The sequence below is a fragment of the Triticum urartu genome, chromosome 7, assembly GCF_003073215.2.
Source record: "Triticum urartu cultivar G1812 chromosome 7, Tu2.1, whole genome shotgun sequence".
In the NCBI taxonomy this organism is placed as follows: domain Eukaryota; kingdom Viridiplantae; phylum Streptophyta; class Magnoliopsida; order Poales; family Poaceae; genus Triticum; species Triticum urartu.
Window position 1 is genome coordinate 334,849,163 of NC_053028.1, and position 144,179 is coordinate 334,993,341.

Consider the following 144,179-nt stretch of genomic DNA (forward strand, 5'->3'; position numbering starts at 1 on the left):
TGCACAATTCTTCTGCTCTATGGTTAGCGTGCTCCAGATTTCTGGGCGAAGGGGCCGGATGTCTGGGGCTTCGGGAGGAGCCGGATGTCTGGGGCATGGGGCCGGATGTCCGGGCTGTCCGTGTCGCTTCCGGAGCTCTCTGCATAGGAAGGGGCCGGATTTCCGGGGGTAGGTCCGGATGTCCGGGGCTTCGGGAGGAGCCGGATGTCCGGGGTGATGGCCGGATGTCCAGGCTGCGCTGGACCTTCGCGGTGCTCTCTGGATAGCCGATCCCGGATTTCCGGGGCTCGGGCCGCATGTCCAGGCTCGGGCCGGATGTCCGGCCACTGTAGAAGCTGGCCCTTCTTACTTCTCCTTCCTTCACTTCCGTGCATCCTTGGTCCTTGGGCTATCCATGGTCACCTCGGGTGTACCTGGGTATGCACAAGGTCCGCCCTTGAAGTAGCATCCATGTCTTACATGCGAAAAGGGAAGATTCAGAAAGGAGCGAATTCACCTTAGGTCCAAAGGTGTATGCTTGAGTGTACAAGGGGGTGATCGTAGGATGCTCCGCATCATCTCCCCTCCCTTGGGGAGGATCGAGAACCTCATCACCATGGAAACGGTTGTTGTGGACGGACTTGTAGTTGGACGAAGAGGAAGACATGTTGCAATCCAAGTACTCCAAAGTGTCGCCGGAGGAGTATACATGCAAAAAGAGCAAACACAAACAACACTTGGAAATACAATGGTTAGCACACACAAAGGGTCCATCATGTAAGAATGAGTTCGTTCGGCAAGATTGTTCGTGACAAAGCGCTTGAAGCTTATGAAGATGATACAGAATGATATGCAAAGCATTCATGGGAACAATAGGATTTGTAGTATGCACAAAGGTATGGTGAATGTGATCAAAGCAACCATTGTGCAAAATGATGTCATAATGGGATGGTTTATGGCGAGGAAATCAATACCATTGTTACACCCACAGCCCCTGCTGCTATACATATTGGACCAATTACTAGAGCTTGCGCACGCCAATTAAATTATCAGGTACTTTCGTTTCTTGGTAATGATTCTAATGTTCATGAGGATATGATGCTGCCTAAATTGGATACATTTTTTTTGCTTACAAATGAAGGGCCTGGCATGGATAAGAGGGATGAACACTGGAGCAAGACCAAGCATGGAGATGATGGCATGCGCAAGGGAATCAAGAACGGAGTTACAAGCGATGATTTCAGGACTTTGAAGCCACCATAAGGAGTGCATGAAGCCTTGGACGAAATAAACAAAATGTCACTTCATAAATTTCGTCCAGAGGCTATTCTAGGTGCTGCGTCACTGTATTATTGGGCCAAGCTCATGTATTTTCAAAATACTTAAGTATAGGCTGTTTTTAGAGTCCGTATGTGTGGGGAAACTAGAGTTAGGGTTGGTTGCGGACCCCTCCTCCAAGGGCCACGAAATTCCCTGCCTCTTCCTCCATATATACAGCCCTTAGGGTGTCGTTTAGACATTGGGTTTTGTTTAGATTAAAGTTCGCCATAGCTGCAACTTCGTGTACTTCGTTTGTGTTCAACGACCAGACAAAGGCGTCACAGAACCCCACCTTGATCAATAAAGCTTTCATCATATATTCGCAATATCTAGATTGCAATCTTAGTTTCCTACTTGTTCTTCATTTGCCTGCAGGAAACAGACCTTCGTGGTCAGGTTGATCGTGCTCCGGCGTGGTCAATAACCTCTCGGAGTTGGTTTAGCGATTGCTAAGGCGCGACGTCCTCGCACGTTCGTAGTCGGATCGTCAAAGTCAACTTCCTCCAAAACGATAGCCACCATCTCATCGAAAGACGAGACACCTTAGGCTCTATCAAGTGGTATCAGATATCCAGGTTGCTTGGTGAGATTTTACAGTTTTTCATAGTTTAGATCGAGTCTGTTCTTCATACCTATAGTCCACGAAAAAGCCAACAAAAAAATTAGGGTTAGTTCATCATATCCGAACCAGTCTGAGCCTTTGCATAATCTTTTCTGTATTTGCTTTGTTGAATTTGCGGTTGCATCGTCGTGTCAAGTTGCTGGTCTTACAGTCTAGTCTTTTAGAGTTTCGAGTTCTGGTCATAAGTTGTCACGCCACCGCCGCACCATCGTCATCGTTCCTACCATATCCATCCACCACCAACATATTCCTTACCGCTGCCATATACATCCGCCTGTCCACCGCCAATCCGAGTCCACATATACATCTGTCTGTCCACCACCAATCCGAGTCCACATATACATATGTCTGTCCACCACTAATCCGAGTCCACATATACATCCGCATGTCCACCACCAATCCGAGTCCACATATACATCCGCCTGTCCACCACCAATTCGAGTCCACATATACATCTGCCTGTCTACCACCAATCCGAGTTCTTTTCTTATTAGGTTTGTTTTCGAGATCCATCTAGTTTTTCTTTTGTGTTTCCTTGCCTAAGTAGGTCTCGAAAAAAAAGAGTCTGGAGACCCCGGGGCAGTTTTTAGGCCAAAATTTCGGCGACCAAAAATATTTTTCCCTATCTATTTTTAGGTCCCACGGAGCGTTTTGAGACACTCGCCATCATAGTGATTTTTAGGTCCCACGGAGCGTTTTGAGACACTCGCCAGCATCCTGAGGTGTCGCTGCCCTGATTTCTGAAAAAAAAGTCACAAATTTTTTTCGTGCCCATCCTGTCAGTTTGACGAGGGAAGAGTTTTGAGACACTCGCCATTATAGTGATTTTACGCATAAAAAGAGGAGCGCAAAAAAAAGAGGAGCGGAAGAAAAACAGAGCAAAAAAAATTCCAGCGTGTGCTTTTCCCTTGTTTATGTGCAGCGCCGTGATTTTGTTAGTGTTCTAGGCTCACGGCTCTAGCACGGTCTAGCCTAGGACGAGCACAGTACCGTCGTTGAGCGTTTATTCAACTTTGCATATCTGAATTGATTATTGCTGACCCTTTTTGCTACCATATTATAAGCCTTCCGAGCTCCACATACGTCTACGTCGTGCGTTTGACTCTCCCTGGTAATCGCTCTATCCAAGCTTTGAGAGTTTTGAGTACAACGGTTGCTAATCACCATCTGCTGCTTGGTAAGAACTGGTAAGAATTTGAGATTCTCTTGACGGATTTGTGACTGTCCACCACACCATCACCACCACTTCCTAGTAGTCTGTAGGATCATATTCTTGTGTGTTTCTATTGCTGCTAACCATGGCAGGATCACAAGCCGACGAGACTGACTGGGAGAATATGACAAACAAAGAGTTACATGAGAAGTTTCAGCAAATGATGAGTGGACAGGTGGAAGATGTGCTAAATAGATTTGAAGAGGCCATGGAGAAGATAGATGGCATTGAGAAGGCGTTCGAAACAAAGCTCGATAACAAGTTTAATGAACTGATCGCGCGCCTTCGACCGCCCGCTGCACTTGTCACACCTCTACAACAACAACACCAACATCGTCTTCCAAATCAAGTGGGACGAGCATAGCGCGTTCCCATTGAGCCTGGTCAAACTTCTGGTGCTGCTATACCTACTGTTGGTGCTTCTATAGCTCCTGGTACTACTGTAGAGGTGGAGGACAATTACGAGAATGAGGTTGATCAAAATTAGAACTACGTGCAACCACCAGCACCACCACCAAGTCGTCCTCATGCATATCATCTCAACGGTAGGGCTGCACCACCACCTGAGGTACGAGATCATGACCATCTTCCTAAACTGAAATTGAATATTCCACCATTTGAGGGTAGATATGTTCCTGATATATATCTTACGTGGGAGTTAGAAATTGAACAACGTTTTACATGTTTACAATATCCTGAGGAGAGATGTGTTCCTGCTGCTCTTTGTTCTTTCACTAGTTTTGCATGTGTTTGGTGGTCTGAACGTTGTAGATTATATCCCATTCCAGCCACTTGGGCTGCTTTGAAAGTTTCTATGCATACACGTTGGGTTCCACCTTATTATCAACGTGAATTACTTCAAAAGTTGCAGCGTTTAAGATAAGGAAAAAATTCTGTAGAAGAATATTATCAGGAATTACAAACTGGCATGATTAGATGTGGTATTGTTGAGGAGAATGAAGCCATGATTGCATGTTTTATGGGTGGATTAAATAGAGAGATTGAGTCCATTCTAGAGTATAAGGAGTATACTAATATCACTCGTTTATTCCATCTTGCTTGTAAAGCTGAACGTGAAGTGCAGGATCGACAGGCATTGGCGCGAACTAAATTTTCTGCAGGTCGATCTTCATTATGGACACCACGTGCATCCTCTACTTCGACGGGACCAGCACCTCTATCAAGTGCCACCTCCAGCCATGATACAAGAAAGCAGGCACAACCACCACTATCTGCCAAGAACACACCTGTTGGGCCTGTGCAGAGCTCTTCTTCTTCCATGACATCAACAGGGCACACAAGTGATATTATTTGTCGTCGTTGTAAGGGAAGAGGACATTTTGCGAGAGAATGCAAATCTCAGCGTGTGATGATTGCTACTGAGGATGGTGGGTATGAGTCCGCTAGTGACTATGATGAGGAGACTTTGGCTCTTATTACACATGAAGAACACGGTGGAGATGATTCTGATCATGAGATGCAATACATGGCTCCTGAAGATGCTGACAGGTATGAATGTTTAGTTGCTCAACGTGTTTTGAGTGTGCAGGTCACACAAGCTGAGCAAAATCAGAGGCATAATTTGTTCCATACAAAGGGAGTTGTGAAGGAACGTTTGGTTCGCGTCATCATAGATGGAGGGAGCTGCAATAACTTGGCTAGCATGGAGATGGTGGAGAAGCTATCTCTCACCACAAGACTGCATTCACATCCTTACTACATCCAATGGTTCAACAACAGCGGCAAGTTTAAGGTAACACGTACTGTTCGTGTGCATTTTAGTATCTCTATGTATGCTGATTATGTTGATTGTGATGTGGTACCTATGCAAGCATGTTCCTTATTAGTTGGTAGACCATGGAAATTTCATAAAAATTCTGTACACCATGGTAGAAACAATCAGTATACTCTTGTTCATAAGGATAAAAACATTACTTTGCTTCCTATGACTCCTGATTCCATTTTGAAAGATGATATTAATAGAGCTAATAAAGCAAAACAAGAGAAAAATAAGAGTAAAAATCAGATTGTGGCAAAAGAATTTGAGCAACAATTGAAGCCTAATAATAAACCATCTAGTGTTGCTTCTGGAATTAAATTGAAAAGTGCATGTTTACTTGCCACCAAATCTGATATTGATGATCTGGATTTTAGCAAATATGTTTGCTATGCTTTTGTGTGCAAAGAGGCATTATTTTCATTCGAGGACGTGCCTTCCTCTTTGCCTCCTGCTATCACTAACATTTTGCAGGAGTTCGCTGGCGTCTTTCCACAAGACATGCCACCGGGATTACAACCTATTCAAGGGATTGAACATCAAATTGACTTAATTCCTGGTGCATCATTACCCAACCGCACACCATACCGTACTAATCCAGAGGAGACGAAGGAGATTATGCGTCAAGTACAAGAGCTGCTCGACAAAGGTTATGTACGCGAATCCCTTAGTCCTTGTGTTGTTCCTATCATTTTAGTGCCGAAAAAGGATGGTACGTCGCGTATGTGCGTTGATTGTAGAGGCATTAATAATATTACTATTCGTTATTGTCATCCTATTCCTAGGCTAGATGATATGCTTGATGAATTGAGTGGCTCTACAATATTCTCCAAAGTTGATTTGCATAGTGGATACCATCAAATTCGTATGAAATTGGGAGATGAATGGAAAACAACATTTAAAACTAAGTTTGGATTATATGAGTGGTTAGTCATGCCTTTTGGGTTAACTAATGCACCTAGTACTTTCATGAGATTAATGAATGAAGTTTTATGTGCTTTCATTGGACGATTTGTGGTAGTTTACTTTGATGACATATTGATTTATAACAAATCTTTGGAGAAACATTTGGAACATTTACGTGCTGTTTTTATTGCTCTACATGCACGTTTGTTTGGTAACCTTGGAAAGTGCATCTTTTGCACCGACCGAGTATCTTTTCTTGGCTGTGTTGTAACTCCACGGGGAATTGAAGTTGATAAAGCTAAGATTGAAGCTATTGAGAGTTGGCCGCAACCCAAAACGGTCACACAAGTGAGGAGTTTCCTTGGCCTCGCTGGTTTCTATAGGCGTTTTGTGAGAGATTTCAGCACCATTGCTGCACCTCTCAATGAGCTTACAAAGAAGGATGTGCCTTTTGTTTGGGGTACCACACAGGAAGAAGCCTTCACGGTATTGAAAGATAAGTTGACACATGCTCCTTTACTCCAACTTCCTGATTTTAATAAGACTTTTGAGCTTGAATGTGATGCTAGTGGAATTGGATTAGGAGGTGTGTTATTACAAGATGGCAAACCTGTTGCATACTTTTCTGAAAAATTGAGTGGGCCTAGTCTGAACTATCCTACTTATGATAAAGAATTATATGCTCTTGTTCGGACCTTAGAAACATGGCAACATTATTTATGGCCCAAGGAATTTGATATACATTCTGATCATGAATCTTTGAAACACATTAGAAGTCAAGCAAAGCTGAACCGTATACATGCTAAATGGGTTGAATTTGTTGAGACTTTCCCTATGTCATTAAACACAAGAAGGGTAAAGAAAATTTTATTGCTGATGCATTGTCTCGTCATTATACTATGCTTTCACAACTTGACTTTAAAATATTTGGTTTGCAGACCATCAAAGATCAATATGTGGATGATGCTGAATTTAGACATGTATTGCAGAATTCTAAGGAAGGGAGAACTTGGAACAAGTTCGTTCTTAATGATGGATTTGTGTTTCGTGCTAACAAGCTATGCATTCCAGCTAGTTCCGTTCTTCTTTTGTAGTTGCAGGAGGCGCATGGAGGAGGATTAATGGGACACTTTGGCATCAAGAAGACGGAGGATATACTTGCTACACATTTCTTTTGCCAAAGATGAGACGGGATGTTGAGCATTTTGTTGCTCGCCGCGCTACATGTCAAAAAGGTAAGTCACGACTCAATCATCATGGTTTATATATGCCTTTGCCTGTACCTAGTGTTCCTTGGCAAGATATATCTATGGACTTTGTTTTAGGTTTACCTCGAACAAAGTAGGGGAGGGATAGCATATTTGTTGTCATGGATAGGTTCTCGAAAATGGCACACTTTATACCATGTCATAAAAGTGATGATGCTGTTAATGTTGCTGATTTGTTCTTTCGTGAAATTATTCGCTTGCATGGTGTGCCAAATACTATTGTTTTAGATCGTGATACTAAATTTCTTAGCCACTTTTGGAGATGTTTATGGGCTAAGTTGGGGACTAAACTGCTTTTTAGTACTACTTGTCACCCCCAAACCGATGGACAAATTGGAGTAGTCGATAGAACATTGTCTACTATGCTTAGGGATGTTTTGAAGAATAATAAGAAAATGTGGGAAGAATGCTTGCCTCATATTGAATTTGCTTACAATCGTTTAATGCATTATACTACTAAGATGTGCCCTTTTGAAATTGTGTATGGTTTCCTACCTCGTGCACCTATTGATTTGTTGCCTCTTCCATCTTCGGAGAAGGTTAATTTTGATGCTAAAGAACATGCTGAATTTATTTTAAAAATGCATGAGTTAACTAAGGAAAACATTGAGCGTATGCATGCTAAATGTAAACTTGCTGGAGATAAGGGTAGAAAACATGTTGTGTTTGCACCTGGAGATCTTGTTTGGTTACATTTGCGTAAGGATAGATTTCCTAATTTGCGCAAATCAAAGCTAATGCCACGTGCTGATGGTCCTTTTAAGGTGTTAGAGAAAATAAATGATAATAAATATAAACTTGAGCTGCCTACAGATTTTGGGGTTAGTCCCACCTTTAACATTGTAGATTTGAAGCCTTATTTGGGTGAGGAAGATGAGCTTCCATCGAGGACGACTTCGTTTCACGAAGGGGATGATGATGAGGACATCAATACCATTGTTACACCCACAGCCCCTGCTGCTATACATACTGGACCAATTACTAGAACTCGCGCACGCCAATTAAATTATCAAGTACTTTCGTTTCTTGGTAATGATTCTAATGTTCATGAGAATATGATGCTGCCCAAATTGGATACATTTGTTTTGATTACAAATGAAGGGCCTGGCATGGATAAGAGGGATGAACACTAGAGCAAGACCAAGCATGGAGATGATGGCATGCGCAAGGGAATCAAGAACGGAGTTACAAGTGATGATTTCAGGACTTTGAAGCCACCATAAGGAGTGCATGAAGCCTTGGACGAAATATACAAGATGTCACTTCATAAATTTCGTCTAGAGGCTATTCTAGGTGCTGCATCACTTTATTATTGAGCCAGGCCCATGTATTTTCGAAATACTTAAGTATAGGCTGTTTTAGAGTCCGTATGTGTGGGGAAACTAGAGTTAGGGTTGGTTCCGGACCCCTCCTCCAAGGGCCACGAAATTCCCCCCTCTTCCTACGTATATATAGCCGTTAGGGCATCGTTTAGACTTTGGGTTTTGTTTAGATTAAAGTTCGCCATAGCTGCAACTTCGCGTACTTCGTTTGTGTTTAACGACCAGACAAAGGCGTCACAGAACCCCACCTTGATCAATAAAGCTTTCATCATATATTCGCAATATCCAGATTGCAATCTTAGTTTCTTGCTTGTTCTTCGTTTGCCTGCAGGAAACAGACCTTCATGGTCAGGTTAATCATGCTCCGGCGTGGTCAATAACCTCTCAGAATTGGTTTAGCGATTGCTAAGGCGCGACGTCCTCGCACGTTCGTAGTCAGATCATCAAAGTCGACTTCCTCCAAAATGATAGTCACCATCTGATCGAAAGACAGGACACCTAGCCTCTATCAGTTTATCAAAAGCATGAACATGGCAATTGATGCTCAATGTGATGTGATCATGCAATTGATGGTGGGCAATATGATCATCATGTATGAATATGCCTTCAAGGAAGATCACAACAAATTTGCTAAGGAAATGCACAAGCTCATATATCATGGACGACATGGGAATACAAGATGCAACAAGGCAATCATAATGTGAGTCAATTCATGCATAAGATGCAAGTTTGTCATGTGTATGATATGTCCAATGAGCATGACATGTGTGAGCACAATGAACAAATATGGAAGTGTTGGTGTCGTGGCATGAGTGGAGGTTCGAAGGTGCTTCCAATAAGTCCGAGCGCTCCTCAACTTGCAGGTCCATAGATGATGTAGGGTAGAACCCTAATCGCCTGATCTTTCACGAAAGGAGCGGATCCCGCGAAGAACACGAGGAACACGAGGGGAAAACGAGGGAAATGACGAGGGGAAACACGAGAGAATCACTCAACCAACAAGAAATAGTCACACATGTGCTAGATCCTCGAGTACATAAAGTAGGATACACGATCCACCATCAACTAGGGACGATACATGGTAAACAGTCTTCTCCGTGAGGAGGTCTTGATGTTCTTCCCTAAAGAGGGGTCTTGAATACGCTTGGGGATCTTTTCTGAGGAGGTGCGATCTCCGAGGAGAAGGTAACCAAGTGGATGAGCAAAGCTCTCACACAATCATGAGCTGAACATTTGCTAACCAAGTGGACGAAAGGGTACACGGGCCACGGCCCAAGTGGCTACGTGCAGGCAGGGCCGGAAGTTCCGGGCGCCGGAGGTTCCGGGGAAGGTCCGGCCTAACCCGAGAGTTGGCGCGGGTGGAGCTGGATTGGCATCCGGAGGCCGGAAGGTCCGGGCTGGACGGATGTTCCGGGCGCCGGAAGGTCCGGGACGGGTTCCGGGCTAACCCGAGAGTTGGCACGCCTGGGCTGGGCGAAGTCGTCGGAGGTCGGAAGCTCTGGGTCGGCCAGAAGGTCCGGGGCCGGAAGTTCCAGGCTCTAGCCGGAGGTTCCGGGCTGTCCAGAGTGTTGACGCCCGTCTGTTCTTCTCCAGTCCTCGACTCCGAGTCTTGAGCATTGTACCTAATCACACATAGCATCTCGGACTTATGCAGTAGCCATGTCTCACTTGCAGAGGGGGAAAACTCAAGTAGGAGTGATGTCACCTCGGATTGAATAGCACGTGCCCCAGCCCTTGTCATGGGTCCACTTGGAGCTTGGATAGTTGAGGGGCATCCATGGTGATGGTCGTGGGATGCTCCGCATCATCTCCCCTTTCTTGGGGATGATCCGTCTTCGGATCTGATTCTTCATCACCATGGAAGGCAGAGAGATCTTTGATGTTGAAGATGTCGCTCACGTTGTATTTGTCACGCGGGAGGTCGATCTTGTAAGCGTTGTCATTGTAGCGTGCGAGCACCTTGAAGGGTCCATCTGCTCGTGGTCGAAGCTTAGACTTGCGTTCTTGTGGAAAGCGCTCCTTGCGAAGGTGTAGCCACACGAGATCACCAATGTTGAATACCAGAGGTTGCTTGTTGACGTTGAGCTTGGTCGCAAGGCGTTTTACTTGGCTCTCAATGGTGTTTCTTGTATCTTCATGCACCTTCTTGAGATGTGTCGCCCGTGCACTTGCGTCTAAATTGATGCGCTCTTGGAGTGGTAGAGGAAGAATGTCCAATGGTGACAAAGGGTTGAATCTGTAGACGACCTTGAAAGGGGACTTGCCGGTTGTTGAGTGTCTTGCTCGGTTGTAGGTGAAGTCGGCGATGGGTAGACACTCCTCCCACTCCTTGATGTTCTTCTTGATGAGTACTTGAAGTAGAGTGAAGAGTGTGCGGTTTGTCACCTCCGTTTGGCCGTCGGTTTGAGGATGGTAAGCTGTGGAGAAGAGTAGCTTGATTCTGAGCTTGGCGCATAGGGTCTTCCAAAAGTAGCTAAGGAACTTGACATCGCGGTCCGAGACAATTGTCTTTGGCACACCATGAAGACGCAATATTTCCCTACAAAAGAGATTAGCAACATGTGAAGCATCGTATATCTTGTGACAAGGAATAAAATGTGCCATTTTGGAGAAACGGTCCACAATGACAAATATGGAATCTTTCCCATTTCGATTTCTAGGCAAACCAAGTACAAACTCCATGCTAATGTCTTCCCAAGGTTGGTATGGAATTGGTAAAGGCATATAGAGACCATGAGATTGAGCTTTGGACTTAGCTTTGCGACATGTAGAACACCGGTTGGTGAAACAATTGACGTCCTGAAACATCTTTGGCCAAAAGTAGCTCTTCGAGAGCGTGGCGAACGTCTTGTCGCGTCCGAAGTTTCCCATTAAGCCTCCCCCATGAGATTCCTGCAAAAGCAACAAACGAAGAGAGGACTCAGGAATGCAAAGTTTGTTAGCTCTCATAAGATATACGTCTTTTAGGTAATAGAGTTCCCAATATGTATGCGACAAACACTTGGCATAAGGAGTAGCAAAAGTTGCATCATGCTCATACAAGTCTTTGATATGCTCGAATCCAATGACATCTAACTCAAGTTGCGTGACAAGCATGCATATGCGGGAAAGAGCATCCGCTACGATGTTTTCTTTTCCCATGATGTACTTTATGACATAGGGAAAAGACTCAATAAATTCACTCCATTTAGCATGACGCTTGTTCAACTTTGTTTGTCCCTTAAGGTACTTGAGAGTCTCATGATCGGTATGAATGATAAACTCATGGGGACGAAGGTAATGTCCCCATTCATGCAAAACGCGGACTAAAGCATATAGCTCTTTGTCGTAGATTGGGTAATTGAGTTGCGCTCTGGAAAATTTCTCACTAAAATAAGCTATGGGGCGCTTCCCTTGCGTTAACACACCTCCTATGCCATTACCACTAGCATCGCAATGAATTTCAAAAGGTTTATGGAAGTTGGGTAAAGCAAGCACGGGAGCATGAGTAAGCAAATTCTTAAGCTCATTGAATGCGATATCTTGGGATGGTCCCCAAATAAAAGGCGCATTCTTCTTTCTCAAAGCATGCAAAGGCGAAGCAATGGTGCTAAAATCCTTCACAAAGCGACGATAGAAACCCGCAAGACCAAGGAAACTACGCACTTGATGCATGTTGGTTGGTTGCGGCCATGTCTTAATAGCATTGATCTTGGACTCATCTACATGAACACCCTTAGAAGAAACAACAAAACCCAAGAAAACGAGCTTATCAACACCGAAAAGGCATTTCTCCATATTAGCATAGAGGCGCTCTTTTCTAAGAGTTTGCAAAATGATGAGGACATGAGTGACATGCTCTTTGATAGATTTGCTAAACACAAGAATGCCATCAAAGTAAACCACAACAAATATACCAATGTAAGGGCGAAAGACATGATTCATAAGGCGCATAAAAGTGCCCGGTGCTTCTGAGAGACCCATAGGCATGACTAACCACTCATACAAACCAAACTTGGTTTTGAATGCGGTTTTCCATACATCACCTTCTCGTATGCGGATTTGATAGTAACCACTCTTCAGATCAATTTTGGAAAATATAGTGGCACCACTAAGTTCATCTAGCATATCATCTAGGCGTGGAATGGGATGTTGATAGCGAACATTGATAGCATTGATAGGTCTACAATCGGAGCACATGCGAAAGCTACCATCACGTTTTGGCACAAGAATGACCGGTACGGCACAAGGGATCAAACTTTCACGCACATGTCCATGGTCTATGAGATGCTTTACTTGCCTTTGAATTTATTTGGTTTCTTCGGGGTTGACGCGGTAGGGAGCTTTGTTCGGAAGCGGTGCTCCGAGAATGAGGTCGATGCGGTGCTCAATGCCTCATAGTGGAGGTAGTCCCAGAGGTAGTTCATTGGGGAAAACATCTTGGAATTCCTGCAATAAAGAAGATAACACCAAGGGTAGATTGTGAGAGGTGTTAGTTTGTTGTTCCTTGTCCTTGCACAATAGGACATAGTGTAGGACACTCGATGGGTTCTCACACACTTCCCTCATCTCGCGTTTGGTGGCAAATAGAACTAAGTTTTTCTTGTCGCTCATCGTGGAGGCACTCAATTTGGGCTTGTGGCGCTCACTCTCTTTTTGGTGGCTCACTCTCTCACCATTCTCTCCATGATGGGTGGCTTGCTTATCGGCGATCACTTGGCTTGGAGACATAGGTCGTAGCACAAACTCCTTTCCTTGCATCTTGAAGCTATAGTGGTTTGTACGCCCATTGTGGACGACTCCTCTATCGAATTGCCATGTCCGTCCAAGGAGAATATGACAAACGGTCATTGGGATGACGTCGCACTCCAAGGTGTCTTCGTAGGCACCGACTTTGAAGGAGACTTGTACTCGGTGCTCGACTTGGATGGTGCCGGAGTCACTAAGCCATTGCACTTTATATGGATGTGGATGCTTCGTCTTGGGCAATTGGAGCTTGGAGCAAAGTTCTTCACTTGCGAGATTATGACAACTTCCTCCATCGATGATGACCTTGACGGATCGTCCATTGATGCCGGCCTTGGTGTGGAATATGTTGCATCTTTGGTCTTCTTCGTGGTGATGTTGGAGGGTCAAGACTTTGGAGACAACAAGTGTAGGACTTGAGTCTTCATCGCAAAATATTTGTTCTTCTTCATTGTTCACTTGGCGGTGCATGGCGACATGCTCAAGGGCTTCCATTTCTCCTTCACTCATGGAGTCATAAGTGCCATCGTCGTTGAAGATCATGGTGTGCTTGTTGGTGCACTCATAGGACTTGTGGCCTCGGCCGCCGCAAGTGAAACACTTGAAGGAACTCGTCTTGACGGTCTCATCGGTTGGCGTTGAGGATGATGAAGCTCTTGGCTTGAAGTTGCTCGTAGTAGGATTGCTTGTAGTTGGCGAAGCTTTCTTGGAAGTCGACTTGTCGAAGTTGATTGAAGAAGGCTTTGTAGTCGGTGTTAGAGTCGTTGAAGCTTGGTTGTTGGAGAAACCGTAGGACTTGGATGAGAACTTGGCATACTTGAAATCATCTTGTACTTGGCATTCCGCTTTGGTAGCTTGGTGAAATTTGAGTATGGTTGGAAGTCGGCAATCTTCTTGATGGGATGGTTGAGACCATTCAAGAAGCGTGCCATTGTTTTCTCATCATCTTCCATGACATTGGCTCTTATCATTGCAATATCCATCTCCTTGTAGTATTCTTCAACGCTCTTGGTTCCTTGCTTGACTTGTTGGAGTTTCTTGAAGAGATCGCGGTTGTAGTAGGTAGGTATGAAGCGTGCTCTCATGACATCCTTCATTTGCGCCCAAGTAGTGATGGGTGGATCACCTCTTGCCTCTCGGCGCTCAATGACTTGTTCCCACCAAATAAGGACATAGTCTTGGAACTCAAGGGATGCCATCGCGATCTTCTTCTCTTCTTCATAATTGTGCAAACGGAAGATCTTGTCAACTTTCAATGCCCATGAAAGGTACTCTTCGGGATCGCTGTTCGGTTGAACTTGGGCATGGTGAACTTGAGCTTGCCATAGCGTTGCTCTTCATTATGTTGGGGCCGGGGATGATGACGCCCATGTTGTAGATGATTGTTCAACTCATGGTGCTCTTGACGTGGAGGGTTGTCAACCTCATGTTGCTCTTGTCGTGGAGGATTTCCATTGTCTTCATGATCTCGATGAACTTGATGGTGTTGGCGAGCTTGTGGGGGAGCTTCGCGAGCTCGAGGAGGAACTTGACGATGCACGCGAGCTTGAAATCTTTGTTCTTGGATTTCTTCGCGATGTGCTTCCTCTTGTTCACGGGCTTGTCGGCTTCGGTCGGCTACGGCTCGACTCGAATCACGTAGAGCCTGTTGCATCACAAGTGCTTGAGCATCACGGAGTTGTTGTTCTTGACGTTGTGCCTCGGCGTCTTGAGCATTTTGCTGTAGACGCGCTCACTCTTCCTCTTCATGTTGGCGTTGCCATTGCTGTTCTTGTGCTAGCGCAAAGGCCTATTGACTTTGACGTTGTCAGCGCTCTTGAGAGTCGGTGTCGCGTAGGGGATTGAGGCTTGCTTGATGATCGGTGCACGCGGCTCGGCGAAGCGTGTTCGATGTCGGTGTACTTGAGCCGGAGAGGGTGAAGTCGGAGTAGCGGCTTGAACGGCTCCTTGAAGTGGAAGACGAGCGGTCGAGCAACAAAGCACGAATTTAGTCCATCCTTGCGTCATTCTCTTGCTTGTGATCGTCGAGCTTGTGGTCTAAGTAGTCCCTTGTACGCTGCTCGGAAAGTCGCAAGTCGGTGGCAAGGTTGTCGATGCGTTCACTCATATCTTGTTGCTCTTGATGCAAAGCATGTTGGGCACCAAAGAGATGACTCTTGGTGACGAAGGAGTTCATGTCGTCGTCTTGCTCCGTGAAGAGTGGGTTGGTAGAAGTACTTGGCCTATCCATCATTCCAAGACAAAAGTGAGTGGTAGAAATAGAAGAACGAGTACCAAATGTACCTTGACCGAAGTTCAAAGTGGATCGAGGATCACTCCAATGTAGGACAAGGAAATAGCACAATTGGTACTAGCTGTTGTCGGTTTCTCACAACTACACAAGTAAAAGCTTTTGGTGGAGCTTGGTTAGGATGGTGGCACAAAATTTGATGCAATTGTAAGTGAGCTTCAATAATGTTGGAAAAGATTCACAAGATGCAATGTAACAAGTTGACCAAGCATATAAGGTACACGGAAACACACAAGCAAAAAGATAAGTGGGTTTGTGCAACCAAGGGTGAGCCAAAATGTGGAATCCACAAAAATTATCTTGTTGCACAACACTAGAGAGACGCTAGCACGATTGCACAATAGGCGGATACAAGAACTTGTGCACAACCTACTTAGCAAAAATGCAACGACTTCTATCCCAAATATGTTCTATGCAAGGTGTTGCTATGATATGATCCAAGATGATCGAGTATGACAATCTTGATGTTGTAAGATGCTATGGTTCTTGCTTAAAAGCTCTTTGCTTGTCTTTCCTTTTTGCTTTAAAGCTTGTTTGGCTCTTTGATGTTTGAGCTCTTTTCTCATACAATGCTTGACGAACCAAGATAGCGATTGTGTATGTGGAAACAACTTTGTGACACAAGGGATGATACCAATATATGCAACAATGATGTATGTATGCGATGGGAGGTATGATCATTAATGTGCACAAGTCTCGTTGCCGGCAATACTCAAAGGCTAGTCTCGATGGGTAAGCAATGCAAAGGAGTGAGGCTATGAAGGCTATCAATGTAATGGCAAGAGAGATATGTCCAATACCAAGATGAGGTTGCCGTTCTTGCTGACGGTTGAAGTTTTCAAAAGGATGAGATTGTGGTCGGTGTCGTAGTGCACGGTCTTCAGTACGTTGGCGAAGATGCCGCTGCACTGTGGGCGGAGTTGTCAAATAGGTGCGAACTTTCTGTCTAAGCCGGAAGGTCCGGGCAAGACGGAAGGTATGGGGTCCGGAGGTTCCGGTGCGGCCAGAAGGTCCGGGGGTCGCGAAACTGGCAAGAACAGAGAAGTGGGGATCGTGGACTTCGGCGGAAAAACTTGAGGAAAAACCCAAATCCGCAAGGGAAAACCAAGGAAATTGGAGGAAAAGAAGGGTGGGGAGACTAGATTTACGAGCCACACACAAAATTCACGGATCAAATCCAACAATACTTCAACACACCAACAAATCACAAAAAAAAATTGGGGCTATTTTTGGTGGGGATTTTCGGATTAGGACGAAAAACAACAAAATTAGGCTAGAAACAAAGAGGGGAGGCTCCGAAATCGTGACCAACATGGCTCTAGATACCAAGATGATGTAGGGTAGAACCCTAATCGCCCGATCTTTCACGAAAGGAGCAGATCCCGCTAAGAACACGAGGAACACGAGGGGAAAACGAGGGAAATCACGAGGGGAAACACCAGAAAATCACTCAACCAACAACAAATAGTCACACATGTGCTAGATCCTTGAGTACATAAAGTAAGATACACGATCCACTATCAACTAGGGACGATACACGGTAAATAGTCTTCTCCGTGAGGAGGTCTTGATGTTCTTCCCTAAAGAGGGATCTTGAATCCGCTTGGGGATCTTCTTCGAGGAGGTGCGATCTCCGAGGAGAAGGTAACCAAGTGGATGAGCAAAGCTCTCACACAATCATGAGCTAAACATTTGCTAACCCTAAAACGTAGGTAGGAGAAGAGTACTTATAGTCTAGGTTACGAAAGGGTACACAGGCCTCGGCCCAAGTGGCTGCGCGCACGCAGGGCCGGAAGTTCCGGGCGAGACCGGAAGTTCCGGGCGCCGGAGGTTCTGGGGAAGGTCCGGCCTAAACCGAGAGTTGGCGCGGGTGGAGCTGGATTGGCATCCGGGGGCCGGAAGTTCCGGGGTGGACGGAAGTTCCAGGCGCCGGAAGGTCCGGGACGGGTTCCGGGCTAACCCGAGAGTTGGCACGCCTGGGCTGGGCGAAGTCGTCGGAGGCCGGAAGCTCCGGGTCAGCCGGAAGGTCCGGGGGCCGGAAGTTCCGGGCTCTAGCCGGAGGTTCTGGGCTGTCCAGAGTGTTGACGCCCGTCTCTTCTTCTCTAGTCCTCGGCTCCGAGTCTTGAGTGTTGTACCTAATCACACATAGCATCTAGCCATGTCTCACTTGTAGAGGGGGAAAACTCAAGTAGGAGTGATGTCACCTCGGATTGAATAGCACGTGCCCTAGCCCTTGTCATGGGTCCACTTGGAGCTTGGATAGTTGAGGGGGCGTCCATGGTGATGGTCATGGGATGCTCCGCATCAATAGAGCCAATCTCCCATGTCGCTCCTCCATTCGCGAGATGTATCATGTAGACAACAAGAAGGAAACACCAATGAAAGAGTGACCCATCCAATATGCATATTTGAGGATGGCTCAAAGGTAAGGAATTCACCTTTAGGAGATTCTCACAAATGTTGGTGTTGCACATCGTGTATGCCTTCACGTGACCAAATTGTGTCATGACGGTATCGCCTTGTGAATCCTTCAACATGCAAGAACATGACAACCACTCTGAAAAACAAATGAGGTTATCGGAGATGCAAATTCTATCATTCGTGTGGTAAAATACCCAACAAGTAGATGCATCATGCGCATCATAAGAAAGGACAAGGGAGCATTTCATAGTATGGAGGCATATGATGCGACAATAACCAAATACAATAGGCTCAAACAAGGAAGCATGCATCACAAGTAAAGTGTCCAAGTCTCCATGATCAATAAGCATAGATGCAACAATTGGAGGCAAGCGACAATGAACAAAAATATATCATGTGAGAGGCATGAACATATATGTCATCAACCCAAGAAAGCAAGTAAGAATGGAACATGGGTGATGCGATAAAGCAAGCAATCATGTGAATCAAGGCAAGCAAGTTAGTAGTGCGAAGATGCAACGTACTAGAAGGAATCATGTCAAGTATGTCATGTGTGCAAATAGTGTGTATGAATAATTCACATGACATAGCACAAGCATGAAAGGAGGATATGAGCAAAATAGGATCAATAGCATGAGGCACATGATAAACATGGCAATAGCAACAAGGATCTCCACCAAACATGCAAATAGACATAGGAGAAGCATAATGGTGAATCATGGGTAGATGCAAGCGAGGGTCACAATTGCATGGCAAAGGCATAGAAGCAAGCATAGCATGCAAAGTGAACACGGTAAAATGAGCATAAGGTGACAAATGGTAAATAGCCCAAAGCCGTGTGAGAGCCAAGTAAAAGAGATGCACGTAGTTCTTGCGCGAATGGAATGGTGGTAATGGTAGTCCATGGGATCCCAAATCGTCATAGCTCTCAAGAGCCGTTTTCGTCAACTCTTGGGATTGAGAGGTTGACGAGTATACATGAGTACCTACACAAAACAAGGACAAAAGGAAAATTGTGTGTGTGGTAGATGTACACATCATCCATCATGATGCGTACGTGCTTGTGTTGGTTAGCACAAAATATCCAATGCTCGAATAAGTGAGATGCGTGATATAGAAACATGTCATCCATCATGATAGGTTTGTTGTTATGTATAGCATAATGGAGACTCAAAGGATGTAATGCATCATGGGAAATATCGAGAGCATTGTTATGCGTGGGATGCATATGGTGCAAGCAATTATGAGAATCATGCAAAGTATGGAATGCATCAAAATCTCCTAATATGTATGAGGAAACTATGGGGGGTCTCCTCATGAGCATTAATGGAAACATCACACGGAGAAGATTGACAACATCCAAAACAATGCATATTTGGAACATTGTGATCATGGCATGGCATAGTAGATGAATTGTGCAAATCATGTAAAGGAAGCATGGCAATATCATCACATGAAAAACAAAAGCCAATGACCATCATCTCATCATCTATGCCATAAGTGCAAATGGGATTGATTTTAATGGGGCATGCATAGTTACTATGTTGAGATTGAAATGATGCAATATGGGATATCTCACTCATAGCATATGACAAGTTTAAAGGATGATCAAACATGATGTGACCAATAGAATTTTCACATGATATCCTATGTAGCATAGCATCACAACTAGGCAATTCAACATGCTCATCATCATATTCATCATAAATAGGTAAATAATGACATGAAGAAGTTGCACTAGCATGAAGCATGGGAATAGGTTGTAACACCCACGATGCGGCTATATCTCCCACGTGTCGGAGCACGACTTAGAGGCATAACCGCATAGTAGGCATGTCGCAAGAGGGGTAATCCTTACACATCCCATGTACTGAATCAGAAAGAGATAAAGAGTTGGCTTACAATCGCCACTTCACAGAATACATAAATATAGCATTACATCATCCAGAATACAATCAAGGTCTGACTAAGGAACCAAAATAAAGACAAGCCCAAATGCATAGATCCCCGATCGCCCCAACTCGGCTCCACTACTGATCGTCCGGAAAGGAAACATAGTAATGTCCAGAATCCTCGTCGAACTCCCACTTGAGTTTGGTCGCGTCCCCTGCACTGGCATCGTCGGCACCTGCATCTGGTTTTGGAAGTAACCTATGAGTCATGAGGACTCAGAAATCTCACACCCTCGCGATCAAGACTATTTAAGCTTATGGGTAGGAAAAGGTAGTGAGGTGGAGCTGCAACAAGCACTAGCATATATCTGGCTAACTTACGCAAATGAGAGCGAGAAAAGAAGCAAAGCACGTTCAAGAAGCTATAATGATCAAGAAGTGATCCTGAAACTATTTACGTTCAAGCATAACACGAGACTGTGTTCTCTTCCCGGACTCCGCCGAAAAGAGACCATCATGGCTACACACGCTGTTGATTATTTTTAATAAAGTTAAGTGACAGGTTTTCTACAACCGGATATTAACAAATTCCCATCTGCCCATAACCGCGAGCACGGCTTTCGAAAGTTCAAAACCCTGCAGGGGTGTCCCAACTTAGCCCATCACAAGCTCTCACGGTCAACGAAGGATATTCCTTCTCCCAGGACGACCCGATTAGACTCGGAATCCCGGTTACAAGACATTTCGACAATGGTAAAACAAGACTAGCAAAGCCGCCCGATGTGCCGACAAATCCCGATAGGAGTCGCACGTATCTCGTTCTCAGGGCACACCGGATGAGCACTCCGTACAACTAAAACCAAACCTCGAGTTTCCCCGAGGGGGCGCTGCAAAGGACTCTAGTTTGGACCAACACTTAGATGAGCACTAGCCCGAGGGTTTAAAATAAAGATGACCCTTGAGTCCGCGGAACCCAAGGGAAAAAGGCTTAGGTGGCAAATGTTAAAAGCATGGTTGGGCCTTCTGGAGGAGTTTTATTCAAGGCGAACTGTCAAGGGGTTCCCATTATAACCCAACAACGTAAGGAACGCAAAATCAAGGAACATAAAACCGGTATGACGGAAACTAGGGCGGCAAGAATGGAACAAAACACCAGGCATAAGGCCAAGCCTTCCATCCTTTACCAAGTATATAGGTGCATTAAAGTAAACAAGATATAATAATGATATCCCAACAATAATCATGTTCCAACAAGGAACAAACTCCATCTTCACCTCTAACTAGCAACATTATAAGAGGGGCTGAGTGAAGTGGTAACATAGCCAAACAACGGTTTGCTAGGACAAGGTGGGTTAGAGGTTTGACATGGAAATATAGGAGGCATGATATAGCAATTGGTAGGTACCGCGGCATGGCAATAGAGCGAGCAACTAGCAAGCAAAGATAGAAGCGATTTCAAGGGTATGGTCATCTTGCCTGCAAAGTTCTCCGAGTTGACGTAAGCTTGATCGTCGTAAGCGTACTCAACGGGTTCCTTGATCACGAACTCGTATCCCGGCTCTACCCAAGGCAAGAACACAAGCAAAGGAAACCACAATCAACCATGGTGCAATGCGCCAGCAACATGATGCAAAACATGGCATGATATGCGGGATGTGGTATGCAATGCATATCCGTGCTTCGGAAGGAAAAGATGGAACCAGGCATCAAATTGGCAAACCAAGTGCGCCGCTGGAAAGATGAGTTGATGTCAATCGAAATCGATATAAAGATCACCGCAATCGGATGCACGGTTTACAAATGGCAAGCAAAACAATAATGGCACAATTCTGCGATTAACAGCACGATCCCATCTAGAATGCAACAAGAAACTAAGTTACTGCACTCCAACATAGCAACAAAGCACATCGTAGTGATCTAATCAAGATTCTTGACAAAAGATGAACACTGAGCTACGGCTAAATCACACAAGAGCAGGTTGTTGGCAAAAGGGCAAAAGATATCAGCTTCACAGACTTAGTGAAAATAACATGCCAGGAATTAACATCAGGAAGCAAAGTTTAGAGCAAGATATCAACATGCTATAGGAAAAGAACATAGCAAAACAAGGCATGGCATGAATCTACTCAAAGTATATAACAAAAGACTCTTACTGACCATAAGCCAAAAAGGCACAGAAGATATGATGGAACCCATGTAAACATAGCAAGTTTCGTTAACACATTCAGACTTAGCAGAAAACTGGACATGGCAAAAACAGAATTATGAAGGCATGTTTGCGAGCTGGATTCACTCATCACAAGGCATTGCATGCCAAGCTAAGCATAATACCAGAAAGAAGACATGTTCATGAAGCTAACCAAAGCAAGAACAAACTCATATCATGCATGGATCAACTACAACTACCTTGGCAAAATTGATTAACACATAAACAATCTGCCAGGAACATTCTATAGCAAAAGTAGAGCAAGATTGTGTCATGATAGGTTATTCCATAATTGCAAACAGGGGCATGGATGGATAGAGCATAACCATATGTCCAATTCATCCTTACTGAACATACTCAAAAGAAGCATGGATCACTCTGTAGCAACATGAACACATGGCATAAAAATAACAGCAGAGCAAAGACTTAGTGAAATTCTAAGTCCCTGAAATCAGCAATATTACAAGAGCTACTTTGCATGCATGTTCTAGTAACCACATTGATCACAAAAATACATGGAAAGCACCCCTGTAAAGATGGCATGGCATGGTCTAAAACACATATAGAGCTCATGCCCATATGCGGCACACAATAATTGTAGCAAAAAAGACAAATGCTCACACTCTTCTAAGAATCAGCACCTAACATTATGAAGCACTCTTGCATTTGGGCATCAAGATGGACTCAAACACGCATGGCACAATGGAACAAAATGAAGAGCACATCATGATGAACATTTTGATATCTCACACGCACGAAACGGAGTTACGGTCACAGAGTTATGGCATGATGAAAAGTGCATGAAAACATAGCAGAAAGATGACTTAGTAGAATTTCAAAGTCAACCCTAGTGTTTTCCAGATCTGGATCTAGGCACGGAAGCCGAGGTTCGCCGGAGTTGCGGTTCTCGCCGGAATCCTTGCGGTGGCCGGAGCAGAGGAGGGGAATGGCCGGAGACGAGATCGCTGGGGCTTGCCGGAGACGACGGAGATCGGCGACGCGGCGGGCACGGCCAGCGAGGCGCGGTGGGACACTGCGACGGTGAGGCGCGGCCGGAGTCAGTCGGCGGCGGGGCGACTGGCGACCGGCGAGAGTCCAGGCGGCGGCGGGCACGCGGAGGAGCAGGGCGGCGCGGGCGCAGCGGCGCTCGGGGTCCTGCACGGGGCGGTGCTCGGATCCGGGCCGAGAGGACCTCCAACGGGCCCCGCGGGCTTCGGCGGCGAGGCGGCGAAGTGGGCGCGGTCGGCACCACATGGCGGCATGGGGTTGGCTGCGGGCGGCGGCGCGGACATGTCCGGCCGTCTCGGATGCATTCGGTGGCGGCGGGGAAGGTTAGGGTAGGGTTTTGACCACGAATTTAGGAGGGGGCGGTGTTTATATAGGTAGAGGGAGCTAGGAGAGTCCAAATGAGGTGCGGTTTTCGGCCACGCGATTGTGATCGAACGGCCGAGAGGATGGAGGGGGTTTGGATGGGTTATTGGGCCACTTTGGAGGGGTGTTGGGCTGCAACACACACGAGGCCTTTACGGTTCCCCGGTTAACCGTTGGAGTATCTAACGGACTCCAAATGGCACGAAACTTGACAGGCGGTCTACCGGTGGTGTACCAAGGCCGCTTGGCAAATCTCGGTCCATTCCGAGAAAGTTTAATACCCACTCACGAAAAGTGGCAAAAGGGGGCGCCGGAGGACGTAGGAGTGTCGGATTGCAAAACGGACAACGGGGAAAATGCTCGGATGCATGAGACGAACACGTGTGCAATGCGATGCACATGATGACATGATATGAAATGCATGACACAAGCAAAATGCAAAACGAAGACAAGAGCCAAACCACGAATCTCATAACTTAGAGTCGAAAATGGCAAGAGTTGGAGTACAAATATGGTAAGTTACATCCGGGGTGTTACATCACTCCACCATTACGAAAGGATCTCGTCCCGAGATCTAGGACTGAAAGAACTCCGGGTATTCGGAACGGAGGTGGTCCTCGCGTTCCCAGGTGGCTTTTCGGTCGGAATGGTGTGACCACTTCACTTTGAGGAATTTGATAGACTTGTTGCAAGTCTTGCGCTCGGTTTCTTCAATAATAGCAACGGGATGCTCATGATAAGACAGGTCTTCTTGGAGATCAATCTCTTAGAAGTATATGGTGCGGTCAGGAGTCTTGAAACACTTGCGAAGCTGAGACACGTGAAACACGTCGTGCACATTTGCGAAGTTGGGAGGAAGCTCAAGTTGATAGGCGAGATCGCCTCTTTTGCCAATGATCTTGAAAGGACCCACATATCTAGGGGCAAGCTTCCCTTTGATACCGAAGCGATGAGTACCTTTCATTGGAGAGACGAGGAGGTAGACATGGTCTCCTATCTCGAAAGCCAAGTCACGATGCTTGCTATCATAGTAACTCTTCTGGCGCAATTGTGTGGCTTTGAGATTTTCATGGATGACTTTACACATTTCTTCAGCTTCTATGATTAAGTCATTGCCAAGAAGTTGGCGTTCACCAGTCTCTGACCAATTAAGAGTACGACACTTTCTGCCATAGAGAATCTCAAATGGGGCCTTGCCCGAACTCGCTTGGAAACTGTTGTTGTAGGAGAACTCGGCATATGGAAGAAAATCTTCCCACTTCATACCGAAGGAAATGACACAAGCCTTGAGCATATCTTCAAGAATTTGATTGACTCGCTCGACTTGTCCACTAGTTTGAGGATGAAAGGCTGTGCTGAAGAGAATGTTGGTGCCCATGGCCTTCTGAAAGGAGTCCCAGAACTTAGCGGTAAAGATGCTTCCACGATCTGAAGATGTCAACTGTGCAATGCCGTGCAAGGAGACAATGCCGGAGGTATATAGCTCCGCCAACTGAGCTGCTGTGATAGATTCTTTGATAGGAAGAAAATGAGCCACTTTTGTAAGCTTGTCGATGACAACAAAGATAGCATCATTTCCACGCTTGGATTTGGGGAATCCAGTCACGAAGTCCATCTCAATATGGTCAAACTTCCATTCTGGAATGGCAAGAGGTTGGAGGAGACCAGCTGGCCGTTGGTGTTCTGCCTTCACTCTTTTGCAGACATCACATTCATTCACGAACTGAGCAATCTCGCGCTTCATTCGAGTCCACCAATACGACTGCTTGAGGTCATGGTACATCTTTGTACTTCCAGGATTAATAGATAGGAGTGAATTGTGAGCCTCGTTCATAATGACTTTACAAAGGTCACCTTTAGGAACAACAATTCAATCCTCGAAGAATAGAGTATCTTTGTCATCAAGGCGATAGCACTTGTACTTGGGTTGGCTCTTGGCAATCCCATTCTTCACCTTCTTCACCATTACATCAAGAAGTTGTGCCTCACGAACCTGATCTTCCAAAGTAGGAGAGACTTGGAGGTTGGCAAGAAATCCTTGCGGAACAACTTGGAGATTAAGTTTGCGGAAAGCTTCACAAAGATCCGGTTGGAAGGTCTTGAGAATCAAACTGTTGCAGTAAGCCTTCCTGCTCAAAGCGTCAGCAATGACATTGGCCTTGCCTGGAGTTTATTCAATACTTGGATTATACTCTTGAATCATTTCGACCTAACGAGTCTGCCTGAGGTTGAGGTTGGGCTGAGTGAAGATGTACTTGAGGCTCTTATGATCATTGAAGATGTCCACTTTCCTTCCCAACAAAAGATGTCTCCATGTTACAAGAGCAATGACATAGGCCACAACTTTATTCTCTTGCATTAACACAACACCGAGACCTTGCAGGGAAGCATCACAGAAAACTTCGAATGGTTTGGATTCATCAGGAGGAGTCAAAACTGGAGCTGTGACTAGCTTCTCTTTGAGGGTGTTGAAAGCGATGTCACATTCACGCGTCCAGACATACTTCACATGCTTCCAGAGGAGCTGGAAAGAGGCTTTGCAATCTTAGAGAAATTCTCAATGAATCTTCGACAATAGCTTGCAAGCCCAAGGAAACTGCGGAGCTGCTTGACATTCTGAGGTGGTTCCCAATTCACAATTGCAGACACCTTCTCAGGATTAACAGCTATGCCCTTGGCGGAGATGATATTCCCAAGGTAGGGAACCTCGTCGAGCCAAAACTCGGACTTTGAAAACTTCGCATAGAATTGATGTTCTCTAAGTTTGTCCAGCACTAATCTCAAATGCTTGGCATGATCCTCCTTGTTCTTGGAAAAGACCAAAATATCATCGAGATACAACAAGACGAAATCAATGGTGTAAGGGTTGAAGATGAAGTTCGTCATGCGAGAGAACGTTGGAGGAGCATTGACAAGGCCGAAAGATATGACAGTATATTCATAAGAATCATAACTTGTTATGAATGCTGTCTTGGGGATGTCTTGTTCATGAATCCGAATCTGATGATAGCCCATACGGAGGTCAAGCTTGGAGAATACTTGGGCACCCTTGAGTTGCTCGAATAGCTCATTGATGTTGGGAAGTGGGTACTTGTTCTGTATGGTCTTCTTGTTCAATGGGCAGTAGTCGACACAAAGTCGGTCCGTGCCATCCTTCTTCTTGACAAAAAGAACACCACAACCCCATGGAGAAGAACTTGGTCGGATCAGACCCATACGCTCTTGTACATCGAGTTGTTTCTTCAGCTCCTTCAACTCTTCTGGTCCAAGCTTGTAAGGACATTTGCAAACAGGTTTCGTGCCAGGCTCAAGATCGATGACGAATTCAACTGGCCGGTGAGGAGGCATTCCTGGAATCTCTTCTGGAAAGATGTCTTGATATTCACAAACGACTGGAATCTGAGAGATGGCATTCAACTCGCCCTTCTCATTGAGAGAAAACAGCTGAATGGTATCGTCACGAGCGGCAAAGATGATCACATCCTCAGACGAGTGTGTCAATTGAATTTGCCTGGCAGCACAATCAAGCTGATCCTTGTTCTTAGAAAGCCGGTCCATGCCGAGAATTAGATCAATATCCGAGTCACCCAGAACAATTGGAGAAGCCAGAAATTTGTATTCACCCATCTCGATAGAAACATCCGCGACGCAGATATTAGCTGACATTTGCTTGCCCGGGGACATAATTGAAAAAGTTCTATGCAATTGTTGATAATCACACTCATACTTTGATGCAAAAGGTTTTGAAATGAAACAATGCAATGCACCAGTATCGAAAAGAACTTTGGCAGGAATAGAGTTAACTGGAAGGTTACCCATGATCACTTCTGAAGAGTCATCTGCATGAGCCGAGTTCATCATGTTAACCTTGACATGCTTGGGATTATGCTTGACCACTACATTGCTGGCAGATCTCACAGGAGGAGGAGGCGGAAGAGGCGTTTGGTTGAAGCATTTGTTTGCATAGTGCCCTTTTTGCTAACACTTGTTGCTAGTAACCTCTGAGAGCGGACGGTGATACGGAGCACTAGACCTTGGAGCATGAGATGGAGCTTTGTTCTGATAGCCTGGGTTGGGTGGGTGGGAAGATCCATTGCCACCTTTACTCTTCTTCTGATAAGGCTGACGGAACGAAGGAGGAGGAGGCAACCAAAACTTTTGCTGCTTAGCTGTCACTTGAGTTGAAGAAGACGATTGAGTTGCATCCCTGACTCTCTTCTTAGAAGCATCGCACTTTAGCTGAGCAGCTTCTTGCTTTAGTGCCATGTTGTAGAATGCATCATACTCGGTCGGCTCAAAAAGCACGAGAGCTAGTTGCAGATCTTCTCTGAGGCCACCTATGAATTGATAAATCATGCTCTTCTCATCAGGGATGTCTTGTTTGGCGAAGCGAGCAAGCCTCTGAAACAGGATGTTGTATTGGTAAACGGACATGTTGCCTTGCTTCAGATTGCGGAACTCCTCACGCTTACTCTCAGCAACACTTTGAGGAATGTGGTGAGCTTTGAAGTCACGGCGGAAATCATCCCAGGTAATCACACGACCTCCTTTGGAGACTTTGTATTGTTGATACCACTCAGCAGCTTGGTATTTGAGTTGGAACAAAGCGAACTTGACAAAGTCCTCAGGCCTGACATTGCTACACTCAAAATGTTTGCAGATATCCACGAGCCAATCGTCAGCGTCTATGGCCTCGACACAGTTACTGAAGGACTTCGGATGGTTTGCGAGGAACTAGTTGAGGGTAGCAAACTGAGCTTGATTGTTGCCTTGTCCTTGATTACCTCGGTTACACTATTGCAAGAATTGCAAAAGAATCTGCGTGTTGGCATTGGTGGCGGCCATGACAGCTTTCCATGCCTCCGGAGGTGGAGGTGGTGGCGGAGGTTCCGGATGCTGACGCGTTGGAGGAGCCATCCTGAAGAGGGTGACATCCATTAGCATCTTGAAAGACATATATTCAAGCTGAATCAATGGATCGAAATTGCAACATATAGCCTTAACATTCAAACAAGAATGAACGAATGAATTCCAAAGTAAATGATCACACTTCCATAAATTGAGAAGCCACTTAGATAGAGATAGATGAATAAAACAACAAGGTACGGATATGAACAAATAATTAGTAAGGATTACCCAATCACAAACCAAATATCTGCGGGAAGAAATAGTAGAGCTACATGAATTCCCACCTATGAAACTCCCGAAATTTTTTGGTTATGCAATCAGGTCCTGGGGATACAGTGGAAGCATAATATCTCACCCAAAACTAGCAAATCCTACATCTAGTTGTATCCATCCTTCAACACATAACCAAGAAACCTTCAGAAATCATTTACCTCAACCTTCGAAAAGCATCCGTTATACGAGTTATGGCAATACTCCTGAACACCCGCCCCAGTACTGGGTGGCATCGAGGTTATCTCACCAACAACTGCATTAAGGAGATTTTCGATGTCGGCGAACTCAGGTATTCCAGAATTGCAATGATAAAATTTTGACAACAACACCTCGGAGCTCAACTGCCAGGGACACTGCCACAACCCCTAAATGTCAGGAGGCACCAAGAACAATGTTCTCGTCACAAAACCATCGAAACGATTCCAAGAAACCCGCGTGATCCCAAAAAAATTCGTGAAATTTGAGAAGAGAAGAGTCAAAACTCTATGTCATGAGGCCTCACTAGAGCGACGAAGGGACTGAGGAGTAAAAAGAATCCTACTCTCCGATATATACAACCCTATAAGACTCAAAACATTTTTCGAGACTCAACAACGTCAGCGATTCGATCAAGCAGGGGGCTCCTAAGTCGGGGAAGGCTCTGATACCAACTTGTAACACCCACGATGTGGCTACATCTCCCATGTGTCGGAGCACGACTTAGAGGCATAACCGCATAGTAGGCATGTTGCAAGAGGGTTAATCTTTACACATCCCATGTACTGAATAAGAAAGATATAAAGAGCTCGCTTATAATCGCCACTTCACACAATACATAAATATAGCATTACATCATCCAGAATACAATCAAGGTCCGACTAAGGAACCAAAATAAAGACAACCCCAAATGCATAGATCCCCGATCGCCCCAACTGGGCTCCACTACTGATCGTCCGGAAAGGAAACATAGTAATGTCCAGAATCCTCGTCGAACTCCCACTTGAGTTCGATCGCGTCCCCTGCACTGGCATCGTCGGCACCTGCATCTAGTTTTGGAAGTAATCTGTGAGTCACGGGGACTCAACAATCTCACACCCTCGCAATCAAGACTATTTAAGCTTATGGGTAGGAAAGGTAGTGAGGTGGAGCTGCAACAAGCACTAGCATATATGTGGCTAACTTACGCAAATGAGAGCGAGAAGAGAAGAAAAGCACAGTCAAGAAGCTATAATGATCAAGAAGTGATCCTGAAACTACTTACGTTCAAGCATAACATGAGACCGTGTTCTCTTCCCGGACTCTGCCGAAAAGAGACCATCACAGCTATACACGTTGTTGACTCATTTTAGTAAAGTTAAGTGATAGGTTTTCTACAACCGGATATTAACAAATTCCTATCTGTCCATAACCGCAGGCACGGCTTTCGAAAGTTCAAAACCCTGCAGGGGTGTCCCAACTTAGCCCGTCACAAGGTCTGACGGTCAACGAAGGATATTCCTTCTCCCAGGACGACCCGATCAGACTCGGAATCCCGGTTACAAGACATTTCGACAATGGTAAAACAAGACCAGCAACGCCGCCCGATGTGCCGACAAATCCCGATAGGAGTCGCACTTATCTCGTTCTCAGGGCACACCGGATGAGCGCTCTGTACAACTAAAACCAAACCTCGAGTTTCCCTGAGGGGGTGCTGCAAAGGACTCTAGTTTGGACCAACACTCAGAGGAGCACTGGCCCGGGGGTTTAAAATAAAGATGACCCTTGAGTCCGCGGAACCCAAGGGAAAAAGGCTTAGGTGGCAAATGGTAAAACCAAGGTTGGGCCTTGCTGGACGAGTTTTATTCAAGGCAAACTGTCAAGGGGTTCCCATTATAACCCAACCGCGTAAGGAACGAAAAATCAAGGAACATAACACCGGTATGAAGGAAACTAGGGCGGTAAGAGTGGAACAAAACACCAGGCATAAGGCCGAGCCTTCCACCCTTTACCAAGTATATAGGTGCATTAAAGTAAACAAGATATAATAATGATATCCCAACAATAATCATGTTCCAACAAGGAACAAATCCCATCTTCACCTGAACTAGCAACGCTATAAGAGGGCTGAGAAAAGCGGTAACATAGCCAAACAACGGTTTGCTAGGACAAGGTGGGTTAGAGGTTTGACATGGCAATATGGGAGGCATGATATAGCAAGTGGTAGGTATCGCGGCATGGCAATAGAGCGAGCAACTAGCAAGCAAAGATGCAAGCGATTTCAAGGGTATGGTCATCTTGCCTGCAAAGTTCTCCGAGTTGACGTAAGCTTGATCCTCGTAAGCATACTCAACGGGTTCCTCGATCACGAACTCGTCTCCCAGGTCTACCCAAGGCAAGAACACAAGCAAAGGAAACCACAGTCAACCACTGTGGAATGCGCAAGCAACATGATGCAAAACATGGCATGATATGCGGGATGTGATATGCAATGCATATGCGTGCTTCGGAAGGGAAAGATTGAACCAGACATCAACCTGGCAATCCAAGTGTGCCGCTGGAAATATGAGTTGATTTCGGTCGAAATCGATATAAAGATCACCGGAATCGGATGCACGGTTTGCAAATAGCAAGCAAAACAATAATGGCACAATTCTGCGATTAATAGCACGATGCTATCTAGAATGCACCAAGAAACTAAGCTACTGCACTCCAACATAGCAACAAAGCACATCGCAGTGATCTACTCAAGATGCTTGACAAAAGATGAACACTGAGCTACGGCTAAATCACACAAGAGGAGGTGCAAACAAGCATGGCAAAAGGGCAAAAGATATCAGCTTCACAGACTTAGTGAAAATAACAACATTCCAGGAATTAACATCAGGGAGCAAAGTTTAGAGCAAGATATCAACATGCTACAAGAACAGAACATAGCAAAACAAGGCATGGCATGAATCTACTCAAAGCATGTAACAAAACACCCCTACTGACCATAAGCCAAAAAGGCACAGAAGATATGATGGCACCCATGTAAACATAGCAAGTTCCATTAACAGATTCAGACTTAGCAGAATTATGAAGGCATGTTTGCGAGCTCGATCCACTCATCACAAGGCATTCCATGACAAGATAAGCATACTACCAATAAGAAGCCATGTTCATGAAGCTAACCAAAGCAAGAACAAACTCATAGCATGCATGGATCAACTACAACAACCTTGGCAAAATTAATTAACATGTAAACAAACTGCCAGGAACATTTTATAGCAAAAGTAGAACAAGATTGAGTCATGTTAGAGTACTCCATAATTGCAAACAGGGGCATGGATGGATAGAGCATAACCATATGTCCAATTTATCCTTACTCAACATAATCAGAAGAAGCATGGATCTCTCTGTAGCAACATGAACACATGGCATAAAAATAACAGCAGAGCAAAGACTAAGTGAAATTCTAAGTCCCTGAAATCAGCAATATTACGAGAGCTACCTTGCATGCATGTGCTAGGGACCACATTGATCACAAAGATACATGGCAAGAACCCCTGTAAAGATGGCATGGCATGTTCTAAAACACATGCAGAGCTCATGCCCATATGCAGCACACAATAATTGTAGCAAAAATGACAAATTCTCATACTCTGCTAAGAATCAGCACCTAACATTATGAAGCACTCTTGCATCAACGATTTGGGAATCCAGATGGACTCAAACACGCATGGCACAATGGAACAAAATGAAGAGCACATCATGATGAACATTTTGATATCTCACACGCACGAAACGGAGCTACGGTCACAGAGTTATGGCATGACGAAAAGTGCATGAAAACATAGCAGAAAAATGTCTTGGTAGAATTTCGAAGTCAACCCTAGGGTTTTTCAGATCTGGATCTGGGCACGGAAGCCGAGGTTCACCGGAGTTGCGGTTCTCGCCGGAATCCTCGCGGTGGCCGGAGCGGAGGAGGGGAATGGCCGGAGACGAGCTCGCCGAGGCTTGCTGGAGACGACGGAGATCGGCGACACGGTGGACACGAACGGCGAGGCGCGGCGGGGCACCGCGACGGTGAGGCGCGGCCGGAGTTAGTCGGCGGCAGGGCGACCGGCGACCGGCGATAGTCCGGGCGGCGGCGGGCATGCAGAGGAGTAGGGCGGCGCGGGCGCGGCGGCGCTCGAGGTCCCACGCGGGGCGGCGCTCGGATCCGGGCCGGGAGGGCCTCTCGAGGGCCCCGCGGGCTTTGGCATTGAGGCGGCTAAGTGGGCGTGGTCGGCGCCACGTGGCGGTGCGGGGTTGGCTGTGGGCGGCGGCGTGAACACGTCCGGCCGTCTCGGACGCGTCCGGTGGCGGCGGGGAAGGTTAGGGTAGGGTTTTGACCGCGAATTTCGGAGGGGGTGTTTATATAGGTAGAGGGAGCTAGGAGAGTCCAAATGACGTGCGGTTTTCGGCCACGTGATCGTGATCGAACGGCCGAGAGAATGGAGGGGGTTTGGATGGGTTATTGGGCCACTTTGAAGGGGTGTTGGGCTGCAACCCACACGAGGCCTTTGCGGTTCCTCGGTTAACCATTGGAGTATCAAACGGACTCCAAATAGCACGAAACTTGACAGGCGGTCTACTGGTGTTGTACCAAGGAGCTTGGTAAATCTCGGTCAATTCTGAGAAAGTTTAACACCCGCTCACGAAAAGAGGCAAAAGGGGGCACCGGAGGACATAGGAGTGTGGGATTGCAAAACGGACAACGGGGAAAATGCTCGGATGCATGAGACGAACACGTATGCAATGCGATGCACATGATGACATGATATGAAATGCATGACATGAGCAAAATGCAAAACAAAGACAAGAGCCGAACCACGAATCTCATAACTTAGAGCCGAAAATGGCAAGAGTTGGAGTAGAAATATGGTAAGTTACATAGGTGTATCAACATCATGCAAGCAATCATTGGTGAGATTGTCCACTGTGGGACAAGAGAAGCACCATCACCTATGTTACCTTTGGAACATTGCTCATGTGTTGTAGGTGAGGTGTCGAAGACCGAGTTGTGGTCATCTTCATCTTGATGGAACCGTGTGGGGGTGCATCATCGTCCACCATGGCCATTATTGTCTCCATTGGAGGCATGGACTCGTCGAGGATAGACGTGTCATCATGTAGGAGACCTAGCACCAAAGAAGAAAACATATTCGGAGTAGAGGTTAAGTCGTTAGAAATCATAGTGGCCTCACGTGTTGTGTCAACTACTCACTCACTAAGTGTTGTGGCTCACTCACTCCCTCTAGGATGCTCTCACTCATATGGTTGGTGGAGTCACTCAAATGGCTCGCAACCTCACATAGGATGTGTGGCATGCTCTCAAGTGTGGGGCTAGTGCTGGTCACACTCATCCTCTCATAGGAAATGCTCTCAATGTCATGTGTGGTGGAGTCACTCATGTCACTCATGTGGTGGTGGCTCTCCTCACATGGCAACTGGGGCATCTCGGCATATGTGGGTGTTGGAGAGATGTAGGTGCAAATGTCTCCATGCTCAATCATGTCGTAGTGGTAGCCGTGGATGAAGGCCGAAGATGGCACGTCATCACTCTCCTCTAAGACCAAAGGAAAGGTCTCATGTGCGGTCTCGTAACTTGACTCGGAGTATGATTCCAATATGGGCGCCGTCTTCATGTAGTTGAAGAGGTTCATGCTCGTCGTCGTGGTCGAAGGGGATGGCCCTTGCTTGACCTTCTTGTCGCTATCTTGTTGAAGGAGGCCCATATGATGTGGCACCTCGAGCTCGTCTCCATGACCGAAGGGAATGTCCCATGCTCGACCATCTTCCTTGGGAGGCTTCCGAAGATGGAAGTGTCGCCCTAGCTCGTAGTTGGTTGCCTTGTACTTGATGATGTCGATGTAGATGCCATACGTCCAAAGGCGAACTCACGCGAAGATGCCATACGTCCAAAGGCGAAGATGCCTTGATAGAACTTGGCGAAGATGCCAAAGTGGTTGTTGTAGCCGTAGCTCGGCTTGGTGGTGCTTGTCTCGTGGTCTTCTCTTGTGCTCATGAAGTTTGGACTTGGCGTGAAGTAGGGCTTGTTGGGACTTGTGCATTTGTGCTTGGTGAGCATCATAATGATGATGTTGGCATTGTCGCACTTGAGCTCGTCGTAGATGTCGTTCGTTGTCGTCGTGCACATGTTGCTTGGAGGTGACATGCCCTTCATGATGCGGAGAATCCCACGTTCATCCCCATGTACACTCTGACTACTCTCCAAGCCCCAAGGATACATAAGATGAGACCTCGACTATACACCATTGGACACAAGGTGAACTCGCTCCTCTCCGAACTTTCACTTTCCACATGTGAGACATGGCTACTACCTCAAACTTGTGTGCTATGCATGACCAAGAACCAAGAGGAAGCCCATGGAAAAGAAGGCGAGGACACCAAGCACGAGGAACAAGAAGAAGGGCTACAGAAGAAGCTCCAGCCACCAGACGACTGGCCGGGACCGGACGTCCGACGCTTGAAGACCCATTGGACGACCAGCCCGGACCAGACGACCGGAGATCCTGCAACCGAGCCAAATGAGTGGACATCCGACAAGTTCTGGACATCCGACACACTCTAGCGTCCGGACGTCTGACCGCCCCCAGAAATCCGGCACTACCTCAACCGAGCCGAAACGCCGGACGTCTGACAAGTACCGGACGACCAGACCCTCGCGAGCCACCGGACATCCGGTACCTATCGGACGACCACCGCTGTCTGTGCATAGAGATCGGGCCCGAGGCCCATGTATCCCCCACATACCCTTAGTGGACCTAGACTATATATACTCCTCCACCACCTTCTAGTTAGGGTTAGCGTTGTGTTAGCTCATTTGTGAGATAGAGGTTCGCTCATCCATGTCGGATCTACTCCTTAAGAGAGACCGCGGCCCCTCTTCGGAGAAGATCCACCTTGGATTGAAGACCCCTTTCTAAGGAAGATCCCCACATGGATTCAAGACCTCCTCACGAAGAAGACCAGTTACCGTGTATCGTCCCTAGTTGATCGTGTACCGTGAATCGTTCCATGTATCCGACGATCTAGCACTATTGTGACTTGTTCTTGTTAGGTTGAGTGTTCCTCTTGTGTTTCCCCTTTGTGTTCTTCGTGTTTTTCTCGGGATTCTGCCCCTTTCGTGAAAGATCGGGCGATAGGGTTCCTACCCTACATCATCTTGGTATCATGAGCCACGTTGATCACGATTTCGGAGCCTCCCCTCGTTGTTTTCTATCCTAATTTCGTTGCGTTCTTTCCCAAATTCGAAAATCCCCACCAAAAGTAGCCCCAATTTTTTGTGTGATTTGTTGTTTTGACGAAGTTTTGTTGGATTTGATCCATGGATTTGGTTGGTTTCAAGTGGATCTAGCATCTCCCCAAGTTTCCCCATCTTTCATCTACGAAATCTCATCAATTTTGACCCCAAAATCTCCATTTTCCGTCCAAAATCGCGCCCCGGATATCGCATCTCGCGTTGACCTCGACCCCCGGACGACCGGCCCTTTCACGGACGTCCGGAGCCCGTCAACCGACCGGATGTCCGACCTTTTCCAGATGACCGGAGCCCCTAACCCGAGCCTAATTACGGACTTCCAAGCCCGCCCGGACGTCTGGCCACCGGTCGTCTGACCATCTTTGGACGTCCGATACCTGTAGTTTCCCATTTCGGCTGATTTTTTTTGTCCATAACTAATTCATCCGGAGTCCGATTTTTGCGTTCTTTAGCTCGTTGAAAAGCTCTTGACATCCCCCTTCCCACAAAAATACTACCAAAACCATTTGACTCCATCAAATGTTTGGAACTTTGGCATCTTTGCCTAGGGCTTCCACCACATCGTCCGCTACACCATCACCGACTTCCGCAACCTAACCATTTTTGTTCCCCATCGCATTAATGGTTGCTTGAGGAGTGATTTGAGTCTCCTAAGGTGTCTAGGATACTTAGAGATGGTTGCTTCTTCATCAACCACCACCACCACCATAACTTCCGCATAGGCTGGCCCACCATACACTTCCACCACCCCAACTTAACCCAATTTCGTTTCTGTTGTGAGTTGTGTCTCCTAAGGTGTTTCGGCTACTTAGGGACCGTGCTTTCAACTCTGACACCTGTGTATAGTCCACCACCTTACCCTCCATTTCCGCATTGCATACTCCACAACCCATCATTGCATTTCCGCAATCCCATTGAGCTTCCGCCACCACCACCGCATCCCGCTACCACCATTTGACATTTGAGATTTTGAGTTTGCGGTTTTTACCATTTCCTAAGGTGTTTCGGATACTTAGGGACGAGTCTCCATCATCTTGATGTCTACATCAAGAACACCGCCACTCATCATCGCCAAGGACGGTAACCTTCATATCATCTTGGTATCGTGGTATCAATCCATTGTATATTCCCTTGCCATTGCATTGTTAACCCCTAGCCCATTTTGCGTTACTTGCCTATCGAGATGATGAGGACATGACAACCATGGATACGACCAAAAATATTGCATACATGCATATTTGTCAGGTGATTTCTAATGCAAACTATTCAATAATCTATTTATGTTATTCAGAACAAAAATACTTCACACACTTTTGTGTTTTGTCTAATTGTAGGTGTATGAGACATTTGTACAATCCACATATGAAGATAAGGCAAAAGGAGAAGTTTAGTTTCTGTTCAAAAAGTCCTCTCACGTCACTTTTGGGCCAAGAGAAGATAGAGTCCAAGTCTCTCACGTTCTGGATTCAGATTCAGACTACACAGACATACCTGACTCAAAATGTCAACGACTTTTTCATACGGACTCCGAATTGGGTGATTCTTTTTTTGTTGGAAAGTAGATTTCATGTTCTTTCCAACCCAATTTGAATCACCTTCAAATTCATCCGGAGCATTGAGATATCAACAAAACAATCTGACGCTGCAGCAGAATCCGAGTCAAATAACAAGTCCAAAGGTGTTGCACCACCTCCACTTGGGTCCATGAGCCTTGTACAACCAGTGGTTAGTTTTAGGCTGCCTTGGGACGTCCTTCCACCTCCTTGGCCACCACCCCTTGCTCCTATATAAGCAGATCCATCTAGTAGCATTTTCATTGGGATTTGTTTAGTTAAAAGATAGCCATTGCAACTTCGTGTACTTCGTTTGTGTCCAATGACTAGACCAAGACCGCTTCCGGATCCCCACCTTTATCAATACTACATCTATATTCGTAATATTAAGATTGGATTATCATATTATTGCTTGTTCTTGGATTGCGTGCAGAAATAGACCTTCGTGGTCAGGCTGATCGTGCTTCCAGCATCGTCGGTAACCTCAGGAGATTGGTTTAGTGATTGCTAAGGTGCAACGTCATGCACGTTTTTATTCGGATCGTCAAAGTTGACTCCACCAAGTCGATAGTTATCATCTCATCGAAAGATCAGGACCCTCACCTCTATCAAGTGGTATCAGTTTTCAGGTTGCTCGGTGAGAATTTCCAGTTTTTCCTAGATTAGATTTATTTTCTTACCAATTGTCCAAGAAAAAGCCACAAAAAGTTAGATCTATTCATCGTTTGTCTAAGCCAATCTGAGCATTTGCAATTTTCTTTTCATTGCTTGCATAGTTGAATTATTGGTTGCATCATCGTGTCAAGTTGCTGGTCTTAGTGTCTAGTTCATTTAGAGTTTCATGTTCTGTTCATATTAGTCACGCCACCGCTGCATCGTTATCCCTTCCGCTGTCCACCACTCATCCATCAATTCTCACCATGTGCTATGCACCATTCATTGTCATAATCATAGTTGAGGTCATTCACATCTTCGGTAGATCCAATCTGCATCTTATCTAGTTTGTTTTGGAAAGAGGGAGAGAGAAAAAAAAGACAGAGAAAAAAAACGAGAGAAAAAAAGAAAAAAAAACGAGAGAAAAAAAGAGAAAGAAAAAAGTGTGAGAAAAAAAAGAGAGAAGAAAAAAAAACAAAATTCGGGTCAATCTAGACTCAATCTCATAGTTGAATTCGGATTGGACTCTGTTTTGTGCACTGTTTAGTAAAACGGGCATAACTTCCTCATACGAAGTCCGTTTTGGCTCCGCGAGTACTCAAATGAAACCTAGCGAAGAGCCGCTTCTAAATAGTTGCAAAAGAAAGTTCCATATTTGGCACCTCAAAATCGGCTTCTAAATAGGTCTTTTTGCCCTCTGAAGTTCACGAACACAGCTTATTCCAGTTTTTCAGGCCAGTTTTTGAATTTTTTGACTCCTCATATCAACTCGGAATTGAGTGATTCTTTCTGTGTTTGAAAGCTTAAGTCAATACCATTTTTGAAAAAAATTATCAAAAAATTGGCACAAACTTTTCCAGAGGAATGTTAGAGAGAAAGTTGTTGATATATCCTGCTTGGCTGTTGATTCACATCATTATCTTTACGGCTATTGTGATCTTCACTTATATTTTGCTGTCTAGAGGTACTTCATATCATTTATTGATGCTAGTTGTGCTACGGCGTGACCTCATTATTGTTCTAGGCTTGCGTCTCTAGTCCGGTCTAGCCTAGGACCAGCATAGTACCGTCGTTGAGCATTTATTCAACATTGCATCTCTGAATTGATTATTGCTAATCTTTTGCTACCAAATATAGCCAACCCAGCTCCACATATTTCTACACCATGTATACGTATGTTTCCCTAGCAATCGCTTTACACAATCTTCGGAGTTATTTGACATTGCTGGTTGCCTGTCACCACCTGCCGCATGGTAAGAACTTGTAAGATATTGATATTTTCTTTACTGTGAGCACTTTACAACCACATCCTAGTAGTTCATAGGAACATTATTCTCGATTTTTGTTTCTTCTTTCTACTAATCATGACAGGTTCTGGAGATAGAAGTTCTTGGACGACGGACACATCTTCACCATCACGAGAGTTGGGACAACATGCAAATGCACATGGTCAGGTTATCTCTTTATGTCATTTGAGGATAGATTTAATCCTGCTATTTATCTAGCTTGGGATCTTGAAGTAGAACAAGTTTTTACTCTCCATGATTTTTCTGAACTTGAGAGAGTACGAGCTACCACTAGAGCATTTACTGGTTTTGCTTCTGTTTGGTGGAGTTACATTGTAAGAAAAACATTGATAACCAGCCCAAAACTTGGAAAGTTATGAAAGCTGTGATAAGACAACAATTTTTGCCTCCTTACTATCGTCGTGAATTGCTTCGCAAATTGGAACAATTAAAAAAAGGCAGTAACACTGTTCATGCTTACTACCAAGAGTTCAAATCTTATATGCATCACTGTGACATGGAAGAATCTGAGGATGATACAATGAATAGATTTTTTGGTGGTTTGAACCATGATATTCGTGCAAGATTTCAGTATATTCCTCGTTGCATTACTGGTGTGTTGTTCATGCTTGTACCTTTCAGAGACAGATACATGAGGATGCATTGGGTGAAAACAACAACTACTATTCCAGTTCATGCTCACCACCGCCGGTTGGTTCCTCCACCTTTGCACCTACTAGAGCAGCCCCACCTTGGATTGTGAACGCGACATCATCTCAAGAGTATGGTACATTGTCAATGTCCGGACCTACATCAGCTACGTCTTTGTGACAAGGTAACAATAAAGGTATTGATGATATAACTTCACGTGAGAATGATGCATGCCTAGTTAATTTGAATGCATCATGTGTTGAGTTACCTATTGATTTGAGCACACCACCTATTTTAGAGAATCTTGTTACTGTCATGAATGAGTCATGTGATCAAATAACTGAAATACCAACAATTTTGAGTGCACCCATTGAATTAACTGTTGATGCAAAATAACCAATGTTTAATCATTTTGATATGACCTCTAATCTTGGTGATGATTCTATGTCCAATGACTTATTGCATGTTTGCTTATTTAAGCATATTTTAGCATTTAAATTTGATGCAAGTAAGGTTTATTCACCAATGTTGGAATGGTTTAATGATGAACATTGTCAATCTTTTGAATGAATAAGAGCTTCCCTTATATGTGCAAACTGAGTTGCAATATTTTCATGCTTTCTACTTCTTGTGTTAATTTTTTGGCTTTAGATTTTATGAAATATGAAAGTTACTCATGTATACATGTGTCATATGTGCAAAAATCAAGGGAAGTAAAAATGGATGACATATACATATACAACATGTACACCTTGTCTCTTTTGTTAGCCACATTTCAGATTAAGCAACGCCGAGGACGGCTTTGTTTTCAAGAAGGGGAGGATGATGAGGACATGACTACCTTGGATACGACGAAAAATATTGCATACATGCATATTTGTCACATGATTTCTAGTGCAAACTATTTGATGTAGGGTGGAACCCTAGTGGCCGATCTTTGACGAAAGGAGCGCATCCCGCGAAGAACACGAAGAACACGAGGAGGGAAACAAGGGGAAAATCACGAGGGGAACACAAGAGAACACTCAAACCAAAAAAGAATGATCACACATGCGCTAGATCCATGAACACAAAAAGAGATACAAGATCCAAAGTCAACAACGGACGATACAAGTTGTAACCGGTCTTCTCCGTGAGGAGGTCTTGATGGGACCGCCCAAGAGGGGGTCTTGATGATCTTCTCCGCAAGGAGGTCTTGAATCCAAAAGGATCTTATCCGTAGAGGCTGCGGTCTCTCACGTGGAGTAGATCCGATGTGGATGAGAATTGCTCTATCTCTAAAATGTGCTAAACCAATGCTAACCCTAACTAGGAGGAGGTGGGGGAGTATATATAGTCCTAGCCCACGAAGGGGTAAGTGAGAGGGGGGATACATCGGCCCGAATGTCTGGGCAGGGGCCGGATGTTCGGCGGCTCATGAAGAGCCGGATGTCCGGGCCTCTGGCCGGATGTCCGGGCTGGAGTTGCCCGAATCTTCTGCTCTCTAGTTGGAGGGTGCCGGATTTCCATGGGCGAGGCCGGATGTCCGGGACTTGGCGAGGCGCCGGATGTCCGGGGTTGACGCCGGATGTCCGGGGTTGATGCCGGATGTCCGGGGCCTGTAGCACTTGGCGGCTGGGAGGCTGTGGCTGTAGGGGTCGTCTCCAGCGGCCGGATGTCCGGGTCCTGGAGCTGTCTCCGTCTTCTTCCGTCGTCGCTTCCGCGCACACTTGGCCTTGGTCCTTGGGTTCTCCATGGTCTCCTCGGTTGTACCTGGATATGCACAAGTTCCGCGCTTAAAGTAGCATCCATGTCTTACATGCGGAAAGGGAAGATTCGGAAAGGAGTGAGTTCACCTTGTGTCCAATGGCGTATGCTCGAGTGTACATGGGGATGATCGTAGGATGCTCCGCATCATCTCCCCTCCCTTGGGAAAGATCCGACCTCGGATCGAAAACCTCATCACCATGGAAACGGTTGTTGTGGACGGACTTGTAGTTGGACGAAGTGGAAGACATGGCGCAATCCAAGTACTCCAAGGTGTCTCCAGAGTGGTACACATGCAAAAAGAGCAAACACAAACGACACTCAGAAATACAATGGTTAGCACACACAAAGTGTCCATCATGTAAGAATGAGTCCGTGCGACAAGATTGAGCATGACAAGGTGCATGAAGCATATCCAAAAGATATGGAATGGTATACAAAGCATACATGGGAGCAAAAACATTTATTATGCACACACATGTGTTGTGAATATGATCAATGCAACCATGGTGCAAAATGATGTCATAGTGAGACGGTTTATCAATATCATGAATATGGTAATGGATTCTCAAAGTGAGTATGTGATCATGCAATCGATGATGAGCAACATGATCATGATGTATATATATATGCCATCAAGGAAGATCACAACAAATTTGCTAAGAAAGTGCACAAGCTCACATATCATGGATGACATAGAAAGACAAGATGCAACAAGGCAATCATAATATGAGTCAATCCATGCATAAGATGCAAATTTTTCTTGTGTGTGATATGTCCATGGAGCATGACATGTGTGAGCACAATCAGCAGATAAGGAGGTGTTGGTGTACCAATGCTCGATGTCGTGGCATGAGTGGAGGTTCGAAGGTGCATCCAATAAGTCCGAGCACTCCTCAACTTGAAGGTCCATGGGTTCCATCTCCAATGTCGGTCCTCCATCCAATAGATGTAACATGTAGACAAGAATAAGGAAACAACAATGAAAGAGTGACCCATCCAATATGCATATTTGAGGATGGCTCAAAGGGAAGGAGTTCACCTTTAGGAGATTCTCGCAAATGTTGGTGTTGCACATCATGTATGCCTTCACATGACCAAATTGTGTCATGACGGTATCGCCTTGTGAATCCTTCAACATGAAAGAACATGACAAACACTCGAAAAAAGAAATGAGGTTAGCGGAAAACCTATCATTCGTGCGGTAAAATACCCAACAACTGGATGCATCATGCTCATCATCAGAAAGTACAAGGGAGCATTTCATAGTATGGAGGCATATGATGATGCGAGAACAACCAAATACAATAGGCTCAATCAAGCAAGCATGCATCACAAGTGAAGTGTCCAAGTCTCCATGATCAATAAGCATAGATGCAACAATTGGAGGCAAGCGACAATGAACAAAATATATCATGTGAGAGGCATGAACATATACGTAATCAACCCAAGAAAGCAAGGAAGAATGGAACATGGGTGATGTGACAAAGCAAGCAATCATGTGAATCAAGGAAAGCAAGCTAGTAGTGCGAAGATGCAACGTACTAGAAAGAATCATGTCAAGTATGTCATGTGTGCAAATGGTGGGCATGAATAATGCACAAGACATATCACAAGCATGAAAGGAGGATATGAGCAAAATAGCATCAATAGCATGAGGCACATGATAAACATGGCAATAGCAACAAGGTTCTCCACCAAGCATGCAAATACACATAGGAGTAGCATAATTATGAATCATGGGTAGATGCAAGCAAGGGTCACAATTGCATGGCAAAGGCATAGAAGTAATCATAGCATGCAAAGTGAACACGGTAAAATGAGCATGAAGTGATAAGCGGTATATAGCCTATAGCCGTGTGAGAGCCAAGTGAGAGAGATGCGCGTAGTCATTGCGTGAAGAGAGCGGTGGGAAGGATAGTTCACGGGATCCCAAGTAATCTTTGCTCTCAAGAGCTCGTTTCGTCAACTCTTGGGATTGAGAGGTTGACGAGTATACGTGAGTACCTACACAAAACAAACACAAAGAGAAAATTGTGTGTGTGTGGTAGATGTACACATCATCCATCATGATGCGCACGTGCTTGTGTAGGTTAGCACAAAATATCCAATGCTCAAATAAATGTGATGCATGATAGAGAAACATGTCATCCATCATGATAGGTTTGTTGTGATGTATAGCATAATGGAGACCCAAATTGTGTAATGAATCATGGGAAATATGTAGGCATTGTTATTCATGGAATGCATATGGTGCAAGCAATTATGGGAATCATGCAAAGTATGGAATGCATAAAAATCTCCTAATATGTATGAGGAAACTATGGGGTCTCCCCATGAGCATTAATGGAAACATCACATGGAGAATATTGACAACATCCAAAACAATGCATATTTGGAACAATGTGATCATGGCATGGCATAGTAGATGAATTGCGCAAATCATGTAAAGGAAGCATGGCAATGTCGTCGCAAGAGAAACAAAAGCCAATGACCATCATCTCGTCATCTATGCCATAAGTGCAAATGGGATTTATGTGAATGGGGCATGCATAGTCACCATGCTGAGATTGAAATGATGCGATATGGGAGATCGCACTCATAGCATATGACAAGGTTAATGGATTGTCAAACATGATGTGACCAAAAGAATTTTCACATGATATCCTATGGAGCATAGCATCACAACTAGGCAACTCGACATGCTCGTCATCATATTCATCATAAATAGGTAAGTTATGACATGAATAAGTTGCACTAGCATGAAGCATGAGTATAGGTGTGTCTACATCATGCAAGCAATCATTCGTAAAATAGTCGACCAGTGGGACAAGAGAAGTACCATCACCTATGTTACCTTTGGAGCATCGCTCATGTGTTGTAGGTGAGGTGTCAAAGACCAAGTTATGGTCATCTTCATCTTGATGGAACCATGTGGGTGGTGCCTCATCGTCCATCATGGCCATCGACGTCTCCTTTGGAGGTATGGACTCATCGAGGATAGATGTGTCATCATGTAGGAGACCTAGCACCAAAGAAGAAAACACACTCGGAGTAGAGGTTAAGTCGTTAGAAATCAAAGGGGCCTCGCATGCTGTCTCAACTACCTCACTCACTAAGTGTTGTGGCTGACTCACTCCCTCTTGGATGCTCTCACTCATATGGTTGGTGGAGTCACACAAATGGTGCTCAACCTCACATAGGATGTGTGGCATGCTCTCAAGTGTGGGGCTAGTGGTGGTCACACTCATCCTCTCATAGGAAATGCTCTCAATGTCACGTATGGTGGAGTCACTCATGTCACTCATGTGGTGGTGGCTTTCCTCACATGGCAATTGGGGCATCTCGTCACATGTCGATGTCGGAGAGATGTTGGTGCAAATGTCTCCATGCTCAATCATGTCGTAGTCGTAGCCGTGGATGAAGGCCGAAGATGGCACATCATCACTCTCCTCTAAGACCAAAGGTAAGGTCTTATGTGCGGTCTCATAACTTGACTCGGAGTATGAGTTCAATATGGGTGCGGTCTTCATGTTGTTGAAGAGGTTCGCGCTCGTCACCGTGGTCGACGGGGATGGCCCTAGCTCGACCGTCTTGTCGCCGTCTTGTTGTTGGAGGCCCATATGATGTGGCACCTCGTAGCTCGTCTCCATGACCGAAGGGCATGTCCCATGCTCGACATCTTCCTTGGGAGGATTCCGAAGATGGAAGTGTCGCCCTCGCTCGTAGTTGGTCGGCTTGTACTTGATGATGTCGATGTAGGCGAACTCACGGGAAGTAGGCGAAGATGCCGTACGTCCAAAGGCGAAGATGCCTTGATAGCACTTGGCGAAGACGCCAAAGTGGTGGTGGTAGTAGCCGTAGCGCCATCTTGGTGGTGCTCGTCTTGTGGTCTTCTCTTGTGGTCATGAAGTTTGTACTTGGCGTGAACTAGGGCTTGTTGGGACTTGTAGGTAGGCGCATCTCGAGCATCTTCATGTTTATGGTGTTGTTGTCATACTTGAGCTCGATGGCGTTCGTCGTCATCGTGCACATGATGCTTGGAGGTGACTTGCCCTTCATAACGATGTGGATCACGAACATGATGGTGGTCGCCATGGAGATGTGGACGTGGACGACTTGTGCTTGCATCATTTTTGCGCTCTAAAGACTTGTGACTTGAATGCTGCCGCCTTGAGGATGATGAAGGGGAAGAACGGTTGATCAACAAGGCTTGAATCTCCTCCATACTTGCATCTTGTACCTCCTTTTGTGCGGAAAGCTTGTTGTCGATGTAGTACCTCTTCCTCGCTTTGGAGTGGCGGATGTCAATGAAGAGGTTATCGATGCGCTCTCGCAATCTTGATTGTGCGCCTTGCATTTGTCGTTGTAGATCGAAGATTGACGCTTTGGTGATGTAGTTGTTCACGTCCTCGTTGTTGTGGAAGACCGGAGATGAAATTCCTTGCCTATCCATCACTCCAAGAGAAAAATGTGAGTGGTAGAAAGAGAAGAACGAATACCAAATGTCCCTTGACCGAAGTTTAAAGTTGATCAATGATCACTCCAATGTGGACAAGGAAATAGCACAATTGGTACCAATTCTTGTCGGATTCTCACACCTACAAAAATAAGGCTTATGGTGGAGCTCGGTGAGGATAGTGGCACAAAAATTTGATGCAAAATGTTAGCAAGAGTCAATAATGTTGAAAGAGATTCACAAATTCGCAAGTGTAACAAGTGGACCAATAGCAATATGGGTGGCACACGGGAACGCACACACGGATAGATAAATGGGGTCGTGCAACCAAGAATGAGCACAAAATGTGGAATCCACGGAACACACTCGTGTTTCACAACTCAAGAGAGACGCTAGCACGATTGCTCAATAGGCGGATACGACACTTGTGCACAACCTACAAGATGCAAAATGTAACAACTTCTATCCCAAGTATGCTATGTGTATGATGTTCCTGTGGTATGATCCAAGATGATCGGATATGACAATCTTATATGCAATGGGGTATGATGCTATGGCACTTCCTTACAAGCTTCTTTGCTCTTTCTATTTTGCTTAAAAGCTTATTCTTTTTTGTATATGGCCACTTTGCGAAATGCACAAACCAAGATAGTGATTGTGTATATGCAGGAACAAACTTGAGGCACACCAGATGGTATGATACCAATATGATATGGTATGTATGCAATGTATGGTGTAGATCACTAATGTGCACAAGTAACGTTGCCGGCAATAATCAAATGGCTAGTCTCTATAGGCAAGTGACGCAAAATGGGCTAGGGGTTATCAATGCAATGGCAAGGGAATATACAATGGAGGGATACCACGATACCAAGATGATATGGAGGTTACTGTCCGTGTCGGTGATGAGTGGCGGTGATCTTGATGGAGATACCAAGATGATGGAGACTCATCCCTAAGTAGCTGAAACACCTTAGGAAATGGAAAAACCGTGAACTCAAAATCTCAAACGTCAAATGGTGGTAGCGGGAATGTGGTGGTGGTTTTGTGGAAGCTCAATGGAATTGCGGAAATGCAATGATGGGTTTTGCGAGTAGGCAATGCGGAAATGGAGGGTAAGGTGGTGGACTATACATGGTGTCAGAGTTGAAAGCACGGTCCCTAAGTAGCCAAAACACCTTAGGAGACACAACTCACAACACGAACAAAATCGGGTTAAGTTGGGGTGGTGGAAGTGTATGGTGATCAAGCCTATGCGGTAGTGGTGGTGGTGGTTGATGAAGAAGCAACCATCCCTAAGTAGCCTAGACACCTTAGGAGACTCAAATCACTCCTCAAGCAACCACTAATGCGATTGGGAACAAAATTGGTTAGGTTGCCGAAGTCGGTGGTGGTTATGCGGAGGTTGTGGTGGAAGCCCTATGCAAAGGTGCCAAAGTTCCAAAAGTTTGATGGAGTCAAATGGTTATGGTAGTATTTTTGTTGGAAGGGGGATGTCAAGAGCTTTTCAACGATCTAAAGAACATCAAAAACGGACTCCGGATGAATTAGTTATGGACAAAACGGTGAAACGAGGAATCTGAAATGTACAGGGGCCGGACATCCGGGCTTGGGGCCGGATATCCGGGGGCTGATGTCCAGAACCATGCGGAATTTGTGATCCAGGATCCGGATGTCCGGCTTGGGGCCCGGATGTCTGGCCTTTGGCCAGGATGTCCGGCCCGGCGATTCCAGATCTCGTTTGTGGCGGATATTTTCGAATTTGGGGCGGAAATTGATGATTCGAAGGGCAAAATTTGATGGATTTCGTGGATGAAAGATGGAGAAACTTGGGGATATGCTAGATCCACTCGAAACCAAGAAAATGCATGGATCAGAATCAAAAAAACTTCCTCAAACCAACAAATCACAAAAAAAAATTGGGGCTATTTTTGGTGGGGATTTTCAAAATTGGGGAAGACCACAACAAAATTAGGCTAGAAAACAAGGGGAGGCTCCGAAATCGTGATCAACGTTGCTCCTGATACCAAGATGATGTAGGGTGAAACCCTAGTGGCCGATCTTTCACGAAAGGAGCGGATCCCGCGAAGAACATGAAGAACACGAGGAGGGAAACGAGGGGAAAATCACAAGGGGAACACAAGACAACACTCAAACCAATAAGAATGATCACACATGCGCTAGATCGATGAACACAAAGAGAGATACAAGATCCAAAGTCAACAATGGACGATAGAAGAGGTAACCGGTCTTCTCCGTGAGGTCTTGATGGGGCCGCCCAAGAGGGGGTTTTGATGATCTTCTCCGCAAGGAGGTCTTGAATCCAAAAGGATCTTCTCCGTAGAGGCCGTGGTCTCTCTCGTGGAGAAGATCCGATGTGGATGAGCAATGCTCTATCTCTAAAATGAGCTAAACCAATGCTAACCCTAACTAGGAGGAGGTGGGAGAGTATATATAGTGCTAGCCCACAAAGGGGTAAGTGAGAGGGGGGATACATGGGCCCTTGGCCCGATCTCTGCGCACAGGCAGGTGCCGGATATCCGGCGGCTCATGAAGAGCCAGATGTCCATGCCTCTGGCCAGATGTCCGGGCTGGAGTTGCCCGATTCTTCTGCTCTCTGGTTGGAGGGTGCCGGATTTCCGGGGGCGAGGCCGGATGTCCGGGACTTGGCGAGGCGCCAGATGTCTGGGGTTGACGCCGGATGTCCGAGATTGACGCCGGATGTCCGGGGCCTGTAGCACTTGGCGGCTGGGAGGCTGTGCCTGTAGGGGTCGTCTCCAGCGGCCGGATGTCTGGGCCTGGGGCCGGATGTCCGGGTCCTGGAGCTGTCTCCGTCTTCTTCCGTCGTCGCTTTCGCGCACGCTTGGCCTTGTTCCTTGGGTTCTCCATGGTCTCCTCGAGTGTACCTTGGTATGCACAAGGTCCGCGCTTAAAGTAGCATCCATGTCTTACATGCGGAAAGGGAAGATATGGAAAGGAGCGAGTTCACCTTGTGTCCAATGGCGTATGCTCGAGTGTACATGGGGATGATCGTAGGATGCTCCGCATCACTATTCAATAATCTATTTATGTTATTGAGAACAAAAATACTTCACACACTTTTGTCTTTTGTCTAATTGCAGGTGTATGAGACATTTGTACAATCCACGTATGAAGATAAGGGAAAAGGAGAAGTTTAGGTTCTATTCAAAAAGACCTCTCACGTCACTTTTGGGCCAAGAGAAGATAGGGTCCAAGTCTCTCACGTTCTGGATTCAGACTCGGACTGCACAGACATACCTGACTCAAAACGTCAACAACTTTTTCATAAGGACTCCGAATTGGGTGATTCGTTTTTTGTTGGAAAGTCGATTTCGTGCTCTTTCCAACCCAATTGGAATCGCCTTCAAATTCGTCCGGAGCATTGAGATATCGAGAAAACAATCTGACGCTGCAGCAGAATCCGAGTCAAATAACAAGTCCAAAGGTGTTGCACCACCTCCACTTGGGTCCATGAGCCTTATATAACCTAGGGTTAGTTTTAGGCTGCCTTGGCACGTCCTTCCACCTCCTTGGACGCCACCCCTTGATCCTATATAAGTAGATCCATCTAGTAGATTTTTCGTTGGGATTTGTTTAGTTAAAAGTTAGCCATTGCAACTTCGTGTACTTCGTTTGTGTCCAACGACCAGATCAAGACCGCTTCCGGATCCCCACATTTATGAATACTACATCTATATTCGCAATATTTAGCTTGCATTATCATATTCTTGCTTTATCTTCTATTGCGTGCAGGAATAGACCTTCGTGGTCAGGCTGATCGTGCTTCCACCATCGTCGGTAACCTGAGGAGATTGGTTTAGCGATTGCTAAGGCGCAACGTCGTGCACGTTTGTAGTCGAATCGTCAAAGTTGACTCCACCAAGTCGATAGTTATCATTTCATCGAAAGATCGGGACCCTCGCCTCTATCAAGTGGTCTCAGTTTTCAGGTTGCTCGGTGAGAATTTCCAGTTTTTCCTAGATTAGATTTATTTTCTCACCTATTGTCCAAGAAACAGCCACAAAAAATTTAGATCTATTCATCCTTTGTCCAAGCAAGTCTGAGCCTTTGCAATTTTCTTTTCATTGCTTGCATAGTTGAATTATCGGTTGCATCGTCGTGTCGAGTTGCTGGTCTTAGTGTCTAGTTCGTTTAGAGTTTCCAGTTCTGTTCACATTAGTCACACCGCCGCTGCAGCCTTATCCCTTCCGCTGTCCACCACCCTTCCACCAATTTCCACCACCTGCTACCCACCGTTCATTGTCATAATCATAGTTGAGATCGTTCACATCTTCGCTTGATCCAATCTGCATCTTATCTAGTTTGTTTTGGAAAGAGGGAGAGAGAGAAAAAAAGATAGAGAAAAAAATGAGAGAAAAAAAAGTAAAAAAAAGTCAGAGAAAAAAAAGAGAGAAAAAAGTGTGAGCAAAAAAAGAGAGAAGAAAAAAAAACAAAATTCGGGTCTATCTAGACTCAATCTCGTAGTTGAATTCGGATTGGAATTTGTTTTGTGCACTGTTTAGTAAAACATGCATAACTTCCTCATACGAAGTCCGTTTTGGCTCCGCGAGTACTCAAATGAAAGCTAGAGACAAGCCACTTCTAATTAGTTGCAGAAGCTATTTCCATATTTGGCACCTCAAAACCGGCATCTAAATAGGTCATTTTGCCCTCCGAAGTTCACGAACATTGCTTATTCTAGATTTTCAGGCCAGTTTTAGAATTTTTTGACTCCTCATATCAACTCAGAATTGAGTGATTCTTTTTGCGTTTGAAAGCTTGAGTCAATACCATTCTTGAAAAAAAATTATCAAAAACTGGCACAAACTTTTCCAAAGGAATGTTAGAGAGAAAGTTGTTGATATATCCTGCTTGGCTATTGTTTCACATCATTATCTTTACGGCTATTGTGATCTTCACTTATATTTTTCTGTCTAGAGCTACTTCATATCCTTTATTGATGCTAGTTGTGCTACGACGTGACCTCCTTATTGTTCTAGGCTCGCTTCTCTAGTACGGTCTAGCCTAGGACTACCGTCATTGAGCGTTTATTCAACATTGCATCTCTGAATTGATTATTGCTAATCTTTTGCTACCAAATATAGCCAACCCAGCTCCACATATTTCTACACCATGTATACGTATGTTTCCCTGGCAATTGCTTTACACAATCTTCGGAGTTATTTGACACCGCTGGTTGCCTGTAACCACCTGCCGCATGGTAAGAACTTGTAAGATATTGATATTTGCTTTAGTGTGAGCATTTTACAACCACATCCTACTAGTTCATAGAAACATTATCCTCGAAAAAAATTTCTTGTTTCTACTAATCATGACAGGTTCCGGAGATAGAAGTTCTTGGATGACGAACACATCTTCACCATCACGAGAGTTGGGACAACACACACATGCACATGGTCAGGTTATCTCTTTACCGTCATTTGAGGGTAGATTTAATCCTGCTATTTATCTAGCTTGGGAGCTTGAAGTAGAACAAGTTTTTACTCACCATGATTTTTCTAAACATGAGAGAGTACGAGCTACCACTAGAGCATTTACTGGTTTTGCTTCTGTTTGGTGGAGTGTACATTGTAAGAAAAACATTGATAACCAACCCACAACTTGGAAAGTTTTGAAAGCTGTAATGAGACAACAATTTTTGCCTCCTTACTATCGTCGTGAATTGCTTCGCAAATTGGAACAATTAAAACAAGGCAGTAACACTGTTCATGCTTACTACCAAGAGTTCAAATTGATGCGGAGCATCCCAAGGTCATCCCATGGACGCACCTACACCTCCAACGACACCACTTGGACCAATGACACGAGCCCGAGCCAAGGCTATCGAAGACAAGGTGAACTTTCTCCTCTCCGAACTCCCACTTTCTATGCATGAGACATGGCTACTACCTAAGTCCAAGGTACTCTACATTATTAGGCACCAAGAGGGCCCTCCCGAAGATGCGCATGAAGATGTACAATTCCCCATGTCCACGGATGAGGAGAACCAACGAAAGGAGGCAAGGGCATCTCCCAGGCCCCAGACATCCGGCCCCGGGAGCGTCATCCACTTCAGCAGCACAACCGCCAGAAGCTACAGGCCCCGGACATCCGGCCCCGACAGCCCGGACATCCGGCCTCTCCCAAGCCCCCGGACATCCGGCCACTGGCCCGGAAATCCGGCCCCTCCGAACCCGAGAGCAACAAATGCCACCACTCCAGCCCGGACATCCGCCCCCCAGCTCGGACATCCGGCCCGACCAGCCCAGACGTCCAACCTCCCCTGTCTGCGCACGGTGAAGGGTCGAGGCCCATGTATCCCTTCTCCGCCCTAGACTATTTATACTCCACCCCGTACAACTTTCTACGGTTAGCTTTGGTTTAGCTCATTTTAGAGATAGAGCATTGCTCATCCACATCGGATCTACTCCACGAGAGAGACCGCTGCCTCTTCGGAGAAGATCCCTTTGGATTCAAGACCTCCTTTTGGAGAAGAACTTCAAGACCTCCTCACGAAGAAGACCGGTTACCGTGTATCATACCTAGTTGATTGTGGATTGTGTATCTTAATTTATGTACTCGAGGATCTAGCACATGTGTGACTACGTCTTGTTGGTTGAGTGATTCTCTCGTGTTTCCCCTCATAATTTCCCTTGTTTTCCCCTCGTGTTCCTCGTGTTCTTTGCGGGATCCTCTCCTTTCGTGAAATATCAGGCGATTAGGGTTCTACCCTACGTCATCTTGGTACCATGAGCCACGTTGATCACGATTTCGGAGCCTCCCCGTTGTGTTTCTAGCCTTGTTTTGTTGCTTTTCGTCCTAATTCGAAAATTCCCCACCAAAAATAGCCCCAACTTTTTTTGTGATTTGTTAGTATGTTGAGATTTTGTTGGTTTGGATCCGTGGATTTGCTTTGTTTTCAATGGATCTAGCTTCCCATCCTTTTCCCCCAATTTCCATCCACAAATTCCTCCGAGTTTCGCCCGGATTTGACCTCTCCACGCGGTGTTCATCCCGTTCATCCCCGGATCCAGAGCCCGGACATCCGGCCTGTCAAGCCCGGACATCCGGCCTTCCACCAGGACATCCGACCCCTAGCAGCAACATCTCCATCCACCGCCCCGTTTTTCATCAATTTTTCCCTAAATTTTGTTTCCGGTGCCCACCATATACCGTATATACTTCCGCGTACCTCCACCACTTCCGCATAACCCAACCATTTTTGGACCGTTTCGCTCTCCGACACATTTGCTACTTCGAGGTTTGAGAATTTGAGTGCGGTACTGTATCCTTTTGTGCTTCGGCTGTCTAGGTACGGTTTGACTTCGACATCACTGCCTCTCATCTTCGCCACGGACGCGTCCTACATCATCACCCCCGTCCTACATCATCATCAACAACGACCACCTCGACTACACCTTGGTATTCGTGCCGCCATTTTGACACCATACCGGAAGCAAGACCGGTAACCTCATCTTGGTATTGGACATATTACTCTTGCCATTACATTGATAGCCATTATAGCCTTACTCCTTTGCATTGCTTACCCATCGAGACTAGCCATTGAGTATTGCTGGCAACGAGACTTGTGGACATTAGTGATCATACTTCTCATATCATCCATATATCATTGTTGCATATAATGGTATCGTCTCTTGTCACAAAGTTTTCATCGCATACTCACTTGCTATATCGGTTTGTCAGGCATTGCGTGAGAAAAGAGCTCAAACATCAAAGATACAAACAAGTTTTTAAGCAAAGAGAAAAGATAAGCAAAGAGATTTTAAGCAAGAACCATAGCATCTTAGAACATTAAGATTGTCATACTCGATCATCTTGGATCATATCATAGCAACACCTTGCATAGAGCATATATGGGATAGCAGTCGTTGCATTTTTGCTAAGTAGGTTGTGCACAAGTTCTTGTATCCGCCTGTTATGCAATCGTGCTAGCGTCTCTCTAGTGTTGTGCAACAAGAGCATTTTTGTGGATTCCACATTTTGGCTCATTCTTGGTTGCCCAACCCCATTTATCTTTTTGCGTTCGTGTTTCCGTGTACCTTATATGCTTGGTCTACTTGTTACATTGCATCTTTGCGAATCTTTTCCAACATTATTGAAGCTCACTTACAATTGCATCAAATTTTGTGCCACCATCCTAACCAAGCTCCACCAAAAGCTTTTGCTTGTGTAGGTGTGAGAAACCGACAAGAGCTAGTACCAATTGTGCTATTTCCTTGTCCTACATTGGAGTGATCCTCGATCCACTTTCAACTTCGGTCAAGGTACATTTGGTACTCATTCTTATCTTTCGACAACTCACATTTGTCTTGGAATGATGGATAGGCCAAGTACTTCTACCAACCCACTCTTCATGGAGCAAGACGACGACATGAACTCCTTCGTCACCAAGAGTCACCTCTTTGGTGCACAACGTGTTTTGCATCAAGAGCAACAAGCTATGAGTGAACGCATCGACAACCTTGCCATTGACTTGCGACTTTCCGAGCAACGTACAAGGGACTACTTCGACCACAAGCTCGATGATCACAAGCAAGAGAATGACGCAAGGATGGACGAAATTCGTGCTTTGTTGATCAACCGCTCTTCTTCCACTTCAAGAAGGAGCCATTCGAGCCGACACTCTGACTTCACCCTCTCCGGCTCAAGTACACCGACATCGAACACGCTTCGCCGAGCCGCGTGCACCGATCATCAAGCAAGGCTCAATCCCCTACGCGACACCGACTCTCAAGAGCGCTGACAACATCAAAGTCAATAGGCCTTTGCGCTAGCACGAGAACGGCAATGGCAACGCCAACATGAAGAGGAAGAGCGAGCGCGTCTACAGCAAAATGCTCAAAGACGCCGAGGCACAACGTCAAGAGCAACAACTCCGTGATGCTCAAGCACTTGTGACGCAACAAGCTCTACGTGATTCAAGTCGAGCCGGAGCCAACCGAAGCCGACAAGCCCGTGAACAAGAGGAAGCACTCCGCGAAGAAATTCAAGAACGAAGATTTCAAGCTCGCGTGCATCGTCAAGTTCCTCCTCGAGCTCGACAAGATCCTCCACGACAAGAATAACATGACGATGACAACCCGCCGCGCCAAGAGCACCACGAGTTGAACAATCATCAACAACATGGGCATCATCATCCCCGACCCCAACACAATGAAGAGCAACGTTATGGCAAGCTCAAATTCACCATGCCCAAGTTCAACGGAAGCAATGATCCGGAAGAGTACCTTTCATGGGCATTGAAGGTTGACAAGATCTTCCGTTTGCACAATTATGAAGAAGAGAAGAAGGTCGCGATGGCATCCCTTGAGTTTCAAGACTATGTGCTCATTTGGTGGGAACAAATCATAGAGCGCCGAGAGGCAAGAGGTGAACCACCCATCAATACTTGGGCACAAATGAAGGATGTCATGAGAGCACGCTTCATTCCTACCTACTACAATCGCGACCTCTTCAAGAAACTCCAACAACTCAAGCAAGGAACAAAGAGCGTTGAAGAATACTACAAGGAGATGGAGATTGCAATGATAAGAGCCAATGTCACAGAAGATGATGAGAAAACAATGGCACGCTTCTTGAATGGACTCAATCATCCCATCAAGAAGATCGCTGACTTCCAACCATACTAAAATCTCATTGAGCTAGTGCACCAAGCTACCAAAGCGGAACACCAAGTGCAAGATGATTTCAAGTATGCCAAGTTCTCATCCAAGTCCTATGGCTTCTCCAACAACCAAGCTTCAACGACTCCAACACCGACTACAAAGCCTTCTACTACCAACATCGACAAGTCGACTTCCAAGAAAGCTTCGTCAACTACAAGCCATCCTCCTACGAGCAACTTCAAGCCGAGAGCTTCATCATCATCAACCCCAACCGATGAGACCGTCAAGACAAGTTACTTCAAGTGTTTCACTTGCAGAGGCCGAGGACACAAGTCCTATGAGTGCACCAACAAGCGAACCATGGTCTTCAACGACGATGGCACTTATGACTCCATGAGTGAAGGCGAAATGGAAGCCCTTGAGCAAGTCGCCATGCACCGCCAAGTGAACTATGAACAAGAACGAGTCTTTTGCGATGAAGACTCAAGTCTCGCACTTGTTGTCTCCAAAGTCTTGACTCTCCAACATCACCAAGAAGAAGACCAAAGATGCCACATATTCCACACCAAGGCCGGCATCAATGGACAATACGTCAAGGTCATCATCGATGGCGGAAGTTGTCATAATCTCGCAAGTGAACAACTTTGCTCCAAGCTCCAATTGCCCAAGACGAAGCATCCACATACATACAAAGTGCAATGGCTTAGTGACTTCGGCACCATCCAAGTCGAGCACCGAGTACAAGTCTCCTTCAAAATCGGCGCCTACAAAGACACCTGGGAGTGCGACGTTGTTCCAATGACCGTTTGTCATCTTCTCCTTAGACGGCCATGGCAATTCGATAGAGGAGTCGTCAACAACGGCCGTACAAACAACTACATCTTCAAGATGAAGGGCAAGGAGTACGTCCTCCGTCCAATGTCGCCAAGTCAAGTGATCACCGACAAGCAAGCCACCCATCATGGAGATCATAGTGGAAGAGCGAGCCACCAAAAAGAGAGTGAGCGCCACAAGCTCAAATCGAGTGCCTCCACGATGAGCGAAAACAAGGAACCTAGTTCTATTTGCCACCAAACGTGAGATAAGAGAAGTGTGTGAGAACCCATCTAGTGTCCTACACTACGTCCTCGTGTGCAAGGATGATGCACCACAAACTAACACTTCTCACACTCTTCCTCTCTGTTGTCTTTTCTTTTGCAAGAATTTCAAGATGTTTTCCCCGATGAGCTACCTCCGGTTCTACCTCCTCTACGAGGCATTGAGCACCAAATTGACCTCATCCCCGGAGCACCTCTTTCGAACAAAGCTCCATACCGTGTCAACCCTGAAGAAACCAAAGAAATACAAAGGCAAGTAAAACATCTCATCGACCATGGACATGTGCGTGAAAGTTTGAGCCCTTGTGTCGTCCCATTCATTCTTGGGCCAAAACGTGATGGTAGCTTTCGCATGTGCTCCGATTGTAGACCTATCAATACTATCACCGTTCGCTATAGGTATCCTATTCCACGCCTAGATGATATGCTTGTTGAGCTTAGCGGTGCCACTATATTTTCCAAAATTGATCTTAAGAGTGGTTACTATCAAATCTGCATACAAGAGGGTGATGAATGGAAAACCGCCTTCAAAACCAAGTTTGGTTTGTATGAGTGGTTAGTCATGTCTATGGGTCTTTCGGAAGCACCGGGCACTTTTACATGCCTTATGAATCATGTCTTTCTCCCTTACATTGGTATATTTGTTGTTGTTTACTTTGATGATATTCTTGTGTTTAGCAAATCTATCAAAGAGCATGTCACCCATGTCCGCACCATTTTGCAAACTCTTAGAAAAGAGCGCCTCTATGCTAATATGGAGAAATGCCTTTTTGTTGTTGATAAGCTCATTTTCTTGGGATTTGTAGTTTCTTCTAAGGGTGTTCATGTTGATGAGTCCAAGATCAATGCTATTAATACTTGGTCGCAACCAACCAACTTGCATTAAGTGCATAGTTTTCTTGGCCTTGCGGGTTTCTATTGTCGCTTTGTGAAGGATTTTAGCACCATTGCTTCGCCTTTGCATGCTTTGAGCGAGAAGAATGCGCCTTTTGTTTGGGGACCATCCCAAGATACCACATTCAATGAGCTTAAGAATTTTCTTACTCATGCTCCCGTGCTTGCTTTACCCAACTTTGACAAGCCTTTTGAGATTCATTGCGATGCTAGTGGTAATGGCATATGAGGTGTGCTAACGCAAGGGAATCGCCCCATGGCTTACTTTAGTGAGAAACTTTTCGGAGTGCAACTCAATTATCCCATCTATGACAAAGAGCTATATTCTTTAGTCCACACTTTGCATGGATGGGAACATTGCCTTCGTCCCCATGAGTTTATCATTCATACTGATTATGAGACACTCAAGTATCTTAAGAGACAAACCAAGTTGAACAAGCGTCATGCTAAATGGAGTGAATTTATTGAGTCTTTTCCTTATGTCATCAAGTACATCAAGGGTAAAGAAAACATTGTAGCGGATGCTCTTTCCCGCATATGCATGCTTGTTACAGAACTTGAGTCAGATGTCACTGGCTTCGAGCATATCAAAGACTTGTATGAGCATGATGCAACTTTTTCTACTCCTTATGCCAAGTGTTTGTCGAATACATCTTGGGAACGCTATTACATCAAAGATGGATATCTTATGAGAGCTAACAAACTTTGCATCTCCGAGTCCTCTCGTCGTTTGTTGCTTTTGCTGGAATCTCATGGAGGAGGCTTAATGGGACATTTTGGACGCGACAAGACGTTCGACACGCTCTCGAATAACTACTTTTGGCGAAAGATGTTTTGGGACGTCAATCGTTTCACCAACCGATGCGCTAAATGTCGCAATGCTAAGTCTAAAGCTCAATCTTATGGCCTCTATATGCCTTTACCAAATCCATACCAACCATGGGAAGACATTAGCATGGACTTTGTACTTGGTTTGCCAAGGACTCGAAATGGGAAAGATTCCATATTTGTCGTTGTGGACCGTTTCTCAAAAATGGCACATTTTATTCCTTGCAACAAGATAGACAATGCTTCACATGTTACTAATCTCTTTTGTAGGGAAATATTGCGTCTCCATGGTGTGCCAAAGATTATCGTCTCGGACCGCGACGTCAAGTTCCTTAGCTACTTTTGGAAGACCCTATGCTCCAAGCTCGAAATCAAGCTACTTTTCTCCACGCCTTACCATCCTCAAACCGACGGCCAAACGGAGGTGACCAACCGCACACTCTCCGCTCTACTTTGAGTACTCATCAAGAAGAACATCAAGGAGTGGGAGGAGTGCCTACCTATCGCCGAGTTCGCCTACAAGGTAACAATAAAGGTATTGATGATATAACTTCACATGAGAATGATGCATGCCTAGTTAATTTGAATGCATCATGTGTTGAGTTACCTGTTGATTTGAGCACACCACCTATTTTAGAGAATCTTGTTACTATCATGAATGAGTCATGTGATCAAATAACTGAAATACCAACAATTTTGAGTGCACCCATTGAATTAACTGTTGATGCAAAATAACCAATGTTTAATCATTTTGATATGAACTCTAATCTTGGTGATGATTCTATGTCCAATGACTTATTGCATGCTTGCTTATTTAAGAATATTGTAGCATGCAAATTTGATGCAAGTAAGGCTTATTCACCAATGTTGGGATGGTTTAATGATGAACATTGTCAATCTTTTGAAATGAATAAGAGCTTCACTTATATGTGCAAACTGAGTTGCAGTATTTTCATGCCTTCTACTTCTTGTGTTAATTTTTCGGCTTTAGATTTTATGAAATATGGAAGTTACTCATGTATACATGTGTCATATTTGCAAAAATCAAGGGAAGTAAAAATGGATGACATATACATATACAACATGTACGCCTTGTCTCTTTTCTTAGCCACATTTCAGATTAAGCAACGCCGAGGACGGCTTTGTTTTCAAGAAGGGGAGGATGATGAGGACATGACTACTTTGGATACGGCCAAAAATATTGCATACATGCATATTTGTCAGGTGATGTCTAGTGCAAACTATTCAATAATCTATTTATGTTATTGAGAACAAAAATACTTCACACACTTTTGTGTTTCGTCTAATTGCAGGTGTATGAGACATTTGTACAATCCACATATGAAGATAAGGGAAAAGGAGAAGTTTAGGTTCTATTCAAAAAGTCCTCTCATGTCACTTTTGGGCCAAGAGAAGATAGAGTACAAGTCTCTCACGTTCTGGATTCAGATTCGGACTGCACAGACATACCTGACTGAAAACGTCAACAACTTTTTCATACTGACTCCGAATTGGGTTACTCTTTTTTTGTTGGAAAGTAGATTTCATGCTCTTTCTAACCCAATTGGAATCACCTTCAAATTCGTCCGGAGCATTGAGATATCGACGAAACAATCTGACGCTGCAGCAGAATCCGAGTCAAATAACAAGTCCAAAGGTGTTGCATCACCTCCACTTGGGTCCATGAGCCTTGTACAACTTAGGGTTAGTTTTAGGCTGCCTTGGGACGTCCTTCCACCTCCTTGGCCGCCACCCCTTGCTCCTATATAAGTAGATCCATCTAGTAGCTTTTTCGTTGGGATTTGTTTAGTTAAAAGTTAGCCATTGCATCTTCATGTACTTCGTTTGTGTCCAACGACCAGACCAAGACTGCTTTCGGATCCCCACCTTTATCAATACTACATCTATATTCGCAATATTTAGATTACATTATCATATTCTTGCTTGTTCTTCGATTGTGTGCAGGAATAGACCTTCGTGGTCAGGCTGATCGTGCTTCCAGCATCGTTGGTAACCTCAGGAGATTGGTTTAGCGATTGCTAAGGCGCAACATCATGCACGTTTGTAGTCAGATCATCAAAGTTGACTCCACCAAGTCGATAATTATCATCTCATCGAAAGATCGGGACCCTCGCCTGTATCAAGGGGTATCAGTTTTCAGGTTGCTTGGTGAGAATTTCTAGTTTTTCCTAGATTAGGTTTATTTTCTTACCAATTGTCCAAGAAAAAGCCGCAAAAAAGTTAGATCTATTCATCCTTTGTCCAAGCCAGTCTGAGCCTTTGCAATTTTCTTTTCATTGTGTGCATAGTTGAATTACCGGTTAGAGTTTCGAGTTCTGTTCACATTAGTCACGGCTCCGCTGCATCGTTATCCCTTCCGCTGTCCACCACCCATCCATCAATTTCCACCACGTGCTACCCACCATTCATTGTCATAATCATAGTTGAGATCGTTCACATCTTCGCTTGATCCAATCTGCATCTTATCTAGTTTGTTTTGGAAGGAGGGAGAGAGAAAAAAAGACAGAGAAAAAAAACAAGAGAAAAAAAGTAAAAAAAGTCAGAGAAAGAAAAAGAGAAAGAAAAAAAAGTGTGAGAAAGAAAAGAGAGAAGAAAAAAACAAAATTAGGATCTATCTAGACTCAATCTCGTAGTTGAATTCGGATTGGAATATGTTTTGTGCGTTGTTCAGTAAAACAGGCATAACTTCCTCATACGAAGTCCGTTTTGGCTCCGCGAATACTCAAATGAAAGCTAGCGATGAGCCGCTTCTAAATAGTTGCAGAAGGTTGTTCCATATTTGGCACCTCAAAATCGGCATCTAAATTTGTCTTTTTGCCCTCCGAAGTTCACGAACACAGCTTATTCCAGTTTTTCAGGCCAGTTTTAGAATTTTTTGACTCCTCATATAAACTCGGAATTGAGTGATTCTTTTTGCGTTTGAAAGCTTGAGTCAATACCATTCTTAAAAAAAATATCAAAAAATTGGCACAAACATTTCCAGAGGAAAGTTAGAGAGAAATTTGTTGATATATCCTGCTTGGCTGTTGTTTCACATCATTATCTTTACGGCTATTGTGATCTTCACTTATATTTTGCTGTCTAGAGGTACTTCATATCCTTTATTGATGCTAGTTGTGCTACAGTGTGACCTCAGTATTGTTCTAGGCTTGCGTCTCTAGTCCGGTCTAGCCTAGGACCAGCACAGTACCGTCGTTGAGCGTTTATTCAACATTGCATCTCTGAATTGATTATTGCTAATCTTTTGCTACCAAATATAGCCAACCCAGCTTCACATATTTCTACACCGTGTATATGTATGTTTCCCTGGCAATCGCTTTACACATCTTCGGATTTATTTGACACCGATGGTTGCCTGTCACCACCTGCCGCATGGTAAGAACTTGTAAGATATTGATATTTGCTTTAGTGTGAGCACTTTACAACCACATCCTACTAGTTCATAGAAACATTATTCTCGAAAAAAAATTCTTGTTTCTACTAATCATGACAGGTTCCGGAGATAGAAGTTCTTGGATGACGAACACATCTTCACCATCACGAGAGTTGGGACAACACACACATGCACATGGTCAGGTTATCTCTTTACCGTCATTTGAGGGTAGATTTAATCCTGCTATTTATCTAGCTTGGGAGCTTGAAGTAGAACAAGTTTTTACTCACCATGATTTTTCTAAACATGAGAGAGTACGAGCTACCACTAGAGCATTTACTGGTTTTGCTTCTGTTTGGTGGAGTGTACATTGTAAGAAAAACATTGATAACCAACCCACAACTTGGAAAGTTTTGAAAGCTGTAATGAGACAACAATTTTTGCCTCCTTACTATCGTCATGAATTTCTTCGCAAATTGGAACAATTAAAACAAGGCAGTAACATTGTTCATGCTTACTACCAAGAATTCAAATCTTATATGCATCATTGTGACATGGAAGAATCTGAGGATGATACAATGAATAGATTTTTTGGTGGTTTGAACTATGATATTCGTGCAAGATTTCAGTATATTCCTCGTTGCATTACTGGTATGTATGTTCGTGCTTGTACCTTTGAGAGACAGATACAGGAGGATGCATTGGGTGACAACAACAACTACTATTCCAGTTCATGCTCACCACCGCCGGTTGGTTCCTCCACCTTTGCACCTACTAGAGCAACCCCACCCCGGATTGTGAGCGTGACATCATCTCAAGAGTATGGTACATTGTCAACGTCCGTACCTACATCAACTACGTCTTTGCGATAAGGTAACAATAAAGGTATTGATGATATAACTTCACATGAGAATGATGCATGCCTAGTTAATTTGAATGCATCATGTGTTGAGTTACCTGTTGATTTGAGCACACCACCTATTTTAGAGAATCTTGTTACTGTCATGAATGAGTCATGTGATCAAATAACTAAAATACCAACAATTTTGAGTGCACCCATTGAATTAACTGTTGATACAAAAGAACCAATGTTTAATCATTTTGATATGACCTCTAATCTTGGTGATGATTCTATGTCCAATGACTTATTGCATGTTTGCCTATTTAAGCATGTTGTGGCATGTAAATTTGATGCAAGTAAGGTTTATTCACCAATGTTGGGATGGTTTAATGATGAACATTATCAATCTCTTGAAATGAATAAGAGCTTCACTTATATGTAGAAACTGAGTTGCAATATTTTCATGCCTTCTACTTCTTGTGTTAATTTTTTCACTTTAGATTTTATGAAATATGAAAGTTACTCATGTATACATGTGTCATATGTGCAAAAATCAAGGGAAGTAAAAATGGATGACATATACATATACAACATATACACCTTGTCTCTTTTGTTAGCAACATTTCAGATTAAGCAACGCCGAGGACGGCTTTGTTTTCAAGAAGGGGAGGATGATGAGGACATGACTACCTTGGATACGACAAAAAATATTGCATACATGCATATTTGTCAGGTGATTTCTAGTGCAAACTATTCAATAATCTATTTATGTTATTCAGAACAAAAATACTTCACACACTTTTGTGTTTTGTCGAATTGCAGGTGTATGAGACATTTGTACAATCCACATATGAAGATAAGGGAAAGGAGAAGTTTAGGTTCTGTTCAAAAAGTCCTCTCATGTCAATTTTGGGCCAAGAGAATATAGAGTCCAAGTCTCTCAAGTTCTGGATTCAGATTCAGACTGCACAGACATCCCTGACTCAAAACGTCAACAACTTTTTAATACAGACTCCGAATTGGGTGATTTTTTTTTCTTGGAAAGTAGATTTCATGCTCTCTCTAGCCCAATTGGAATCACCATCAAATTCGTCAGGAGCATTGAGATATCGACGAAACAATCTGACGCTGCAGCAGAATCCGAGTCAAATAACAAGTCGAAAGGTGTTGCACCACCTCCACTTGGGTCCATGAGCCCTGTACAACCTAGGGTTAGTTTTAGGCTGCCTTGGGACGTCCTTCCACCTCCTTGGCCCCCACCCCTTGCTCCTATATAAGTAGATCCATCTAGTAGCTTTTTCGTTGGGATTTGTTTAGTTAAAAGTTAGCCATTGCAACTTCGTGTACTTCGTTTGTGTCCAACGACCAGACCAAGACCGCTTCCGGATCCCCATCTTTATCAATACTACATCTATATTCGCAATATTCAGATTGCATTATCATATTCTTGCTTGTTCTTCGATTGTGTGCAGGAATAGACCTTCATGGTCAGGCTGATCGTGCTTGCAGCATCATCGGTAACCTCAGGAGATTGGTTTAGCGATTGCTAAGGCACAATGTCGTGCACGTTTGTAGTCGAATCGTCAAAGTTGACTCCACCAAGTCGATAGTTATCATCTCATTGAAAGATCGGGACCCTCGCCTCTATCACGAGACTAGCCATTTGAGTATTGCCGGCAACGTTACTTGTGCACATTAGTGATATACACCATACATTGGATATAAAGCATACCATATCGGTATCATCTCGGTATCATATCATACTTTGTGCCTCAAGTTTGTTACCGCATATACACAATTACTATCTTGGTTTATGCATTTCGCAAAGTGGCCATACAGAAAAAAGAATAAGCTTTTAAGCAATAGAAAAAGAGAGCAAAGAGCTTGTAAGCAAGTGCCATAGCATCATACCACATTGCATAAGATTGTCATATCCGATCATCTTGGATCATACCACCGGAACATCATATACATAGCATACTTGGGATAGAAGTCATTGCATTTTTTCTCCTATAGGTTGTGCACAAGTGTCGTATCCGCCTATTGAGCAATCGTGCTAGCGTCTCTCTAGAGTTGTGCAACAAGAGCATTTTCCATGGATTCCACATTTTGAGCTCATTCCTTGGTTGCGCGACCCCATTTATCTATCCGTGTGTGTGTTTCCTTGTGCCACATATAGCTACTGGTCTACTTGTTTGACTTGCGAATTTGTGAATCTCTTTCAACATTATTGACTCTTGCTAACATTTCACATCAAATTTTTGTGCCACTATCCTCACCGAGCTCCACCATAAGCCTTACTTGTGTAGGTATGAGAAACCAACAAGAATTGGTACCAATTGTGCTATTTCCTTGTCCACATTGGAGTGATCATTGATCCACTTTCAACTTAGGTCAAGGTACATTTGGTATTCGTTCTTCTCTTTCTATCAATCACATTTTTCTCTTGGAGTGATGGATAGGCAAGGCATTTCATCTCCGGTCTTCCACAACAACGACGACGTGAACAAATACATCACCAAAGCGTCAATCTTCGATCTACAATGACAAATGCAAGGCGCACAATCAAGATTGCGAGAGCGCCTCGAGAACCTCTCCATCGACATTCGTCACTCCGAAGCAAGGAAAAGGGACTACATCGACAACAAGCTTTCCGAACAAAAGGAGGAGAAAGATGCAAGGATGGAAGAGATTTGGACCTTGTTAATCAACCGTTCTTCCCGTTCATCATCCTCAAGGCGGCGACATTCCAATCACAAGTCTTCGGAGCGCAAAAATGATGCAAGCGCAAGTTGTCCACATCCACATCTCCATGGCGACCACCATCACGTTCGTGATCCACCTCGTCATGAAGGGCAAGTCACCTCCAAGCAACATGTGCACGACGATGATGAGGGACATCTACATCGAGCTCAAGCACGACAACGACACCATCATCATGGAAATGCTTACCAAGCGCAAATGCACAAGTCCCAACAAGCCCTACTTCACGCCAAGGCCAAACTTCATGAGCACAAGAGGAGACCGCGAGACGAGCACCACCAAGATGGAGCTACGACTACCACCACCACTTTGGCATCTTTGCCAAGTGCTATCAAGGCATCTTTGCCTTTTGGACGTATGGCATCTTCGCCTACTTCCCACAAGTACTCCTACAACGACTTCATCAAGTCCAAGGCGACCACCTACGAGCGAGGGCGACACTTCCATCTTCGGAAGCCTCCCAAGGAAGATGGTTGAGCTTGGGACATTCCCTTCGGTCATGGAGACGAGCTACGAGGTGCCACATCATATGGGTGATAGAGAGGAGGGGCCCGATCTTTCTATGAGATGGTGGCTATCGTTTTGGTGGAAGTCGACTTTGACGATTCGACTACGAACGTGCGAGGACGTCGCACCTTAGCAATCGCTAAACCAACTCCGAGAGGTTATTGACCGGGCCGGAGCACGATCAACCTAACCACGATGGTCTATTTCCTGCAAGCAATGAAGAAAAAGCAAGAAATTGAAATTGCAATCTGGATATTGCGAATATAAAAGGAAAGCTTTATTGATGAAGGTGGGGTTCTGTGACGTCTTGGTCTGGTCATTGGACACAAACGAAGTACGCGAAGTTGCAGCTTTGCCGAACTATTAATGTAAACAAAACCAAAGTCTAAACGACGCCCTAAGGGCTGTATATATGGAGGAAGAGGGGGGAATTTCGTGGCCCTTGGAGGAGGGGTCCGAAACCAACCCTAACTCTTGTTTGCCCACACATACGGACTCTAAAAATAGCCTATACTTAAGTATTTCGAAAATACATGGGCCTGGCGCAATAATAAGGTGATGCAGCACCTAGAATAGTCTATGGATGAAATTTATGAACTTACATTAAGTATATTTCGTCCAAGGCTTCATGCACTCCTTATGGTGGCTTCAAAGTCCTGAAACCATCACTTGTAACTCCGTTCTGGATCCCCTTGCGCATGCCATCATCTCCATGCTTGGTCTTGCTCCAGTGTTCATTCCTCTTATCCATGCCAGGCCCTTTGTCGGTGTCAAAACCGGCAGATCTCGCGTAGGGGGTCCCGAACTGTGCGTCTAGGCCGGATGGTAACAGGAGGCAGGGGACACGATGTTTTACCCAGGTTCAGGCCCTCTTGATGGAGGTAAAACCCTACGTCCTGCTTGATTAATATTGATGATATGGGTGTTACAAGAGTAGATCTACCACGCCAAACCCTAGAAGCTAGCCTATGGTATGATTGTATGTTGTGATTGTCGTCCTACGAACTAAATCACTTCGGTTTATATAGACACCGGAGAGGGTTAGGGTTACACAAGGTCGGTTACAAAGGAGGAGATATCCATATACGTATTGCCTAGCTTGCCTTCCACGCCAAGTAGAGTCCCATCCGGACACGAGACGAAGTCTTCAATCTTGTATCTTCATAGTCTAACAGTCCGTCCAATGGAGATAGTCCGTCTATCCGGAGACCCCCTAATCCAGGACTCCCTCAGTAGCCCCCGAACCAGGCTTCAATGGCGACGAGTCCGGCGCGCAGTATTATCTTCGGCATTGCAAGGCGGGTTCCTCTTCAAATTCTGTGTACCTATTGAAATAATGTCCGGTTCCTTGTGACGGTTTGTACTCCTTGGCTTCTACGCCCAATAATGGCCACTTTCCACGTGTCGAGCGAATGTGAAGAGCCAGGGTGTTTTCGCATTTACCCCCTAGTTATGTAAATGAGCCGCCTTTTTAAAAAGGCGAGGATTCAGATCCAAATCACATCATCCTCCCTTGCCGAGTCTTCATCGGAACGTGCTCGACAGAGATCCGTTCCACCATGGCCGGTCGACGCAGCTCCTCCTCTCGCACCCCTATTTCCAAGCCTGGAGATTGGGAGAGATGTTCCATCCCGCACAGAAAATTGGTGATGCTTCAGTCTAAGGGATTTCTTCCCCCAGCGTACCTGGTCCCGGTTCGAGCCGGGCTTGCCACCTACAATGGCGGAGAGCAAGCGGAGAGCCGTCCCAATCCCTCCAAGGGAGAGCGGGTATGCCTTGTCCCTTACTTGGTAAGAGGGCTCGAATTCCCAATTCATCTGTTTCTCCGGGGGCTTCTGGAGTTCTATGGCCTCCAGCTGCACAACCTTACGCCTGCCTCCCTGCTGCATATCGCGGGATTCGTAGGCCTTTGCGAGTTATTTTTGGGCTGTGAGGCTCATTTCGCTCTGTGGAAGAAGCTATTCTACCTTGTGCCCCGTTCCAAGAAGGGATCAATATATCAAGTGGGCGGAGCCGAAGTGTGGCGTATCGTCGGGACCGGATACCTGTCCGAGACCCCGAAGAAGACGTCCGAAGACTGGCCTTCAGAATGGTTTTATATAGAAGATGTCCCCCTTCTGGACCCTATTCGGATCGGCCTTCCTAAGTTTGACAACGCCCCTTTGAAGAAGCGCCGGAGCTGGCGTCCACGGAGCTCCCTGGAGGAAGACGACAGGGACATTCTTTATCCGATGAGCCGGATAAGTTCTTTTGCTCGATCCGGATTGACCATGATCGAGGTCATGGCTATATGCATTATACGGGGGGTGCAGCCGCTCCAGTATAGAGGCCACCCCATGTGGGATTTCAACGGGGAGGATGACGCCACCCGCCATGGCCGCAAAGGGCCGGGATCGGCTGCTGATCTAATAAAGATCTTGTCCACTTTGTACAAGGGAGAAGAGGAGGAGTTCCTCTGTGTCAACCCGCAGGGTGGATTCTCTATGTACAATCCTCCGACCTAGGTAAGCGGAGACTTTTTCTCGCCCATCCATTGCGTATTCCCGTAGTTTAAGTATTCATTCTAGAGATTTCATCGCAGGAGCTGCGCCAGGCAGTAAAGGAGATAAACAGCCCTCCTCCACAGCTCGAGGACCCTGGACGGTCCCTTGACTCGGCCTCCCAGGAGGATCCGGACATATCTGTGGATCTGATCGACGGGGTATTTTACCAAGGGAGTAATGACAATACCTTGGTGGCCATTACGGCCGATTACCCTGGGCTAGTTCCAGCCTCACAGGTGACTGAGACCGAAGTCCCGGAACTTAAAAAGGGATCCATCCTTGTACTCTTTTTTATTGCCGTATAACAGCCATGTTTTGCAGGGGAGGTCCTCGGGGCAGAAGGCCGAGCCTGTGGCAACTAGCCAACAAGGGGCCGCTAGGCCAGGTGGGCTGAAAAGATCCACAGTACGGATTGAGGCACCGGTGCAGCGGTATGGCACGTCGTCTTTATTACAAGACATTATTTATAGAGGCATATTAACGCATATGCCCTCTTTTCAGGAAAAAGAGCGCTCGCCGGACTATACCCAGAGACGCTACCAACCGCGCCTCCACAAACCAGGCTCCAAGGCCAGACTGAGAGGTGGGAACAAGTACAAGGTGTGCGCCGGGTGCTCCTCCGACAGAGGATACAGATAGACTGTCCGCCACTCATTCCGAGGTGGAAAGTTCCATGAACCACAGGCGTCGCCGGACTGTTCTCCGTACGCTTGTTTCTCCCAAGAGGCTTTGGATGCCTTCAACTCGGGAGATGCGCACCTCCATGCCACTCAAAATGGTCTAGCCAGAGCCACGGAGCAGTAAGTAAAAGACATACGGGTGAGAAAATTTGATGATTATATATATCAGTAGCCCCTGAGACTTGAAACAGTTAGGATAACTAATTTAAGGATCATTTGTTATGTAGGTTCTTACAGAAAAGAATACTCAACTGTCCCAGGAGCTGGAAGAGTGCAAAGCCCAACTTCAGGCCGCACTAGCCGTCGCAGGGGAGCCCAAAGAGACCCTTGCTAGTAACATATCCATCAAATGATAAGTATCATATTAGAGTGCAGCTTTATATGCAAATCTGACGATAAAATTGCAGATGACACTGGGGTGAATCCGGATAAGCAACAGCTCATACGCCAGCTAAAGGCTGGTGAGAGCGTGCTAACGAGGGTGAGTCAGGAGAAGAATGATCTCCAAGATGCCAACACCAAGCTGGGCGTGGAACTAAAAGATGTTCGTGCCCAAGTGTCGGATTCTATTAAGGAGAATCGGCGGCTTCGACGCGACATATTTAGTAAGTGCTTCAACGAACTTTGAAAAAGAGTTCGGCGAGGAAGCTGGCTGACAGAGTTATGCCTGTAGGTATGCTAACAGGACGTCCTGCCGAGGAGATGCCTGGTTCAATGGGTGATCTTCTTCCCGAGCTCGCACAGTTGCACAAACGAGTTTGGCAGGTGATGCAAGGCGTCGCCCAGGCCTTGTGGCCGTCCGTCTCCATACCCGCAGGCCTTGGAGAGCTTGCAGAAAAGCTGAAGGGAGCACGGCGGCGCTTCCGATTATGGAAGGTATCGGCCTGCCCTCTGGGTGCCAGGGAAGCCTGGGCAATGGTGAAGACACGGTACACGAAGGCTGACCCAAACCACATGGCCGAAGTCAGACCTGTGGGGCCTGATGGCAAGGAGATCCCTGTGAGTTTAGTGTACGGGCAAGTAGAATTGGCCGCAAAGTATTCCCAACTGGACTGTAGACTAGACAGCCTATTGGATGGCATTGAAGAGGAATTCAACCAGTCAAGTTGACTATGTAATTTTAAAGTGACATGTATGATGCCTTCTAGCCGGATTGTAGATCGTTTGTCATGGCAGACCTTTTCGCTTCAACCTCAGGACCCGACAGTCCGGAGTGTATCCGAATACCCTCTCGGTTATGTAAGAACCGGGGCATGCGTGGAGACCAGGCGTAGGGGTCATTAGTGCTTTATCAGACAAGTGGCCAACTAGTTATGTTATATTACATGGGTAGTAAGAAACATCTTCCAGAGATAATAGTTCCGTTAAGGGTTCCTTTCCCTGGGTAGGCATGCCCTAAAGTGCATGTCCGGCCTGCGACGAGAAGCGCAGAAAAAACATCTGGGGGCAGTTATGGATAATAAATAAAAGTCATCTTTTGTTCACCAACCGAATATTCTCTTAAGAACGCTAGCTTTCGGCTTCACCCAGTCTGAGGTACACGTCTGGCTGACCCGGCGGTAACAATCGCAGAGGTGCTCCTCTTATGCCCTAGCCGAATTAATGGGAACGTAGGGCGTAAATACAAGAGCCAGGCAACCCAGCTTGGCCAAAACTTAAGACATACCGATGCATATAATGGTGAAAAAAGTTACATGCGAAAGTATAACACATGTGTTGGGCGTGATGCCCAGGTTAATAATTGAAGCTTCTGTGAAAGAAGCCCCCAGGTGTAGAGAGTGCGGCCGCATATCTGTAATGTACAAGTGAGGCACAAGGTGACCCTTGAAGGCCTAGAGGAATAAAAGAAAGAAAGGGAAACAAGACAGATGACGCATATGCAGAAAATGGACAAAGGGAGGGGACTAACATAAAGTCCGGTGCTAGGCATAGAATCTTCGGAGCCTGGCTGCATTCCATGGGTTTGGCTCGAGTCGACTAGTCGATGCATCCCGCAGTCGGTACGCTCCGCTGATCAGAACTTGGTCGATGATGAAGGGACCTTCCCATTTGGGCTCTAGCTTGTTCTTTTTCTTATCCGGCAGCCGGAGAACTAGTTCGCCAACGTTATAAGTTTTGGCTCGTACTTCTCTGCTTTGGTATCTGCGAGCCTGTTGCTAGTAAAATGTGGAACGGGCTTTGGCTACGTCGCGCTCTTCCTCCAAGGTGTCCAGACTGTCCTGCCGATCGAGCTCGGCTTCTCTTTCTTCGTACATGCGCACTCGAGGTGAGTCGTGAATTATGTCACAGGGTAGGACTGCCTCTGCGCCGTACACCATAAAAATGGTGTGTATCCGGTACTACGATTCGGCGTGGTCGGCAGCCCCTAGAGTACGGAGTCGAGCTCCTCTACCCAGTGCGTGTCAGACTCTGCTAAGGAGCGCACTAGTCTGGGTTTAACGCCGCTCATTATAAGACAATTTGCTCGTTCGACTTGACCATTGGTTTGTGGGTGATAGACTGAAGCATAATCGAGCTTGATGCCCATTTTGCTGCACCAGAGTTTTACCTCGTCAGCCGTGAAGTTCATGCCGTTATCAGTTATGATGCTGTGGGGGACGCCGTAGCGGTGTACAACCCCGGATATGAAATCTATCACCAGTCCGGATTCGGCTATTTTAACCAGTTTGGCCTCTATCCATTTGGTGAATTTATCCACCATGACCAATAAGTATTTTTTTCTTGTGGGTTCCACCTTTAAGGGGTCCAACCATGTCAAGCCCCCAGACCGCGAAGGGCCATGTAATGGGGATTGTTCGGAGGGCGGTGGGTGGCATGTGGCTTTGATTTGCAAAGAGCTGGCAACCGGCGCAATGCTGGACCAAGTCCTGTGCGTCTGCCCGGGCCGTTGGCCAATAGAATCCTATACGGAAGGCCTTGCTCACAAGAGCCCGGGCTGCGGCGTGATGACCGCCGAGTCCGGCATGAATTTCTTCCAAAAGGTTCCATCCTTCCTCTTCGGAGATGCACCGTTGAAGGACTCCGGTACTGCTTTTTTTGTACAATTCTCCCTCCTAGACCCTGTAGGCCTTTGATCGCCGCACTATGCCACGTTCCTCATTTTGGTCCTCCGGGAGTTCCTGTCTAGTTAAGTAGGCCAGGAATGGTTCTGTCCACGGGGCAATAATGGCCATTATTTCGTGGGCTGATTGTGTTATTTCGGTGGCGGAGCCTCCGATTGTGTCCGAGAGTTCGGTATCGGGTATTTTGGCCGGGTCCGGACTATTGTTACCAGTCTCCCCTTCCCATGCTACGGATGGCTTGAAAAGCCTTTCCAGAAAAATGTTGGGAGGGACCGCGTCGCGTTTGGCGCCAATCCGGGCGAGGATATCCGCCGCCTGATTGTTTTCCCGAGCCACATGGTGAAATTCGAGCCCCTAGAACCGAGCTGACATTTTTAGGACGGTATTGCGATAAGCGGCCATTTTTGGATCCTTGGCATCAAAGTCTCCATTTATTTGGGGTATCGCGAGGTTTGAATCCCCGCGCACCTCTAGGCGTTAAATGCCAATGGATACTGCCATCCGGAGACCATGTAGAAGGGCCTCATATTCAGCTGCGTTGTTGGAGTCTGTATACATTATCTGTAGTACGTATTGAACGGTGTCTCCTGTTGGGGACATCAAACGATGCCAGCCCCTAGACCAACCAACATTTTGGAGTCGTCGAAGTGCATGATCCAGTTTGAATATGTGCCGTACTCTTTAGGGAGTTCGGCTTCCGTCCATTCAGCGACGAAGTCAGCCAAACTTGCGATTTAATAGCTCGCCGTGGTTTGTAAGTTATGTCGAACGGGAGGAGCTCAATGGCCCATTTGGCAATCCGGCCCGTCGTGTCGTGGTTGTTTATAATATCGTTAAGTGGTACTTCCGAGGCTACCATTATCGAACACTCTTGAAAGTAGTGTCGCAGTTTCCGGGATGCCATAAATACCGCATACGCTATCTTTTGATAATGCGGGTACCGTGATTTGCATGGGGTAAGGACAGTGGACACGTAGTAAACCGCTATCTTCCCGACTATTGTCCGTCCGCTTCTCGCTCGAAGACAAGCATTGCGCTTACTACTTGATGAGTTGCCGCAATGTATAATAGCATTGGTTCTCCAATGTTTGGCGCGGCCAGGACTCGGTTTGTTGCCAATATGGCTTTTATTTCGTTGAGTCCGGCCGTGGCGGCGTCCGTCCACTCGAAGTGTTCGGTGCGCCGTAGGAGGCGATAAAGGAGTAATGCCTTTTCTCCCAAGCGGGAGATAAAGCGGCTTAGAGCCGCCAAGCATCCAGTTAATTTTTGTATTTGTTTGAGGTCTGCTGGGGTAGCCAACTATGACAACGCTCGAATTTTGGCCGGATTAGCTTCAATACCTCTACTGGAGACAATGAATCCCAGGAGCTTTCCTGCTGGTACGCCGAAAACGCATTTTTCCGGATTGAGCTTGATGTCATATGTTTGGAGGTTGTTGAATGTGAGCCTTAAGTCGTCTACTAGAGTTTCGACATGCTTGGTTTAATGACCACGTCATCCATGTATGCCTCCACTGTTTGGCCGATCTGGTTTGCCAGGCATGTCTGAATCATGCGCTGATACATTGCACTGGCGTTTCTTAGCCCGAAGGGCATTGTGTTGAAGCAGAATGGGCCATATGGTGTGATGAATGCCGTTGCGGATTGGTCTGGCTCTGCCATTTTGATTTGATGGTAGCCGGAGTATGTGTCGAGGAAACACAATGAATCGTGTCCTGCGGTAGCATCGATGATTTGATTGTTGCGGGGGAGGGGGAAGGGATCCTTTGGGCAAGCCTTATTAAGATCCTTAAAATCGACGCACAAGCGCTAGGATTTGTCCTTCTTTGGTACCATCACCAGGTTTGCTAACCAGTCCGGATGTTTTATGTCTTTGATGAATCTGGCCTCCAATAGCTTGGCTAGTTGCTCTCCCTTGGCTTGTCTTTTAGGCTCGGAGAAATGTCGAAGAGCGTGCTTGACTGGCTTGAATCCTTTTAGGATATTTTGGCTGTGTTCAGCCAGCCTGCGTGGGATTCCTGGCATGTCTGAAGGGTGCCAGGCAAAAATGTCCCAGTTCTCGCGTAGGAACTCTCGCAGTGCGGCGTCGACATCAGGGTTTAATTGTGCCCCGATGGAAGCTATTTTTGTAGGGTCCGTTGGATGTACTTGGAATTTGACTATTCATCCGTCGGCTTAAAGGAGGTGGATTTGGATCTTTTATCGAGTATCACGTCCTCCCTGTTCACCGTGGAGCGCAACGCAGTTAGTTCTTCGGCTGCTAGGGCTTCGGATAGTGCCTCAAGGGCCAGTGCAGCTGTCTTATTTTCGGCGCGGAGTGCTATGTCCGGATCACCAACAAGGGTGATGATTCCGTTGGGCCCGGGCATTTTGAGCTTCATGTACCCGTAATGGGGTATGGCTTGGAAGATTGTAAACACCTCCCGCCCTAATAGAGCGTGGTATCCGCTGCTGAACGGGGCCACTTGGAATGTAATTTCTTCGGACCTGTAATTATCCGGTGTGCCGAATACCATGTCTAGTGTGATTTTTCTAGCACAGCGTGCTTCCCGACTGGGGATGATTCGTCTAAAGGTTGTGCTACTTTACTTAATGCGGCTCCAGTCTATTTCCATCTTTTGAAGAGTTTCCTCATAGATGAGGTTTAATTCGCTGCCGCCGTCCATGAGTACCTTGGTGAGCCGAAAGCCGTCCACGATTGGGCTGAGGACCAGTGCGGCTAGTACTCGGGCTGTTCGGAATTTATGTTCGTCACTCGCATTGAAGGTAATAGCCGTGTCGCTCCAAGGATTTATTTCTGCTATGTGGCAGATTTCGGACGTGTTGTGGAGTGTTCGCTTCCGTCTATTATTTGACGCGAAGGTCTCAAAGACCGTTAAGAACGTATTGTTGTCCTCGGGGTGGTGCTCTGTGGTTTTTGGGAGGAGTAGATCCTCACCACTTTTGGCCACCTGCCGGAGTATCCAGCATGTTCTAAGGCTGTGCGTTGGTATCGCATCCGCTGTACTATGTATTTTGCAGGGTCCATTGAGCCATCCCTCCAGTACGGTTCCTTGCCCCGTAGAGGGCTTTTGCTTTTTGGTAGTTAACCCAGGTGTATTGTGATAATGCACCCTTTTATTTCGGACTGGGTTTGTATTCAGGGCCGGATTATCCCAAAATTTTATTTCGGTTTTCGAGGCGCTTTCCATCTCACAGTACTTTCGTATTATGGACACCAAGTCGGCAAAGCGTGTTATTTCGCGACGACTTATGGCGTTGAGGATTCCCTTGTCCATGCAATTATTGCAGAAGAGTGAAATTGCGTCTTCCTCGCGGTAGTCCTTTATCCTGTTCTTGACCAGGAGGAATCTGGCTCACTAATGGTGTACTGTTTCTTTGGGCTCTTGCCTAATTTGGGATAGATCTTGTATGTTTGGGTGGGTGGGTGGAATTGAATCCGAATCCTCACCCAATCTGAGGCTCAGTGGCCAAGGAGTTTCCGAACTCGAAAGTTTGGATTCTTGGTTGTTTTCCGGTAAATCTAGCCCACTGCCTGATTCTGGGTTCAGGCTTTGAGTGACATCCTCCTCTCCGCGGTTATCCGGCTTGGAGGGATCGGGAATCCGGACGTAGCTAGTCCTTAAGATAGATGAAGGGTTGCCGCATTGTTCTTCCACCACTGCAACGTGATGGGTGACCTGGGGAGAGTTAATTTCTCTCAGATCGGTTTAGGCCCAATCTGATCGTAGTCTATAGCGACTCCCAGGGCGGCGATCCGATCCAAGAGCTCGTTCAGGGAAGAGAGCTCCATTGGATCTAACTGCTCGGTGAGTTCCGAGTTGACGTGAAGATTGCTTTCGATGACCCGGGAAGTCATCGTCGGCGCGGCGGCCGAACAGGCGGTCATAAGAAAACCACCTAGCCTGAGAGTTTGACCGATAGCCAGAGCTCCCTCAGCGATAGTTCCGTCTTTAAAGACGGGACGAGACATCCTTCCTTGCGGCGACGGCACAGCGGAACTCTCAATGGAAGCGCCAATGTCAGTGTCAAAACCGGCGGATCTCGGGTAGGGGGTCCCGAACGGTGCGTCTAGGCCGGATGGTAACACGAGGCAGGGGACACGATGTTTTACCCAGGTTCGGGCCCTCTAGATGGAGGTAAAACCCTACGTCCTACTTGATTAATATTGATGATATGGGTGTTACAAGAGTAGATCTACTACGAGATCAGAGAGGCCAAACCCTAGAAGCTAGCCTATGGTATGATTGTATGTTGTGATTGTCGTCCTACGGACTAAAACCCTTTGTTTATATAGACACCGGAGAGGGTGAGCGTTACACAAGGTCGGTTACAAAGGAGGAGATATCCATATACGTATTGCCTAGCTTGCCTTCCACGCCAAGTAGAGTCCCATCCGGACATGAGATGAAGTCTTCAATCTTGTATGTTCATAGTCTAACAGTCCGGCTAATGGAGATAGTCCGGCTATCCGGAGACCCCCTAATCCAGGACTCCATCACCCTTCATTCGTAAGCAAAACAAATGTATCCAATTTAGGCAGCATCATATTCTCATGAACATTAGAATCATTACCAAGAAACGGAAGTACCTGATAATTTAATTGGCGTGCGCGAGCTCTAGTAATTGGTCTAGTATGTATAGCAGTAGGGGCTATGGGTGTAACAATGGTATTGATTTCCTCATCATCCTCCCCTTCTTGAAATAAAGTCGTCCTCGACGAAAGATCATCTTCCTCACCCAAATAAGACTTCAAATCTACAATGTTAAAAGTGGTACTAACCTCAAAATCTACAGGCATCTCAAGTTTATATGCATTATCATTTATTTTCTCTAACACCTTAAAAGGACCATCAGCATGTGGCATTAGCTTTGATTTGTGCAAATTAGGAAATCTACCCTTACGCAAATGTAACCAAACAAGATCTCCAGGTGCAAACACAACATGTTTTCTACCTTTATCTGCAGCAAGTTTATATTTAGCATTCATACGCTCAATGTTTTCCTTAGTTAACTCGTGCATTTTTAAAATCAATTCAACATGTTCTTTAGCATCAAAATTAACCTTCTCCGAAGATGGAAGAGACAACAAATTAATAGGTGCACGAGGTAGGAAACCATACACAATTTCAAAAGGGCACATCTTAGTAGTAGAATGCAATGAACGATTATAAGCAAATTCAATATGAGGCAAGCATTCTTCCTACATTTTCTTATTATTCTTCAAAACAGCCCTAAGCATAGTAGACAATGTTCTATTGACTACTTCAGTTTGTCCATCAGATTGGGGGTGACAAGTAGTACTAAAAAGCAGTTTAGTCCCCAATTTAGCCCATAAACATCTCCAAAAGTGGATAATAAATTTAGTATCACGATCTGAAACAATAGTATTTGGCACACCATGCAAGCGAATAATTTCATGAAAGAACAAATCAGCAACATTAACAGCATCATCGCTTTTATGACATGGTATAAAGTGTGCCATTTTCGAGAATCTATCCACGACAACAAATATGCTATCCCTCCCCTTATTTGTTCGAGGTAACCTAAAACAAAGTCCATAGATATATCCTCCCAAGGAACACTAGGTACCGGCAAAGGCATATATAAACCATGAGGATTGAGTCGTGACTTAGCTTTTAGACATGTAGTCCAGTGAGCAACAAAACGCTCAACATCCCGTCTCATCTTTGGCCAAAAGAAATGTGTAGCAAGTATATCCTCTATCTTCTTGATGCCAAAGTGTCCCATCAATCCTCCTCCATGCGCCTCGTGCAACAACAAAAGACGAACGGAGCTAGCTGGAATGCATAACTTGTTAGCACGAAACAAAAATCCATCATTAAGGACGAACTTGTTCCAAGTTCTCCCTTCCTTACAATTCTGCAATACATCTTTAAATTCAGCATCATGCATATATTGATCTTTGATGGTCTCCAAACCAAATATTTTAAAGTCAAGTTGTGAAAGCATAGTATAACAACGAGACAAAGCATCAACAATAACATTTTCTTTACCCTTCTTGTGTTTAATGACATACGGGAAAGTCTCAATGAATTCAACCCATTTAGCATGTTTACGGTTCAGTTTTGCTAGACTTTTACTGTGTTTCAAAGATTCATGATCAGAATGTATAACAAATTCCTTGGGCCAATAATAATGTTGCCATGTTTCTAAGGTCCGAACAAGAGCATATACTTCTTTATCATAAGTAGAATAGTTCAGACTAGGCCCACTCAATTTTTCAGAAAAGTATGCAACAGGTTTGCCATCTTGTAATAACAGACCTCCTAATCCAATTCCACTAGCATCACATTCAAGCTCAAAAGTCTTAATTAAATCAGGAAGTTGGAGTAAAGGAGCATCTGTCAACTTATCTTTCAATATCGTGAAGGCTTCTTCATGTGTTGTACCCCAAACAAAAGGCACATCCTTCTTTGTAAGCTCGTTGAGAGGCGCAGTAATGGTGCTGAAATCTCTCACAAAACGCCTATAGAAACCAGCGAGGCCAAGGAAACTCCTCACTTGTGTGACCATTTTGGGTTGCGGCCAACTCTCAATAGCTTCAATCTTGGCTTTATCAACTTCTATTCCCTGTGGAGTAACAACATAGCGAAGAAAAGATACTCGGTTGGTGCAAAAGGTGCACTTTCCAAGGTTACCAAACAAACGTGCATCACGTTGAGAAATAAAAACAACACGTAAATGTTCCAAATGTTCCTCCAAAGATTTACTATAAATCAGTATATCATCAAAATAGACTACCACAAATCGTCCAATGAAAACACGTAAAACTGCGTTCATTAATCTCATGAAAGTACTAGGTGCATTAGTTAACTCAAAAGGCATGACTAACCACTCATATAATCCAAACTTAGTTTTAAATGCTGTTTTCCATTCATCTCCCAATTTCATACGAATTTGATGGTATCCACCACACAAATCAACTTTGGAGAATATTGTAGAGCCACTCAATTCATCAAGCATGTCGTCTAGCCTAGGAATAGGATGACGATAACGAATAGTAATATTATTAATGCCTCTACAATCAACACACATACGCGACGTACCATCCTTTTTCGGCACTAAAATGATAGGAATAGCACAAGGACTAAGGGATTCGCGTATATAACCTTTGTCGAGCAGCTCCTGTACTTGACGCATAATCTCCTTCGTCTCCTCTGGATTGGTACGGTATGGTGCACGGTTGGGTAATGATGCACCAGTAATTAAGTCAATTTGATGCTCAATCCTTCGAATAGGTGGTAATCCCGGTGGCACGTCTTGTGGAAAGACGTCAGCGAACTCCCGCAAAATGTTAGTGACAGCAGGAGGCAAAGAGGAAGGCACGTCCTCGAATGAAAATAATGCCTCTTTGCGCACAAAAGCATAGCAAACAGATTTTCTAAAATCAAGATCATCAATATCAGATTTGGTGGCAAGTAAACATGCACTTTTCAATTTAATTTCAGAAGCAACACTGGATGGTTTATTATCAGGCTTCATTTGTTGCTCAAATTCTTTTGCCACAATCTGATTTTCACTCTTATTTTTCTCCTGTTTTGCTTTATTAGCTCTATTAATATCATCTTTCAAAATGGAATCAGGAGTCATAGGAAGCAAAGTAATATTTTTATCCTTATGAACAAGAGTATACTAATTGTTTCTACCATGGTGTACAGAATTTTTATCAAATTGCCATGGTCTACCAAGTAATAAGGAACATGCTTGCATAGGTACCACATCACAATCAACATAATCAGCATATGTAGATATACTAAAATGCACACGAACAATACGTGTTACCTTAACCTTGCCGCTGTTGTTGAACCATTGGATGTAGTAAGGATGTGGATGTGGTCTTGTCGTGAGAGATAGCTTCTCCACCATCTCCATGCTAGCCAAGTTATTGCAGCTCCCTCCATCTATGATGATGCTAACGGAACGTTCCTTCACAACTCCATTTGTATGGAACAAATCATGCCTCTGATTTTGCTCAGCTTGTGTGACCTGCACACTCAAAACACGTTGAGCAACTAAACATTCATACCTGTCAGCATCTTCAGGAGCCATGTATTGCGTCTCATGATCAGAATCATCTCCACCGTGTTCTTCACATGTAATAAGAGCCAAAGTCTCCTCATCATAGTCACTAGCAGACTCATACCCACCATCCTCAGTAGAAATCATCACACGCTGAGATTTGCATTCCCTCGCAAAATGTCCTCTTCCCTTACAACGACGACAAATAATATCACTTGTGTGCCCTGTTGATGCCATGGAAGAAGAAGAGCTCTGCGCAGGCCTGGCAGGTGTGCTCTTGGTAGATAGTGGTGGTTGTGCCTGCTTTCTTGTATCACAGTTGGAGGTGGAACCTGATGGAGATGCTGGTGCAGGGGAAGTAGAGGATGCACGTGGTGTCCATGATGAAGATCGACGTGCAGAAAAGTTAGTTCGCGCCAATGCGTGTCGATCCTGCATTTCACGTTCAGCTTTACAAGCAAGATGGAATAAACGAGTGATACTAGTATGCTCCTTATACTCTATAATGGTCTGAATCTCTCTATTTAATACACCCATAAAACGTGCAAGTTTGTAATTCTCCTTATACTTTACAAGCAAGATGAAATAAACGAGTGATATTAGTATTCTCCTCAACAATACCACATCTAATCATGCCAGTTTGTAATTCCTGAACTATGCGTCTAAGGCGGATGGTAACAGGAGGCAGGGGACACGATGTTTTACCCAGGTTCGGGCCCTCTTGATGGAGGTAAAACCCTACGTCCTGCTTGATTTATTCTTGATGATATGGGTATTGCAAGAGTTGATCTACCACGAGATCTGAGAGGCTAAACCCTAAAAGATAGCCTATGGTATGATTGTATCTTATTGCACGGACTAAAACCCTCCGGTTCATATAAACACCGGAGAGGGTTAGGGTTACACAAGGTCAGTTACAAAGGAGGAGATATCCATATCCGTACTGCCTAGCTTGCCTTCCACGCCAAGTATAGTCCTATCCGGACACGGGACAAAGTCTTCAATCTTGTATCTTCATAGTCCAACTGTCCGGCCAAAGGATATAGTCTGGCTGTCTAGAGACCCCCTAATCCTGGACTCCCTCAGTAGCCCCTGAAGCAGGCTTCAATGACGATGAGTCCGGCACGCAGTGTTCTCTTCGGCATTGCAAGGCGGGTTCCTCCTCCGAACACATCACAGAAGAGTTTGAATATCAGGATAGTGTCCAACCCTGCAAAATAAATTCCACATACCACCATAGAGAGAATAATATTTCCACAAATCTTAATCTACTGACACGCTTTGGCAACATGACAACAGGCCATGGCTCGGTGATTATTCGAACCATTTTTCTTCAACCAGCTCCACACATACCGCGAGGCGGTTTCTTGACACATCTTGTCAAAGCAGAGATCGTGTTCCCCTAATTACGGGATTCTCATCAATACGGTCATGGGTAATCCAACCATGCCTAGGACTCCTAGATTTTAGGCAAGTCCCAAACGGCCACTAGGAGGACGCTTGATATTCACCCTCTTTATAAAGGGACAAGGCTTTTACTTTTTTCCCTCCCGTCCTCAATCAAATCCTTCCCCCGCCTCGAGTTCTAACACCCAAAGCCCAGGTCAGGTGCTTCGGACCTTCAATCATGTCCGGATCTAGCATTCAAGGCCGGTGGATGCCCTCCTCCGTTATGGAAGAGGATATCAAGAAGTTGAGGGAGGCCAGATACCTGACCGCCGAGGTTTCGCATCGTCTACCCCGCTGAGGGCAGGTCGTCCCTACTCCCGAACCCAACGAGAATGTTGTGTTCATCTCCCACTTCCTCCAAGGTCTAGGCCTCACTCTGGATCCCTTCATTAGGGGTTTGATGTTCTATTACGGGCTAGATTGCGACGATCTAGCCCCGGACTCCTTTCTCCACATCTCGGCATTTATTGTCGTATGTGAGGCCTTCCTCCGCATTACCCCTCACTCTGACCTGTGGCTCAAGTCCTTTGATGTGAAGCCGAAGATGGTCGAGGGGCAGCATGTAGCGTGCGGAGGCGCATTAATAAGTAGGATCGCTGGAGCTCCAAGGCCAAAGGGTTCCTTTCCAGAGGTGACAAGTGGGTGGCTGCCCCTTCTTTCCGCTTGGGCCCTCCGCCACAACTGATGTCATGGATTAGCAGAGGGCTGAGCTGGGGTCTAGCCAAGGATGTGCCTATACTGCAGAGCCGCATTCAAGATCTCTTCGAAGGAGATTTCAGTCTGGTTATGGTGGTGCATGTCATGCTGGTTCGTCGAGTCCAGCCTTGCAAACGCCGGCCCCTCTGCATGTGGGAGTTCAACCCAGAAGGACCGCGCACTATTCAGAATTTCCTCAGCCTAACGCACGAGGAGATGTATAAATCATTCTTCGGACCCCAAATGGAGTGTCCGGATACTACCGAGGACGTGGGCCCGAGCAGCAACCGCACCGCTGACCAGGTAAGTAATCCTCTAGCCGAACACACCGTCTTTCATTTATCATGACGTCATTCTGAGAAAACGCTTTTTGACCAGGACTGGCTAACAGAGGCAAAGATGATTCGGTGTTCAGCCTCCCTTCCTGAGGGTTTGGATAATCCGGTACTGGAAAAGATGCTCGAGCTAGCACCTTGCCCGGAGCCCTCAAAGGAAGATAAAGGGGGGAATAAAGAGGGCGAAATCGGGCCTCCACCGCTACCTATTCCGACCGAGGGAATGAGCGCCTCCATGAGGGAGGATAACCAAGGGGAGGAATCTGACATTCTCTCACCCCGGGGAAGGAAGAGGACTACCTCTGAAGATCCGGAAACCAAGGTTTCCAAATGGGAGAAGAAATCTCCACCAAAGGGTCCTGCCTTGGAGGGTGCTCTTGCCGCACAAAGTCCGCGTGGGGATCAGCCCTCTAACGAGTTGTAAGTAATCAAAAAATACTTTAAAAGTGAAGATATACTACCTTTCCTCTGAGGAAAATAACTGAAGCATTTATCTTGCAGTTCGGATCTTAGCCTTTCTCAGCAGATCTCGTCTTCGGGGGATCTTCTTCCGGAGATGATGGAGAGTGAAACGCCTCCCCCTGACTCCCCCGCTCAAGAAGCGGGTGACCTTGAAGTGTCATCACGGAGGGCCTCGCCGGATCAGGTGAGGCCAGAAGATAATCCTATGGGCGCCCGAAGTCCCCAGTGTCCGGCTCTTGAAGAGAGAAACCAAAAGAATCTGGCACCGTCTGGTATGCGGTCGGACGCACTGAGGGATCTGCTAGAGTGAGCAACTATCTCAGAAGAACATCGTACATTGATGGGTACGGTGATTAAAAGGATTTCGTCCGCCGAAAGCGGGTTGCATGAAGCCTTTATGAGTCTACTGATGGGCTTTGAGGTACGTAAAATGATGTACATTTGTGATGGTGCCGCACATTTTTAGGTGTGCCCTGTGTAGATAGTAGCCCTTGAGACTCTGGTTGTCGCCAAGAATGGCGGCAAACAGAGGATCGTAGTCCCAGGTAATAGCCATACCGTTTTATGTGCAGGTGATGGAAGCTCCGGTGGTTAGCCGGACTAATGATTTTGCCGAACTAAAGCAGCAACTGGATGCGGCAGATGCCGACATCGAGCTTGTTAACAAGCGGCTTGACGAGGCACAGGTTAAGTAAGGTTTTTCCGGTCAATGTCACATAGTAAGAGCAGTGTGATGCCAGTATCTTTAATATTTTTTGACTGCAGATGGAGCTGCCACCATGGAGACCCTTCGGGCAGAACATGCCCGAGCCAAAGAACAAACAAGGATTAGAAATGCGGCCGCTTTAAAGGTGGCCAAAGAGTTAAGAGCCGAGAAGGCCGCACATTGCGAGAGCAAAGAAAAGATGGCCAAGATGGCTGTAAAGTTAAAAGACACTGCCGACCATTGCCGCTTCCTTGAAGAAGAAAACCGAGCAAAGGCGACGGACCTCGAAAAGGCCACAATGGCGGCCAAAGACACCCGCTCTGCCATGAGGGCAAAGAAGGAAGAGCTGCGTGAAGCTAGTGATATTGCGGCTGGGAAGCCCTTTTTGCTACGGAGGAAGTTCGGAGATTCGGCTGTGGAGTTCGGCAGACGCATATCTGGATTTGACGGCGAGTGCTGTCGATGCGGCCGAATACTTCCAAGATCAAACAGATCGTGAAGTGGACAAGCTATTCTGGTCGAATGGGCCGAACTCAATAGATTGTCTGGACTTGCCATGAGGTCCGTCGTAGATCATCTGTGGCCGGAAAAGCCGAAGCCGAACAACTATTTTAGCTTAGTGCAGCAGTTCCTTGGTGCGGTGCCGCACATCAATGCGATGAAGAGGTCGACGTGCATAGAAGGCTCGCGGATGGCCCTTGCCCGTGTTAAAGCCTACTGGGCGGAGATGGATGCTACCACTGTTGCGGCGCAGGGTTCGGCCATAGGCCGAGTGGGTGCCGAGCACTATTTTGAAGAAGTTCTTGAGGGTGCTCGTTTGATAGAGGCCCAGTGCTCGAAGAATATTATGTTTGAGTGACATGTATTCCCATCGTAAAAACAATGTTTATGAAATTTATTAAGGCTGTATTTATACTTTTGCCTCAAAGTAATATGATGCCTCCTGTGCGACCGTTTATGTATATATGTATATAACCTGAAAGATTGCAGTCGCCGGCTTCAACCCCCACCCATATAATGCAGAGGTGTTCGCAGAAGACGCATGTTCACACTTAATCCAACGTCTTGGTCCTATTAAGGAGGTGATAGCGCAGCGAACGTGGAAACCGGACTATAATGCTTTAACACTTTCACTTAGCCATAGGAGTTTGGCGGTGGGGCTACTATATAGCCCCTGGTGGCTCCGCACTCTCCCGAACTCGAGGTGCGTACATGCCTGGCTGGAAATGGCCCTTCATTAAGGCGGAGGAATTCTAACATTCCGATAGGTCATCGAGTGGTTGACCAGTCTCACGCTATATCATGACAGTCAGTTTTCGGCTTTCTCTACTGAGGTGCTCGTCCGGATGAACCGGGGCACAATCGCAGTAGTTCTCCTGGTGCCGCCTTAGCCAATAGAGCAGAACGTAAGGCAGCAAAACACAGGAGCCGGGCAAACCCAACATTTGACCAAAGACATGATTCGGAGCTGATGCATATAAGGCCAAACTCGCGACGCCGAACACTCACTAAGGTATTTGGTCTTTATGGTATAAACCGGGCCTAAACAGTGCCCTTTGTAAGAAGCCCCTGGTGTCCAGGTACGTGCATTATTCTGACGTGGCCACATGCCAAGACGTCAGCATCCTTCTCAATAGTACTGAGAATCCGAGGGATGTGAATCAACAAGAGACAGTAAAAAAAGGTTGACGCACGGTCTTAATCTAAAAAGAATCCTTTGAACGGGTCCCTGCTGCACGTCTGTGCCTGTGTCTCCGTTGTGTCGTATCCTGGACGGGTGTAGCACGATAGTCATCTGTAAAAGAGAGAAACTTAGGTGAAAAGTTGTCGTGCAAAAAGGTAGGTTTTAAAGAAACCATGTATAGATCAAGATGAGTAAAAATTGCCACTTGTCTGTGCGCGTTGAGCCCCTTGTATTTGTAATAGGGGTGTGGTCATCAAACCTATATGAATTACATATAGCTGCGCCGGACTCGTCGAACCGTGTCCGTGGTCTTGACGGCCTATCGAATGATTTAGTTGGTGAGGCCGTTTTAGTGCGCGGCTGCCAAGGCAGCCGCACTCTCTTCGACGCACAGTGATCGCTCAATATTTCCATTTACTGTAATGATGCCACGTGGACCGGGCATCTTAAGCATGAGGGAAGCGTAATGCGGTATTGCATTAAAGCGAGTGAAAGCTTCACGTCCAAGTAGTGCTTGATAGCCACTTTGGAACGGAGCAATGTGGAAGGTTAAATTTTCACTATGGAAGTTATCGGGAAAGCCAAATATAACCTCTAGTAGCAGGGAGCCCGTGCAATGAGCCCCTGGGCCTGGTGTTACTCCTTTAAAGGTAGTATTGTTGTGGCAAATTTTCGTTGGGTCTATCCCCATTTTGCGGATTGTGTCCTGATATATCAGGTTTAGACTGCTGCCACCGTCCATCAGGACTCGTGTGAAGTGGTATCCGTCAATTATTGGATCTAATACCAAGGCAGCCCATCCTGCGCGCCGGATACTTGCCGAGTAATCCTGATGGTCAAAGGTGATCGGTTGAGACGGCCAGTGGCAGAACTCCGCGGTGATAGGCCCTTGGGCATATTTATCTGGGAGTGCCGCTTTGTTTCTCCCCTTTATCACGTGTAACACGTTTACTGTTTTGACTTCTGGTGGAAATTTCTTCTATTCCCCAGTGTTTTGCTTGCGAGGCTCATCCTTGTCTTCGCTTGGTGTATCCTGCCCCTTATGTTCGGCGTTGAGCTTGCCAGACTTCTTGAAGACCCAACATTCTCTGTGGGTATGATTTGCAGGTTTATCGGGGGTGCTATGGATCTGACATATTTGGTCCAGAATTTTGTTTAGGCTGGACAGTTCATCTCTGGCGCCTTTAGATGGAGGCTTTTGCTGACCTTGCCGAGAGCTTCTGAATCCGGCATTTACCGCCGTGCTCTTTGGACTGTGTTCTTTATTCCGGCGCTTATTATTTTTGCTGCGTCGTGATTTCCCGTTTCCATCTCTAACTTCGGATGTACTTGGGTCGTTGGTGCTGCATCGGGCTAGCCAGCTGTCCTCGCCCGCACAAAAGCGGGTCATGAGGCTTGTTAATGCTGCCATTGTTCTCGGCTTTTCTTGGCCGAGGTGTCTGGCAAGCCATTCGTCTCGGACGCTGTGTTTAAAAGCTGCCAAGGCTTCGGCATCCGGACAGTCGATTATTTGGTTCTTTTTAGTAAGAAACCTGTTCCAAAGCTTTCCGGCTGACTCTCCGGGCTGTTGAGTTATATGACTTAAACCGTTCGCATCCGGAGGTCGGACATAGGTCCCTTGAAAATTTGCTTGAAAAGCGTCTTCGAGCTCTTCCCAGCTTCCAATGGAGCTTTCAGGGAGGCTTTTATGCCAGTGCCGAGCTGGCCCTTTGAGTTTGAGTGGTAAATACTTAATGGCGTGGAGATCATCTCCTCGAGCCATATGGATATGGAGGATATAGTCCTCAATCCAGACCCCAGGGTCTGTTGTTCCGTCATATGCCTCTATGTTTACGGGTTTGAATCCCTCTGGAAATTCATGTTCCAGCACCTCGTCGGTGAAACATAGGGGGTGTGCGGCACCCCTGTATCTGGGTGTACCATGCTGTTCGGATGTTTGTTGTGTTGCATCGTATGCTGGAGCGCGCTTGCGTGGTCCATAGATGGATCTGGTTGCGCCGTCCTTTTGATGTGAGCCCTCATGTGGATCACGTATTGGCTTATGTGCGGCGTTGTTTGCCGCTCTATGTTGGCTGTGAGGTCGTCTATCCGGACAGATGGCCGTTTTAATTTTTGGTTGCGGGGGATCTAAGGCCTCCTCATCGAATTCAGGTAGCAACTTCCGCTTCGGGTAGCTCTTGGTGGGGCGATTACCGCCGTACTTCACTGTTGTGTTGAGTACTTTATTCCATCTGATTCTGAGTGTGTCTTGCGCAGCCTTGAGCCTTTGCTTCTGCTTTTTTAGACTCCTCGCGGTGGCAACAAGCCTTTGACGGGCATTCTGTTGCTCCGAGTGTCTATCCGGTGTGATGTCGTCTAGACTATTATCTTTGACAGAGTCGGGTTGTTCGGTTTGATTCTCTCTATTGCCGTGGTCCGGCGATGGTTCACCCTACTCTAACGCTGGGTCTATATGATCGTTGCTTCTGCCGAGGCGGGATTTGGAGAGGTGCTTGCGCCGCCGCTTTGACTGCTTCTCGAGGGGACAACCCTTCGTTGCGTCCTTCCGTTCCTCGTCGTCGTTTTCTTTTGGTGTGTCCACCATGTATACGTCATGTGATGAAGTGGGCATCCAGTGCCCTGTGGGCAGTGGTTCCTGTTCGTCTCCTGCATCGTCGTCCATACCGTCGATGTCTTCGGATTTGAAGTCAAGCATGTCGGTTAAGTCATTGACAGTGGCTACTAAGTGGGTGGTGGGTGGGCGGCGAATGTCTTCGCCATCCGCATTCCAATCCTGCCGGACATAGTTCGGCCAGGACTCTCCTGACAAGGAGAGAGAATTTAATGAATTCAGTATGTCGCCGAAGGGCGAGTGCTGAAAGATATCTGCGGAGGTGAACTCCATGATTGGCACCCAGCCGGATTTGATGGGCACAGGCGCAGGCAGTTCGGAGTCCGTGGCCGGGGAAGGATCCGGCAGTTTGGCAACACGGCTCTCGTGAAGGGTAAGGTCGATATTCGGCTCGATCGCCGCTGAGGATACAGCCTCCGTGACGGGGTCTATCCACCCGTCCATGGATGGCGCAACTGGCTCCGAATTGAGGCTCAGAGCGGCTGCCGGTGCGATCTCCTGAATACGGTCCGATGGTGGAGCTAAATCGTACTCATCGTGACCGCGTGGCTCATAAGGCAGGGGCTCGAATCCGTCGAAGATCAAGTCTCCGCGGATATCGGTCGTGTAATTTAAGCTTCCAAACCTGACCTGATGGCCAGGGGCGTAGCTTTCGATCTGCTCCAGATGGCCAAGCAAGTTGGCCCGCAGTGTGAAGCCGTCGAACACAAAGATTTGTCCGGGGAGAAAAGTCTCACCTTGGACTGCATCGCTATCGATGATAGAAGGAGCCATCAAGCCTAAGGGCGACGACACAGAGGAACTCTCAATGAAAGCACCAATGTCGGTGTCAAAACCGGCAGATCTCTGGTAGGGGGTCCCGAACTGTGCGTCTAAGGCTTATGGTAACAGGAGGCAGGGGACACGATGTTTTACCCAGGTTCTGGCCCTCTTGATGGAGGTAAAAGCCTACGTCCTTCTTGATTTATTCTTGATGATATGGGTATTACAAGAGTTGATCTACCATGAGATCTGAGAGGCTAAACCCTAAAAGCTAGCCCATGGTATGATTGTATCTTATTGTACGGACTAAAACCCTCCGGTTTATATAGACACCGGAGAGGGTTAGGGTTTAGCCAAAGGATATAGTCCGGCTGTCCGGAGACCCCCTAATCCAGGACCCCCTCACCTACCATTGCCATTATTTGCATGTGGACGACCTAGTGGTTGCACATAGTTCTGATTTTGATCAACCTCATCATCGTAATCTCCCGCAAAATCATCCTCCTCAGCATCAGCAGCAGGAGCCACAAAAGTATCAATAGCAGCACCAACAGTTTGGCCAGGTGCAAGAGGGAGACGGCTCGCTCGGCGGAGGGCTGTTTCGCGACCTGGAGATAGTCGTTGTTGTTGTTATTGTACAGGTGCGTTAGGGGCAGCCGGTGGTTGTGGTGGAAGACGCGCGAGAAATTCATTAAACTTTTTATCGAGCTTTGTTTCGAACGTCCTCTCCATGCCATCTATCTTCTCCATGGCCTCTTCAAATCTGTTTAGCACAACTTGCACCTGTCCACTCATCATTTGCTGAAATTTATCATGCAACTCCTTATTCATCATGTTCTCCCAGTCAGTCTCGTCGGCTTGTGATCCTGCCATGGTTAGCAGCAATAGAAACACACAAGAATATGATCCTACAGACTACTAACAAGAGGTGGTGGTGGGTGTCACAAATCCGTCAAGCAAATCTCAAATTCTTACCAGTTCATACCCAGCAGCAGGCGGTGATCGGCAACCGTCATAGTCAAAACTCTCAAAGCCTGGATAGAGCAATTACCAGGGAGAGTCAAACGCATGATGTAGATGTATGTGGAGCTGGGAAGGCTTATAATATGGTAGCAAAAAGGGTCAGCAATACTCAATTCAGAGATGCAAAGTTGAATAAACGCTCAACGACGGTACTGTGCTGGTCCTAGGCTAGACCATGCTAGAGACGTGAGCCTAGAACACTAACAAAATCACGATGCTGCACGTAAACAAGGGAGGAGCACGCTCTGAATTTTTTTTCTTTTTTTTCACCTTTTTTCCTCTCTTTTTTGCTCCACAACAATTTTTTTCAAAAAAGTCTACAAATGGTCCAAAAACTGCCTAGCCAGATTTTTTTTGAGTTTGAAACTATTTTTCTACTGCATATAGCATGGAAGTTGGGGAGTCCGACTTGGTCACGACTCAAAGTATCGCGTGATCTAGAACTCGGAAACAAAGCAACAAATACTGGACTCGGACTAGGACTGGTGGCGGAGATGAATCTAGTGGAATTCGGACTAGTGGCGGTGATGAATCTGGTGGAACTCGGACTGGTGGCGGATATATGTTGCAGGTGGACTCGGATTGGCGTGATGGCGGTGGATATGTGGTATATGGCAGCGGCGATGACGATGGTGGTATATGGCAGCGGTGATGATGATGGAGGTATATGGAAGCGCTGACGATGATGGTGGTATATGGCAGCGGTGATGATGATGATGCGGCGGCGGCGTGACTACTTGTGAACAGAACTCGAAACTCTAAAGGACTAGACACTAAGACCAGCAACTAGACACCACGATGCAACCGCAAACTCAACAATGCAAAACCCTAAAAAGATTATGCAACGGCTCAGATTGGTTCGGATATGATGAACTAACCCTAATTTTTTTGTGGCTTTTTCATGGACTGTAGATATGAAGAACAGACTCGATCTAAACTACGAAAAACTGTAAAATCTCACCGAGCAACCTGAAAATCTGATACCACTTGATAGATATGAGGGGCCCGATCTTTCAAAGAGATGGTGGCTATTGTTTTGGTGGAAGTCGACTTTGATGATTCGACTATGAACGTGCGAGGACGTCGCGCCTTAGCAATCACTAAACCAACTCCGAGAGGTTATTGGCCATGCCGGAGCACGATAAACCTGACCATGATGGTCTATTCCTGCAAGCAACGAAGAACAAGCAAGAAATTGAAATTGCAATCTGAATATTGTGAATATAAGAGGAAAGCTTTATTGATGAAGGTGGGGTTCTGTGACGTCTTGGTCTGGTCGTTGGACACAAACGAAGTACGCGAAGTTGCAGCTATGGCGAACTTTTAATCTAAACAAAACCCAAAGTCTAAACGATGCCCTAAAGGCTGTATATATGGAGGAAGAGGGGGGAATTTCGTGGCCCCTGGAGGAGGGGTCCGAAACCAACCCTAACTCTTGTTTCCCCACACATACGGACTCTAAAAATAGCCTATACTTAAGTATTTCGAAAATACATGGGCCTGGCCCAATAATAAGGTGACGCAAGACCTAGAATAGCCTCTAGACGAAATTTATGAACTGGTGAGGGAGTCCTGGATTAGGGGGTGTCCGGATGGCCGAACTGTACCTCCAACCGGACTCCTGGACTATGAAGATACAAGATTGAAGACTTCGTCCCGTGTCCGGAAGGGAATTTTCTTGGCATGGAAGGCAAGCTTGGCGATACGGATATGCAGATCTCCTACCATTGTAACCGACTTTGTGTAACCCTAACCCTCTCCGGTGTCTATATAAATCGGAGGGTTTTAGTCCGTAGGACAACATACACATCAACAATCAGACCATAGGCTAGCTTCTAGGGTTTAGCCTCTCCGATCTCGTGGTAGATCTACTCTTGTACTACCCATATCATCAATACTAATCAAGCAGGACGTAGGGTTTTACCTCCATCGAAAGGGCCCAAACCTGGGTAAAACTTCGTGTCCCTTGTCTCCTATTACCATCCGGCCTAGACGCACAGTTCGGGACCCCCTACCCGAGATCCGCTGGTTTTGACACCGACATTGGTGCTTTCATTGAGAGTTCCTCTGTGTCGTCGCCGTCAGGCTCGATGGCTCCTACGATCATCAATAGCGATGCAGTCCAGGGTGAGACCTTCCTCCCTGGACAGATCTTCGTCTTCGGCGGCTTCGCACTGCGGGCCAATTCACTTGGCCGTCTGGAGCAGATCGAAAGCTACGCCCCTGGCTGTCAGGTCAGATTTGGAAGTTTAAACTACACGGCTGACATCCGCGGGGACTTGATCTTCGATGGATTCGAGCCACTGCCGAGCGCGCCACACTGTCACGACGAGCATGATCTAGCTCCGCCGTGGAACAGTGCCCTGGAGGCCGCACCCGCATCGGCTTCGACCCTTAATTCGGAGCCAACTGCGTCGATCGAGGATGGGTGGTTGGACGCCGCCTGGGGGGCTGCGATCCCAACGGCGATCGAGCTGAACACCAGCCCCACACTCTGTGAGACTCGTGACTCCAAGGAGCCGGACTCCTCTCCGGAATCCAAACCCTCCGCGCCCCTGCCGATCGAATCCGATTGGGCGCCGATTATGGAGTTTACTGCCGCGGACATCTTTCAGCACTCGCCTTTTGGTGATATTCTAAAGACACGGTCAGCAAGGTTGGGATTTGGACGATGAAGAAATTCAAAGCCCACCCACCACCCACTTTGTAGCCACTGTCAACGATTTAACTGACATGCTCAACTTCGACTCCGAAGACATCGACGGTATGGACGCCGATGAAGGAGACGATGAAGAACCAGCGCCTATTGGGCCCTGGAACACCGCCTCGTCATACGACGTATACATGGTGGACGCACCAAAAGATGATGACGAGGAGCGGAAGGACGCACCGAAGGCTTGTTCCCTCGAAAAGCAGTCAAAGCGGCGACGCAAGCGCCGCCCCAAATCCCGCCTCGACAGAAATAGCAATCACACAGACCCAGTGCTGGAGCAGGGCGAACCGCTGCCGGACAACGGCAATCCGGATAATCAAACCGAACAACCAAATCCTCTCAAGGATAATGGTCCGGACGACATAACGCCGGACAGACACCCGGAGCAGCAGACTGCCCATAAAAGGCTTGTTGCCACCGCGAGGAGTCTGAAAAAGCAGAAGCAAAGGCTCAAGGCCGCGCAAGACACACTCCAAATCAGATGGAGTAAAATACTCAACACTGCAGCAAGGTACGGCGACAATCGCCCCTCCAAGAGCTACCCGACGCGGAAGCTGCTACCCGAATTCGATGAGGAGGCCTCAGAACCCCCACAACCAAATAGCAAAGCAGCCACCTGGTCGGATAGACGACCCCTCTACCAACACAGAGCGGCATACAACGCCGCTCACAATACAATACGCGACCCATGCGAGGGCTCGCACCCAAAGGATGGCGCAACAAGATCCATCTATGGACCACGCAAGCACGCCCCAGCATACAATGCAACACAACAAACATCCGAACAATGCGGTACACCCAGCTACAGGGGTGCCGCACCCCCCCTATGTTTCACCGATGAGGTGCTGGACCATGAATTTCCAGAGGGATTCAAGCCCGTAAACATAGAGGCATATGACAGAACAACAGACCCTGGGGTCTGGATTGAGGACTACATCCTTCACATCCATATGGCTCGAGGAGATGATATCCACGCCATCAAGTACTTGCCCCTCAAGCTCAAAGGGCCAGCTCGTCACTGGCTCAAAGGCCTCCCCGAAAGCTCCATTGTAAGTTGGGAAGATCTCGAAGACGCCTTTCGGGCCAATTTTCAAGGGACTTATGTCCGACCTCCAGATGCGGACGATTTGAGTCATATAACTCAACAGCCCGGAGAGTCAGCCCGAAAGCTTTGGAATAGGTTTCTTACTAAAAAGAACCAGATTGTCGACTGTCCGGACGCTGAAGCCTTAGGAGCTTTCAAGCATAGCGTCCGTGATGAATGGCTCGCCAGACACCTCGGCCAAAATAAGCCGAGGACGATGGCCGCATTAACAAACCTCATGACCCGCTTTTGCGCGGGTGAGGACAGCTGGCTAGCCAGATGCAGCACCAGCGACCCCAGTACATCTGAAGTTAGAGATGGAAAAGGGAAATCACGACGCAACAGCAATAACAAACGCCGGAATAAAGAAGACAGCACGAAGGGCACGTCGGTAAATGCTGGATTCAAAAGCTCTCGGCCAGGTCAAAAGCCGCCCCCTAAAGGCACCAGGGATGAATTGTCCAGCCTCAACAAAATTCTGGACCAAGTATGTCAGATTCATAGTACCCCTGGTAAACCTGCTAATCATACCCACAGAGCATGTTGGGTCTTCAAGCAGTCCGGCAAGCTCAACGCCGTACACAAGGGGGAGGATACACCAAGTGAAGACGAGGACGAGCCCCCCAAGCAAGACACCGGGGAACAAAAGAAATTTCCACCAGAAGTCAAAACAGTAAAGGTGTTACACGTAATCAAGGGAAAAAACAACGCGGCACTCCCAGGAAAATATACCCAAGTGCTTGTCACCACGAAGTCCTGCCACTGGTCATCTCAACCGATCACTTTCGACCATCGCGATTACTCAGCAAGTATCCGACACGCAGGATGGGTTTCCCTAGTATTAGACCCAGTAATTGGCGGATATCACTTCACAAGAGTCTTGATGGACGGCGGCAGTAGCCTAAACCTAATATATCAGGATACAATCCGCGGGATGGGGTTAGACCCAACACAAATTCGCCATAGCAATACTACCTTTAAAGGAGTAACGCCATGCCCAGGGGCTCGTTGTACGGGATCCCTCCTACTACAAGTTATATTCGGCTCCCACAACTTCCGTCACGAGCATTTAACTTTCCACATCGCTCCATTTCAAAGTGGCTATCAAGCACTGCTCGGACGTGAAGCTTTCGCTCGCTTTAATGCAATACCACACTACGCCTCCCTCACACTCAAGATGCCCGGTCCACGTGGCATCATTACAGTGCACGGAAATATCAAGCGATCTCTGCGCGCCGAAGAGAGTGAGGCTGCCTTGGCAGCCGCACACTAAAGGCGCCCGGACCAGAAAGCGTCCAATAGGTCGTCAAGACCTCAGACACAACTAATCGAGTCTGGCGCCGCTACTTATACCGAATAAACGGTCACACCCCTATTCGTTAATACAAGGGGCTCAACACGCGCAGACAAGTGGCAATTTCTTCTCATCTTGAATTATACATGGTTTATTTAACAAACTATCTTTTTGCATGACAACTTTTTCACCTAAACTCCTCTCTTTTACAGACGATCATCGTGCTACACCCGTCGAGGATACGGCACAACGGAGAGACAGGCGCAGACGTGCAACAGGGACTCGCTCCAATGATTCTTTTTAGATTAAGACCCTGCGTAAACCTTTTTTACTGTCTCTTGTTAATACATATCCACCGTTGAGAAGGATGCTGACGTCTTGGCATGTGGCCACACCAGAACAATGCACGTACCTGGACACAAGGGGCTTCTTACAAAGGCCATTATTTAGGCCCGGTTTATACCACAAAGACCGAACACCTTAGGGAGTGTTCGGCGCCGCGAGTTTGGCCCTATATGCATCAGCTCCGAATCACTGTCTTTGGTTAAATGTTGGGTTTGCCTGGCTCCTGTGTTTTGGTGCCTTACGTTCTGCTTTACCAGCTAAGGTAGCACCAGGAGAACTACTGCGATTGTGCCCTGGTTCTTCTGGACGTGCACCTCAGTAGAGAAAGCCGAAAACTGACTGTCATGATATAGCGTTAGACTGGTCAACCACTCGATGACCTGTGGGAATGTTAGAATTCCTCCGCCTTAACGAAGGGCTGTTTTCCGGCCAGGCATGTACGCACCCCGAGATCCGGAGAGTGCGGAGCCACCAGGGGCTATCTAGTAGCCCCACTGTCAAACTCCTATGGCTAAGTGAATGTGCTAAAGCATTATAGTCCGGTTGCCTCGCTCGCTCCGCTATCACCTCCTTAATAGGACCAAGACGTTGGGTTAAGTGTGAATGCGTGTTTTTGCGAGCACCTCCACATTATATGCGTGAGGGTTGAAGCCGACGGCTGCAATCTTTCAGGTTATACACGTGTATACATAAACGGCCGCCCAGGAGGCATCATATTACTTTCAGGCAAAAGTATAAAAATAGCCTTATAAAAATTTATAAAAGCATTTCGCTTACCATGAGATTACATATCACTCAAGCATAATATTTTTTGAGCACTGGGTCTCTATCAAACGAGCACCCTCAAGAACTTCTTTAAAGTAGTGGTCAGCAGCCCTTAGACCTATGGCCGAATCCCGTGCTGCAACACTGGTAGCATCCATCTCCGCCCAGTATGCTTTAACACGGGCAAAGGCCATCCGTGCGCCTTCTATGCACGCCGACCTCTTCATCGCTTTTATGCGCGGCACCACGTCAAGGAACTGCTACACCAAGCTGAAATAGCTGTTCGGTTTTGACCTTTCCGGCCACAGCTGGTCCACAACAGACCTCATGGAATGCCCGGACAACCTATTTAGTTCGGCCCATTCAGCTAATTGGTCAGTCAATGAAAGCGGACGCTCGGGAGAATGGAATTGTCTACAAAACAGCTGGTCTACTTCACGGTTCGTCTGACCCTGGAAATACTTGGCCGCATCGGCAACGCTCGCCATCAAATCCATATATACATCCTCCGAACTCCACAGCCGATCCAGAGGGGCATACCGTGGATCTCCGAACTTCCTCCGCAACATAAAGGATTTCCTAGCTACAATATCCCCGGCTTCCCGCAGCTCCTCCTTTGCCCTCATAGCAGAGCGGAGGTCCTTTTTCGTCGCAGCAGCCTTCTCAAGGTCCGATGCCTTCGCTTAGTTTTCCTTTTCAAGAACCTGGCAATGGTCAGCGGCGGCTTTTAATTCTATAGCCATCTTGGCCATCTTGTCTCGGGTCTCGCCATGCGCGGCCTTCTCGGCTTGCAACTCTTCGGCCGCCTTCACAGCAGCCGCATTACCCAACCTCGCTTGTTCCTTGGCTCGGGCAAGTTCTGCTCGCAAGGCTTTAACAATGGCAGCTCCATCTGCAGTCACAACATATTAAAGATACTGGCATCATGCTGCTCTTCCTATGTGGCGTTTACCAGATAATGACACTTACCCTGCGCCCCGTCAAGACTTTTGTTAACAAGCTCGATGTCGGCGTCTGCCGCATCCAACTGCCGTTCTAAATGGGCAAACTCGCTAGTCCGGCTAGCCACCGGAGCTTCCATCACCTGCACATAGAGGCAGTATGGTTATTACCTAGGAATATGATCCTCTGTTCGTCGTCGTTTCCGACGACAACCAGAGTCTTAGGGGCTACTATCTACATAGGGCACACCGAGCATGTGCAGGACTATCATACATTATTTTACGTACCTCAAAGCCTGCCAGTAGACTAATAAAAGCTTCATGCAATCCGCTTTCGGCGGATGATATTCTCTCCATCACCGTATTCATCAGCACACGGTGTTCATCTGAGATGGCCGCTTGCCCCACCAACTCTCTCAGAACATCGATCGCACATTAGACGGTGCCGGACTCTTTTGTCTGCTCTCTTCGGGAGCCGGGCACTGGGAGCTTCGGGGGTCAATGGGATTATCTTCTGGCCTCACCGGACTCGGAGAGGCCCTCCGCGACGACACCTCAGGGTTGCCCGCTTCTGGAGCGGAGGAGTCCGGAGGAGGCGTTTCGCTCTCCATCATCTCTGGAAGAAGATCCCCCGAAGACGAGCTCATTTGAGAGGGGCTAAGGCCCGAACTGCAAAAATATATGCGGTGGTTATTTTCTCAGAAGAAAAAGATGGCATATCTGTACTATTAAAGTATTTCGGGTCACTTACGACTCGCGGGAGAATTAATCCCCCCGCGGACTTTGTGCGGCAACAGCGCCCCCCAAGGTAGGACCCTCTGTGGGAGACTTCTTCTCCCGTTTGGAAGCTTCAGCTTCCGAATCCCCGGGCGCAGTCCTTTTCCTCTTCTAGTCGTCTTCCTTCATGGAGACGTTCGCTCCCTCGGCTAGTATGGTCAGCGTTGGGGTTCCGCGTCCGCCCGCATTATCCTCCACAATATCTTCCTTCGAGGGCTCCGAGCAAGGTGCGGTCTGGAGCATCTTTTCTAATACCGGATTTTCCAAACCCTTAGGGAGGGGGGCCGAACACCGAATCAACTTTGCCTTTGTTAGCCAGTCCTGGTCAAAAAGCGAACTTTCAGAAATAACTTCGTAACAAATGAGAGATAGTATGTTCGGCCGGAAGATGCCTTACCTGTTCGGCGGCGCGGTTACTACTCAGGCTCATGTCCTCGGTGATTTCCGGACACTCCGCCTGAGGTCCGAAGAATGACTTGTACATCTCCTCGTGCGTCAGGCCGAGAAAATTTTGAATGGCACGAGGTCCCTCGGGATTGAACTCCCATAGGCAAAGAGGCCGGCGTTTGCAAGGCTGGACTTGACGAACCAGCATAACCTGTATTACCGCAACCAAACTGAAATATCCATTGAAGAGATCTCGAATGCGACCTTGCAGTATAGGCACGTCCTTGGCTGAACCCCAGCTCAGACCTCTGCTGATCCATGACATCAGCTGTGGTGGAGGGCCCGAGCAGAAAACGGGGGGGGGGGGGGGCCCCCCCTTGGCACTTCTACGAGCCGTGATGTAGAACCACTCTTGTTGCCACAATTCAGACACCTCTGGGATGGAACCTTTGGGCCACGGAGCTCCCGTCATCTTGCGTATTGAGGCACCTCCACACGCTGCATGTTGCCCCTCGATCATCTCCGACTTCACTTCAAAGGTCTTGAGCCATAGGCCAAAGTGAGGGGTAACCCGGAGGAAGGCCTCGCACACGACAATAAATGTCGTGATATGAAGAAAGGAGTTCGGAGCTAGATCATGAAAGTCTAGCCCGTAGTAAAACATCAAACCCCTTACGAAAGGATCCAGAGCAAGGCCTAGACCTTAGAGGAAGTGGGAGACAAACATGACGTTCTCGTTGGGTTCGGGGGTGGGGACGGCCTGCCCTCGGGGAGGCAGCTGATGCAAAATCTCGGCGGTCAGATATATGGCCTCCCTCAACTTTTTGATGTCTTCTTCCGTGACGAAGAAAGGCACCCATCGGCCTTGAAGGCTAGATCCGGACATGATTGAAGGTCCGAAGCACCTGACCTGGGCTTTGGGTGTTAGAACTCGAGGCGGGGGAAGGATTTGATTGAGGACGGGAGGGAAAAAAGTAAAAGCCTTGTCCCTTTATAAAGAGGGTGAATATCGAGCGTCCACTCCGTGTCCGTTTGTACTTGCCTATAATCTAGGAGTCCTAGAAGCGGTTGGGTTACCCACGCCCATATTGATGAGAATCCCGGAATAAGGGGACACGATCTCTGCTTTAATAAAGACGTGCCAAGGAAACCGCCTCGCATGACGCGCTGAGGTGGGATAATGAAACGACTCGGATAAAGGTTTGGCCGTGGTTTGTCACACTACGGAATACGTCAGCAGATTAGATTTGTGTAAATGTTATTCTCTCTATGGAAATATGTGGAAACTTATTTTGCAGAGCCGGACACTATCTCTGTGTTCAAAATCTTCTATGAAGTACTTGGAGGAGGAACCCGCCTTGCAATGCCGAAGAAAATCTGCGCGCCGGACTCGTCGTCATTGAAGCCTGGTTCAGGGGCTACTGAGGGAGTCCTGGATTAGGGGGTGTCAGGATGGCCGAACTGTACCTCCAGCTAGACTCCTGGACTATGAAGATACAAGATTGAAGACTCCGTCCCGTGTCCGGAAGGGACTTTTCTTGGCGTGGAAGGTAAGCTTGGCGATACGGATATGCAGATCTCCTACCATTGTAACTGACTTTGTGTAACCCTAACCCTCTCCGGTGTCTATATAAACTGGAGGGTTTTAGTCCGTAGGACAACATACACATCAACAATCATACCATAGGCTAGCTTCTAGGGTTTAGCCTCTCCGATTTCGTGGTAGATCTACTCTAGTACTACCCATATCATCAATATTAATCAAGAAGGACGTAGGGTTTTACCTCCATCGAGAGGGCCCGAACCTGGGTAAAACTTCATGTCCCTTGTCTGCTGTTACCATCCGGCCTAGACGCACAGTTCAGGACCCCCTACCCGAGATCCGCCGGTTTTGACACCGACAACTGGCATTATGTATATTTCGTCCAAGGCTTCATGCACTCCTTATGGTGGCTTCAAAGTCCTGAAACCATCGCTTGTAACTCCGTTCTGGATCCCCTTGCGCATGCCATCATCTCCATGCTTGGTCTTCCTCCAGTGTTCATCCCTCTTATCCATGCCAGGCCCTTCATTCATAAGCAAAACAAATGTATCCAATTTAGGCAGCATCATATTCTCATGAACATTAGAATCATTACCAAGAAACGAAAGTACCTGATAATTCAATTGGCGTGCGCGAGCTCTAGTAATTGGTCTAGTATGTATAGCAGCAGGGGCTATGGGTGTGACAATGGTATAGATGTCCTCATCAATGGGCCTCCAACAACAAGACGGCGACAAGACGGTCGAGCTAGGGCCATCCCATTCGACCATGGTGACGAGCATGAACCTCTTCAACAACATGAAGATGGCGCCCATATTGGACTCATACTCCGAGTCAAGCTATGAGACCGCACATGAGACCTTATCTTTGCTCTTGGAGGAGAGTGATGATGTGCCATCTTCGGACTTCATACACGGCTACAACTACGACATGATTGAGCATGGAGACATTTACACCAACATCTCTCCGACACCCACATATAAAGAGATGCCCCAATTCCCATGTGAGGAGAGCCACCCCACCATGAGTGATATGAGTGACTCCACCATTTGTGACATTGAGTACATTTCCTATGAGAGGATGAGTGTGATCACCACTAGCTCCACACTTGAGAGCTTCCAAGAGGGAGTGAGTGAGCCACCACACTTAGTGAGTGAAGTTGTTGACATGGCATGTGAGGCCACTTTGATCTCTAACGACTTAACCTCTACTCCTAGTGTGTTTTCTTCTTTGGTGCTAGGTCTCCTACATGACGACACGCCTATCCTCGACGAGTCCATGCCTCCAATGGAGATAACAATGGCCATGGTGGAAGAAGATGCACCCCACATGGTTCCATCAAGATGAAGATGACCACGACTCGGTCTTCAACACCTCACCTACAACACATGAGCGATGCTCAAAAGGTAACATAGGTGATGATGCTTGTCTTGTCCCACTAGTGGACTATCTCACCAATGATTTCTTGCATGATGTTGATCCACCTATTCCCATGCTTCATGCTAGTGCGAATTCTTCATGTCATGACTTACCTATTTATCATAAATATGATGATGAGCATGTTGATTTGCCTAGTTGTGATGCTATGCTCCATAGGATATCATGTGAAAATTCTTTTGGTCACATCATGTTTGACAATCCATTAACCTTGTCATATGCTATGAGTGAGATATCCCATATTGCATTATTCCAATCTCAACATAGTGAATATGCATGCCCCATTAAAATAAATCCCATTTGCACTTATGGCATAGATGACGAGATGATGGTCATTGGCTTCTGTTTTTCATGTGATGATATTGCCATGCTTCGTTTACATGATTTTCGCAATTCATCTACTATGCCATGCCATGATCACATAGAACCAAATATGCTTTGTTTTGGATGTTGTCAATATTCTACATGTGATGTTCCCATTAATTCTCATGAGGAGACTCCCATAGTTTCCTCATACATATTCCGAGATTTTGATGCATTCCAAACTTGGCATGTTTGCCATGATTGCTTGCACCGTATGCATTCCATGAATAACAATGCTCTACATATTTCTTGTGATGCATTACACAATTTGAGTCTTCATTATGCTATACATAACAACAAACCTATCATGATGGATGACATGTTTCTATATCACGCATCTCATTTATTTGACCATTGGCTATTTTGTGCTAACCAACACTTGCACGTGCGCATCATGATGGATGATGTGTACATCTACCACGCACACACAATTTTTGCTTTGTCTTTGTTTTGTGTAGGTACTCATGCACAATCGTCAACCTCTCAATCCCAAGAGTTGACGAAATGAGCTCTTGAGAGCAAAGATGACTTGGGATCCCGTGAACTATCCTTCCCACCGCTCTCTTCGCGCACAGACTACGCGCATCTCCCTCACATGGCTCTCACACGACTATGGGCTATATACCGCTTGTAGCTTCATGCTCATTTTACCATGTTCACTTTGCATGCTATGCTTGCTTCTTTGCCATGAAATTGTGACCCTTGCTTGCATCTACCCGTGATTCCCCATTATGCTACTCCTATGTGTATTTGCATGCTTGGTGGAGATCCTTGTTGCTATTGCCATGTTTATCATGTGCCTCATGCTATTGATGCTATTTTGCTCATATCCTCCTTTCATGCTTGTGCTATGTCATGTGAATTATTCATGCACACTATTTGCACACATGACATACTTGACATGATTCCTTCTAGTACGTGGCATCTTCGCACTACTAGCTTGCTTGCCTTGATTCACATGTTTTCTTGCTTTCTCGCATCACCCATGTTCCATTCTTACTTGCTTTCTTGGGTTGATGACATATATATTCATGCCTCTCACATGATACATCTTGTTCATTGTCGCTTGCCTCCAATTGTTGCATCTAGGATTATTGATCTTGGAGACTTGGACACTTTACTTGTGATGCATGCTTACTTGATTGAGCCTATTGTATTTGGTTGTTCTCGCATCATATGCCTCCATCCTATGAAATGCTCCCTTGTCCTTTCTTATGATGAGCATGATGCATATAGTTGTTGGGTATCTTACCACAGGAATGATAGGCTTTGCACTTCCGCTAACCTCATTTGTTTTTCCAAGTGTTTGTCATGTTCTTTCAATTTGGAAGATTCACAAGGCGATACCGTCATGACACAATTTGGTCATGTCAAGGCATACATGATGTGCAACACCAACATTCGCGAGAATCTCCTAAAGGTGAACTCCTTCCCTTTGATCCATCCTCAAATATGCATATTGGATGGGTCACTCTTTCATTGTTGTTTCCTTCTTGTTGTCTACATGGTACATCTCGTGAAGGGAGGAGCGACATTGAAGATTGGCTCTATGGACCTTCACATTGAGGAGCGCTCGGACTTATTAGAAGCACCTTCGAACCTCCACTCACCCCACGACATCGAGCATTGGTACACCAACACCTCCATATTTGTTGATTGTGCTCACACATGTCATGCTCATTGGACATATCATACACATGACAAATTTGCATCTTATGCATGGTTTGACTCATATTATGATTGCCTTGTTGCATCTTGTATTTAATAGAGGCTAAGGTGTCCCAATGTTTCGATGAGATGGTGGCTATCGTTTTCTGTGGGAGTCGACCTTGACGATCCGACTACGAACGTGCGAGACGTCGTGCCTTAGCAATCACTAAACCAACTTCCGAGGGGTTATTGACCATGCCGGAGCACGATCAACCTGACCACGAGGGTCTGTTTCCTGCGAGCAAATGAAGAACAAGCAAGAAACTGAGATTGCAACCTGGATATTGCGGATATAAGATGAAAACTTTATTGATCAAGGTGGGGTTCTGTGACGCCTTGGTCTGGTCGTTGAACACAAACGAAGTACGCGAAGTTGCAGCTATGCCAAACTTTTAATCTAAACAAAACCAAAAGTCTAAATGACGCCCTAAGGGCTCTATATATAGAGGAAGAGGGGGGAATTTCGTAGCCCTTGGAGGAGGGGTCCGAAACCAACCCTAACTCTTGTTTCCCCACACATACAGACTCTAAAAACAGCCTATACTTAAGTATTTCGAAAATACATGGGCCTGGCCCAATAATAAGGTGATGCAGCACCTAAAATAGCCTCTGGACGAAGTTTATGAAGTTGCATCTTTTATATTTCGTCCAAGGCTTCACGCACTCCTTATGGTGGCTTCAAAGTCCTGAAATCATCACTTGTAACTCCGTTCTTGATTCCCTTGCGCATGCCATCATCTCCATGCTTGAACTTGCTCCAAGGTTCATCTTTCTTGTCCAAGCTAGGCCCTTCATTTGTAAGCAAAACAAATGTATCCAATTTAGGCAGCATCATATTCTCATGAACATTAGAATCTTTACCAAGAAACGGAAGTACCTGATAATTCAATTGGCGTGCGTGAGCTCTAGTAATTGGTCCAGTATGTATAGTAGCAGGGGCTGTGGGTGTAACAATGGTATTGATGTCCTCATCATCCTCCCCTTCAATTTTTCAAAAAAGTATGCAACAGGTTTGCCATCTTGTAATAACACACCTCCTAATCCAATTCCACTAGCATCACATTCAAGCTCAAAAGTCTTATTAAAATCAGGAAGTTGGAGTAAAGGAGCATGTGTCAACTTATCTTTCAATATCGTGAAGGCTTCTTCCTGTGCGGTACCCCAAACAAAAGGCACATAAGCTCGTTGAGAGGTGCAACAATGGTGCTGAAATCTCTCACAAAACGCCTATAGAAACCAGCGAGGCCAAGGAAACTCCTCACGTGTGTGACCGTTTTGGGCTGCGGCCAACTCTCAATAACTTCAATCTTGGCTTTATGAAAGTACTAGGTGCATTAGTTAACCCAAAAGGCATGACTAACTACTCATATAATCCAAACCTAGTTTTAAATGTTGTTTTCCATTCATCTCCCAATTTCATACGAATTTGATGGTATCCACTACGCAAATCAACTTTGGAGAATGTTGTAGAGCCACTCAATTCATCAAGCATATCATCTAGCCTAGGAATAGGATGACAATAGCGAATAGTAGTATTATTAATGCCTCTACAATCAACACACATACGCGATGTACCATACTTTTTCCGCACTAAAATGATAGGAACGGCACAAGGACTAAGGGATTCACGTATATAATCTTTGTCGAGCAGTTCTTGTACTTGACGCATAATCTCCTTCGTCTCCTCTGGATTGGTACTTTATGATGCACGGTTGGGTAATGATGCACCGGGAATTAAGTCAATTTGATGCTCAATCCCTCGAATAGGTGGCAATCCCGGTGGCACGTCTTGTGGAAAGACGTCAGCGAACTCCTGCAAAATGTTAGTGACAGCAGGAGGCTAAGGTGTCCCGATGTTTCGATGAGATGGTGGCTATTGTTTTCTGTGGGAGTCGACCTTGACGATCCGACTACGAACGTGCGAGATGCCGTGCCTTAGCAATCGCTAAACCAACTTCCGAGGGGTTATTGACCATGCCGGAGCACGATCAACCTGACCACAAGGGTCTGTTTCCTACGAGCAAACGAAGAACAAGCAAGAAACTGAGATTGCAACCTGGATATTGCGAATATAAGATGAAAAATTTATTGATCAAGGTGGGGTTCTGTGATGCCTTGGTTTGGTCGTTGAACACAAATGAAGTACACGAAGTTGCAGCTATGTCGAACTTTTAATCTAAACAAATCCCAAAGTCTAAACGACGCCCTAAGGGTTGTATATATGGAGGAAGAGGGGGGAATTTCATGGCCCTTGGAGGAGGGGTCCGAAACCAACCCTTACTCTTGTTTCCCCACACATATGGACTCTAAAAACAGCCTATACTTAAGTATTTCGAAAATACATGGGCCTGGCCCAATAATAAGGTGACACAGCACCTAAAATAGCCTCTGGACGAAGTTTATGAAGTGGCATCTTGTATATTTCGTCCAAGGCTTCATGCACTCCTTATGGTGGCTTCAAAGTCCTGAAATCATCACTTGTAACTCCGTTCTTGATCCCCTTGCGCATGCCATCATCTCCATGCTTGAACTTGCTCCAGGGTTCATCTTTCTTGTCCAAACTAGGCCCTTCATTTGTAAGCAAAACAAATGTATCCAATTTAGGCAGCATCATATTCTCATGAACATTAGAATCGTTACCAAGAAACGAAAGTACCTGATAATTCAATTGGCGTGCGCGAGCTCTAGTAATTGGTCCAGTATGTATAGCAGCATGGGTTGTGGGTGTAACAATGGTATTGATGTCCTCATCAGTATTCCCATGTCACCCATGATATATGAGCTTGTGCATTTTCTTAGCAAATTTGTTGTGATCTTTCTTGATGACATCTTCATACATCATGATCATCTTGTCCACCACCAATTGCATGATAACGTAATCCTATTGAGCATCCATTGACATATTCATGCTATTGTTAAACCCGTCTCACTATGACATCATTTTGCACCGAGGTTGCATTGATCATATTCAAGACACATTTGTGTACACAATGAATGCTTTTGCTCCCATGAATGTTGTGCATACATTTCCATATCTTTTGGATAAGCTTCATGCACCTTGTCATGATCAATATTGTCGCACGGACACATGTTTACTTGATGGACAGTTTGTGTGGGCTAACCATTGTATTTCCAAGTGTACTTCATGTTTGCTCATTTTGCATGTACGACATACCGGAGACACCTTGGAGTACTTGGTTTGCGCCATGCCTTCAACTCCGTCCAACTACAAGTCCGTCCACGACAACCGTTTCCATGGCCATGAGGATCACGATCCGAGGTCGGATCTTCCCCAAGGGTGGGGAGATGATGCGGAGCATCCCACGCTCATCCCCATGTACACTCCGACTACTCTCCAAGCCCCAAGGATACATAAGATGAGACTTCGACTATACACCATTGGACACAAGGTGAAATCGCTCCTCTTCGAACTTTCACTTTCCACATGTGAGAGATGGCTACTACCTCAAACTTGTGTGCTATGCATGTCCAGGAACCAAGAGGAAGCCCATGGACAAGAAGGCGAGGACACCAAGCGCGAGGAACAAGAAGAAGGGCTACGGAAGAAGCTCCAGCCTCCGGACGACCGGCCGGGACCGGACGTCCGACGCTTGAAGAACCACCGGACGACCGGCGATCCTGCACCCGGGCCAAATGAGCGGACATCCGACAAGTCCCGGACGTCCGACACACTCTAGTGTCCAAATGTCCAACCGCCCCTGGAAATCCGGCGCCACCTCAACCGAGCCGAAACGTCGGACGTCCAACAAGTACCAGACCACCGGACCCTCGCGAGCCACCGGACGTCCGGTACCTGTCGGACGACCAGCGCCTGTCTGTGCAAAGAGATCGGGCCCGAGGCCCATGTATCCCCCACTTACCCCTTCGTGGACCTAGACTATATATAATCCTCCACCACCTCCTAGTTAGGGTTAGCGTTGTGTTAGACCATTTGTGAGATAGAGCTTCGCTCATCCATATCGGATCGACTCCTTGAGAGAGACCGCGGCCCCTCTTCAGAGAGGATCCACCTTGGATTCAAGACACCTTTCTAAGGCAAGACCCCCCTGTGGATTCAAGACCTCCTCACGGAGAACACCGGTTACCATGTATCGTCCCTAGTTGATCGTGTACCGTGAATCGTTCCATGTATCCGAGGATCTAGCACTATTGTGACTTGTTCTTGTTAGGTTGAGTGTTTCTCTTGTGTTTCCCCTTTGTGTTCTTCGCGTTCTTCTCGGGATTCCGCTCATTTCGTGAAAGATCGGGCGATAGGGTTCCTACCCTACATCACTTCATGACGAGGTGGATCACCAACGTGATGGTGGTCGCCATGGAGATGTGGACGTGGACGACTTGGGCTTGCATCATTTTTGCGCTCCGAAGACTTGTGATTAGAATGTCTCCGTCTTGAGGATGATGAAGGGGAAGAACGGTTGATCAACAAGGTCCGAATCTCCTCCATCCTTGCATCTTGCTCCTCCTTTTGTGCGGAAAGCTTGTTGTCGATGTAGTCCCTTTTCCTCGCTTCGGAGTGGCGAATGTTAATGGAGATGTTCTCGATGCACTCTCGCAATCTTGATTGTGCGCCTTGCATTTGTCGTTGTAGATCGGAGATTGACGCTTTGGTGATGTAGTTGTTCACGCCATCGTTTTTGTGGAAGACCGGAGATGAAATGCCTTGCCTATACATCACTCCAAGAGAAAAATGTGAGTGGTGGAAAGAGAAGAACAGATACCAAATGTACCTTGACCAAAGTTTAAAGTAGATCAATGATCACTCCAATGTGGACAAGGAAATAGCACAATTGGTACCAATTCTTGTCGGTTTCTCACACGTACACAAATAAGGCTTATGGTGGAGCTCGGTGAGGATAGTGGCACAAAAATTTGATGCGAAATGTTAGCAAGAGTCAATAATGTTGAAAGAGATTCACAAATTCGCAAGTGTAACAAGTAGACCAATAGCAATATGTGGCACACAGAAACACACACACACGGATAGATAAATGAGGTCGTGCAACCAAGGGATGAGCTCAAAATGTGGAATCCACGGAAAATGCTCTTGTTGCACAACTCTAGAGAGACGCTAGCACGATTGCTCAATAGGTGGATACGACACTTGTGCACAACCTATAGGAGACAAAAATGCAACGACTTCTATCCCAAGTATGCTATGTATATGATGTTCCGGTGGTATGATCCAAGATGTTCTTATATGCAATGTGGTATGATGCTATGGCACTTGCTTACGAGCTCTTTGTTCGCTCTTTTTGTTTGCTTAAAAGCTTATTTTTTATATATGGCCACTTCACAAAATGCACAAACCAAGATAGCAATTGGGTATATACGGAACAATCTTGTGACACAAGGGATGATATGATACCAATATGATATGGTATGTATGCAATGTATGGTGTAGATCACTAATGTGCACAAGTAACGTTGCCGGCAATACTCAAATGGCTAGTCTCGATAGGCAAGTAACGCAAAATGGCCTAGGGGTTATCAATGAAATGGCAAGGGAATGTACAATGGAGGGATACCACGATACCAAGATGATATGGAGGTTACCGTCTGTGTCGATGATGAGTGGCGGTGATCTTGATGGAGATACAAAGATGATGGAGACTCGTCCCTAAGTAACCAAAACACCTTAGGAAACGGAAAAACTGCGAACTCAAAATCTCAAATGTCAAATGTCAAATGGTGGTAGCGGAATGCAGTAGTGGTGTTGCGGAAGCTCAATGGGATTGCGGAAATGCAATGATGGGTTTTGCGAGTAGGCAATGCAGAAGTGGAGGGTAAGGTTTGCTATACACGGTGTCGGAGTTGGAAGCACGGTCCCTAAGTAGCTGAAACACCTTAGGAGGCACAACTCACAACACAAACAATATTGGGTTAAGTCGGGTGGTGGAAGTGTATGGTGGACAAGCCTATGTGGGAGTTATGGTGGTGGTGGTGGTTGATGAAGAAGCAACCGTCCCTAAGTAGCCTAAACACCTTAGGAGACTCAAATCGCTCCTCAAGCAACCACTAATGCGATGGGGAACAAAATTGGTTAGGTTGCGGAAGTCGGTGGTGGTTATGCGGAGGTTGTGGTGGAAGCCCTAGGCAAAGGTGCCAAAGTTCCAAAAATTTGATGGATTCAAATGGTTATGGTAGTACTTTTGTTGGAAGGGGGATGTCAAGAGCTTTTCAACGAGCTAAAGAACATCAAAAACGGACTCCGGATGAATTAGTTATGGACAAAACGGTGAAACGAGGAATCTGAAATGTACAGGGGCCGGACATCCGGGCTTGGGGCCGGATATCCGGGGGCTGATGTCCAGAACTGTGCGGAATTTGTGATCCAGGAGCCGGATGTCCGGCTTGGGGCCCTAGGCAAAATTGGTGGTGGTGGTTATGAGGAGGTTGTGGTGGAAGCCCTAGGCAAAGATGCCAAAATTCACAAAATTTGATGGAGTCAAAAGATGTTGGTGGTAATTTTTTGAGAAGGGGGATGTCAAGAGCTTTTCAACGAGCTAAAGAACGCGAAAATCGGACTCCGAATAAATTAGTTATGGACAAAACGGTGAAATGGGGGTGGCTGAGATGTCAAGGGCCGCACATCCGGGCTCAGGGCCGGAAATCCGGGACCTGTTGTCCATAACCGAGCAGATTTGGTGCTCCAGGAGCCAGATGTCTGGCCAGGGACCCAGATGTCCGGCCCGATGCCCCGGAGGTCCGGCCTTTGGCCCGGATGTCTGGCCCGACGAATCCAGATCTTGTTTGGGGCGGAAATTTTCGAATTGGGGGCGGAAATTGATGATTCCAAGGGCATAATTTGATGGATTTTGTGGATGGAAAGAGGGGAAAATTGGGGATATGCTAGATCCACTTGAAACCAGGCAAATCCATGGATCAAAATCAACAAAACTTCGTCAAACCAACAAATCACAAAAAATTGGGGCTATTTTTGGTGAGGATTTTCGAAATTGGGGAAGAACACATCAAAATTAGGCTAGAAAACAAGGGGGAGGCTCCGAAATCGTGATCAACGTGGCTCATGATACCAAGATGATGTAGGGTAGAACCCTAATCGTCCGATATTTCACGAAAGGAGTGGATCCCGCGATGAACACGCAGAACACGAGGAGGGAAACAAGGGGAGAATCATAAGGGGAACACAAGAGGACACTAAAACCAACAAGAATGATCACACATGCGCTAGATCCATGAACACAAAGGAAGATACAAGATCCAAAGTCAACAACGGACGATACAAATGTAGCCGATCGTCTCCGTGAGGAGGTCTTGATGTTCTTCTCCACAAGGAGGTCTTGAATCCAAAGGGATCTTCTCCGTAGAGGCCGCGGTCTCTCTCGTGGAGTAGATCCGATGTGGATGAGCAATGCTCTATCTCTAAATATGAGCTAAACCAATGCTAACCATAACTAGGAGGAGGTGGGGGAGTATACATAGTGCTAGCCCACGAAGGGGTAAGTGAGAGGGGAGATACATGGGCCCTTGCCCGATCTCTGCGCACAGGCAGGTGCTGGATGTCCGGGCTGGGGGCCAGATGTCCAGCGGCTCACGAAGAGCCGGATGTCCGGGCTGGCGTTGCCCAATTCTTCTGCTCTTTGGTTAGCGTGCTCTGGATTTCCTGGCGAAGGGGCCAGATGTCCGGGGCTTCGGGAGGAGTTGGATGTCCGGGGCATGGGGCCGGATGTCCGGGCTGTCGGGGTCGCTTCCGGAGCTCTCTGGATAGGAAGGGGGCGGATTTCCGGGGGTAGGTCCGGATGTCCAGGGCTTCGAGAGGTGCCGAATGTCCGGGGTGATGGCCGGATGTCCGGGCTGCGCTGGACCTTCGCGGTGCTCTCTGGATGGCCCATGCTGGATCTCTAGGGCTCAGGCCGGATGTCCGGGCCGGGGCCGGATGTCCGGACACTGTAGCAGTTGGCCCTTCTTCCTTCTCCTTCCTTCACTTCCGTGCACGCTTGGCCATGGTCCTTGGGCTCTCCATGGTCTCCTCGGGTGTACCTGGGTATGCACAAGGTCCGCGCTTGAAGTAGCATCCATGTCTTACATGCGGAAAGGGAAGATTCGGAAAGGAACGAGTTCACCTTAGGTCCAAAGGTGTATGCTTGAGTGTACATGGGGATGATCGTAGGATGCTCCGCATCATCGCGCGTCTTCCACCACCACCACCGGCTGCCCCTAACGCACCTCTACTACAACAACAGTGTCGCTTTTCCAAATCAAGTGGGATGAGCACAACGCGTTCCCATTGACCCTGGGCAAAATTCTGGTGCCGCTGTTGATGCTTCTGTCACTCCTGCTGCTACTGCGGAGGTGGAGGACCATTACAAGGATGAGGTTGATCAAAATCAAAATACGTGCAACCACCAGCACCACCACCACCACCATGTAAAACATTGTTCAGTTTCTAACTCCCAAGTAAGATATATATCAGGAACATATCTACCCTCAAATGGTGGAATATTCAATTTCAGTTTAGGAAGATGGTCATGATCTCGTACCTCATGTGGTGGTGCAGGCCTACCGTTGCGATGATATACCTGAGGATGACCTGGTGGTGGTGGTGCTGGTGGTTGCACGTAGTTCTAATTTTGATCAACCTCATCCTCGTAACAGTCCTCCACCTCTACAGTAGCAGCAAGATCTACAGAAGCATCAACAGCGGCACCAGAATTTTGCCCAGGGTCAATGGGAACGCGTTGTGCTCGTCCCGCTTGATTTGGAAGGCGACGTTGTTGTTGTTTGTTGTTGTAGAGGTGCATTAGGTGCAGACGGTGGTGGTGGTGGAGCATCATATAAACTTCAGAAAATCATAGAAAATAATCTATAACTCAGAATGAAATAAATTATATATGAAAAATGATTAGAAAAATGAAATCTATCCATTGGTACTGTTTTCATGCATGATAAAGCAACATAACCTTGCTGTTTAATCAAAACATGATAATGTCTTTTTAAATGCTTGATATGGAGTTTGCATATGAACCCTTGGTTCATATGGACTTCATTTCAATTATTGCTAGCTGCATTGGCTCAAATCACAAGATATTTCCATGTCACATTCATGCATCATATTGTTGCATTGCATTGATTGTGTTCTCTCTTGTTTGTTGGTGTTTGTCCCCTCTCAGTGGACGTTGTTCCGATGTTGTGATCATTGACACCGATGAAGAGTTATACTATCTTCAGAAGTGCCAGGCAAGCAGAACCCCCTTGTTCATTCCAATACAATCCCACTCTCTCACTCCTGCTCTCTTTTACTGCATTAGGACAACAGCGATTCAACTGTTACATGCGGCGGTAGTTGAACCCCTTTCCTCTACATGACCTGTCATCGCCACAGTAAATATATGAAACCCACTAGCATGAGTAGGAGTTGTTTGAGCCCGGATGTGCCTACTCATTCATGCTTGTTTGTCATGCCTGCTATTGCTTAGAGTTGTGTCAGGTCTGATTCATCGGGGATGAATTGGAAAGTTGTGAACATGTCCTATTGTTAAGAACTAAGTGTGTGAACACGATCTGGTAACGGTAGCGGTGGGAGGCCATGTAGGAGTACATGGTGGGTTGTCTCATTGAAACCATCCTCAGGAACTGAGCTCTGTGTTTGTGATCCATGAACAGATACTACTACACATTGGGTTCCGGTAACTCGGCCCCTCTCGGCTTATTAATCAACCTAATCTCTATCCAGGAGTTGCAACTAGTTTCTGGTGTTTGTAGGTAGTGCTAGTAGTCTACCAAGTGGCACCCAGTACAGGTGGGCTTGGGACAGACTAGGTGAAGTGGCACGATGTACCAAGCGTTGCCCGTTTGGTGGGCTTGGGAACCCTGCTCACATCGTTTGGGGTCATGAGCGACACCCCGGCCGGATCTCCTTGCGGATGGAACCTGAATAGGCGATAAACCTAGACTAGAGACTTGCGTGGTTAGTCAGGTCGTGGCCAACACCCTCGCCAGGCCTCCGCTTGAAGGTTGCCGAGATACATGACGTGTACATGGCGGTAAGTGGTGAGAGCGTGTGTGAACAAGTACACCCCTGCAGGGTTATAAATGATCTATTCAAATAGCCACGTCCGCGGTAAAGGTCCTCTGGGTTGCCTATACAGTTCATAGACAAGTGAAAGTGGATACTCTAAAATGCGCAAGATAAGCGTGAGTGCTATGGATGGTCTTCTCTTAGGGAGACGGGAGCAGATCCATAGTGGTGTATTGATATGGTGAATATGTGGACTCATGTGCGCCACCTCAAAAGAGTTACCAGCAGTCATAGTACATGATAGCCACTGAGTCAAAGCTGGCTTGCTGCAGTTAAACTCCACCATCCCCTTTATTGATACTAATGCATATGTAGCTAGTTCTGATGTAAGTCTTGCTGGGTACATTTGTACTCATGTTTGCTTAATTTATGTTTTTGTAAAGAGACTTCAGTCTCACTAGTAGTTCCGCGTGGACTTCGACGTTTAGCTTGTTACCTCAGCTACGATCTTGTACCCTTGGGAGCGTATTGTAGATAGTCAGGCTTCACAGCCTTTTCATTTGTAGTTGTCTGTACTCAGACAAGTTAAACTTCCGCATGTGCTTTTTGCTTGTATGACTTGAATGCTGGGTCATCAGACCCATGTTTGTAATATCTGGCTCCTCGGAACCTAATGAATAAATACTTTGAGTCATAGAGTTATGTTGTGATGCCATGTTGTATTTGCACATATCGAGCATATTGTGTATCGAGCATATTGTGTGTAAGTTATTGAAATGCTTGTTATGTGTGGGATTCGACAACCTAGTTGTTTATTCTTGGTAGCCTCTCTTATGGGGAAATGTCTCCTAGTGCTTCCACTAAGCCATGGTAGCTTGCTACTGCTCCGGAACACTTAGGCTGGTCGGCATGTGTCCTTCTTCGTTCCCGTGTCTGTCCCTTCGGGGAAATGTCACGCGTTGTTCCTTTAAGTCCTTGTAGCTTGCTATGACTTGGGTTCATACGTTGATGACCGACATGTTCGTTGCTAGGTCATGTATGCCTGTCCCTATAAGTTAGTGCCACTTTGGATTCACGACTAGTCATGTCAGCCCGGGTTGCCTGTCATATGGATGCTAGTGACACTATCATATACGTGAGCCAAAAGGCGCAAACGGTCCCAGGCCAGGTAAGGTGGCACCCGTGGGAATACCATGCGTGAGGCCGCAAAGTGATATGATGTGTTACATGGTAGATCGGTGTGACTTAGGATTGGGGTCCTGACAGCTTGGGTATCAGAGCCTGACTGCCTGTAGGATTTCCAAGCCAAACTGGTCGAAGTTGAGTCTAGAACTGCTTTAGTTATATAAGGTAATTGATTGGGCATGGGAACGTAAGGCTCCTTTTACTCCTTTACCTTATGCCTTCTGGTCCAAGTCATCTTATCTTTCGTACAGGGTTAATAGCTTGGCTTGTCATCTTTCTATCAGCATCACGTGTTACTAATCTATAGGCTTATAGGATTGATGGATTCAAGCCCCTGTTCAGTTTCTACTACTCCCGTATGTTCATAGCTGGCCACAGAACCTTTATATTGCGATACTAAGTGGTTATGCCACCATTTTTCATGATGTATCAAACCTTTTCGAGCATTTATAGCTGTTATGTTGTCCGAGTCATCCCAGGTTTCTAAATAGTTTGATGCATTTGTAAATCCCTTCTTACCGTTCCGAAGTTCCTTTGTGCCAGATCAACCACACTAACTAGTGTGTTGAGTTACTTCATTGACTCGGTATATATGTTGGAGTTGTTATTTTGACCCTAGGTGTCTTAGAGAACCACCCTGTAATCTAAGAATGCCTTATATTCCTAGTGTGATGATTCGGGGTGTCCTTGGAAGCATCCCGTGATGCCCTTTAGTTAGTATGTATTCCATCTTTGGGTTCTTGAACCCAAGATTCACCCTACTTACTTCATGTTGATAGTGTTTGCTCGTTCCTTTAGGATATTAGTAACCTTTGTGATAGTCCTCAAGGTCCGTGGTTTTTCCTTCTTCCAAATACCATGAACTGCTTATGGCAGAAGTTCCTCGTTGAACCGAAAGATCACAACCAGAGTGCTCTTGACGAGCTCTTGATCCTATGGTGTGACTTTGCCAGATCTACCTTTCTGCATGGGTTATCCGAAAGAAATATGTTGAGCTTTGTTCAACATACTAATCTATGCATCCACAACTCAGAAAGTGATATGTTCCTTTGAGTTGTCCCTTTTCAGTTGTATTCTGACCTTCAGCTATCAGTTGATAGTCAGGAGCAATTGTGCATTCTGTTATCGATGCTTATTATTCTTGTGGTCCGTCAAGCCATTCTATTCGGAATGACTAGGAGAAACAAACTCTAGAACCTCATCCATATCTAGGATTGGGTCAAAGTAGTTGTATTCCGTAGATCAAATTGTCAATCCAGCTTTTGTTCTATTTTACCTTGGAGTGTTACCCCATTTATGTGAAGAATATCATGAGAATTGCACCACCTCTTATGAATTCTTGACGCGGTGATACTTCTCGCCATCATTGTTCATTCCTCGGTTTCCGTGTTATTATAACCAGAATGCTGACAAGTGAACTATGATGTGTGAAATCAATACTCCGAGCAAGCCTGTTGCTTGGTAATTAGTGGACAATAATATCATTCTTAGCATGTTGGTTATTGGACCACTATTCTAAGATTGATTGTGCTACATGGTCCATTTTCTTGGTGCACCCTTCGATCAATGAGTTAGGATTGTATCAATCCCTCGCTCTTTTTATCATATCAGCTTGCCAGGAAAGCAAGATTGTTCTCGAGCTTAATAATATATCGGTGGTTCATGATTTTCTGATTATCTTCTCGGAGGTATCACCGAGTTGTCTCCTGACCATTATGTTGAGCTCGCGATCAAGTTGGTTTTCTTATAAACTACCCCTTCTCCAAGAATCTATGTAGGATATCCCTGAGCTAGTTGGTTGAGCTAGATAACAACTTGGAGAGTTGGAAGATGAAAGCTTGTCCCGCTTAGTTCATGTCCAAAGGGATATCCTTGTGTTTGTGTGTTTGTTGAAGAAACATGATATCTTCATCGATTGATCCTCGTGATCAATTGTCAGTGCTATTGTCTTATCCAATCTTTGATTTGCGCATGGGCTACCGTCAAATCAAATCAAAACTAACGATAATCTTAATGTTGTCTTACTCGTAGTTGACCCCTCGAGCATACACCATTACATCCTTTGGTCTGACCAATACTATCACATTGTTCACATAATGGTGGAATTCCAGTGATATGGAAATTCCGATGACTTGTTGTTGAGACCATTAGCAGCATCTTGTCTCCTCCATGATCCATGTTGAACATTGAGCTAGTGTTGGAAACTTTGTAAGCATTGCCTTCGTGTTCCGCTCATGAGGTATATGTTTTGGTGAAAGAAGAGACATTCTCCAAGTTCACGTGCATTAGGTGTAATTTGCCGCCATGAATTTGAGAAAGGTTTGTTTTGTTTCCCCTGGAATCATCCCAAATCAGTCATACATACATGCGAAGTACTCAATGGTTTGGTAAATTAATTACCTCCACTCCATACGTATTCCCTAGCACACCAAGCCACTGGTTGATTTGTTCAAAGATAATAAGTTCTAAGTGCTAGTCCTGAAGGAACCAGACAGATTTGTACAAGATTCCGTTATCCTCGATGGTGGTTCCCAACCAGAACTCGATAGTGTTTTATTATAAGACTACTACGTGGTCATGCTTGTCTTGGACAGCGTGTTCACATATGTGTAGCAGAACCAACTCATGTTTTGGAGCTTTCTATTGTAGTTCATTTCCCGAGAATCTTGCAACATCGTCTTGTCGATTTGCGTTGCAAACGTTCTTATTCAGACATGCTGAGTCTGGAGTATCCTATCACCAATAGGATCTGAATCTCAGGCAGATATGATGGTTGAAACATTCCAAACATTTGCGTTTTATTTCCAGCTTGCACCGCCATTGTGCCAAATTCCATGGGCCACCCTTCTAAGTAATTGCTATTCAGGATCATCTTCAAAAGTGGTCCTACCATGGGTCCCATCCATTTCTGATGATAAGAAAAAATCATCCACTGCGTTGTCTTCAACAAGGTAGTCCACATCATCCATTCTAGTCCGAGTATGTCATTCTTCGAACTCCTTCATATGATCGATTGTGATTGCCTTAGGCTGGTATAAAGAGTCTAAATGATCTCTATATCAAAAGTAATTCTTTTTGCCACTTAAGGGAGTAATTCTACGAGTCACCTTCCCTAAGGTGTCCCGCTATGGAATCATGGTAGTTATTTCCTCGCTATCTTGAAACCATGCACCATCATCTTAAGCATGGAATTTTTGCCTACCCAATCGAACCGTTGTCATATACCTCTTGCCATTGCTCTCGATGTGTATTTTGTGTCTCAACTCAAGAGATGTTACAATGTGTCACTCCATGAGTCGATCTTGAATTGATCGATCCTTGAGATGATTGACTCCAGTAGAGTTTCTTTCTGTCATTGTCATGTTGGATGGAGTTCTCAGAGGAAGACGTCAAGACAAAGATGATGGAATGAATCAGCATCCTCGAGAAGTGCAACTTGGATCGTGAAGATTGTGTAGTTTTGTGTTCCCTCTGTCTTCTTACCCCACGTCTTTAATCTCAGGACGAGATTCTTGTTTAGTGGGGGTGAGTTGTCACATCCCTAGTTCTGGTATGTTCTGGGCTAGCTAGTCATGTGTTGCATCATGTTTAAATTCAATTTGAATTTGAAATGGGGCTGATCCAGACCCTAGCACTAGTCCTGGCCATGGGCCGCCCGGCCCAAACAGCCCGGCCTCACCTGGCCCGAAAAAGCCCGGCCCGACCCGGCCCGACGCATCTCCCGGGCCGGTCCTGGGCCTAGGTTTTGAGCCCGAAGCCTAGGTCGAGCCAGGCCTGGGCCCACTGTTTATGCCATCTACTGAAGAGGCCCGGCCCAAGGCCCGAGGCCTGATGTGTTTTTTGCTGTGATGGGCCGGGCTCGGGCTTGAGTTTTCTACCTCGGGCTTGGTCAGGCCCGGCCCGAAGCCCGGCCTAGCCCAGCCCGGAGGATGGCCAGGTCTACCTAGCACCAACTAAATCAAACAGGTTCAAGTAAAATATTTTTCAATGAACTCAAAATGCCCTTTAAAAATGTTCATCATTTCTGGATTAAGGTGGAAGCATCTACCAAAAATGGTTCACATTTTTGTAGGACATATTTGGACTTTGAATTAATTCATACTATATTGGAATTGGAGCAAATATATTCTATAAATATATTTCTGTTGCTCCAATAATTCTGGAAAAATTGTGAGGGGATTTGGAATAATTCTTTTAGTCCCTACAAAATTTATCAGAAGAAAATAAATTGATTGAGTATTTTTACTAAATCAGAAACAAATTACAGAAATAGAAAAGAAATCAAAATGGAGCAAGAGAGCTCACCTAGAAGCCCAACCTACCTAGGCCAACTAACCTGGCGGCCTAGCAATACGCGGCCCATCTGGCCCAAGTGCCAGTCGTCCCTGTCCTTGAGCCAGTCGGACGAGAGGCGCGTGCTCGACGCGCGCGACCACTCGCCGTGCCACCTCTTGCTTCCAGCCGCTGCCCTGATGCGTCTGGACGACGCCACCCATCACTCTGGACCTTCTCGCCCACTCCCACTCCCTCGTCCTCATCCCCTCCTCTCTCTCGCTCTGCACCTCATGCCCGAGCGCCACCATCGCCACCGACGCCGTTCTTCGCGGCCACAGCCCCCGCCTAGCCTCCCCAACACGCCCAGGAGCTTTGCCTACGTCGTCTACGCCTCCTCGAGGACACACACGGCGCCGGACGCCCCCGAACGCCCACACCGCCACCTTCTTCAACCTCGGCTCGTCAACATCGCCGGCGACCTCCCGTCATCATCAGCCCATCCCCGAGCTTGCTGAGGCCTCCGTTGCAATCGCAGTGAGCCTCTGCACCGAACCCGTCTCTCCCCGCGCTCATTTGCTCTCTCTAGACCGTGGCTCCACCGGAGCCGAGAGCCGGTCGTCGCCGTTCTTGTTGTTGTAGTAACCAGAGCTAGCAAAGCTCGCGCCCGAGCACGACCACGTGATCAGCAGCTCCACAGCAAGACAACTCCACCACCAGCTCATCTTCCAGTGCACCATAGCGCTGTGCCGCTCGAACCCGAGCTCTGGCGGCCGGCGGGCTCCACTCCGGCGAGCTCCGACCCCCCCGCGACCCAGCACCTGCACTGTTCGACGCGCGGGAGAAAGGGCTTTCCAACGCACCCAGTATGCTTCAAACAAGGCCCCGTAGCACATTTCTAAGCCGTGCCACCTTCTCGGCCCTTGCCGGCGGTTAAACGCCGGTGGGTTTGACCTTTTTGACCAGGGGTTTGACTACCTCGGGTCACCGACGTGTAGGCCCAAGCCTCTAAATAAATTAGGTTTACTGTTAACCAAGTGCTAATTAATTCTGTTAGATAGATTAGACACTAACACACGCCCCCCACGGGTCAGGTTTGACCTGGACCGCCCTGTTGACTCGCTAACATCATAGTGACGTAGTGCTGATGCAATAAAGTATTTTCTGGATTTAGCTTATTTTAAATAACCAGGAAATTCTAAAAAAAATTATAAACTTCAGAAAATCATAGAAAATAATCTATAACTCAGAATGAAATAAATTATATATGAAAAATGATCAGAAAAATCCAGTCTATCCATTGCTGCTGGTTTCATGCATGATAAAGAAACTTAACCTTGCTATTTAATCAAAACATGATAATGGCATTTTAAATGCTTGACATGGAGTTTGCATATGAACCCTTGGTTCATATGGACTTCATTTAAATTATTGCTAGCTGCATTGGCTCAAATCACAACATATTGCCATGTCACATTCATGCATCGTGTTGTTCCATTGCATTGATTGTGTTCTCTCTTGTTTGCCGGTGTTTGTCCCCTCTTAGTGGACATTGTTCCGACATTGTGATCATTGACACAGATGAAGAGCTATACTATCTTCAGAAGTGCCAGGCAAGCAGAACCCCCTTGTTCATTCTAATACAATCCCACTCTCTCACTCCTACTCTCTTTTACTGGATTAGGACAACAGTGATTCAACTGTCACATGTTGCGGTAGTTGAACCCCTTTCCTCTGCATGATCTGTCATTGCCATAGTGAATATATGAAACCCACTAGAATGAGTAGGAGTTGTTTGAGCCCGGATGTGCCTACTCATTCATGCTTGTTTGTCATGCCTGCTATTTCTTAGAGTTGTGTCAGGTCTGATTCATCAGGGATGAATTGGAAAGTTGTGAACATGTCCTACTGTTGAGAACTAAGTGTGTGAACATGATCTGGTAAATGTAGCGGTGAGAGGCTATGTAGGAGTACATGGTGGGTTGTCTCATTTAAACCGTCCCCAGGAACTGAGTTCTGTGTTTGTGATCCATGAACAGCTACTACCACACATTGGGTTCCGGTAACTCGGCCCCTCTCGGCTTATTAATCAACAGGGTTGCAACTAGTTTCTGGTGATTGTAGGTAGTGCTATTAGTGTACCAAGTGGCACTCGGTACAGGTGGGATTGGGACAGACTAGGTGCAGTGGCACGGTGTACCAAGCGTCGCCCGTTGGGTGGGCTTGGGAACCCTGCTCACATCATTTGGGGTCGTGAGCGACACCCCGGCCGGATCTCCTTGTGGATGGAACCCGAATAGGCGATAAACCTGGACTAGAGACTAGCGTGGTTAGTCAGGTCGTGGCCGACACCCTCGCTAGGCTTCTGCTTGAAGGTCACCGAGACACATGACGTGTACATGGCGGTAAATGGCGAGAGCGTGTGTGAAGAAGTACACCCCTGCAGGGTTATAAATGATCTATTCGAATAGTCGCGTCCACGGTAAAGGACCTCTGGGTTTCCTATACGGTTCATAGACAAGTGGAAGTGGATACTCTAAAATGCGCAAGATAAGCGTGAGTGCTATGGATGGCCTTCTCATAGGGAGATGGGAGCGGATCCATAGTGGTGTATTGATATGATGAATATGTGGACTCGTGTGCGCCACCTCAAAAGAGTTACCAGCAGTCGTAGTATAGGATGGGCACTGAGTCAAAGCTGGCTTGCTGCAGTTAAACTCCACCATCCCCTTTGTTAATACGGGTGCATATGTAGCTAGTTCTGATGTAAGTCTTGCTGGGTACATTTGTACTCACATTTGCTTAATTTATGTTTTTGTAGAGAGACTCCAGTCTCACTAGTAGTTCCGCGTGGACTTCGACATTTAGCTTGTTACCTCAGCTACAATCTTGTACCCTTGGGAGGGTCTTGTAGATAGTCAGGCTTCTCAGTCTTTTCATTTGTAGTTGTCTGTACTCAGACAACATAAGCTTCCACATGTACTTTTTGCTTGTATGACTTGAATGTTGGGTCATCAGACCGATGTTTGTAATATCTGGCTCCTCGAAGCCTAATGTATAAATACTTTGAGTCATGGAGTTATGTTGTGAAGCCATGTTGTATTTGCACATATCGAGCATATTGTGTGTATGTTATTGAAATGCTTGGTATGTGTGCGATCCGACAACCTAGTTGTTTATTCTTGGTAGCCACTCTTGTGGGGAAATGTCTCCTAGTGCTTCCACTGAGCCATGGTAGCTTGCTACTACTCCGGAACACTTAAGCTGGCCGGCATGTGTCCTTCTTCGTTCCTGTGTCTGTCCCTTCGGGGAAATATCACGTGTTGTTCCTTTAAGTCCTTGTAGCTTGCTACGACTTGGGGTTCATATGTTGATGACCAACACATTCTGATGAGGACATCAATACCATTGTTACACCCACAGCCCCTGCTGCTATACATACTGGACCAATTACTAGAGCTCGCGCATGCCAATTGAATTATCTGGTACTTTCGCTTCTTGGTAACGATTCTAATGTTCATGAGAATAGGATGCTGCCTAAATTGGATACATTTGTTTTGCTTACAAATGAAGGGCCTAGCTTGGACAAGAAAGATGAACCTTGGAGCAAGTTCAAGCATGGAGATGATGGCATGCGCAAGGGGATCAAGAACGGATTTACAAGTGATGATTTCGGGACTTTCAAACCACCATAAGGAGTACATGAAGCCTTGGACGAAATATAAAAGATGTCACTTCATAAATTTCGTCCAGAGGCTATTCTAGGTGCCGCGTCACCTTATTATTGGGCCAGGCCCATGTATTTTCGAAATACTTAAGTGTAGGCTGTTTTTAGAGTCCGTATGTGTGGGGAAACAAGAGTTAGGGTTGGTTTCGGACCCCTCCTCCAAGGGTCACGAAATTCCCCCCTCTTCATCCATATATACAGCCCTTAGGGCGTCGTTTAGACTTTGGGTTTTGTTTAGATTAAAGTTCACCATGGTTGCAACTTCGCGTACTTCGTTTGTGTTCAACGACCAGACAAAGGCGTCACAGAACCCCACCTTGATCAATAAAGCTTTCATCTTTTATTCGCAATATCCAGATTGCAATCTCAGTTTCTTGCTTGTTCTTTGTTTGCTCGCAGGAAATAGACCCTCGTGGTCAGGTTGATCATGCTCTGGCATGGTCAATAACCCTCGGAAGTTGGTTTAGCGATTGCTAAGGCGCGACGTCTTGGCACGTTCGTAGTCGGATCGTCAAAGTTGACTCCCACAGAAGACGATATCTATCTCATCGAAACATCATGACACCTTTCCCTCTATCAAGTGGTATCAGATTTCCAGGTTGTTCGGTGAGATTTTACAGTTTTTGATAGTTTACATCGAGTCTGTTCTTCATACCTACAGTCCACGAAAAAGCCAAAAATAATTAGGGTTAGGTCATCACATCCGAACCAATCTGAGCTTTGCATAATCTTTTTTGGGTTTTGCATTGTTGAATTTGCGGTTGCATCGTCGTGTCTAGTTGCTGGTCTTAGCGTCTAGTTTCCTTTAGAGTTTCGAGTTCTGTTCACAAGTTGTCACGCCGCCGCCGCACCATCGTCATCGTTCCTACCACATACCACCACCACCAACATATTCCTTACCGCTGCCATATACATCCGCCTGTCCACCACCAATCCGAGTCCACATATACATCCGCCTGCCCACCGCCAATCTGAGTCCACATATACATCTACCTGTCCACCACCAACCCGAGTTCTTTTCATATTAGGTTTGTTTTCGAGATCCATCTAGTTTTCGTTTTGTGTTTCCTTGCCTGTGTAGGCCTCGAAAAAAAAGAAAAAAAGAGTCTAGAGACCCCTGGGCAGTTTTTAGGCCAAAACCAAAAATATTTTTCCCTATCCTATTTTTAGGCTTTTCTGAGTCTTTTGAGCCACGTGCCATCATAGTGATTTTTTGTCGCACTTTTTCGTCGTCGCCGCCCTGATTTCTAAAAAGAAAGTCAAAAAAAATTGTGCCCATCCTGTCAGTTTGATGAGGGATGAGTTTTGAGACGCTCGCCATTATAGTGATTTTTCGCCAAAAAAAGAGGAGCGCAAAAAAATAGGAGCGCCAAAAAAATAGAGCGAGAAAAAGTTCCAGAGTCTGCTTTTCCCTTGTTTACGTGCATCGCCGTGATTTTCTTAGTGTTCTAGGCTCGCGTCTCTAGCACGGTCTAGCCTAGGACCAGCACAGTACCGTCGTTGAGCGTTTATTCAACTTTGCATCTCTGAATTGATTATTGCTGACCCTTTTTGCTACCATATTATAAGCCTTCCCAGATCAACATACATCTACGTCGTGCGTTTGATTTTCCCTGGTAATCGCTCTATCCATGCTTTGAGAGTTTTGACTACGACGGGTGCCGATCACTGCCTGCTGCTGGGTAAGAACTGGTAAGAATTTGAGATTTTCTTGACGGATTTGTGACACCCACCACCACCTCTTGTTAGTAGTCTGTAGGATCATATTCTTATGTGTTTCCATTGCTGCTAACCATGACAGGATCACAAGCCGACGAGACTGACTGGGAGAACATGACGAATAAGGAGTTGCATGATAAATTTCAGCAAATGATGAGTGGACAGGTGCAAGATGTGCTAAACAGATTTGAAGAGGCCATGGAGAAGATAGATGGGATGGAAAAGACATTCGAAACAAAGCTCGATAACAAGTTTAATGAATTTCTCGCGTGTCTTCTACCACCACCACCACCACCACCGGCTGCCCCTAACGCACCTCTACAACAACAACAACAACAACAACAACAACGTCGCTTTCCAAATCAAGTGGGAGGATCTCCATTGTCTTCATGATCTTGAGGAACTTGTTGCTCTTGATGTGCTTGTGGAGGAGCTTGTCGAGCTCGAGAAGGAACTTGACGATGCAGGCGAGCTTGAAATCTTCGTTCTTGAATTTCTTCGCGAAGTGCTTCCTCTTGTTCACGGGCTTCTCGGCCCCGGTTGGCTACGGCTCAACTTGAATCGCGTAGAGCTTGTTGCGCCGCAAGTGCTTGAGCGTCACGAAGTTGTTGTTCTTGACGTTGTGCCTCGGCATCTTGAGCATTTTGGTGTAGACGCGCTCGCCCTTCCTCTTCATGTTGTCGTTGTTGTTGCCGTTCTCGTGCTAGCGCAAAGGCCTCTTGAGTTTGACGTTGACTGCACTCTTGAGAGTCGGTGTCGCGTAGGGGATTGAGGCTTGCTGGACGATTGTTGCGCACGGCTCGGCGAAGAGTGTTCGATGTCGGTGTACTTGAGCCGGAGAGGGTGAAGTCGGAGTGTCGGCTTGAACGGCTCCTTCTTGAAGTGGAAGAAGAGCAGTTGAGCAACAAAGCGCGAATCTCGTCCATCCTTGCATCATTCTCTTGCTTGTGACCGTCGAGCTTGTGGTCGAAGTAGTCCCTTGTACGTTGCTCGGAAAGTCGCAAGTCGGCGGCAAGGTTGTCGATGCGTTCACTCATAGCTTGTTGCTCTTGATGCAAAGCACGTTGTGCACCGAAGAGGTGACTCTTGGTGACGAAGGAGTTCATGTCGTCGTCTTGGTCCATGAAGAGTGGGTTGGTAGAAGTACTTGGCCTATCCATCATTCCAAGACAAATGTGAGTGGTAGAAAGAGAAGAACGAGTACCAAATGTGCCTTGACCGAAGTTGAAAGTGGATCGAGGATCACTCCAATGTAGGACAAGTAAATAGCACAATTGGTACTAGCTCTTGTAGGTTTCTCACACTTACACAAGTAAAAGCTTTTGGTGGAGCTTATTTAGGATGGTGGCACAAAATTTGATGCAATTGTAAGTGAGCTTCAATAATGTTGGAAAAGATTCGCAAGATGCAATGTAACAAGTAGACCAAGCGTATAAGGTACACGGAAACACACACGCAAAAAGATAAGTGGGGTCGTGCAACCAAGGGTAAGCCAAAATGTGGAATCCACAAAAATGCTCTTGTTGCACAACAGTAGAGAGACGCTAGCACGATTGCAAAATAGGCGGATACAAGAACTTGTGCACGAACTACTTAGCAAAAATGCAACGACTTCTATCCCAAGTATGCTCTATGCCAGGTGTTGCTATGATATGATCCAAGATGATCGAGTATGACAATCTTAATGTTGTATGATGCTATGGTTCTTGCTTAAAAGCTCTTTGCTTATCTTTCCTCTTTCCTTAAAAGCTTGTTTGGCTCTTTGATGTTTGAGCTCTTTTCTCATGCAATGCTTGACGAACCGATATAGCAAGTGAGTATGCGATGACAACTTTGTGACACAAGAGATGATACCAATATATGCAACAATGATATATGCATGATATGAGAAGTATGATCACTAATGTGCACAAGTCTCATTGCCGGCAATACTCAATGGCTAGTCTCGATGGGTATGCAACGCAAAGGAGTAAGGCTATAATGGCTATCAATGTAATGGCAGGAGTGATATGTCCAAAACCAAGATGAGGTTACCGGTCTTGCTTCCAGTATGGTGTCAAAATGGTGGCATGAATACCAAGGTGTAGTCGAGGTGGTCGTTGTTGATGACGATGTAGGACGGCGGTGAAGATGTAGGATGCATTCGTGGCGAAGATGAGCGGCGGTGATGTCGATGTCAAACCATACCTAGATAGCCGCAACACAAAAGGATACAGTACCGCAACTCAAATTCTCAAACCTCGAAGTAGCAAATGTGTCGGAGACCGAATCGGTCCAAAATGGTTGGGTTATGCGGAAGTGGTGGAGGTATGCGGAAGTATATGTGGTATATGGTGGGCACCGGAACAAAATTTGGTGATAAATTGACGGAAAATGGGGCGGTGGATGGAGATGTTTCTGCCAGGGGTCGGATGTCTGGGTGGAAGGCTGGATGTCCGGCGGGCGGATGTCCGGGCTTGACGGGCCGGATGTCCGGGCTTTGGATCCGGGGACGAACGGGATGAACACCGCGTGGAGAGGTTAAATCCGAGCGAAATTCAGAGGAATTTGTGGATGGAAAATCGGGGGGAAATGGATGGGAAGATAGATCCACTCAAAACAAAGAAAATCCATGGATCCAAACCAACAAAATCTCAACACACCGACAAATCACAAAAAAAAATCGGGGCTATTTTTGGTGGGGAATTTTCGAGTTAGGACGAAAAACAACAAAACAAGGCTAGAAATATAACGGGAGGCTCCGAAATCATGATCAACGTGGCTCATGATACCAAGATGATGTAGGGTAGAACCCTAATCGCCCGATCTTTCAAGAAAGGAGCGGATCCCGTGAAGAACACGAGGAACACAAGGAGAGAAACGAGGGAAATCACAAGGGGAATCATAAGAGGAACACTCAAACTAACAAGAACAAGTCACACAAGTGCTAGATCCTCGAATACATAAGAGAAGATACACGATCCACGGACAACTAAGCACAATACAAGGGTAGCAGGTCTTCTCCGTGAGGAGGTCTTGAGTTCTTCCCTAAAAGGGGTCTTGAATCCGCTTAGGGGATCTTCTCCGGTGGAGGCTCGAATCTCCTTGGAGAAGGTAACCAAGTGGATGAGCAAAGCTCTCACACAAACATGAGCTAAACCTTTGCTAACCCTAGAAAGTTGGCGAGGTGGAGTATATATAGTCTAGGGGGAGAAGGGATACACGGGCCTCGGCCCAATGAAAGCAAACGAAGAACAAGCAAGAAACTGAGATTGCAATCTAGATATTGAAAATAGAAGATCAAAGCTTTATTGATCAAGGTGGGGTTCTGTGACGCCTTTGTCTGGTCGTTGAACACAAACGAAGTACGCGAAGTTGCAACTATGGCAAACTTTAATCTAAACAAAACTCGAAGTCTAAACGACGCCCTAAGGGCTGTATATATGGAGGAAGAGGGGGGAATTTCGTGGCTCTTGGAGGAGGGGTCCAAAACCAACCCTAACTCTTGTTTCCTCACACATACAGACTCTAAAAACAGCCTATACTTAAGTATTTGGAAAATACATGGGCCTGGCCCAATAATAAGGTGACGCAGCACCTAGAATAGCCTCTAGACGAAATTTATGAAGTGGCATCTTGTATATTTCGTCCAAGGCTTCATGCACTCCTTATGGGGGCTTCAAAGTCCTGAAATCATCATTTGTAACTCCGTTGTTGATCCCCTTGCGCATGCCATCATCTCCATGCTTGGTCTTGCTCCAGTGTTCATCCCTCTTATCCTTGCTAGGCCCTTCATTTCTAAGAAAAACAAATGTATCCAATTTAGGCAGCATCATATTCTCATGAACATCAGAATCATTACCATAAAACGAAAGTACCTGATTATTCAATTGGCGTGTGCGAGCTCTAGTAATTGGTCCAGTATATATAGCAGTAGGGGCTGTGGGTGTAACAATGGTATTGATGCCCTCATCATGTTCCTATCATTTTAGTGCCGAAAAAGGATGGTACGTCGCGTATGTGCGTTGATTGTAGAGGCATTAATAATATTACTATTCGTTATCGTCATCCTATTCCTAGGCTAGATGATATGCTTGATGAATTGAGTGGCTCTACAATATTCTCCAAAGTTGATTTGCGTAGAGGATACCTTCAAATTCGTATGAAATTGGGAGATGAATGGAAAACAACATTTGAAACTAAGTTTGGATTATATGAGTGGTCAGTCATGCCTTTTGGGGTTAACTAATGCACCTAGTACTTTCATGAGATTAATGAACGAAGTTTTACGTGCTTTCATTGGACGATTTGTGGTAGTTTACTTTGATGACATATTGATTTATGGCAAATCTTTGGAGGAACATTTGGAACATTTACATGCTGTTTTTATTGCTCTACGTGATGCACGTTTGTTTGGTAACCTTGGAAAGTGCACCTTCTGCGCCGACCGAGTATCTTTTCTTGGCAATGTTCTTACTCCACAGGGAATTGAAGTTAATGAAGCCAAGATTGAAGTTATTGAGAGTTGGCCGCAGCCCAAAACGGTCACACAAGTGCGGAGTTTTCTTGGCCTCGCTGGATTCTATAAGCGTTTTGTGAGAGATTTCAGCACCAATGCTGCACCTCTCAATGAGCTTACAAAGAAGGACGTGCCTTTTGTTTGGAGTACTGCATAGGAAGAAGACTTCACGGTATTGAAAGATAAGTTAACAGATGCTCCTTTACTCCAACTTCCTGATTTTAATAAGACTTTTGAGCTTGAATGTGATGCTAGTGGAATTGGATTAGGAGGTGTGTTATTACAAGATGGCAAACCTGTTACATACTTTTCTGAAAAATTGAGTGGGCCTGGTCTGAATTATTCTACTTATGATAAAGAATTATATGCTCTTGTTCGAAGTTTAGAGACATTATTTATGGCCCAAAGAATTTGTTATACATACTGATCATGAATCTATGAAACATATTAAAAGTCAAGCTAAACTAAATCGTAGACATGCTAAATGGGTTGAATTCATTGAGACTTTCCCTTATGTTATTATGCACAAGAAGGGTAAAGAAAATGTGATTGCTGATGCATTGTCTCGTCGTTACACTATGCTTTCACAACTTGACTTCAAAATATTTGGTATGGAGACCATCAAAGATCAATATGTGCCTGATGTCGATTTTAAAGATCTAATGCAGAATTGTAAAGAAGGAAGAACTTGGAACAAGTTCGTTCTTAACGAAGGATTTGTGTTTCGTGCTAACAAGCTATGCATTCCAGCTAGCTCCGTTCATCTTTTGTTGTTGTAGGAGGCACATGGAGGAGGATTAATGGGACACTTTGGCGTCAAGAAGACGGAGGATATACTTGCTACAAATTTCTTTTGGCCAAAGATGAGACGAGATGTTGAGCGTTTTGTTGCTCGCTGCACTACGTGTCAAAAAGCTAAGTCACAACTCAATCCTCATGGTTTATATATGCCTTTGCCTGTACTTTTGGGGAACGTAGTAATTTCAAAAAAAATTCCTACACACACGCAAGATCATGGTGATGCATAGCAACGAGGGGAGAGTGTGATCTACGTACCCTTGGTAGATCGACAACGGAAGCGTTTGGTTGATGTAGTCGTACGTCTTCACGGCCCGACCGATCAAGCACCGAAACTACGGCACCTCCGAGTTTTAGCACACGTTCAGCTCGATGACGATCGCCGGACTTCGATCCAGCAAAGTGTCGGGGAAGAGTTCCGTCAGCACGACGGCGTGGTGACGATCTTGATGTACTACTGTCGCAGGGCTTCGCCTAAGCACCACTACAATATTATCAAGGACTATGGTGGCTGGGGGCGCCGCACACGGCTAAGAATAAGATCACGTGGATCAACTTGTGTCTCTGGGGTGCCCCTGCCTCCGTATATAAAGGACTAAAGGGGGGGTGCGGCCGGCCTAGGAGAGGCGCGCCAGGAGAGTCCTACTCCCTCTGGGAGTAGGATTCCCCCCCCCCAATCCTATTTGGAATAGGATTCGCGGAGGGGGGAAAAGAGAGAGAGGGGCCGGTCCCCTCTCCTTGTCCTATTCGGACCAAGGGAGGGGAGGGGCGCGCGGCCCATGTTGGGCTGCCTCTTCTCTTTTCCACTAAGGCCCACTATGGCCCATATAGCTCCCGGGGGGGTTCCGGTAACCTCCTGGTACTCCGGTAAAATCCCGATTTCACCCGGAACACTTCCGATATCCAAACATAGGCTTCCAATATATCAATCTTTATGTCTCGGCCATTTCGAGACTCCTCGTCATGTCCGTGATCACATCCGGGACTCCGAACAAACTTCGGTACATCAAATGCATAAACTCATAATATAACTGTCATCGTAACCTTAAGCGTACGGACCCTACGGGTTCGAGAACAATGTAGACATGACCGAGACATGTCTCCGGTCAATAACCAATAGCGGGACCTGGATGCCCATATTGGCTCCTACATATTCTACGAAGATCTTTATCGGTCAGACCGCATAACAACATACGTTGTTCCCTTTGTCATCGGTATGTTACTTGCCCGAGATTCGATCGTCGGTATACCAATACCTAGTTCAATCTTGTTAGCGGCAAGTCTCTTTACTCGTTCTGTAATACATCATCCCGCAACTAACTCATTAGTTGCAATGATTGCAAGGCTTAAGTGATGTGCATTACCGAGAGGGCCCAGAGATACCTCTCTGACAATCGGAGTGACAAATCCTAATCTCAAAATACGCCAACCCAACATGTACCTTTGGAGACACCTGTAGAGCTCCTTTATAATCACCCAGTTACGTTGTGACGTTTGGTAGCACACAAAGTGTTCCTCCGGCAAACGGGAGTTGCATAATCTCATAGTTATAGAAACATGTATAAGTCATGAAGAAAGCAATAGCAACATACTAAACGATCGGGTGCTAAGCTAATGGAATGGGTCATGTCAATCAGATCATTCACTTAATGATGTGATCCTGTTAATCAAATAACAACTCCTTGTTCATGGTTAGGAAACATAACCATCTTTGATTAACGAGCTAGTCAAGTAGAGGCATACTAGTGACACTCTGTTTGTCTATGTATTCACACATGTATTATGTTTCCGGTTAATACAATTCTAACATGAATAATAAACATTTATCATGATATAAGGAAATAAATAATAACTTTATTATTGCCTCTAGGGCATATTTCCTTCATGTACCTAGTGTTACTTGGGAGGATATATCTATGGACTTTGTTTTAGGTTTACCTCGAACAAAGAAGGGGAGGGATAGCATATTTGTTGTCGTGGATAGGTTCTCGAAAATGGCACACTTTATACCATATCATAAAAGCGATGATGTTGTTAACGTTGCTGATTTGTTCTTTCGTGAAATTATTCGCTTGCGTGGTGTGCCAGAATACTATTGTTTCAGATCGTGATACTAAATTTCTTAGCCACTTTTGGAGATGTTTATGGGATAAGTTGGGGACTAAACTGCTTTTTAGTACAACTTGTCACCCCCAAACTGATGGACAAACTGAAGTAGTCAATAGAACATTGTCTACTATGCTTAGGGCTGTTTTGAAGAATAATAAGAAAATGAGGGAAGAATGGTTGCCTCATATTGAATTTGCTTATAATCGTTCAATGCATTCTACTACTAAGATGTGCACTTTTGAAATTGTGTATGGTTTCCTACCTCGTGCACCTATTGATTTGTTGCCACTTCCATCTTCGGAGAAGGTTAATTTCGATGCTAAAGAACTTGCTGAATTGATGTTAAAAATGCATGAGTTAACTAAGGAAAACATTGACCGTATGAATGCTAAATATAAACTTGTTGGAGATAAGGGTAGAAAGCATGTTGTGTTTGGTCCTGGAGATCTTGTTTGGTTACATTTGCGTAGGGATAGATTTCCTAATTTGCGCAAACCAAAGCTAATGCCACGTGCTGATGATCCTTTTAAGGTGTTACATAAAATAAATGATAATGCATATAAACTTGAGCTGCCTGCAGATTTTCGGGTTAGTCCCACATTTAACATTGCAGATTTGAAGCCTTATTTGGGTGAGAAGGATGAGCTTTGGTCGAGGACGACTTCAGTTCAAGAAGGGGAGGATGATGAGGACATCAATACCATTGTTACACCCACAGCCCTTGCTGCTATACATACTGGACCAATTACTAGAGCTCGCGCACGCCAATTGAATTATCAAGTACTTTCATTTCTTGGTAACGATTCTAATATTCATGAGAATATGATGCTGCCTAAATTGGATACATTTATTTTGCTTACAAATGAAGGGCCTAGCTTGGACAAGAAAGATGATCCTTGGAGCAAGTTCAAGCATGGAGACGATGGCATGCGCAAGGGGATCAAGAACGGATTTACAAGTGATGATTTCAGGACTTTCAAGCCACCATAAGGAGTACATGAAGCCTTGGACAAAATATACAAGATGTCACTTCATAAATTTCGTCCAGAGGCTATTCTAGGTGCTGCGTCACCTTATTATTGGGCCAGGCCCATGTATTTTCGAAATACTTAAGTGTAGGCTGTTTTTAGAGTCCGTATGTGTGGGGAAGCAAGAGTTAGGGTTGGTTTCAGAGCCCTCCTCCAAGGGCCACCAAATTCCCCCCTCTTCCTCCATATATACAGCCCTTAGGGTGTCGTTTAGACTTTGGGTGTTGTTTAGATTAAAGTTCACCATAGTTGCAACTTCGCGTACTTCGTTTGTGTTCAACGACCAGACGAAGGCGTCACAGAACCCCACCTTGATCAATAAAGCTTTCATCTTTTATTCGCAATATCCAGATTGCAATCTCAGTTTCTTTCTTGTTCTTCGTTTGGTCGTAGGAAATAGACCCTCATGGTCAGGTTGATCGTGCTCTGGCGTGGTAATAACCCTCGGAAGTTGGTTTAGCGATTTCTAAGGTGCAACGTCTTCGCACGTTCGTAGTCGGTTCGTCAAAGTCGACTCCCATAGAAAACGATATCTATCTCATCGAAACATCGGGACACCTTTGCCTCTATCACGTTCATTGTTGGGTCATGTATGCCTGTCCCTGTAAGTTAGTGCCACTTTGGATTCATGACTAGTCATGTCGGCCCGGGTTCCCTGTCATATGGATTCTAGTGACACTATCATATACATGAGCCAAAAGGCGCAAACTATCCCAGGCCAGGTAAGGTGGCACCCGTGGGAATACCTTGCGTGAGGCCGCAAAGGGATATGACGTGTTACATGCTAGATCGGTGTGACTTAGGATCGGGGTCCTGATAACATGACACTTCACCATGATTTGGACCTAGGGGAAGGCATTGGGACGTAATAAGTAGATGATAGGTTGCTAGAGTGACAGGAGATTTAACCATAGTTTATGCGTTGATTCATAAGGGGCTGATTTGGATCCACATGTTTCATGCTATTGTTAGATTTATGTTAATTCTTCTTTCGTTGTTGCGGATGCTTGCGAGAGGGGTTAATAAGAAGTGGGAGGCTTGTCAAAGTAAGGACAACACCCAAGCACCGGTCCACCCACATACCAAAATATCAAACAAGCATGATGAAAACTAACTCGACAATGATTCTCATGTGTCCTTAGGAGTGCTTTGCTTTATATAACAGTTCGTCCATGTCGGTACAACAAACCCTAGGTGTGTTGCCCAGACTGTACACAAGCTTAAGAGCAAGGTTGCAACATCCAAGACCAAACCAAGTAGAAGAGATCAGCTCTTTGAGAAATCGAAGGGCGGATCAAGAAGACCAAGTCAAGCTAAAGAAGCAAGATCCCACTAAGGAAACACCTCCCTTGCCGGGCAGGCGAGCCTGGCAAGGTCGAGGTTACCTCAAAGACAAGTCTCAAGACCACCCTAGCAGGCCTGCCGGGCACAACGAGGGCAGACTACCACACCAAGGCTCCATCGCTCCACCTCACAGCAACGCAAGTCACCGGTCGGGGCGGTGTCGAGCCCCCGAGTAACTAGGTGGCTATCATTTGGCACGTGGAAGCCACTTCCTAAGTGAATTAGCTCCAAATGACACCCGTCCATAGACATGTCACACAGGTAGGTGAGAAGGTGGCCTAACGGCCCAACAAAGCTTGCCGAGCTATGCTACGATGTAACACTAAGCGGCACATTTAATGTGCCCTGTCCTGCCTGTAGAGTTAGGTATGATAGCATTGTTCACTATCTAATCAGTACACAATGACTGATTTTCCATTGTGGTGACCCCTTGATCAATAAAAGGAGGGCCATGGTAACCTTAGAAAGGATTCGGACCCTAGTAAACTCGTACGCGCGTAGCTGCTCTCCCCCCGAGGCAACCTTGCCGGGCTAGAGCGTTGCATCTCCACTATGGTCCCCTCATGATGCGGAGCATCCTATGGACATCACCATGTCAAGAGTCCGTTTGGCGAGTGACACGTGCGACATCTACTTCACATACCCAAAGGTGAATCATCTCCTTTACACGTGCTCACTTGACCCCTTCAAGGATGATATACTACTTGACACTCCACTCGTGTGCATGCATAGGTATTGTCGGAACACTACGGAAGACGAGGAGGAGTGCAAGCGCCAAGGTACAACTACACCACCCGTGAGGGAAGCCTGGAAGCGACGACGGAAGAAGACTGAGCTGCTGATGCTACAGTCGCCCAGGATCTGCACCAACAGAAGGCCAAGAGCTTCACCGGCCGGACATCCGGCGCCTCAACAACGCCTGGACATCCGACGACCAACCCCGGAAATTTGGCGATGCTTATCCAGAGAAGAACAGATTCGGCCACCGCCAAGCCGGACATCTGGCCAGTGCCCCGGACATCCGGTGTCTCGCCAATAGCCGGACTTCCGGCCCCCATCCCGGACATCCGGCGCCTGCCTGCGCGCAGAGTCGGGCCAAAGGCCCATGTATCCCTCTTTCCCACTAACCGCTTCACGGCTTAGACTATATATACTACTCCCCCTCTTCCTAGTTAGGGTGACCAAAAGGATTAGCTCACATTTTGTGTGAGAGCTTTGCTCATCCACTTGGTTACCTTCTCCTCGGAGATTCGAGCCTCCACCGGAGAAGATCCCCCAAGCGGATTCAAGACCCCTCTTTAGGGAAGAACATCAAGACCTCCTCACAGATAAGATCGGTTACCGTGTATCGTCCATTTTTGACTTTGTATCGTGTATCTTCCCCTTTGTGTTCATGGAACTAGCGCATGTGTGATCATACTTGTTGGTTTGAGTGTTCTCTTGTGTTCCCCTCGTGATTTTCCCCTTGTGTTTCCCCTCGTGTTATTCGCGGGATCGGCTCCTTTCGTGAAAGATCGGGCCACTAGGGTTCTACTCTACATCATCTTGGTATCATGAGCCACGTTGATCACGATTTCGGAGCCTCCCCTCTTCGTTTTCTAGCCTAATTTTGTTGTGTTCTTCCCCAATTTCGAAAATCCCCACCAAAAATAGCCCCCAATTTTTTTTGTGATTTGTTTGTTTGATGAAGTTTTGTTGATTTTGATCCATGGATTTGCTTGGTTTCAAGTGGATCTAGCATATCCCCACTTTTCCCCACTTTCCATCCACGAAATCTCTCCAATTTTGCCCCCAAAATCATCAATTTCCGCCCCCAATTCGAAAATTTCCGTCCCAAACGAGATTTGGAATCGTCGGGCCGGATATCCAGGCCTCAGGCCGGACATCCGGGCCCCAAGCCAGACATCCGGCTCCTGGAGCACCAAATCTGCACGGTTCTGGACATCAGGTCCCAGATTTCCGGCCCCGAGCCCGGATGTCCGGCCCGTGACATCTCAGCCATCCCCGTTTCATCGTTTTGTCCATAACTAATTCATCAGGAGTCCGATTTTCGCGTTCTTTAGCTCGTTGAAAAGCTCTTGCCATCCCTCTTCCATAAAAAATACTACCATAAGCATTTGACTCCATCAAAATTTTGGAACTTTGGCATCTTTGCCTAGGGCTTCCACCACAACCTCCGCATAACCACCACCGACTTCCGCAACCTAACCAATTTTGTTCCTTATAGCATTTGTGGTTGCTTGAGTAGTCATTCGAGTCTCCTAAGGTGTTTAGGCTACTTAGGGACGATTGCTTCTTCATCAACCACCACCACCACCATAACTCCCACATTGGCTTGTCCACCATACACTTCCACCACCCTAACTTAACCCAATATTGTTTGTCTTGTGAGTTGTGTCTCCTAAGGTGTTTAGGCTCCTTAGGGACCGTGCTTCCAACTCCGACACCGTGTATAGCCAACCTTACCCTCCACTTTCGCATTGCCTAGTCGTATAACCCATCATTGCACTTCCACAAAACCACCACCGCATTCCCGCTACCACCATTTGACATTTGAGATTTTGAGTTCGCGGTTTTTCCGTTTCCTAAGGTGTTTCGGCTACTTAGGGACGAGTCACCAACATCTTGGTATCTCCATCAAGATCACCACCACTCATCATCGCCAAGGACGGTAACCTCCATATCATCTCGGTATCGTGGTATCCCTCCATTGTATATTCCGTTGCCATTGCATTGTTAACCCATAGCCCATTTTGCGTTACTTGCCCATTTGAGTATTGCCGGCAACGTTACTTGTGCACATTAGTGATCTACACCATACATTGCATACATACCATATCATATCGGTATCATATCATCCCTTGTGCCTCAAGTTTATTCCCGCATATACACAATAGCTATCTTGGTTTCTGCATTTTGCAAAGTGGCCATATAAAAAAACAGAATAAAGCTTTTAAGCAAAAGAGAAAAAGCAAAGAAGCTTGTAAGCAAGTGCCATAGCATCATACCACATTGCATATAAGATCATCTTGGATCATAACACCGGGAGCCATAGATACATAGCATAATTGGGATAGAAAGTTCATACATTTTGCATATTATAGGTTGTGCACAAGTGTCGTATCCTCCTATAGAGCAATCGTGCTAGCGTCTCTCTTGAGTTGTGCAACACGAGCGTTTTCTGTGGATTCCACATTTTGTGCTCCTCCTTGGTTGCACGACCCCATTTATCTATCCGTGTGTGTGTTTCCGTGTGCCATATAGCTATTGGTCTACTTGTTACACTTGAGAATTTGTGAATCTCTTTCAACATTATCGACTCTTGCTAACATTTTGCATCAAATTTTGTGCCACTATCCTCACCGAGCTCCACCATAAGCCTTATTTTTGTAGGTGTGAGAAACCGACAAGAATTGGTACCAATTGTGCTATTTCCTTGTCCACATTGGAGTGATCATTGATCCACTTTCAACTTCGGTCAAGGTACATTTGGTATTCGTTCTTCTCTTTCTCCCACTCATATTTGCTCGAGTCTTGTGATGGATAGGCAAGGCATTTCATCTTCGGTCTACAACAACAACGACGAGTTCAATGCCATGCAAAACTCCACCGACGCCAAGATGCAAGCTCAAATGGAGGAGATCAAAGCCCTCATCAAGTCCTACAAGCGGTCTTCCTCATCTTCGAGAAGACGCTCAAGAGCACATGCCTCCGAGCTACCATCTCCGGCAAGGTCACATCGGCATCAACACCATCACCGCCATGAACGTGAAGGTCAAGAGTTCAACACCAACAACTGCTCAACGACTTCACCATCGCCCTTAGCATCTTCGCCAAGAGACTTCAAGGCATCTTCGCCTACGGACATACGACATCTTCGCCCACAAGCACCTCAAGAGAAGTTCCCCAAGCTCAAGTGCACGACTTCCACGAGCTACTACGACCTCGACATCGACCATGAGATTCCTTTCTATGGGACTAGAACCCGAGGAGTATCTCGAGTGGGAGCATTTGATGGACGACTACCTCAAGCTACATCTAGTTCCTCCCGAAGATAAAGTGAAGTGCGCCACAAGGAACTTCCACGACTACGCGTCCACATGGTGGCTTCACGCACCTTCGGAGAGCTACGACATGAGTTGGCCCAAGATGATGAGAGCTGTGCGGCATGAGTTCGTGCCCCCAACCTACATGGAACAACTTCAACGCCAATTAGAGAACACCATCCAAGGATCTAAGTCCATCGACGAGTACTTCAAGGAGATGAAGAAAGCCTTGCGACGAGCCGGCATGGATGACCCCATTTTGATGAAGCTCCACTTCATGATGGAATTACACAACGACATCTCCAAGACAATCTTCCTCGATAACTACAAGTCCCTCGATGACAACTACATTGGTGCTCTCAAAGCAGAACAAGAACTCATGAAGGCTAAAGCTTCTCCACCCAAGCTCACTTCGCGACGACCAACCTCCATGAGAACGAGCATGAGGCTAGTACCACCAAGATGTCCAAGCCCGACGAGCTCCAAGACGATGCTCCTAAGTTCGACTTCACCGCCATCCCTCTTTGTGGCAATGATGATGCCAAGTCTACTTCGACTCTTTTTCAAGAAGGTGCGGCGACAAGTACGACTACGGAGAACCTCAAGGAGCAAGCTTTGGAGGCGAGTGACAAGGTGGCGAGCAAGGATGATGTGCCATCTTCGGCCTTCATCCACGGCGACAACAACGAGATGGTTGAGCATGGGATTTTCCCTTTGACCACAGCGACGTATGATGACTTGAGTGACTTGTGCCACCATATTGGGACTGAGAGTGACTTCACCATTAGCCCCATATATGTGTTGCCACAATTCACATGTGAGGAGAGCCACAACCCCCACCACTTGAGTGAGATGAGTGACTCCACCATATGTGAGTTTGAGTGCACCTATTTTGAGGGAGTGAGTGAACCACCACATAGAGAGAGTGAGATAGTTGATAGGTCATGTGAGGCCACTTTCAACACTAACGACTTGACCTCTACCTCTATTGTGTCTTCTCATTTGGTGCTAGGTCCCTTATATGATGACGCACTGATTCTCGACAACTTCGTCCTACCTTTGGACAAGACGATGGCCATGGTGGAATGTGATGCACCACCCACATGGTTCCATCAAGATGAAGATGACCACCATTCGGTCTTGCCCACCTCACCTACACCACATGAGTGGAATGACAAAGTTAACATAGCTGAAGGTGATGCTCTAGTCCCACTAGTGGACATTCTTGACGTTGATTGCTTGCATGATGTTGATCAACCTATTTCCATGCTTCGTGCTAGTGTGACTTCCCCATGCGATAATTTACCCATTTATGATGAGTATGATGATTGCCATGTGGAGTCTATTAGTTGTGATGCCATGTTACATAGGATTTCTTGTGCTAATTCTCTTGGTCACATCATGTTTGCCAATCCGGTTGACTTGTCATATGCTATGCATGAGATCAATCATATGTCATATTTGCAATCTCTTCATAGTGACTATGCATATGCCATTAAAATGAACCCAATTTGCACATATGGCATATATGACAAGGCCATGGATATTGGCATTTGTTTTTCTTGTGATGATATTGATATGCTCCCTTTGCATCAGTTATCTCATATGGCATGCCATGACCACCTAGCTTCGGATATGCATTGTTTTGGATGTTGTCCATTTTCTCCATATGATGTTTCCAATATTACTCATGAGGAGACCCCCATAGTTTCCTCATACATTTAGGAGATTTTGATTCATCCCATTCATTGCATGATCCCAATACTTGTGTGCACCATATGCTTCCCATGAATAAACATGCTATTGATGTGCCACATACTTGCATTCTCAATTCGTGTCCCCATCGTGTTATACACAGTAACTATTCTTTCATGATGGATGTGATGAGGACATCAATACCATTGTTACAACCACATCCCCTGCTGGTATACATACTGGACCAATTACTAGAGCTCGCGCACGCCAATTAAATTATCAGGTACTTTCGTTTCTTGGTAATGATTCTGATGTTCATGAGAATATGATACTTCCTAAATTGGATACATTTGTTTTGCTTAGAAATGAAGGGCCTGGCATGGGTAAGAGGGATGAACACGAGAGCAAGACCAAGCATGGAGACGATGGCATGCGCAAGGGGATCCAGAACAGAGTTACAAGTGATGATTTCAGGACTTTGAAGCCACCACAAGGAGTGGATGAAGCCTTGGACGAAATATACAAGATGCCACTAAATAAATTTCGTCCAGAGGCTATTCTAGGTGCTGCGTCACCTTATTATTGGGCCAGGCCCATGTATTTTCGAAATACTTAAGTATAGGCTATTTTTAGAGTCCATATGTGTGGGGAAACAAGAGTTAGGGTTGGTTTCGGACCCCACCTCCAAGGGCCACGAAATTCCCCCCTCTCTCCTCCATATATTCAGCCCTTAGGGCATCGTTTAGACTTTGGGTTTTGTTTAGATTAAAAGTTCACCATAGCTGCAACTTCGCGTACTTTGTTTGTCTCCAACGACCATACCAAGACGTCACAGAACCCCACCTTCAGCAATAAAGCTTTCCTCTTATATTTGCAATATCCAGATTGCAATTTCAATTTCTTGCTTGTTCTTCATTGCTTGCAGGAAATAGACCCTCGTGGTCAGGTTGATCGTGCTCCGGCGTGGTCAATAACCTCTCGGAGTTGGTTTAGAGATTGCTAAGGCGCGATGTCCTCGCACGTTCGTAGTCGGATCGTCAAAGTCGACTTCCAACAAAACGATAGCCACCATCTCATCGAAAGATCAGGCCCCTCACCTTTATCAGGATGACATGTTCTTATACCATGCATCAAATTTCTTTGAGCGATGCTTATCTTGTGCTAACTCTCACATGCACATACACATCATGATGGATGATGTGTACATTTACCACATACACACAATCTCTTTCATTTGTGTCTCTTTTGTGTAGGTACCCACGAATTCTTGTCAACCTCGCAATCCCACGAGTTGAAAAAATGAGCTCTAGAGAGCAATGATGACTTGGGATCCCATGGAGTGTCTTTCCCACCGCCACACAAAGACTTCGCGCATTTCTTCTACATGACCCTCACTTGGCTATGGGTTATTGTCCATTATATGTCCTTTGCCCATCTTGCCATGTTCACTTTGCATGATATGTTCATTACTATGCCTTTGCCATGCATTCGTGACCCATGCTTTGCATTACACATGATGATTGATTTTCATACTAGTATGTGTATTTGCAAGCTTGGTTGAGATATTGCTATTATTGCCATGTTTGCTTTGTGCCCCATTCAATATTGCTTGTTATTGCCATGTTTGCTTTGTGTTCGTGCTTGCGACATGTCATGTGCATTGCCTATTCCTATTATTTACTCACATGACATCATTGCCATGATTTCCTCTAGTGTGTTGCATCTTCGCATTACTAGCTTGCACAACTTGATTACTATGTTTGCTTGCCTTGTTGCATCTCCGATGACTCAAACTTGCTCCCTTCATGCGGTTGATGACAACCATCTACATGCTTTGCATATGATTGTTATTGCTTCTTGTCATATATCTCCATGTGTTGCCTCTATCATGCTAGATGATTTCCCATGTATTGAGTGCACCAATGATTTTAGTCTTGCTAATGAGATTGCCCCCATAGCATTCTCGCATATATTTGGAGATTTTGACATATTTCTTGTGAAGCATGCTTGCCTTCCTTCTTTGCACCATATACCTTGTGCCATGAATATTGCCATTGTTGCATCATATTATTCATGCACTTGTGCTTATAATGGTTATGTGCAAAAGAAGAGAACCATCATGATGGATGATGTGTTTATCTACCATGCACATACATTCTTTGCTTTCTTGTGTGCATGTGTCAGATACTTGGACTTTGTGTCGACTTCCGCTTCACGTGAGTTGACCATTCGAGCTCTTGAGAGCGAGCCACATACATTCAACTATGACTCGCTTCTACACCACCTTTCATACCACTTCGGCATTGTGAAGGACGCACAAGGACACGCCTACAAGGTGACATCTTTCTTGAGTGTGGATATGACGGATCATACTACTTGTGTTGCTTGCACCATGAGACTTATTGTTCATCTTGGACCACTTGATTGCACACATGTTAGAGATCTTGCTTCGACTTGTCATTTTCACCGTTACATGCATCATGATATATATGCCTTGTGTGTTGCATCCAATTCTTGGATTACTTGCTCCTATCATATGTTTGGTTGCAAAAATGTCATCACTTCACATATGCCATGTCCCATTGATTGCTACATGGTTGCCTTGATTGCTTCACACATGATGAACAATTGCTCTTTCCATTGTGTTGAGTGCCAAAGAATATTCACTACACCGCATGCACATTATGCTTGGATTTTCTTGCACTTGACCCATGTGTTTAGACACTTCATTTTACTTGGTGTTGTGAATGCTTCTTATGCCTACCATAGACCTTTCATTGAGCGCTTTGCCCATGCTTGCTATGACTTTGAGGTAGATGCTTATTCTCTTGTTACACATATTTGCATCACTACCTCACATTTACATGCTTGTCCCCATGATATCTTTGATTGTGCTCGATTGATATGTGTGGCACCCCGGCTCAGATCGACCGGTTTACCCTGCATTGCCAGCCCAGAGACCATGTCTTCTGGCAACACACAACATATTGGTACAGAAAACAACCGCTTTATTGAGGCTAGCGGAACATAGTTCATATTACAACAGCGGTCGAGGCCAAGCGGCACGCTCGGTGTGGCTGAACAATATGTACATTATTTAGTGAACATAAAGGGGCCTCGATCCAAACAACTACGTGGCAGCGGAATAACATCGTAGCGGAAGCTCCATATCACAGGGACACCGATGTGGACACGATCTAGACTCGAACAGCGCTCCTTTCCAACGAGACTTTCCTGAAATCTGGCATGACACGCCAGGTCAGTACATTAAATGTACTTGCAAGCTCACAACAAGCATAATCATAATGACAAACAATATCATGATATTTAACCAATTAAAATGCAACACTATATGTCAACATGCTGTGATCATGCTTGAGCGTCCCTTGGGACAACTGACCAACCGTGATCATCCTCAGATCACAAACACACCACCAATGTGGTACAACACACCACCAACGTGGTCTTTACCAACATGACTCGTGATCCTTACGGCGATCACAACCACGACCAATATCAGGTCCCAAATTCCTCGATGGCTTTTCTGCCATCCTCGACAATGCAAAGTTTTACAGCTTAGTGTGCAATTTTTATTATTCGTTGACTCATGGTGGGACCTACTACGAGGTGTCTGTAACCGTGGACGCAGCTATCGATAGATTATACACTCTGCAGAGGTAGCACACTGTACCCACACCATGGAACCCATGGCCTCCCACTCCCATTCGGGTTGACCAACGGCATTCCGACAAAACCCCTCCATTACCAGAGCACTCTCCCGGCCACTCTGACCCAAATCCCCAACAGGCTGGTCCTGGGTGGCCCCGTGTCTACCAAACACACCCCGACCACCGTCGTGGTCAAACTCCCACTCTAGGACACTCCCACTTGGGGACTCGGTACCATAATCTCATCAACGAGCACACAAGATTATGTCTGCTTGCCGGGCCAGGGCAAACACGACATAACCTTCCCTAGATGGAGGCACCGACCAGAGGTCGTGTCAATGGACCGAATCAAGGCCCCCCATAAAGGCAAATGTGGTTGCACTGGAAAGAACTTGATTCAGCGGCACCATGACCCAATCAACGGTGTATTCAAGTTGACTTATTTTCAGTTTCAACTTTAAACTAACAATGAACGGTGTCATAGCATGCCATGAAATGCAAAAAAACACATGCATCATAAAAACATGACCGATGCCATCTTTACACCAAGCATAACCATCAACAACTCACGTTACTCTACTAGCTCAAAATGACTCACA